Source organism: Phlebotomus papatasi, chromosome 2 (genome assembly GCF_024763615.1).
Source record: "Phlebotomus papatasi isolate M1 chromosome 2, Ppap_2.1, whole genome shotgun sequence".
Taxonomy (NCBI): domain Eukaryota; kingdom Metazoa; phylum Arthropoda; class Insecta; order Diptera; family Psychodidae; genus Phlebotomus; species Phlebotomus papatasi.
The window spans coordinates 27,204,290-27,348,468 of NC_077223.1; the positions used below are offsets into that span (position 1 = coordinate 27,204,290).

At 33.0% G+C, this 144,179-nt stretch overlaps 1 protein-coding gene and 1 long non-coding RNA gene across 3 annotated transcripts; both read left to right on the forward strand.

Moving 5' to 3' along the window:
• Positions 1–18,370: 18,370 nt before the first annotated feature.
• On the forward strand, positions 18,371–96,445 carry LOC129803301 (homeobox protein SIX6). Of its 2 annotated transcripts, none has more exons than XM_055849752.1 (6): positions 18,371–19,147; positions 19,264–19,382; positions 21,819–21,985; positions 22,056–22,138; positions 94,779–95,068; positions 95,249–96,445. In XM_055849752.1, the coding sequence occupies exons 1-6, from the start codon at positions 18,840–18,842 to the stop codon at positions 95,632–95,634; spliced, it is 1,353 nt and encodes a 450-aa protein (XP_055705727.1). In that variant the 5' UTR covers positions 18,371–18,839; the 3' UTR covers positions 95,635–96,445. The 2 variants fall into 2 exon arrangements, with proteins under 2 accessions (XP_055705727.1, XP_055705728.1); XM_055849753.1 differs by having other exon boundaries at positions 19,264–19,370.
• Positions 96,446–126,246: 29,801 nt separating this feature from the next.
• On the forward strand, positions 126,247–126,876 carry LOC129803303 (uncharacterized). The gene is made up of 2 exons (XR_008751853.1): positions 126,247–126,577; positions 126,646–126,876. It is a non-coding gene; the product is annotated as an uncharacterized LOC129803303 (long non-coding RNA).
• Positions 126,877–144,179: the final 17,303 nt, after the last annotated feature.

Here is a 144,179-nt window from a genome sequence, read left to right on the forward strand (position 1 = left end):
TGATATCTAATACCCTCTTCTTCCTGCCCAGTTTACCTATAAATATATTGTGGTGTTATAAATCTGTCAGGGACTGTGTGTTTCTTGGGCTTCCTTCTACCGTTTGTGATATTCACGTACCTGGAAATATATATTCCTTTAGTAAATGTCTTCAACAGTGATCCGGAACGTAGGCGGCTGGATTTTCCAGAAGACGTTTCCTCGATGACCGCCAAATGCCCTTCACCAAATCCACTGAGGCAGTGAAACACAATTTTCACCTTCACCAATTATTTATTTCCACCAATTTCTCCACTACTAGACTGAACACAGTTTAACTCTACGTCACTGTCGTTTTTCTGTATTTTAAAGTTAATATTTTTATAATAATTTTACAAATAAATTTAATACACTTCTCCTCACGTCTCTTTGATTTTCAAGTCTTCTTACGTAATGCCCAGACTGCTTCCCGCTCATTCCCCTACTTTCTTTCCAGCTGATCTTTTTCACCACTTTTTCCTTCTTCTCTCTCCCACCATACATGTTCAAAATCCAACCGTCTTTTGTCTCTTATTTTTAAGAGATCTCCAATCAATGGAAATTCTATACAGTACCTATACAACCCTATGAACTTCAGCAATCCTAGCTCATTTTTAAGGAAAATATTTCTTTAAAGACGACAAGAGGATGCAATCGAGGTTAATACTCTTATCGGAATTAAAGAATATTCGAGGATTTTTTAGGAAAATCTGAATAGAAGAGAAATGGAGGGATAGGGACATGGTTTCTTCTAGGAAAATATTCCTTGAGTTCAGTTCTCTTTAAGAAAACGTTCTTTGGCACCAACAACTTACGATATGCCATTATTTAAAAAAGCAAGGTTCACAAAAATAGTTCTACTCATTTTTAAGGACTCTTACTATAAGATATCTGAAAAAGTTGACGTGATGGACTATAAGTTTCTTCGGGTGATATGTGAAGATACACCAAGGACTCCGAAACTTCTGATGGCTTTAAAACATGGCTAATTTTTGTATGGGAGCTATCAGATAGAGCAATCAGAGGGAAAATCTAAAAATATTTATTTCAAGCTGAAGTCATACATCGACTTTGACCTGAATTTCATTTAGATCGGTTAAGCCGTTTTCCATAAATAAAATGTCAAAGTTGTGAATTTTCAGAAAGATATCGTTGATTTGCCAAGGACTGGCAGTCCTTTTTGAGTTGGGTCTCGGAAATTTTTAAATCATACACCAATACCTACAAAATGGGCCTAGTCCTATTTCTGGCGAAGAGTTGGACCAACTCCCATACATTTCTGCCCATTGTCCTTTGTTCCTGAAAGTTGGAATAGAATTTGTTGCACTCGGCTGTTTTGTTCCCACTGTCAGGAACTAATTAGTACATTTTTTTGTAATAATATTATTCCAAGATCTGTAACATATTTGTTCCAAAAATGTTCGGTGTCCGTGGACGAGGTAATTTTTGGAACGAAATTGTTACTCATATGGGGAATCTTTTTGTTTTTATTGTCGGAAACAAATTCGTGTAAGTGATTTTGTCTTACAGTTAAGGCCTATACTTCAGTCGAGATGGATTTCGGTGGCGAAAGTTCATAAGGAACATCAAATAAAAATCAACTTAAGAGTGTTTTATACAGACGCGTGCATGACGAAATCATATGCGAGTGCTGGCAGCAGGAGGAGAAGGAAATCTCGAATTAGAAAACTGAAACCATGTAGCACGAAAATTGCTACAGATTTGGCGTCCTCCTCGCTTCGTTGGTGACGAGTGACTGAGTGTGAGAGGAGGGATACGATTTTATACTAGACGAGCTATTGGAACAAATTCGTTACTAATGTTGGGTATATTTTTGTTTCTCCTAGAAGGTACAAATTTATTACAAAAATTTTCGGTGTACGTGAACGAGCTACTTTTGGAACAAATTCGTTACTAATGTTGAGTATATTTTTATTTCTCCTAGAAGGTACAAATTTATTCCAAAAATTTTGGGTGTTCGTGGACAAGTTACTTTTTGGAACAAATTCGATACTAATATTGATTATCTTTTAATTGATTGATTGATTTTTTTATTGATTGATTTTAAGATTGTACTAAAAATTATGGTGTCCGTGGACGAGCTAATATTTGGAACAAATATGTGCCGCAATTTTTTATCGTCTTCCTATTCATTGAAATATTTATCATCCTCATACAAACATTTTTTTGTAAAAAATATACGCAATAAAAAATTTAATTTGGTGGCTAATTCTACCCCGGTCTCCCCTACTTGATTTCCAAAGATTATTCGTATGTTCTCCGAGTTTGCTGTGAAGTCCTCATAGGATTATAGAAATTCCTCGGGCTTCTCAATCATCCCCGACCAGTCGGCTTCTACTTCCCCAAAACGAGTGACTCTCTCATTGAATAAAAAAAATAAGTAAAATATACATTTTGTTGATTAATTCACAAAGATTTTTCTCCACCTTTCATTCAATTACTCTGTTTTTATTCTGAAATTTAGCAACAATTCTTCAACATTTTCCAACCCATTCAACTGTAAACTGCACATTGACAATGAAGGCTCAATTACAATCCTTCAGTGAGCCTCGAGGAGTCCCTTTGCAGGCGGTCTCATATTGTTTCGAGCACCCTCTCTCCAACCCTATCCACACTTCGTGTAGGGTAAAGTGGTACAAGTTGGACAGTGGTAGAAGTTGGACAATGGTACAATTTGGACAGGGCTTTTTGTCTTGATAAATTTAGTACTTCATTTTTATTTGTATATTTTTAATGCTTTAGTTTTATAATTTGGTTCCTTGTGCTTCAAAACAAATTTTGTACTGTATTTATCAAGAAAAAAGCCACGTCCAACTTGTACCGGCGAATTGTCCAACTTGTAACACTAATTCCAAATTATACATTTTACCCTACAAGAAAAAAAGTGCAAGAGGCTGATATCGAAACAAACCAGCTTTTCTTTTGCAATCATTCCAACTGAAATCCGCGCACAAATAAACCAGGTCAGAGAATTCCAATCCACTCCAATTGACGAGATAATGGTGTCTCCTGAGAGTCATTTGCGCATGAGATAATTCTTGCTAATTTTCACTGACGATGTACCATTTGAAATCACCCACAAATTGCTAAGCTCAGAAGCAATTTAGGTAATTCATTTATATTTTCTCTTGTCTCTTGCAAACACTTTTGGTGGTGATTAATCAAAAGGCTCACGGAAGTTTTTTTTCCTAAAGATTGATTGGCTTATTTTGCAATTTTGTTAATAGAGGTTAATGTATTTAGTTTTGTAAGATTGAAATAGTTATTCCAGAAAGAATTTTACACTATTTGCAGCAATACAATGGTGCAATACACTGATTGTCTTTTACACGAATTTAATGCGGTCATACACATAGTTTTGAGAAAAATTTTGAAATTATTACTAGCAATCTGTTTAGTGATTCATTTAAAAAAATATTGTCAGAATATGAATATTTATATTCCATCAAAATAAAGTTTGTAATCCAACCACGTTGTTAGTATTCTTTTTCAATTTCTGTGATTTTTGTTTTAGATTAATGGTGCTATTCCAATGAATAAAGGTGACTGGGGCAAAAAGTCACAAATCAAAAAATTTAAAATTCAATATCTTCCAAGATAAATAAGATAGCGGCTTAAAATTTTTTCCATAGATAGGTTCCATAGACCTTCTTCGATGTTGTATGTTTCTTAGAATTCGATCAAGAAATTTAGAAAATAAAAAATATCAAAATTCTTAGCCCTAGTTTTGAAATATTTTCCTTGAAGGATATATCAATTATTACCTACTTATTATTCAAAATTTATGAACTGATGATTATTTACTAAATGACTCGAATTCTTTGCATACGAAACCGCTATCTATTTTCGAATTTTACAAAGATTCATCTCTGAAGAATTTTTTTTTATTAAGAACTACGACTTGGGGTAAAAAGTAACAAAAAGTATGGAGCAAAAAGTAAGAAAAACCGAAACAATTTATGATGTCTCACGGCAAAAAAACGCCAATAACATGTGTCGTCGCTTGTTTGTATTGGTCAAACGATTTGCACTATTTGCAGTCTTTTGTGTGTTTTTTTCTAAAATAGCTGGGAAAGCGTTTTTATCGTTCAGATAGAGAAAACGGTGTTTTACAAAGGTGCAGAGGAATAACAGTCCTGTACTAAAAAAAATGTTTAAGGGAAAAATGTATGGTGCTATTCCAATGAAAAATTAACATGTTTTCCTTACTGTTCTCAAGTGCTTCTGCATTATCCGCTTTTCTTTGTGTTAGTTACTGTCACGGCTGTTTGGTGGTTTAAAAACACAGCAAGTCGAAAAGTCGATAATGCAGAAGCATTTGAGAACAGTAAAGTTCTAAGAACATGAGACAATTTTAATTAAGTGAAATGGTAACTACAACAATTAATAACTTAGAATATTGCAGATATATAAGAATCAAAGGCATTGCTTCTACTGGAGTCGTACTGTACTTAGCAAAGTTTATTTCCACTCAGCAGAAAAATTTAAGGAAAAGTCACAAAGACAAATATTACGATAATGGTAACACGGAAAAAAAGATTGTGTTTCATTTTTCTTAGTATTGGTGTTTTTATTTAATCGGCTCTTTTTCAATCGGGCGAAAAATTTTGTTGACAATTTTCACGTTTAATTATGGAGCTAATTCGCTCAAATTTGTTGTAGTTCTTTCTATTTTATCGTGATCTTTATAATTGAGCGCTTTTTGTGGAATTTACAAAGGCTTTGACGCCCAAATCTATCGATAAACCGGATGACATTTTTCCACAAATGTCCAATTGAGAGAGAGTCTCCTGTATTCCACCAGACTTTTAGCTGATATCAATGAAAACAAAGTCATAATATGAGTAATGTGTTAAGTGGTGATCCGGGGATCAGGTGGTCTGTTGCTTCATCGTAGAAAATGGGACTCAGAAGGCCCATAACATTTCTGGAAATGAATACACAGTAAAAAAAATTAACACTATTATAGTGTGTAATCTTTCACACCACTATTATAGTGTTAAATTTGGAAAAAGTGTTTTTTTTTACAATTGTTTAATTTAAAGTTGTTGAATTTTTAGATGTTGAATTTGGAATTGTTGAATTTGAAAATGGTTGAAAATTTTATGTGTAAATTCAAAAATTGAAGAATTTTCTTTTCATTTCGAAGATATTGATTTTTTTGCCTTTTTAGACATTTTTATTGTTTTTTTTCTGTACTCGAGATCCCCCCTAATGCGAAATGATTACATCTGATGCTCGGATCTTCACGATATACTTATTATGCATATGAATATTTGATGTTCTATATGACTTTTGGCCAATGAAAAGCATCTCGACTGAAGTATAAGTCTTAAATGGAAATTCAACAATTTTTACACAAGTTTTGTTTAAAAATTCAACAACTTTTGTTTAAAAATTCAACAAATTTGGTTAAAATGCACAAGGCTTTACACTATAATAGTATTAAAAATTATGATCAAACTATAATAGTGTTAATTTTTTGATCATGTGACAAAAAATACCATAAAGTTGTGTATTTTTTCACACTATAATAATGTGAAAAACTGTAATCATACTATAATAGTGGAAATTTTTAGAATTTGTTAAACAGTTTTAAATCACGAAACATTGTTGAAAAAATTTTATGATTATAACAGTGCGGAATTTTACACAGATCGCAATTAAATAATTAATTTATCTGATTTCACACTATTATAGTGTTAAAACTTTACACATTTTTAAATTAAACAACGTTGTTGAAAATTTTTCAACTATAATAGTGGTAATTTTCAATCACGTGACAATAAATTACCAAATTATTGTGCATTTTTTAAAACATTTTTAAATTAAACAACTAAAATGATCGATTTTGCTCTATTATAGTAGTAAAATTTTACACATTTTTTTACTGTGTAGTTAAAGTTGTGAAAAAAGATGATCGTCAATTTGGCACTAAAACGACTCTTCATGCTGTCCTATCTCTGATCCTCTTTACCTTGTCGTATTGCTAATGCAAGGCAAAGAAAAATGGTCCCGGTAAAATTCCTGAGTGAAAAACAAATAATAAGAGCGATCTGTCGCAAGAAGTTAAAATAATTTTTATTTTTTTAATTTTTTAATTTTTATGCTTCTAAAAGCATGAAAAACTGCTATACTTAAAAGTAGAAATATTCTTTTTTAGAAAAACGTAGAGGAAAGAAGAGTACTTTGAATTGGGGTACCTTTGAAACAGGATTTTTCTCCTATTTTCAAATGGAACTGAACCCTATCAAACAAAGTTAATGATAAAATATTTACTTTGATCTTTTAAAAGTATATTATACTATTAGAAAAATTTGGAGTTTCATTGCTATTGATCTTGAAAAAAAATTAAAAAATTGTAAAATGGAAGTATTAATTTTTATTTTAATAACGTAAGTTCTTTAATTTATAATGAAAAAAAATTGAGCGGTTTCTTTCTAGTTTTTTCTTTATTTTGGAAGAAATTGCAATTGCATAGCTTTTGATTTAATTGAATTACATTCACTTAATATGTTCAAGAGCGATTTTGGGAATTTTCTACAATTTCTGCTGATTTATTTTATTTAATTCTCTACTAAAATAATGTAAATAAAAAATTTGCAGTTTTCAATAATTCTTGAATTTGTCGGTCTTGAAATGATCCTCAGTTTCAAATGATCAGGATGTTGTGAGATCTAAAAATATTGGGGGATCGACAATAAAATTCTGGTTCGGCAAAGTTCCGCATCTCAAAGTATTCCGGAACCATATCTGGGTCAAAAATCTTTATGCTCTCTGAATTAGGGAATCAGAAATATTCGGAAATAATTCAACGGGTGATAAAACAAGTTAATGTTAAAACTACTGGACTCGGTTCAGGAACATAGATGACAATTGTTGACGTCAGAGCGAAAATTGAACATATTCCATGCTTTAGCCATAGGATATGTTCCATTTTTGTTCTAAAAGCTCCGCAATTCAGATCCAGATTTTGGGAAATACATTACGAGAGTATTAAATAACAAAAAGTGTTTATTGAATTGATATTAGGACTTGAATTATATTAAATATATCAAATTATAAAGAATTATATGCGCTTTTTATTCATAGCAATTCCAAAAAACAAAAAAAAACAAGTTAATTGTGTCGACATTCACTTGTGCACTTTTTTTCCGCAGGAGGATATGATCAATTGTCGATGGAGTTAATTAAATAATTGAGTCACAGTAGAGAGAAAATCCAGCTCCGTCAGAAAGGGGAAAACTTCAAATGGAACTTCCGTTTTTCTCCCTGAATCAAACTACTAACCCCTCTGTTCACACATTAATTCGCCAATATGTGAAATTGCAGAGTTCCGTCTCTCTTTCTCACTCACTCACCCTCTCTACCGTGGAAATTACAATATCATCCGAGTATCGAATTTCCACGCGGGCTCAGGGAGCTGGGATGCAGCATCTCTTGCGGATTATGATTTTATAGTGCGCTGAATGAGGGCATGAGAATGATTGGGAGACAAAAGGGGCGTCTTGAATTTCACTTTAGCTGGTGCTTCTATCCCGAATCCGATGCATAAGACAAGCAGATCCCAAAGGACGAGAAATCACCAAGGTTAATTCTCTAATTGAGACTCATTTTCTACATAAACTCACACTATTACCGAGGCCTTTTTCAGCCTCATTCACATCGTCGCATTCAGTATTTCTCGTAATTATTTTTGATTAATCAATTAGTATAATTCATCTGACGATTTCAGAGAATTAAATTGAGACCAATCGAGGATTATTGAGAGACAAAAGCTGATGAGCACGAAAAGTGTAGGATTATTGTCTTTTTTGCTATGTCTTTTGACAAACATTTAATAAATCAACTGATGTTACTACCAGTGAAAGCAAAAAGCTGGAGAGTATTTTTAGAATATAATAATGTTTATCAGAATTAATAAATGAATTAATAAATATTATTTTTCTTCTTTTTCTCACAGTAATCAAAACTTTAAAATAATTACAATATCTTAATCCATATTAACCTTTTATATTGCACAGGCGTATGTCCGTTTTCAGGATTATTTAGGAAACGTCTTCCAAAACTGATGCAGTGAGTTTTTATAATTTGTTGTTTTAATTGTTTTCAAAATCTAGTTCGAAATCAAAATTTTCGCAAAATCTTGCATTTTGGGAAATTGCACCATTTAAGGCATATGGCTTATCCTTAGGGCCCAAATCAAAAAAGTTTTAAGCTGATCCTCTAGAATATTTATCCTGGAAAATTTGGCAGTAAATATTTGTCCCAAACTGAGGGCTTAGGATCATCGATTAGAGGTACCTTGGCATAAATTTCCTTTGCCAAATTTCACAGGGATATCTCGGTAATCAGTTTGAGTCTTTGAGTCTAATTTGGCCTTTAGAGCTAAAAGATTTAAAAGGTCCTTGACAGACCTGAGGATTAGCCGAGAGACGGCTCAGCGTAATTATATTAGAAATAATGGTTAAACTATATTTTCATCATTTTCCACTAAGTCGTCTCTCGGCTTAAGTCGTAAGTGTGACTAGGGCATAATGCCCTATACAGACTTACGTCTTAAGCCGAGAGCCGGCTTAGTGGGAGACCAATGGGAATGTAGCCTAATTATTATTTTGATTATAATTACGTTAAGGAAGGAGTGTCAATTAAGAGGTCAAGAGAGGTCTATATTTTTTATTGTTTAATTTTAAATCGATAGATGAACTATCTAAGAATATACTATAAAAATTTCAAAAGCCAATTCAACGTATTTCCGAGGATACAAAGACGAAAGGAAAGGAGCGCTGAGCAGATTTTCAAGCATTCGGGCGACCATCCAAATCTTTGAAGCGCGTTATTCTCAATTTCTCATTTTTACATTTTTTCGTATTTGCGGGAAAGATTAAAATACTTGTAAGCCAATCTTAATTAATGAAGGCTCCTCATCTTTAACACTAAACCTACTAAGACCGGTCAAATTGATCAGTTTTTAAAAACTTTTTATAAGTAGGGTGGTGGCATTACTTGTGGCCTGTCTTTACTTATAGCCACGTCGCAATTTTTGTCAGAAAATGATTCCGAAAACCAAAAAATATGTGATGTGCTATTAAAACAGAACAAATATTTTTAATTTTGAGGTTTTTTGAAATCATATTTTGACATTGTAATGTGTTTTGCGAAGTAAAGACCTTAAGTAAGGCCACAAGTAATTCCGCCACCCTAACACATATTTAAACTGTACAATGTCGCTATTAAACTTCATGAATTTCTTAAAATAGGGTAAGTGTGCCAAATTACGGCCGGCTTGCAATTCCGGCCACTTTTTTGTTCCTCGAATTTCGATGAATTTTTAGTTTTTGCATACTCTAGAGATCATACAGTGCAAAAAAATAACAAAAATGTCGCTTCGACAAATGAGGTACTGTGAAAGAGACACTGGAAAAATTCTGGGAAGGCAAAAAAAACTATAAGAATGAAGGTGGCCGAAATAGGCCACCAAAGCTGTGTCTACATTTTTATTCATTTTAAAATGGAATAAGAACGATTTGAGTGAAAATGAAGACGATAAACTGTCTACAGGGTTCCAAGCAACACTCCTTATAAAAAAAATAACAAAAAAAATCAATTTGTATTAAAAATATTACATTTTAAACTTGAGACTTTGGCGCTTGCACGCAACTATGCCGAAATTTGGCACAGTTACCCTATGCAAGTAGTTTTCAGTGTTTAATTCTAATTTCTTTCTCTTTTGCAAGAAAAACTTGTTGAGTATCCCACCTATCGCGGTCTGTCATTTGACCAAAAAAACGACCAAAAACAGTTGGTAGGTTTAGTGTTAAATTTTCTTCTAGTTGAACTAAAAGAATTGTTGAAAACCTATTCTTCTGTTTTTCACAGCATGTTAAAATAAAAATTTTGTCCCAAAATACTTTTCAAAAACCTTGAAGAGAAGCTTCGATTTCACGATTTTTTCGGATTTTGTTTTAAAATTTAACTATGAAATATTTTAATGAGAATTGAAATTTTTTTCGGATTCTTTTTCTCAGACAAGCATTACGAACTGCAGATTTCTTGCAAATCATGAAGTGTTGCAACGAGGCGCTCCATTGAAGTAGGGGAGACTGGGGCAAAAAGTCACAAATCGAAAAATTCAAAATTCAATATCTTCCAAGATAAATAAGATAACGGCTTAAATTTTTTTTCCATAGATAGCTTCCACAGACCTTCTTCGATGTTGTATGTTTCTCAGAGTTCGAACAAGGAATTTAGAATTTTTTTTCGCAAAAAAAAATTTGAGTACTTTAAATATCTATAAACATATACCAACAATTTTATGAAGCTTGGTCGTTCTCTTCTCCAAAAAAAAATCGCTAAAAATATCGAATTGTTATAGTGTCTACACACTAGAAGCAATTTTCGTTAAAAATGGCCTTTTAAAAAAAAAAAAAAATGACGATTCTGCCTACAAGGATAAGGGAATTTTCTTTAAAAAGGCATTTTTTTAAAGAAATTTCTGATAGTGAGTAGAGGCTATTAGGCTCCTAATTTGAACTCCTCCCTTAATTCGTCACTCGGCTTAAGCTGTAGGTCTGTCCAGCACATAACACTCACCTGGAAGAGGTATCGCTTTCATATTATAAATTAATAAAGTACTTCTGCCATTTTTTTTCAAAGTCTCCTAAAACATTATTCAAAACGAGATGTTTATGGGAAATAAATTATTCTTTGTTTTACCAGTAATTTCATTATATGTTATCCAACTAAACAACCCTTCTTAAAACATATAACAAATACAAATTGTACAATATATCAATGATTCAGGCTTAAATACTATGTGCAATATGCAAACAATGGTAAATTTCCCAGATCTCTCACTGTTTGATACCCAAGTAAAACACGAAACTAAAGCAATATATAGAGGAAATTTGAGGAAAGTTGAGGAGGGTGAGGTTGATGAGGAGCGCGTCAGAAGAGCTCAGCTGTCAATCAAAAACTGAGAAATAAATCGGATTTAGCGATTTATTAATGTGGCAAAAGAGCTCAAATTTTGGGATGCGTGAAAGGAAGTTGTAAAATGCACACAAAACCCCATGTAAACGTGCCAGTTAATAGAGTCTTTCACTCTCACGGGGCCACCATTTTCCCATCCTAATGCACACGTTCCCCAGTGAGATCGAAAGGGTTTCAGCGTCATGTTGGGTAGATTTTCCAACAGGAAAATGGAAAAGTTTTCCCAAAGTCATGGAGAAAATGTTTTTGGGTGAGGCGCTAATTTTAGGTGAAAGTGGAACAGTAGGACTCTGTCTTCCGCTGGAAACTGAGGAGGAGACATACATTAGAGGACATGGCCAAAAAAACAACTGGCGCCTCTTCGAGAAGATGGAAAACATACTGCCATGTCATGCACTTTCCTCTTTTTCACCACAAATATCCCAACTATATAGAGATTACATCGCAATCTCAGCAGAAAAACTTCTTCATTATCGTTGTGACAAAAGTTGAAGGGAATATAGCATCAAGATTTCTTAAGATTACTGAGGAAACTTCAGCAAAATAAATATTACTTAAGAGTATTTTGGAAAACTTTCTTAAATCCCATAATGTATATGTTGATAAATTAGATTTCTTGCAATTTTCTTTAGAATATAGGTTACATGACATACGGGAAATACCGATAATAAAAGATTTGTATCTAAAATGATTAATAAAGATAGGGAAGTTTCTTTCATTGCTAAATTGTCTAGGAATTATTATGTTTTATATTTTCATCTAAGAGAAACGAACCGGATCGCTTAAAGTGGTTTTAAAACTAGAGGTTTAGTCCAGTTCCCGAAGGTCTCAAAATCCTAAAAAGCGAGCAATTTTGTTACCTTTTGATAGCTTAATAGGTCATTTATTTTTAATAATCCAATCCTAAGTTAATTTTTTCCAAAAAAATTGTCATTGATAAGAAATTAGAGCACTTGAGCCATATAGCTAAGCCTTAGATCTGAAGCCGGTATAAGATACCATCCACAATATATTGTCGTGAACAGTTGCAAGAAAACCGAGACGTATGAAAATGCCCCAGGTGCATTCTATAAACAAGTCTAAACTGAATAAAAGGTTGCAGTTTTACTTAGAATGCGTTAAAAAGTTAATCCGCAACATTTTAACCAAATTAAACTTGCTTACCCATGAAATTTAGGGGAGTCACCTTATTCTTAACCAGGGGCCTCTCAACATTTCATTTTTCCATACGTTTTTGCGTAGAGGCACTGAAAACTATCGGCAAGTTTTTTCCTAAAGAGAATTTACTTATCAGTCTGAAATATTTCGAAATCGTGCATTAAAAGCTATCTAAAAATACATATTTCATAATGTTCGCCAAAATTGTACAAGAACTACGAGCAAATTTGTTTAAGTTACGGTGCAATAGCTGCAAAATTTTTACAAGGAAAAGTGAAAAATAGCTTCACTTTTTATTACGCTTCATGGACCCCTGTTCTTAACACTTTTCTCAATCTGATTTTTGTAATTTTTGGGGTCTGTGCTCCTTCAGCAACCAACTGATTCTGATTTTTTGGAGCTGATATCATGATATCATTATCAGAGATACTTACAACATCAACCCTCTGAGTCGAAATCCTCTGCCAATAGCGTTTTGCTTCATTACAATAAATTTTGACAATTTTATGTAGGGGAGATCGGGGTTTGGGACAGGGGTAGTGTGGGACAAGGCGATTTTTTCATTATTTTTTTTTTTAAATAAATGGGATTTAACCACTAATCGTAGGAAATGTTAAGATGTATCTTGACTAAAAGAATGGATATCCTCAGTTTTAGTCTTTTAATTCTATGAACACTTTTTTAAAAATTGATAAAAATCGTATATTCTGACGTCTCAGTTTTCCTCTTTGCAGTTTGTATCAGCGACATATAATCAAAACTTTTGTACCTCATTAGGTAGCAGTGTAATCTGGGAACATATTTTTATGAAAGTTTCAGAGATTATACGCTCTTGCTTTTTACATAAAGGTTTTAAATACCAAAACTACACACGGGGATGTTTGGGACACCTGAAAGGGGACGAATGGGACATTGATTTTCGACGAGATTGTAGGTGGCATGCAATTTTTTATTGTCAAAAATGAAGAGTAATGCTCAGTTTCTACTGAAAATCTCCCTCTTGTGCAAACTTAACCAGTAGTGGGGCAGATTTCTCTAACTATAGGGACAATTAAACCATCAATGTCTTGGGAATCAATAATTTCTTCTCAGAGAATATTCGATCTTTGCCCAATCTCGTTAAAAACTATTTTCTCGAAAATTTCCCGAACAATATCCTCTACAATTTTCACAAGATCTCCAAAAAAGACAAAGCGAGAGCTTATTCAGAGAAATAAGGAAAAAACAGGTACCATGCAGTTGTCGTAAAATCAAACAGGAATCCGCCAATGAGATCAAAACTAAAAGTATTAAGAGAATCTACTCGCCTGAGGAATTTGATAATCATGATTGCAATATTTAGAATAAAAAAGCAAAGAAAGGTAGATGGAAAATAAGAAGAAAATACTTTAAAGGGACAGATAATCCTAACCGGCTTATGTAGGTGAGATTCTTAACGTGAGCTAACTCGGAGTGCATGCAAATTCGATTTGGAGCTGAAGTTGGGAGACGCCATTCAGTTATCTTGAATCAAATTCGTGAAATTATACAAATTTTGTATTTAAACCAAAATATCAAGGATTTGGATGAACTGACAGAAAAGTGTTATATGGGTGAAATGTAGACCAGAATGTTCTCTATAATTTTCCCATAGAACATGATCTCATCGATTACTCAGAAGCCAAGATAATCGAGGTTTTTTGTTTCTTAACTCGTTTTTTCATCCAGAGTTCCCCAAGTAGTCATTTGTTGAACTTCAACTATATCAAAGAATTGTTGTATTTTGTGGGACTTTCCATTTAAAACCCTATTTTAAGTGGCTTGGTGGAGTAGAGGCAGTCAAATTGGCATCTGAGTGATTTCAAAGCGTTATTATGGGAAAAATCAATTTTTTCACACTTAAACGGCAAAATCGAAGTGATAGCGTAGTCTGAGTGGAAAATGATGTATGGACGAAATGTAGAGACAAATGTGCTCTACAATTATGTCGAAGTAATCATCAAAATCGGTTCAGCGACAGTCGAGATAATTGAGGTTATGTGATATTGAAATTGGTTTTTCGACTGTGGCGCCCCTGGTGTTGGTCCCACAAAGTTCAAATGTTCTAGAAAGTTGTAGCATTTGGTGAGATCTTTCGTTTAAGCCCTCATTCATCAAAATCGGTCACATAGAACAGGAGATATGATTTTTTGAATTTTGTGAACTTTGACCCCTCATATCTCCGGTTCTATTGAAACCACAGCGCGCATACGCACCATTTTGGAAACGTCCTAGACTGGACTACAACATACTAAAATTTCATTAACTTGCACAATGCCGTTTTTGAGAAAAGTGACTTTGAATTTCGATGAATTTTGACGCTATCACAGCGCCACCTGTGGTGACTTTTTGAACTTCCATCTGAAAGTGCTCATCTATACGAAACCAAAAAGGTAAAATTTAGGTCGCTATGTTAATTAGAACCGGAGATAGAGGCCGGTCAATGTTCGAACTTTGACCCCTTATAGCTCGGGTCAGGGGTTTTAGATCGACTTAAGGTTTTTTTTGTTTGATAGGTATAATCAACGGCTACAACATACTAAAATTTCAGCCCGATGCACAATGGAATTTTTGAGTTATTTAACTTATAAGATTTAAAAATTTTCTTTTTAATAATAGCGCCCCTAGCGGTGGTTTAATGAACTTGCGATGTTAGAAGGGGAAGTGGCATTTCACGAGAGCTTTCCAAAAAGCCCTCACTTTTTAAATTCTGACAATTAGAACCGGAGTTATGGCCATTTTAAGAAATTTTTTTTGGACCCTTATAGCTCGGGTCAGGGGGGTCGGGGGACCTTAAGTTTGATATTGATGGAAAGCTCTAAGGCCCAGCTATAACATACTAAAATTTGAGGCCGCTCGATGCCATAGGGGCGGAGCTATTGAGAAAACAAAAAAAGGGGGGTCTTCAAAATGGCGGAAGGAGGGGTAGGGGGTGGGGGGTCAATGCATCATGTTGCAATTTTCACCCGATATATAACCTTTGCCGAAAACCGCAAGTCGATATCTTTTTTAGTTTAGGAGCTATTAAGCTCCAAAGAGCGGCCGGCCGGGAACGTAAAATAGCCACATATATATTCGTGATCAGGAAGTGCTGAAACACGTTTTGGCCAAGTTTGAGCTCGATCGGACGACATGAAATTTTGTTAGGATTATAGTAGGTGAGATTGTTAAGAATCTCACCTAATAATTGATTGACAATAAATGACTCTACTGTACAAATAAAATTGATATTAATTTCTAAGTATGAAATAAAAGATGAAACATATTTATTTCTATCAGAAATATTTTTAATCTTGTATTTAAAATTAATTAACGTGCTCCAATAATGCAAATTATGCGAGAAAAAATGCGTCCCAAACATCCCCTTTTGCGTCCCACACTGCCCCAAATCGGAGAGATTTGGCACAAAGCGCTAAGTTAAATCTTTTCATCTTCTCCAAGAAAATTCAGTTGTTTTCAAAGTTCTATCGAGTACTTTTTATAAAGTCAATACCCATGAGTATTCTAGACCGCATAAAATTGTAATACACTATCGTGATTTTTTGGAATAGTGTCTCAAAGTCAAAACATGAAAAAGAGTCCCAAACCTCCCAGGTCTCCCCTATATCCTGTCATGATTTTCTATAAAATTAAACAATTGACGACGCAGATTTATTCCGAAAGAATCTTTTTTAACTTCTTCTAATTTGTTATTTTAACCAAAATTATAGAGTAACAAAAAATACATTATTTTACTATTATTTATCATAATTTTTATATGTATAAATTGACCATTGTAAACTTTAGAAATGTACAAACTCACCATTTGCCTGTCAAATGATATAACTTCAAAATATAACTGGGTCAAAAGAAGTGCACGTCTTTGATCATTTTGAGTAACATTTGTAAAAGTGTCAACAAACTTTTGGCCTATGAAAAATGCTCAATTTCGGGAAAACAATTTTTTTTAATTATTTTCCATCTCTGGATTACAAGCAAGTTATTTGCAAAAAGAAAAATTTTTAAAAGGTATGTTTTTCTAACATTTTTCCACTTGGTTTCTCGATTATAGATTTGTCAAGAAACTTATGACCGACACTGTATTAGCGGTAGGAAAATTAAGAAGCTGAAAACAAGAAGCTTTCCAATTCGGTTTAAATCGATTATTTGTCACTTTTTAAGTTGTGTTTACTGACCAAAATTAAGTATTTTACTAATAAGAAATGTTTAGGGGAAACTGGGGCAGTAGTAAACATAGGGTAGTTGTAAACACTGATCTTTCTAATAAGGATACCTATGTAATCATCAATTCATATAGGTCTCGTGTCTCGTCCTCTGAATCCTAATATCTAATTGAAAAAAAAATCAGTATTCACAACTACTCCATGTTCACCTCTGCCCCAGTTTCACATATTCCATGTTTATTTACGATAAATATAATTGATTTTTGTTTTATAATTTAGAAGATCTACTTTTAATTAAAATTTTCTTTTTCAGTAAAGTACATATACTCCACGTCTTTTCTATAAAAAGGACAGCTTTTCAGATTTGAGAGAATTAGGATTTTCTCAAAACCACCTGCACACGATAACATATACATCAAGGTAGTATTTTCCTGAGAAAAAAATCCATTGCAATAAATTCATCGTAGAGAAAAGTTCCTTTTTAAGGTATGACATAAGGGGATGAGTTGAGTGAAAAGTTTCCTTTTCAGTTGGAGTAAATAAGTATCTTTGCAACTTTTTCTTCATCTGCTACTTTTCAGGAAGATTGAGGATTTTTTGTGGAAAACTTTTATACCTTTACACAGCTTGTTTTCGCAGGCGCACGAGTGATGATGAACAAGTACTAGCACAAATAAAATTGAATTATTTAAATCTTTCCTTTCTTCACAATCCACCAAAGCATCTTTATAAGCTACTGGAAGACTTTTTTTTCTCTGGGATTCAATAATTTTATTTTTCCGTGCAGAAGAGTTTCTTTCGATTTCTTATGAATTTGGAGAGAAGAATGAATGTTTTCAAACCCGTCGCTGAAAATTGTCCAAAAATTTTAACAAAAAGTTCCTATTTTGTCTGAGAAAGATCTCTTTGGCAGTTTGTCAGATTGTGTCTCGAGACACCAACTCAAATCAATGTCAATCACCTTGTCAGGAAAATTTACGCTATACACCATTTTCACCTTAATTTCTCTTTTGCCTTGGCATTTTGTCACACGGAAAATGGTTCATTGCGGAGACTGAGGAGAACAACAAACAAAAAAAAAAAATACAGATATGAAGATTGAAAAATACCGGCTGTTTTTTCCTTTAAAAATACCACGCTATTCCCTGATTAATTCACACTATAAACATTCCACATGGGCTTCGTGGATATATGGCTTAAAATCCCCCAGTCCAAATAGACCCGTGCCATTGCGGTCCTAATTCGCTGATGCGGATTTTCCACCGAGGAAATTCTACCGCAGTTTGTCAACGAGAGGAAAAAGTGGATTGTATCCATTACGATGTGACGGAGACAGCCATATGATTATGTACCGGGCATATTTTATTGATACCCGAACCACCAAGGACGCCGGCGCTACGGTGTGCGTCGCACTGGAAACCTTTGGGGTACCGGATGAGGGGACTCTCTGTGTTGGATGATGGTATAAAAAAAAGCTCCTTTTTGCCAGATGTGTAATTTGTGATAGCGTCTCAAAAACATCCCATCTGCCTCTGTACACAGCCCCCTCTGTCCAGGATATCCATGTGAGAGTGAGTGAGAAGCCTCTGGGTTGCAAAGCAATGATTCCAATCCCTCTCAATATCTTGCAACCACACACAGCCGGATGATGGTGAGTAAATACACCATCATTTTGGGTACATAATACCACCATGCATCTCTCTCTATCTGGTCATGATAATACCCATGCTCATCATGAGCCCAGTCTTGGGATGGTGAGAGACAGACGATCCGCTACTGCACTGTGGGGACCTGGCTATTGGTGGGAAAGAGATACGTACGGCGCAACGTAGTGAGTTCCCTCCTTCCCAGCTGACGATTGGCGTTCTCGTATCGGCTAATCGTGAGCCAGGCAATGGCATATTCTGGGCGTTCCTCCTGAGCTTGTTTGTCTGAGCACTGAGAAGCTCACACAGCGGATCACTGAACAATGGCAAGTCAGTAGCTATTCGACGGTCTCGCGATACGGGGTACTTTCGCTCGGACGTTTGTTTTACAATAAAAAAAAGGACGAAAAAGGGGTTGACTACCCAATCAACTGCCCAATATCCTAATCCTAAAATCCCATCTGAAAGCATCAGACTGGATTCCGAACCATCCCCCTAATGGACCCTACTGAACTAGATATAAAGTGCTTTTGGGGGTGCAATCAGTGATAAGAAGTGGGATCAACCACCCTCCAAGGTTGCCAGTGAGATACGTTGAGGAAGTGAGGAGAGATAGTGTGACAAAGTGAACAAGATAATCATTCGGCAGGGTGTCGAGGGTCCCATTTCGCGTGCCTGTGGCATCCTCAATGGGGAAAGCGGGTGGCGGTGTGAGAGTCCGGATGTAGTGACGCGTGTGGGAGACCAAGAGTGTGATACGTGTCCGATATCAGACGGCAAGATAGCGCCCAACGGCCACAATCTGGCGGTGGTGCGTCCATCAATGGTGGTGCCGCCGGGTGAACATGGTAGTCCCCCGGCGGCGTCAGCCAGCCACCCACCCCAGCAGCCACTTCATCAGCACCATGCCATTGTGGCGCCAAGTCCCCTCTTTGCCCTGCCTACACTCAATTTCACCGCAGCCCAGGTGGCTACGGTGTGTGAGACCCTGGAAGAATCCGGGGATATTGAGCGCCTCGCCAGGTTTCTCTGGAGTCTACCAGTAGCTCATCCCAATATCCGAGAACTTGAGAATTCTGAGGCTGTGTTGCGAGCGCGCGCCATCGTGGCCTACCACACCGGACACTTCCGGTGAGTGTACTCCCAAATTTAGCAACATCCCCCCCTCAACAAAATATGTTTGCCATCCTGTTTTACTGGTTCAACCCATCAACCACCCTCAATTCTCTCTCTATGTGCCATCCTAGGGAACTGTACACAATTCTGGAGAGACATAAATTCACAAAGGCATCCCATGGGAAACTGCAAGCCATGTGGCTAGAGGCGCACTACCATGAGGCGGAAAAATTAAGAGGTCGGCCTTTAGGTAATTTTGTTAGTTGACCAAAAAAGACAAGTTTTCAAAAGCTCTCTTGGTCATCCTCTAATTGGGAAAATTCCAGACCGGTACATAGTTATTGGATTGAGATCCATAACGGGATTTATTTACAATTGCACATCTCGAAAATTTAGTTGAAGGAAGGTTTAACTAGACTGAAGTGTTCTTTAAAAATTAGAATTCCATTTGGTTTTGTTTAGTATGGGTTTTGTAACTGAAAGAGCAAAGCACAAGTTTTGGACTGCAAAAATCCTGAAAGAAAACGGTTTCATAGAAATTGATATACCACCCCTTCGGCTTGAATATAAAATTAAATATTAGGTATTATTATTATTACATATAATAAATTTTTCAAAAAGAGTAATAATGATCTGAATTGAAAAGGGAGTTTTGTTAGTCAATGAAATTACCTATTATGATTCGTAAAAAATACTATCTTCATCCATAAATACTATAAAATTGATTAGAAATCACTTTTAATCATACATTGGATTATCGAGATTGTTGATAGCCTCTTAATTTTCCCTTTGCCGAGAATATTCCCCAATTTTAGGAATTGAAAATTTATATTTTGGAATTCAAGTTTTCTGGTTATTTTTCAAAATGTGTTGCAGTCTGATTCTTTTAATTGAAAAGATTTTTCAACACACCAAATAATAAATATTCTTGAGCATCTTAAAGGTCACATAATATAGAAGTTATCCCAAATTTTGTAAAGATAATAAAACAAATAAGAATAATATTTATTTTTACGAAAAATGGGCATTTTTCAGTTAAAAAAAACACTCTGACTTTAGAATATTTATGAAAAACCATAACTTTTATTTTTAAATTACAAACATTTAAAATATATTTATTTGAATCAAAAATAAATTCAAAGATTTTTGTTTAAAATATAATCAAATTAATAACTATTTGTATACCTTCCATTACATATTTTTTTAATTGGAATTTTTAAATATATAGATAAATTGAGAAAACTAAGGTTATAATAAATTTAAAAAAAAATGTTGCTAAAATAAGTTCCAGCATTATTAAGACGGAAGATCCATTATGTATTTTTTCAAATTTTTTTCAATATTACATGTTCTTAAAAGTTTTGAGAAACCAAACTATTTTTAAAAAAAAGTTTTAAGACTCGGTAAATACAATTTTAAACTGAATTGTAAGGCGCAAAACCCGTAAAAATAATAATAAAACACGGTAATAAAGAAAACTTATTCAACTAATTTTAAAAGTTATTCTTGGTATTGTCAAAATAATTTGAATCAAAATTTAATAACTTAATACGTAATGCTTTTGAAAAGGTTATTGGCTTTTTACACTCGGTATTCTTCAAATTGATAACTTTCAAGACATTAGTAACATTTCATGAATTTTGTTATGAATAAGAGCGCAGAGTTAAATTGACCTAGAAAATTGCTTTATTATAGAAATCACAGATTTTTGGGTAAAATTCACAAAATTTAAAATCAAATAGGGTAAGTGTGCCAAATTTCGGCATAGTTGCATGCAAGCGTCAAAGTCTCAAGTTTGAAATGTAATATTTTAAATACAAATTGATTTTTTTATTCCTTCTTCTGAAAGAGTGTTGCTTGGAACCTTGTAAAGAGTTTACCGTTTTTATTTATTCCAAAATCATTCTTAATACATTTTAAAATGAATAAAAATGTAGGCATAGCTTTGGTGCCTTATTTCGGCCATCTTCATTATCATAGTTCCTTGCCCTTTAGGAATTCTTCCAATGCCTTTTCACGTCATCCCGTTTGTCGAAGTTACATTTTTTGTTATTCTTTTGCATTGTATAATCTCTAGAGTACGTAAAATCTAAAAGTTCATAGAAATTCGAGGAACAAAAAAGATGGCCGAAATTGCAAGCTGGCCGGAATTTAGCACACTTACCCTAATTGTAAAAATATAGGGGAAAATGCTCTCCCTTCGAACGTTCATGCCTTCGAATATCGTGAATTTCTTTTGTTTTTCATAAGAGATTTACACTAAATTATCATAGAATTATCAACAATTGATGATAAACCAACTAATATTCAATAGAAATGTGTAAGTCTCTTAAGAAAACTAAAAGAAAATTCACATTATTCGAAGGCATGAACGTTCGAAGGGTGAGTACTTTTCCCTAACTGTTTTATTACACATTTTTAATCTCTATGAGGATTTAATAAATTATGTGCAATTTATTTTTAATAACCATTTTACATTTTTTTTTAATTGAAATAAAACACAATAGGCAGTTTGAAAAAAAAAGTGTTAAGAATTATCTGGAATTTTCCCATATGTGCTGAGTCCTGTTTTCAATATAAGAAAACAGTAAAAAAGGAGAGAAAATTGTCTGCAACATTAGTCAAAGCTATTACAGTGGATACAAGAGAACTCCTTAGATATTTCTAACAAGAAATGCATTTGTAGGACCCGTGGATAAATACCGCGTGAGGAAGAAATTTCCTCTGCCTCGAACAATATGGGATGGTGAGCAGAAGACTCATTGTTTCAAGGAGCGAACGAGGAGTCTCCTTCGCGAATGGTATCTCAATGATCCCTACCCTAATCCAAGCAAAAAGCGTGATCTAGCTCAGGTAAATGCCAACAGCAAAAGTTATCCCTTCAGATAAGTTTCTCACAGAATACCTCTGTTCATCCCTTTAGGCTACAGGATTGACACCAACTCAAGTTGGCAACTGGTTCAAAAATCGACGGCAACGAGATCGAGCGGCGGCAGCGAAAAATCGGTAAGTTTATATTTGTTTTCACTTCTTTCAAAGATTGTTTTTGGGATTTTTTTTTGGATAAGATATTGTACCCTCCCTCTGTGGTAATCCACCATAAATTATCATGTGGTTTCGCCACTTTTCTTCCACAAAAACGGAATGAGAAGAAAGGCAAGGAGAAAAAGACCCATTTCTCGCATTTGAAAATCCCCAACGAACTCACCTATTGGTATTGACGACAGATTTCCCAGCAAGGGGTCCTCATTATATCCATTGTGCTAGTCTAAATGGTGTTTGGGACACATGCAATAAAAATATTTGTTGCTTATTTACCAAACACACAAGCAAAAGGACGTGAGTCTCACTTTCAAAAATATTATTTATTGGCCTCTGCACTGGACGTCTCAATTCACAGTCGAGAGTATCCAGAAATAACTGCAATATGCACTAAATCTGCGCAGTAGAGTTGAGACTTTTGCTGCAAAAAATAGATTTGAGATTAAATAACAATTTGTACGTAGTTTTTTAAGCTTAGATTCCTCTATTACAAATATTCCCATAACTGTGTTATCACACTTTCACATTAAAATTTTAATATGATTCACATTAATTGTCGCTGGTGAGAGTCCAAATATGTAATTTGTGTGTTTGAATCATTTTATATTCAAAATTTGATTTATTTGTTGATAAAAGGGTAGACTTGGCCCGCAAAATTTGATATAAATTGATTTATAGCATTAATGCGAAAAATTAATGCTATTTTCTCTTTAATTTTTTAATGTGAAAAATATTTATGCTTTAGGTAAATTTAAACTTATTTTTGCAGGCTAAGTCCACTTCTTTATCAGTAAATAGAAAAACCAAAAAATATTTAGTTACTCAAAGGCACAAATAACATATTTGGACGCTCACCACAAGCGACAATTAATGTGAATCACATTAAAATTTTAATGTGCTAGTGTCATAACGCCATAAGAGTTGTTGTCGTTCTTGCATTAAACTTTAAATTTCTCAAAAAAAAAACCTTTTTTAACAATAAATAATTCAAATAACACTGTCCAATAATGATTTTTTATATACCCTTTTTAATAAAAGTAGCATAAGTTCATGCTAAATTTAATTTAAAAAAAATGTTCATGATGTTTCTTGATTAATTCAATCCAAGCATGAATCTATGATCTATGATCTACGATCTACGTGATTTCGAAAAGTTCATATTTTTAAAAAGGTTAAAGAAAATCACGAATAACGAGAGTTTTCCAGAAGGATCTTATTCGTTTTAAACAGAGAGTATAATTTTCATTTAATTTTTTTCACTTTTTCTTGTTTTTGTATTTATTTAATATAGCTACTTACGTTTCTATTGCTATCGATCTTTTATTTCAAACTTGCCCATACGTCTTCTTTCTCGAACTGGATTTATCTTTTATGATTTCATTTTAATTTAAATAATATGTATATTTTAAAAAGTTTTATATAATTTCTTTTGCTTATACGGATACTGAATCAGTTTAAATAGAATTATCCTAGAGATCGATTGTAAAGTCGGCGGCACACGCGGTAAAGTTGTTAGAAATAAATTTGAATTTAACAAGATACATATATAAATTGCAAAGAAGGTTATATTCCTCCTGTAGTGGAATTCTGTAACAGTATGACAATGTCATATGACAAATATAGATTTTTTTCTATGATAAATTCAGCTAAAATTTTCGAAAATGTAACGCATATCATTGATTGAGAAGTGGATAGAGCTGTTTGTAATTGCCATTCGATATACTCACTGTCCTTTAATGTAGTATTGCTCCGGAATTTAACCACGAATATATCATATGACTTTGTCATAGTGTTATAGAATTCCTCTACTGATCATTATCCTATATTTTATGATCGATTATACCTTTTAGCAGGAAATTGACAGAAAAAAATACTAATAAAGGAAAATATAATATCTTATTCCACGAAGAAAAATGATATACGTGAGATTGGGTTGGGGTATTTAGTTACACATAACTTTCGAAATACAATTTTTTAGAATGATCAATTTTAAAGGAAATGGCATTATATTTGTTTCCAAATAACCAAATATTCTAGAGAGAGAAACAAAGTGAACTTCAATGCATACAATTCTTTTTTAACATTATGAAAAAATTGAAAAAATCTAACAAATTTTCGAAACGTCTCTAAAATAATCTGTGGTCCGATATCTATAGGTCCTTAGTTAAAAAATTGAAATTTTGCAAGAATAATATACGGGATTATCACTGTGTTGACTGTATTACATACAAGATATAACATTTCACATGTCAAGTATAAAAAAAGTATTTTACCCTTAATTATTTGGCTTTCGGATTAAGGGGATATGTGGGTCACGCAGCCTAAAAAACAGCATAGGGGAAAGTACTCTCCCTTCGAACGTTCATGCCTTCGAATAATGTGAATTTCTTTTGTTTTTCGTAATAGATTTGCACTAAATTATCACGAAATATTCAACAATTGATGATAAGCCAACTAATACTTAATAGAAATATGTAATTTTCTTAGGAAAAGTAAAAGAATATTCACATTATTCGAAGGCATGAGCGTTCGAAGGGAGAGCATTTTCCCCTATATTTAATTGACATATTTTTTCAAAATAATGAAAAAACTAAATTTTATTTGGAAACGGTTTAAAAAACACATTTCGGTCGACAGGATTTCTCAAGAGTATATTCATCGGATCTCAAAAAAGCGAAATATTTCCTGTTAGCTGATGAGTTGAACTCGTACTTGAACGGTAGATTTTTTCACGTTGATCACAACTTAATTTATAAGACAAAACGTTGTGTAAAATACACCGAAAATTGTATATTTTGTATATAATTTTGCGAAAAATCTAAATTTTATTAAAAACAAATTGTAGCTTTCGAGTACGAGTTAAATTCATCTGCTAACAAGAAATATTTGGTTTTTTTATCGTCAGATGAATATATTCTGAGAAATATTGTTCACGGAAAATTACTTATATGTGTTTTTTTTTCAAAAAATGTCTCCGAAAATCAGATCGTAAAGGTGGAATTTGTAAAATTCTTAAATGAAAATCTCAGAAAATAAAGTTTAAATGTTATTCTTCTATATGATTAAAAATTTAAATAAAAATTAAAAAAAATGTTGAAAAAAGTTAGACAAATGATGGTGTTTTCCAATATTTTCAGCCCATGTAACCCCTTAAGGGCTTAATTACGTTTAATGACAATATTAGAAGAAATGGTTTTCTAAGCGTTAGAAATATTATTGGTTATCTCTTTCAATGAAAAAAACTTTTATCATCATTTTACTTCCTATTGTTTTTAACAAATTTACAATTTGATACATCTTCATCATATATACCTTTAAGACAACATTTGTTAAATACAATTCTTACTTGATGACTTGTCGGTAACAATGAAGCTTTGAGGGATAGTGTGTTTTAGCTTTAGGGGGAAGTGGGGCACCTTTGAAATTGGAATTTTTCTTCTATGTTTAAGTGGAACTGAGCCATATTAATGATGTAATTTAGCTTCTCAATCTGTTTGTGCTCCTAAATTATATCACGATAAGGCTTATTTTTATTTAAAAATTGGTGAAAAATCCCAATTTCAAAAGGTACCCCACTTTCCCCTAATGCTTGAAAAGCAAATGTTAAAAGCCTTTCATTACTTTTGTAAAGTTCAACTATTTTAAAGATAATATTCCTATGAGGAATATTCAGCTTGATGAGCTATAAACTTATTCCTACTTTCAATTGAAGATGTACTCTCTTTTATTTTAAATTTTTTGTAAACTACAAGTCAATGAAAGAAAATATAAAAGCTTATAATGTTTTAGCACCTGTTCTATCGTCTTTTGTTTAAAGAACTCCAAAACTGTTACGGAAAGACGTATGAAAATGTTTTACGTGTGAGAAAGTTATATGTAAGGTTGGCTAAAAATAATCTACCTATTATTAAAAAATAATAAACTGGTCGTTCTATTTGTATGTAGATTTGGGTAATGCAAAAAAAAAACTTTGGTATTGCATGTCATGTTATTCTATCGCAAATAAATAAAAAAAATGGTAAATTACACCTGAATATCAACAATAAGGAGAAATAAAAGTAGTTTCTGTGAGTGAACAAGAAGGATTGTGGATGAAATCAAAACAGTGGAAATGTTTTATAATTGCAGATCAATAAATTTTGTGTGGCGCGCGCGTTAAAAGTAAATTGTATGGTGTGTTGTTAAGAAAGTCTCGATGGAAGGAGAGGAAGGAGAATTTATTATCAGCGATATCTACCATGACGTCTTATTGCAAATAAATGTTTTAATATTAAAATATGATACACTTTTGCTTCACCATCGTGAAAATCAAGAAGCTACTCGCGGGAATACCTTCCTTTCGTGTGCTACCCAAGATTTATGGCTCATGGCGATGTTTTTAATCGTCCCGCCACTGTCTTCTCCAACTCGTGTGTGTGGTCAGGCTTTTTGATGAAATAATCAACGGTGGTGAAGGGAGCCCCTTTGACTGGGTCAGAGGCAGGGTCAATCGGCAATTATCGCAGGTGTTTTCTCTCATCCCAAAAAAAGAAAAATCCCGCCCAGCAAAATCATCGCAGACTCTAGTCATTGTAGGTTTTTGCACCCACATCCTCTAACACGGAAAATGATGAAGCTTCTATAAATGTGCACAATTTACCTTATTGCTACCGTCCCATTTGAGTCAGATAAAAAGCCCTTGGCAATTAATTATGCGACCCAATGTAGAAAGATTCTCGCAGGAAATCTCAGAATTGTCTTTTAAGTGTTTCTTTGAGCTGTGCAAAGTATACAGTGGCTTACACAAATACAGACACTCGTTAAATAAAAGCATCAAGAACACAAAGCAAATGCAATAATAATTCATAATTAACAAAAAAAAACAGATGATTTAAATTTTTATTTGCATAGAATATGTTTTAAGATTTAACCCTTTAGAATAAATCGGTTCTGTAACGTATAGGCATCGCACACACTCTGTTTGATTTCTAACATTATATTTTTTTTCCATATCCCTTTAATGAATCTGACTTATGGCAATATAATTTAATAAATAGTGTTAAGTAACATATTTACTAAGTCAGATTCATTAAAGAAATATGAAAAAATATAAAGTGTTTGAAGCTAGAGTGTGTGCAAAGCATAAAAGCTTTGTCCTAATTGTTTGTCAGTTCGATTAGGTACTTATTATGAATTTGAATTAGGAATAACTCATGAACTGTATATTATTTTTTCGATTACTTTTTTTTTCTCATCAAATAGGAAATCTTAAAGTTATTTAAACGACCATAAGAGTTTACTGATTTTATTCACATTTGCGATATTTTTAAAAACCAAACTTTTTAAAATTTTGAACAACACAAAAATTATTTATAAGGAAGGGTGAGGTTAGCACCTTTCACACAAATTGAGAATTTCAGTTTTAAGTTTAATAAATTAATACAAAAACATACTGTGTCAATGAAAATGTTAACAGAAACTGAAGACTTTCGAGACTGATGCCCTAGACAGATTTACGACTTAAGCCGAGAGACAGCTTAATGTAATTATAATCAAAATAATGATCATATTTCATTTCCATCAGTTTCCTACTAATTCGTCTCCCGACTTAAGCTGAGGAACGGCTTAGTCATGGGGAAACTTATGAGAATTTAGTGTAATCATTATTTTGATTATAATTACGCTAAGCCGTCTCTCGTTTTAAGTCGTAAATATGTCTAATTGTTAATCAATCAATTTTATGATTATTTTTTGTATAAGGTCATAAAATTATTCATATTTTTGAAAGGAATGTGGTAACGATTTCTATTAAAAAAAATGTAGAATATGACTCCCATGCCTTCCAGTTCTGAGATAAAGAAACCTTAAACATTTAAACTGAATATATAGTGTATAAATTTAAGATTTTCTAATTTAAGTTAAACTCATGATGTTTTATCTGTTTTAAACTTCACTAAAAATTTCTTTGAAGGTTTAAAAGTTTCTTCCAAACAGCTTTAAGATTAAAGAAATCTTGGAGGAGTTTGACATTTTAATTTGATCTTCGGTACAGTAAAATTTATTACATTTTTACAGGGCTTAAAGAAATTTCACATTTTAAAACTAAGAATCTTTATTGAAAAATGTGAATTAGCCCGATTAGCCCTTAAAGGCCGATTTAAAAACTTAAAACCCTAAGAAATTGTAGAGGACGAATCATTTGATCCACTTGCTTCATTGGGTACCTCTTTCATAATACATTCTTTATCTTCGTCTTCTATGATAGTGGAATGAGATTAGCATGAAAAACGTAATACTTGATTATTTCACTTCGTAATACTTAATTATTATAAATAATTTCATCCAATTTTGAAGTTAAATTGTTTGAAATTAAATTGAAATTTTTCCCGTCTGTTTTTTGTTGATAATTCTTGCTTTTGAGATCATTAAGGAGTCTAAATCTGTCAAAAGAACCCTTTGGTCCGATCGGTAAAGACTATCTTTTAATGCTTGAATTAAAGTAAAGCTTATATGAACATCAGGGGGCAGGGAAAACTCAGCTCCTGAGCTCAAAGCTACTCGCATATACGAGTACGCTACTTTTTAACAAAAATACTGATATTATAGTTTTATGCACAAAGTTACTTATAAATTTTGTTCATAAAAAAGGGTAATTCAGCACTAAACAATAATCCTTCATTTACAAAAAAACATTTTTTCAATGCTTCAAAAATCTAAAATACAGGAAAAAGACATATTATCGCATGATTACCCAGAAATTCTTTGATCCTTTAGGGTAACGTGTGGTATTTCTGGACAATGTGCTTTTCGGGACATAATATAGGTATTTTGGGACACATTAAAAATGCTATAAATATTTATTTTCTAATTATTTTTAAGTTCTATATGAAGTATTAAGCTCTTTACGTATCAGATAAATATAAAACTTCTGAAATTTTATTTAATTTAAATTGTGAGTGTCACATTCCACTTTTTACAAAACCTAAATATTTGTATCAACTAAGAAAAAAATAATTTGAGAAGTCGTTAGGCTGTTTGAAACTTGAAAGTGCTAAAAAGTGTCCCGAAATACCACACGTTACCCTATGTCTAAAGAATTAAAATTTATAGAAAATAATAGGAGTGAGACAGCCCTTGACCTACAATGCCTTAATGTATCCTAATTTATTTGTTGAAATAAAATTCCTCAGTTTAGTTATTTATGTGTAATTGTGTAATAAATATTGAAACAAGAGAAATGCAATTAAATTATTAAACAATTATTCGTTACGATTTCAAAAATATGTTATAAAAAACAGACTTGATATCTTTTATATTTCTCTTTTTTTTTAATTATGTATATCTTCTTAAATTATTGCCTTCATCATAAACATGATCCTTATTCAAAATTAATGAGGATTGGATTATTGGAGAAGAACAAATATTGCTATATTTACAATTCACCACATGCAATTAATAATTCTTTCTTTGGAACATTAAGCATTTCACTATTTGCATATTATTTGCACATAAATGTTTACCTAACTAAAATGTTCTTCAAGTATTGCAATATTAAGTCTGAAGACTGGGTAACAATTTGGAATTACAATCACTAAGGTAGAAATTAAATTTTAAGATGTTTGAAACCTAAGTCTATAGACTTTGTGTTCGTATGAAATAAAGAAAAAGGGTTTAACTCAATATTAAAAAGTCAAAAAATACTTACATCTTAGCTGAAAGCGTGAAGGTTATTTCGTCATATTTTAATGAAAGGATGATTAGTGAATTTTATACCGTTTTTAGGTCTAAGGATCCAAACAGACTTTAGGCTGATCCTCGAGAATATTTAACATGTGACAATTGACAGTAAATATTTATCCTTAATTGCCATAATTCGATATTCGATGCATCGATAATCCATTAGGGATCCTTTGTATAAATTTCCACTTTGAGCTTTGGGTCCTTAGAGCTAGCTTAGTTCCCAAAGATCCTCAACTTTTCAGTGCTTTTTTAAGCTCTGAAAATCAATCATCTTTCGCATCCTAAGTAAAAATTTTCCCAAAAATGTCCACTTATTAGGAAATTACAGAAGTTATGCCATATGGCTAAAACCGCTAAAACCTTAGATCTAAAGATCGTTTAAGTTGGCTTTAATTATAGTTCATAAACGTTTGGCAAATTAGTCATAAAAAAACAACTTCAGCTGTCTGATTTGCCCCACCATATCCTTATTATAAAAATGCGCCTAATTCACGTTTTTTATAAAATTGGCAATTACTGTAACTTCCTACATCTGCAAGTTTTGTGACAATATAAAAAATACACAATACTATACAAGAATTGCTGATTTACGTGACAAGTAAGTTACAACAACTGCTGATCCAAGTAATGACATATCTAACATTTTATTTTTCCTTCAAAGTAATTTACTTTGATTTTTTAGCACTAATGGAAAATCAATGGGAAGAAAATTAATGTGATTTATTGAATAATAGCGATACTATGGAAGAGCATTCTTCGGATTATCGACGAATGGTTTGGAACCAATGTGGCTAAAATTAGTTGGGAAGATGTAGTACAAAATAATACTTGTGGCATGGAGAATAGTTATATCTACCTACATAATTTTATTTTTAATAATTAACCCCATCGTGTGTCAATTAATCATGATGTCAGAGAGAGTACGATGGAGACGTAACACAATCATCATCATGTTTCCAACAATTTATCCTTCGGCACATTGTGAATTAACGCGCGAAACGAAAGAACTGGAGGAGGAGGCGGAAAAGTGCATCAAAAGGTGGTTTTATGAAGAGGAAATGACGAGAGAAGTAGATAAAGGTGTTAAAGTCGATTGTGCAAAGTGCAATGAGAGAATGTGTCAGAAAAATAGAAGAAGCAAAAAAGGTCAAATTAAACAAATAAAAGTCATAGAAAAACCTCCATAAAGAGATAAACATCTCTCTCTCTCCCCATTTTTTTTTCAATATACCTTCTCGTAATTTTCAACGAGAGAATAATAGTAATTTTTTGTTCCATCGAAATATGTTTTCCTACCAATAAATTAATTAACACGCCTGTGTCCAATAAATGTTCAACAGCAATTTCCTGTTTGGACTATTCCTCCAAAATGTCACACATGGATGCACACAAATCGACCCAGAAAGCTTTTCTCACCCGAAAAGTCCACGCTGAAGCACTCTTCAACCTTGAATAATTTATAATGAGCAAAAGTTCACCCTAAGATATCCCTACTTTATCATTTATGTATTTGCTCAACATTTACTATAGGGGAAAGCGCGCTATCTTCGGACGACTTAAGCTTTGAACAACTGATTTTTTAATATAATAAATTTATTTGACTTATTATAATATTAGAAATTAATTGATAATTTAATATCTCAAATTTCTTGAAAACAGCCATGCGTTAAATCCATTAAGAACATAGAAAAAAAATGAGTTGACCTAAACTTGAGGCGTCCAAAGATAACGCGTTTTCCCTTAATATACGATTTATAAATGAATTTTCCTTGTGATTTCTCTGAAACTGGTGAAACTAAAAGATGTGTAAAATACATTAAATAAATCCCATGTATTTTCCATATATTGCGGGAGTCATTCAAGGGGCTTAAAGATAAATAAAAGGAAATGCATTACTTTAAGCTTGCGCACAAAAGCTTATTTTATATGTCACAGATTTTGATATTTTATTTAAGGGAAAGTGGGGCAGTTAACGAAGTGATACTTTCATTATCTGTTTATTTTTCCTTTTGAAAATAATGAGAAAAAGCCTTTATGTTAGTAAAGCAGTGCATAAACCCTATGTTCACAAAAATGAATGCAATTGATTTTATAAAATTGCATCAAAATGAAATTTTAAGATTTCTTATTTTCATCAATTTCTGGACCATTGCTTGTTGTCTATCGAATTAACATATATCTAATAATTTACTAATTGCTTCATGATTATTTTAAAATATTTAAACGAGATACAAGAGGGACAGTTTCATGTAGGCCTATGCCAAAATTTTCTGTAGCCAATAATTAACTATTTTAATTAAAAACAACTTCAAATATTCAATGAAAAAGTTTTACTAACTGCTTTAGTCGATTAAGTTCGAAGTTTTAAAAATATATTTCCTAAAAGTGTCTTTAAAGCATACGGGATACTGGGGCAAAAAGTCACAAATCGAAAAATTCAAAATTCAATATCTTCCAAGGTAATAAAGATAGCGGCTCAAATTTTTTTCTATAGATAGCCTCCATTGACCTTCTTAAATGTCGTAAGTTTCTTAGAATTCCAACAAGGAGTTTAGAAAATAAAAAATATCGAAATTTTTAGCCCTATTTTTGAAATATTTTCCTTGCAGATGATAACAATTATTACCTACTTATTTTCCAAAATTGATGCACTGGTGAATATTTTCTAAATAATTTGGATTTTTTTAATACGAATCCGCTATCTATTTTAGAATTTAACAAAAGTTCTTTTCTCCAGAAATCCTTTTATGACAAATGGCCACTTGGGGTAAAAAGTAACAAAAGATATAGAGCAAAAAGTAACCAAAAAGCGAAGCAATTTCTGATGTCTCACGGCGAAAAGAAACGTCATTATCATGTCTCGCCGCTTGTTGTTTGCATTGGTCAAACGATTTGCAGTCTTTTGTTTTTTTTCCTAAAATAGCTTGAAAAGCGCTTTTGGCACTTTTCTAGTTTTTTCACTTTTCTCGCAGAGAAAACGGTGTTTTACAAAGGTGTAGATGAATAAATTTTCTATGTAAATATTCTCGGTAATAATAATTCTCGGTATTTTTTCAAATTTACGGAAGCCCGTAATGAAGCGAATTAAAATATGATAATACCCAATGTCTGGTACTATTTGCCACAGAATTTTTGAGAATAGTCACAAAATTACCTTTTAGAAATTGGCTCGATAAATGTATTTTTTTACAAAATAGAGGAAAATGACTTTTACAAAGTTGTGAAAGAAATTTTTGAAGCGCTCGAGTAGCTTGTAAAATATTTTGCAGAATATTTTCTGCAAAATATTCTGTACTTTTGGTAGCATTATGTAGATTCATGATTATAAAATATTATCAAAAAGCCAGTTTTACTTGTTTTTTTCTTTCTTCTTTCAGTGTTCAAATACAGTTTAGAAGTGAATTGGTTTCTTGTATTTACAGATTAAATAATAAAAATTAAGCAATTAATAACGTAATATGACTATATCTTAAGTTATTATACTTTAGAAAAAATTGTTATTAAAATTCAGTAATGAAATCCTTGATCGATTATGTATATTTTTGCATGTTTAAAGCCTTAAAAAGTCATAAAATACTAATTTAAGTCCACTCTAGTAGCTCAAGTTTTAAATAAATGGAAATTTTTATTTCATATAAACTGATCTAAATTTTATTCCGGTTTACCATTTTCAGGAAAAACGACCTGAAAATCCAATTTTCAATTTAGGGATGAAACTGCCTCACCCTCCCCTACTATATTTTCTAGTATTAAATTTCTTTAATTTTTTTTTTGTATTTGCGTCTTTTCTAAAATAATATTTTCCTTTATCTGCATAAATAAGAAGTCGGATGGCATTGAAATCGTTGAAAATGCAACAAAAAATTTAATCAATTTGCTTATATTTGGATTTTTTGAAAAGGTTTTGAAATTCCCAACGCGGCTGCATAACGGTCTTGATCGGTATTGGATCAGTTAAATATCGATAAGTGATTCATTTTTTTCGGAAATAATTTTATTACTTGACCTTATGTTTATTCCTGAGTAAGAGATATCGACTTGTGGTGATCGATAACCCCCTCCACTCTCATTAAGCGGACATTGCCTTTTTCCCTTTTCCCATAACCTCCCTTCAAATCCTATAAAATAATGTTTTTTTTTTTGGTTTTTCTCAAAATTGTCCCAAGCTTTTTCAGTCATTTTTGGACATGTTAATCACTCTGAAGGGTGAAATATTTTAACTCGAAAATAATGCGAAATGGAAAGCTCTATCTCGTGAATTCGAATATTCCGCAAAGCTGGGATGCTCTACCATCTCTTTCTTTTTTTTTTGAGAAAGTAAAAAGTATCATGAAACTTTTGTGAATTTTTAAGAATTTCAAATTTTGAATTATTTAGAATAATACGATCGGCCAATATTATTTTATATAACATAAAAAGATCCCATCAGTAGAAATTCAAAATTTCATTTTTTTATGAATATCATGAATGAACAATTCATTTGAAATAATTTATTTTGCAAAACTTAAAATATCAAATTATATTTTATTAATTAAGTCATATTAAAATATTTAGTACATGACATTAAATTCAATTAAAACGTTATGACAAAATGTCATTCACAAAAGCTTTAAAAAATTATAAACATCAATAGGTTTCTTTTTTGCACGTTTAATATTCAATATGATGCCTATACTGAATAAAATTTAAAAATTAAATAAGTTTTGTTGAAAAAATGCTCATAAAAGCATCTCAATGCAGTTAATGAAAAGCAAACTAAAATATCTCTCAACACCTTTTGCTACGGTAGAAAATTTATTTTGTTCGTGTTTGAGTATCTAAAAATTTTAATTGCCGACAAATTAGTGGAATAGAGCAATGTGCACATTAAATGAGTATTTTATTGAGCAAATTACTCAGTAATTAATATAGATTTTATTTGTAGACCATTGTTCCCTTGACACTGTACATTGCAAAAGAGATTGGCTACGGCATGGGCTGCTGTCCCTGGGCCAGAGTTGAAGGGAAATGGATTTAAGAGACACACCTAACATGGAATTCTATCTAGTTCATTTAGGTAACTGTCGCCTTAGTTGGCAATAACTCCTTCAAAACCTTCTGCAAATGAGACTCTTTTTGCGTTTCGAGGGGGTCGCTCTTGAGTGTGCCGAACAACTGAAAACTCTCAATATTTATGAAGTTGTTGTACAGCGTACAAGAATCTCTTTTTTTTAGTCTTCATCCTCCTCTCAATCATTTTTGCGTCTCTTTCTGGTTCCTTGGGTCGTTGGTTTCGATGTACTACTAATACAGTTTCATGGCGAACATAGTGATGCTATGAAAGTAATACATTTTTTTTTGAATATAAATATACAAAAAAATAATCGAATTTATACAATTATCAAAATAATAATCAAGAAAATGATATACTTTTTCTCTTTCTTTCTCACCGCTTCGAAAGTTCTAAACTGACCAATTTTGACTTTTTACTGACAATGTATTATTTTCTGAACATAATCGGTTTTATACATCGAGTCTACTAGAACCAAGATTAATTTTTTACTGCCAAAATGTCGATTTTTTACCAAAACATTAGAAATTAATCGTATCGAAAATTGATTGAATAATTGCATAAAAGATTTGACAAATGCACGTTTTATGTAATTTCTAATATGTCGTAAAAGATTTTTTATAGTAAGAACCTTGGGACAAAATTTCAGCAAAAAACTATAATTTATTCAAAAATTTTGCAATACGATTTTTAACTGCTCGAACTCCAAGAGAGAGCAGTTTTAACAATCGTGTTTTTTTCAACTTCTCTCCATCCTGACTGCCAAACGGTATGAGATATTGACTTCCGGTCTTTAGTGAACCCCCCACAATGCAAAATTCTCTATCAAATTAACTTAAACAAATTACCCCCACCACTTTTATCCTCTCCAAAAACATGTTTTGTAGACTTTGCAAAAAATTGGCCCTGGCGATTTCGTTCATTTTTGGATATGTTTTGGAGGTAATCCAGCTGAACATTTCGTCCTTTGACACCTATCACTAGATAAATCGCCATCTTGAATTATTGAAGGTTGAAGGTCAATCATCTTGGAGGGTCTAATTTTCAACGAATTTGGTTAAAATTGGTCTTTTTTGAAATTCTGAACCCGACTGCATCGGTTACAATCGGTGATGGATCGGGAAAGTAACGGTAATAGCACTATTTTAAAAATACTGTTTTTCGCACTTTTTCAGTCTTCTGAGCCACAAAAAATTCAAACGGTAAGAGATATCAACTTCCGGTTTTCGACGACCCCTCCTCAAATGACATTATCCCGAAATTAATCTCTCCCTATCCTTTTATGCGTTACATATTCCACAAAAATAGGTCAAAAATGTGGTTTTTCCAACTTTGCAAAAAATTGATCCTGGCGATTTCGTTCATTTTTGGAAATGTTTTGGAGGCGGTTCAGCTAAACTTTTTGTCCTTTTACACCTATCACCGGAAAAATCGCCATCTTGAATTATTGAAGGTCAAAAGCCTAATTTTCAGCCGTTTGGTCAGTTAAATTAGTTAAAAGGTTAAGAGGTTAGAGGATTTTTTGAAACCCTCTTTGAAAAATTTTCAACTTCAAGACGGTTTTCTAGTGATTTATAGACAAATTAAATTCGACAATAATTTTATATGCACCAGAAAAAATTGCGAAAAGGTATATAAGGCGGAGCTCTTTCTCTGGAATTCGAGCAGCTCGCAAAGCCTCAGACGCTTTGCCACCCCTTTTTCTAATTTCACTTTTCTCGAGAATTCTCTAATAATTTTTATTAATTTTATACTAAACTTGCCAAAAGTTATCTAAAGCTTTGACAGAGCTGCTGATGTAGATTTATCGTGTTATTCGAAATTAAACAGCATTTCAATTTTGTTTAACACTTTATTTTTTTTTTAAGTTCTTGTACATAATCGAATTTTCTTTGTGTCATGACTGTTTGATGATTTTGGAACACAACGAGGGCTGAGGGAAACAGTCGTGTCATGAACCAATACAAAAGAAAAGTCGATAATGCAGGAGCACTTAATAACAGACATGTACTAAAACGATACCTAAATATTCAAATACAGTTTTTTTCTTCAAATAATAATTTTATATATTTTTTTTAAAACAGAAAAGTCTTTTTAGTACTCCTTTTGTTCCAAAACTGCGTGAAACTGTTGCCTCTATCCCTATCTTGAAAAATGAGCATTGTTCGATATTTCTCATTAACTTAAGAGTTTAGTACTATTATAAAATGGACTATCATGTTTGACACAATACTGTATATATATTATTCTGTGGAATAGAACCGAGATCGAGGACTTTTCACTCTTTCAATGTATACACAAGTATACAATAAATCGATTTACTGGCTCTCGTGGAGTCGCCTTCTCTCTCAATTTTCATCTCCTGCCGTTTGATTTATGATCTGCGTTTCATTTCACCGGTAGTCTCAATGATGAGTGTTTGATTATTATTGAGTACTCAATCTCCATCCCCTTTTTGTTCATCCCATGCGAAACATCTTGGACAATTCCTCCAGGCATATAATAATCTCCTTCTCAGCAAAATCACATATGAAACACAATACGGGGGTTTCTTGATGAAATGCACCATAAAACAATAATGTCTTTTGTCGCGGGTTTACGGTCTGTTCTTCGCGAACTTGGTGGGCCAAATTGGTCTGGCGTGAAATTAATTTTCAGCCACATTGATCACAATTTGGTGATGTGAACAATTTGCCAATCTGTCGTGGCTTAATTTCTCTCGATCAGTGGATGGCAAGGATGGCAGGTAATGGAAATCATTGGTCCAAAATCAGGACATATTGAGAATACCTTTAAAGTTATTCAGCGAGTTTTCAGGGACAGAGATTTTTTGAGGATGAAACACAATCCTTGACTCGTGTTCGCTACATTACTTTTCGTGCGTGTCTCAATTCACGTGGAAAATGATTTTGAGAACCTGAGACGTATCAGAATTTGAGATTGAGACTCCCGGAGTAGTAGCCAGATGGAAGATATATATGCCAAATAATCTCTCTGATTTCACCCATATCCATTACACCAACCTTGTCCAACCAATGGAAGTGGAAAAATGCCAAAAGTTATTCAACACTTTCAACAGAGTAAAATTTCAATGGATAATTACATTTTGGTCACTACCTGAGACTTTTGCATGGGAACCATGGCTGAGAAATTAAGAAAAAAAACTCCCAATATATAACTGAAAATCTTTCTCAACAAATGATTTTTCACATAAAAGAATGATTTGTGTAAAGTTGTGTTAGACTTAGATAACAGATTAAGCATTTGAAATTTCAAATATGTTTGAAAGGTTAGTCGCCGATGAAATGTAGGGAAAGGCTTTCAGACTTCGGATTACACTCTGGTTTCAAATAGTTTATAATTTTTCCATATTTATTTAATGAATATTAATTATGTATGTCATATCCTAGTTAATAATTAACGAATTAATAATAGACTTAATCTAGACTTCCCCTCAGTTCAAAATGTTTACGTATTTGTAACTGAAAATTCTGATAGTTAGGTGCTGATCCAAGAACGGTCTATCGTCTATAGGTTAAAGAAACCTATCCTGAATTATCGTCGAACTACTAGAATAAAACATCATGCTGAAAGGATCATTCCTAACCTAAAATATATTTTGAAAACATAGAGGCTTTATATGTGTCAAATGTTCTTTTACAAATTAAAGTACATTTTTCTATGTTGTTAGTTTATATTTCCGACACCTTGACATCCAGACCTATAATAAACACACATTAACGAAATGAATTAATATAACGTACAGAAATGTTCTTTTAGTTACCGTAGTTGAGGGTGACTTTGTCCTCCGTGAGTGACTTTGATCCCCTCATGTTCGTAAGCTTCTCTTTAATTAATGTTTAAGAATGGTCCTCACCGATCAAACATGTTAGATTTGCGATTCGGTTAAGACTCTCCTTAGGGGAAACTGAGGCACCACCAAACACGGGGTACCACCAAACACTACGTTTTTTAATCAGATATTCGACTTCTGAGGACAAGGCCTATAGGAATTTATAAATACTATAGGGATGCTTGTCCATTGAAGAAATGGTCGAGATAGTCCAAGTAGTTTAGAAATAAAAATTACTGTTTGGTGCTACCCCGTGTTTGGTGGTGCCCCAGTTTCCCCTAAGTACTAGAATAAAGATAAGCTTACGAACGGGAGGAGGTCAAAGTCACCCATTATTGATAAAAATAAAAGGATTACCGGGGATACTTTGAAAGTATCCCTAGTTTTGACACTTATTTAACTCCGGAATAAACGAATAAAAACAATGTAAAACTCATCTTTAGTACTCGCTCAGATGAGAGAAATATGATCAAAACAACATTTTTTGCTATTAGAACTACAACAAAATATATTAATACAAACCTTATTTTTTGCCTTTTATTCAAAAGAATTCTCCAAATTCACTTTTGAAAAGAAAGAGATGTAATTACTTATTTGATATAAAGGTAGAGTACCTTAACCCTTTAACGACCATACAGTTTTCGCTGACCGAAAATTAGCAATAAAAATGAAACCGATAAACAGAATTTGTAAAACGTCTTTCATCTAAACTTCGAAAAGCAAACAGAATCTTATTTGGTGTATTTTTTGTCTCTATGAACGATAGGGACAAATATAGCCCAAAAATTTAAGTCATTTTTTGACGATACCAATGACTGATAATTTTCACTCTAACGAAAAATATTACGTTTGAGCATTGAAGTTTCCTTTTCCAAAAAGGTTTTGCTTAACTCTTTCGTCTCTTTTGGGACTGTAGTACCCAAAGAAGCATATGCATATTCTATGAAAAACAATGTTTTTTTAATTATTCAGAACTGATAAAAATCCGATTCTTGTGGATGATTACAAACTATAAGGATGTCCAAATGTAAGATATTTTTTGTAGGACCTCAATTAATTCCTGAGCTTAGATATTTTTGATTAAGAATTGTGAAATTGGCTTGCAGCATATGCTGCGGTCCGGAAAGAGTTAAAGATAACTGGAAGTATAAAAAAATTTAAAATTAATTTTCAATATGAGAATTTAAAAAATCGTCATTCTTGAGCATTTATCATATAGCAAATAGGTGGAGACTTGCAAACAACATCCTAGATCCCTTCAACCTTCTACTTTGCAATTACGTACAAACATAAGAAAAAATAACTTTAGGTAGTCAGGAAAAATTATTTTCTTTATGGAACACCGGTGTTCCAATCGTCCTTAAAGGGTTAAAATCAACCGGTCCCTAAAGTCGACCAGTGCAGTGGAGATATTTATTTAATTTATTTACAATTTCTATAATTATGCGAATTGTCTAACAACATAGGATTAAGTATTTCATAAACAACATACAAATTAATAAGAATTTCATAAAAATTGAACATAAAACAATAAAAAATTGAATAATTCACTGGTCAAATTGAGGAACCAGTCAAGATTAGGGTACTGTACCTTAAAGGCACGAGTTTATTTTAGATAAAACAACTTCAATTTTCATTCCTTAGCCCTGTCTTTAAATCTTTACATTTTCTTTTTTTTTAAGATAAAGACAGAAAACCTGAAAATGATTTGTGATTAAAATTGTACGTTAAGCCGTCTCTAAATATAGACCGTAAATCTACTGAGCACATTACTTATGAGATGTTGACTCTCTGACAGTTCAGTAAATTTAATTTTTAATATTGACGAATATATTTAATTAAATATTTTAAAAACAAGAGTATTTAAAAAAAAGAGTTTATCTTATCTATCTTTAGCATCAATTTAATCAACTCTGGTTGATATTGATGGAAGCAATTTTTCTGCATGATGAAAAATATTCGTAGAAAAATTTCAATTCAATCCAATTAATTAAATAACACCCCCAAACAAAGATACACAAAAGGAGAGAATTGTATTAGATGATAGAGAAAAATATTTTTTCCAATTTTCACGAGAAATGTAATCTTGGGAAAAAGAAGACGGCTATCTAATTGAGGGCACGAGAGGAAGAAATTGAACGTGCTAAAATGATTAATGAGACAGTTGCGTGATGAAATTTGTCTCTAATCAACTCACAATACAATCTAATTCCCAACTCCATTGCACTTCACCATCTTTATCTTCTAATGAGTTATAATTTACTTGATTTATCTATTTTTTCCATCAACATTTATATTATCATCCCCACTGACCGTTTCTGTCACTTCTTCCTGTTTCTAAGGAATCTTTTGCATTTCTCTAATCTGTGGTGCTATGAAAGGTGAATGGAAGGCTAAAAAACATATAAAGATATAGGTTTTTCTTCAGCAAAAAAAAAAACACCACAAAAAATCATGGTAAAGGAAAGACTAGTCAGACAAATAGAATTATCAATAAAGTTGCAAGTCATCCTGTCGTCTTGTTAGCCCATGAAATGAGGAGAACAAGACAGAATCTTTTCACTCAAATTATTTCTTCAATTGAATTGGAGGCACCAGCACACAGATTATTGTGATAATCATTCTGTTGGCGCCATTTAATCTTCGTCATTTCATTGAATTTTTATTCTGCATCCATTGATTGTCTTCTGGCTTTTTTGTCCTCCACCAATAACCACTCTTTGTTCGAAAAAGTACCAAGAGAGGATCAACTCCTTGTACAAATGATACTGAAGGAGATGTGAGTCGCATGGACTGCATCATGCCACAATATGATTGCTTTTAAATATTTACAAGTGTTATTAAAAGCAATTGAGAATGCATCATTTCCTTCATCCAGAAGCCCATGATGACGATAAATTTCTTTTCAACTTGAAATTGTTTGTAAACAACTTTTATATTAATGACCGGCACTTGTGCTCCCTTAATCGATTTGTTAGAATTCTCTGAATTTGAACCTATTGAATAAAGAAAATATTGTTGACCCGTGTGGGAAATCTATTTCGTATTATAACTTTTGATTTAAATCATTCAATAAATGAAAGTGTTTTCCGTATCACAATCGTGCAATATTTAAAATATCTCTATAAGAGAACTAAGGGAAACCGGGACAGAATTAGCCACCAAATGAAATTTGTCATTGCGTATAATTTGTACAAAAAATGTTTGTATGAGGCTGATAAATATTTCAATGAATAGTAAGGGAAGTATATGTTTAGCATAAATAGTGGCTTCCTAAATATTCCTTCGAAGGCAAACTATAAAATGCCACAATCTAATACTATACGTAGCTAATTCTGCCCCAGTCTCCCCTACTTAATATTGCTGAAAATGTGAAAATTTTCTTTAAAATCATATTTTACAAAAATTGCTCCTAGAGTGTAGATGTCTTTAAAGACTATAGGGATACCGGTGTCCCAAAAAGATCCTACGACCTTCTAAAGTTACTCTAAAGAGTAAGAAAAAGTAATTTTTTCTAACCCCCAATTTTTGGCCCATCTGTCCTTAAAAGGTTAAGGCTTACCTTGTGGAAATATACCGACATGGAAATGCAATCAACAATAGGGGTTTCTGGAAGTCGTTGGGAAGTAAGAATCACTCAGGGGAATACATCAACCATCTCCGGAACTTTCGGCTCGATCTCCCAGCCTTCATCAGTAGCTCGGACAAAGGAAAAGAGCCGTTTTTATTAAAACTTTAAATTAATATCTATACGAATTCAAATCGCCAATGGTCGAAAAGTCTCGGAGTTGTCCAGTTTTGACAAAGGAAAACTCACAGAAAATCCAAAGAAAAAGAAAAAGATTTGAATTGTGCCAAAATTAAAAAAAAATGTTAAAAGGCAGTGGAAAATAATGCCCCTGTCCCTCTTATTTTATGCCCTGTTGTAATCCTGACCAAAACCTTAAACGATTTTCAGAGGAAAATTTGCAAAAGTTGAGTGAGTTTTTAGAAATTGTATATATTTGAAAGTCAATAAAAGGACTTTTTCTTTGCTCCAGCCAGTGATGAAGGCTTGGAGATTGATATGAGAGCTCTAGAGATAGTTGATGTGTTTCCCTGACTGATTCTTATACTTCCGGACGACTTCCAGAATCCTTATTGTTGATTTAAGACTTACTAGTAAGGGAAAAAACATCCATAAGATACTAAGGACTGATTTCCTTTTTAACATGTTTCTTTAGTTTGTCTACCTCCAACTTGCACATTACAACTCTCATTGAGAAAATTAGACAAAATTCGTATTATTGAGTATGTAAATCGATCGTATAACTTATTACGTTTTGATTTTGAATAGTGCAGAGGGAATTAGGCGATTAAACGCTTGCATGATTTGGTACGCATTTTTTATGTTTATTTTTTATAATAATAAATTAATATGTAAAAATTCTGATATAATTATTCCAAATACGATACACCCTAGGAAAATTAACAACTCAAAGGCTGAGTTAAAGGCTATGATGATTTATCGATACCAGTTGTTCTTCAATTATTCCTGTTTTTAAAGATTTCATTTGAAAGGTTTTCTAAGTAACTTTAAAATTGATGAAAATTTGAAAATTTTACAGAAGTAAAAAAAATCAGAATTTCAGTAAAAATTACAGAAGTATGACTTATTTAAAATTAAAGGTTTTATTAGATAATGCGAATTAAACCTATAAGGGCCAATTTAAAGATTTACTTCATTTACTCATACTTGGGAGGATTGTCAGTAAAGTCTACCTTTTTCTCACAAAAAGGTCCCAAGAACATATTGCGCTAAACAAAACTGTCTCGCATCACCTATTTCATTATTCTTTAAAAGTATAGTCTTTATCCAAACAAATGTGTTTGACTTTGATAACTGTGTTTAATGTAAAATAAAATGTGTTATTATGAAATGTGAGAGAATTAATAAAAATAAAATTATCCCCATAGAAATTCATAGTCATCCAAATTATATTTTGTCATATTTTTAACAAAACAGCCATTTCGGCTCCCACTTTACTTTTGAAGAAAAGACCATCCTTAAGCATCTTGTTGATTTAATATAAATTGAAAGGCCACTTAGTGAGTAAAAGGGTGTGTTTTCTAGATAAGAATTTTGTATAATATGCCCATATAGGGCTCAAGTATGTTTTCCTCCAGCTCAATGAAGAGCTTAGGTGGTTGTTTTTCCTGAGTGTATTTCCACGAAGGGCAAAAGAGCTCCTCTTCTGAATTGTCCTCAACAAATAAAAGCACTTGTCAATCTTCTGCCACTTTTTGTGGGGGTGCTTTCTCGAAAATATATGCAAAACACTGGCAGAAACGAGAGGGTTAAACATTTATTTACTCTTAGGGACAAAATACTTTAGAATCTGTTGTAGTTCTTGTGCCAAAATACCCAAAATACCCTTTGTTGGTCTTTGCCGTTCACATTTTTCGCCATATCGATAAAAATATTAAGGTTGAACAAAGAAATAGAGGTGGATTTTATGATGGTATTTGAAGAATTTGGCGTCATCTGTGGCGCTAAATCGCGATGCGTTTCGGCGCGATTTCTTCATTGCCATCATCAAATACTTGGCATTGCCCTTGAACTCTGTCCTAACACCGCAAAGATCTAAACATCCAAAATCCCTGTTGTCTGTGAGCTCCATCCAAAAATTCCCGCCATATTGCATTCAATTGAGTTAAGATGTTTCAATTAATTTCCAAAGCTATTTTCTAATCACTCCCGCTTCACAGAGATTCACATGGGCAATTTAGCGAAAGATGAAGACATCAAGAGATCTTCAGACCAAGGGCAAGAGGTAGTGGATGATGGTAAGCAGGGAGATGGCGAGAAGTAGGGAAAAAAAGTGTGGAAAAAGTGGATTATTGAGGTGGAATTGGCGTGTTCAGTTCCGCACCACATGAACTTAAAGAATGTTTATTTCCATCATCAAAGTATCTCTGGGTGCATTACAATTCCATTCTTTTTCTCCCTCGACGTCTCCCTCCTGCATAGTTTTGTCCATTTGTTTGTTCTTTTGCGAGGTGTTGCCGACGTATTATGACTTAATTTTGCCACAGAAGCAACAAATCTTTCACGATACCGAGTCGATGGTGCAAATACACAAAAAATGTGCAAACATAGAACAACAGCATTCATTAATGGCACCCACGGTTGCAAGTCTTACTCATAGAAACAAATTAAATGAGCAATTGCTTGAAATGCGATTGGAAAGGCCATTTTGTACTTTACATGCAGAATTTCTTGGTTTGAATTTAAATTAAAGCACGAGGATACCGAGACGGAAGAGAATTCCTCATCCAGTGTTAATGAAATCTTAAGCGATTGACTTGGAAAGTGTACATTAGAAGTGTAAAAAAAAATATTGAAAGCCGATGAACTGAGAAAGCTATTTTTTGCCCTAAATTGTACACATTTTCTATGTTTTTCTATGTTAATTAATACTGAGGCTAATAAACCAAACTAAATATGTAAATCAACAAACATTAAATAGTTTATTAGTCTAGACACAGTCCATAATTTTCTAAAGATTTGTTAACATCAACTTTCAATTCTTTTGCAGTGCAGTGGACATAAGTGATAGAGTGTTGTGTTTTTAAATATCTGTTTTAATGCCACCGCCACACCATTTAGTTCAAGAAAATTTCATAAAGTCAAAATTCATATCAATTTCATTCTTAAAAGTTTTGCACATGCTTATCCTACTCTTTCGCTTCTACCTACTTCTTCTTCTTGTTCTTTTGAAAATCACACCAAATTAAATTTAGTTCGATCAAATTTTGAGTGTGAAAGAGTGAGAGAGACTTATGTCAATCTTTTGAGAAAGAAAGGGACTGAATTTTAATTTCATGAAATTTTACCGATCTAAAAGATGTTTCAGAGACATTATAGAATAATTTTCTACTTCCCAATTTTTGGTTTTCCTCTGGTTGATATTTACCTATTCTTTGACGTATATTATCTCATCTGAAAAGTACTGTGCTTTAAACATTTTCGAAAATCTATGTTTTTTTTAACAACTCTCAATCAGTTTAAATAGTAACTCTTTGAAAATTATTGCTCCATTGATTTATTTCTGAGATAAAATCTTCTTAATCTTCCCATTCACATCTGGAGTTTGATTCTCTAATAGTGTCTTGGATAAAAAGTAAATAAAATTCTATTTGCCCAAAACATCGGGAAGATTTAAGAAATATCACATTATGAAGCTGTTAAAAGAATTACTTACTTGTGATAAGGGGAATTAGGGTAAATCAAGCTAATTTAAAACCTGCTCCAAATGAAAATTTTTCGCTACTTCAAATGGAAACGTCATTATTTACATGATAAATACAGTACTAAATTATTATATTTATGTATTTTCTTTAGTTCAGTTTCATTATTTAGCTAACTTTGCTCCAAATAAAGTGAAAATCCATTCATATTCACAAATTTTAATTTGGTAATTTCTCAGAAAAATTAAAAGTGTACCTTTTTACCATCGAATTTTTCATCAATCGACCATCTTTTAGTTAAATTAAGTGCTAATCTTCATTGTTAATGGTACGTGAAGTTTTCAAATGAAATAATTACTTATTTCGTAAACAAAAATGGGTTTTTCTGAAGTGTCTGCAAATGCTTCAATAGGAAACCCCGGAAATATGATTTTTTGGAGAGATTTTCTTATTATTTTAGATAGTAACGGAGAAAAGACCAGGAATAAGAACAAATCCTGAACTCTAGAGCAACACAACAAAGTTTTTGAAGCCTTTTGTCGTGGTTTCACTTACACTGTTTGTCTCCAATTAGAAAATTTCCCTTGTCTCCATTTGGATTAATTTGTTTCCAATAGCAGTGTTTTGTATTTGATTTTGAATTAGGAAATGATTTTGAATTAGGACATTTACCCTATATAAAGAGTGTCATTACTTTGTTTATCCCCATAACAATGTAAAGACTGACTCTCGAGACATGTAGAAATTCGAACAGAACGTATTTCAGCCATCACGCGGGCGATACGAATAGTAAAAAGTCTTTCTTTGCCTTTCGAAACCGATCCTCGAATTTTAGAAGGAAATCTCTTATAGGGTCGAAGGAACACCTCTTCGACACTTTCGTTAAAATTATGAAATTTATTTAATGTTCCTGGTAAAATGCAAATAATATGATGTTATTTCTGTAATCTACTTTTTTCTTATAAAAAGAGATATTCAATTTTCATATCCTAAATCGCTACGCAGAAAAAAATATTTTGTAAAACTGTTCGTAAATGTCTGTGAATTCCTATGGGAGAGTTATGAAATGCTCGTGAATCGTATAAACCCACAAATATGTTCGTAAAAGTTTGTACTTTTTTCACAAACATTTTTCGTAACATGATAACTTGACGAGCATTTTTTGTACTTTTACAAACATTTTTTCGTAAATGTTCGTAGACAAACAAAAATGTTCTTAAAATTTTGTCATTTGTTCGTAAATGTTTGTTTTCCTGTCGGTGTTAATGTAAATGTTCAAAAACATTTACGTACATTTTTACACAAATTTTTTTTCTGTGTACTGAAAGTGTTAATAAGTATGGCATGATAAATTCTTATGTGTCAATAGGTATTCCTTTCACTCTACTAAGCAAAATGCCAAAAAAACCGCCAAAATGAAAATTATTGACAAAAATTGTATCCAAACTATAAAGCCCTGGGCTGGAATGATAACTTTTCGACACTATCGAATCGTTAGTATCGATAAATCTATATCTGTTAGATTAAGTGAATGTCGACTTTTAGCGCATTCCCGAGCCATTCATTGTGACATTCTTAAAAGAATGTGGCTGTTGATAAATGCCTATATTAGTTACAGAAAGTACAGCAATCGTTTAAATATTTCAGAATCGACAGTCGACAGTATCGAAAGTAAGTCATTATGTCACCCCTGAATATTTAGTATTTTATTCAACATAATATTCAAGTAAGCAGAACAGTTTCTTTTCAACTCAAGTGTTAGCTCTTGAAGATCTATTTTACCCGAAATGCAGCCCTTTTCGGTACATCGAACCCCTTTGGGAACCACCCGTTGAGTTCGGCCCTTCCAGATACCTTGCATCCCAGGTCTCTCCCTCTTGTTTGTAAGGTACAACACCGCGAGAAGCAGGAGAATGGTGAAGTGCAAAAAAAAGCGTCTTTAACAACTCAATCGAATGCGAAATGCAGTAGCGAAATGCAATATCTAAACGAGCTGGAGATGCGAATGGAATCTCTTGGTGCAATCCGACGCGAGAAGATCGAGCAAAAAGAAACTTTGTCGAGGGGAAATGGCTTGTATAAGAGTGTATGTTTCGTGGACTATACAAATCATCCACCTATCTTTTCCTTCTAGTATATAAATTATTGTTATTTCATAATTGCGCTTCATGTGTTGCTCACCATTCTCAATTTATTAATTTTAATACATTGAGACTTTTGGCGGGATCTTAAGTTATATATTGTCTCTACTTTGTTTCTCTAGATGTTTTTTTTTTTTGGTTTTCCAAAGATTCACTTAGAAACGATCTATTGAGACCAGTAAGGACACCTTGCGGCAAGGGTGCGATTTAAAATAATTGAGAAAACTACCATTTTTCATGTCATTGTATTTAGTTTTGTTTCTCAGTTATTCTTCCCATCGATCAGGAATCAGCAGTAAAATCAATTTTAATCGCTATGAATTGCACTGAGAATCTCATCACATCGCTCTATCTCTTTCAATTATGATGATATTTCCCTCCTGCTGATGCTCTTGGGCTTCTGGTGGTGAGGCAAATCGAATTGATTATCGAACCATTCCGATTGGACGTAATGAGTCAATTAATGGCAATTTGATACTTAAGCCACAGACGAGAAATCTCGATGCATCTTGAGAGTTCTCCTAAAGAAAACACCAATCCAGCGATGCAAAGTGTAATTTTATACTTGGAGTGTTGATAGAAGAATCAAAAGGATTGCATCTCAATTCTCAATTCGCTGGGGCATTCATTAATCTCTCCTTCAGACATGACCATCAAATTGCCAGAGAAATTTTTGCAATTTCCTCTTTTTTTTGATAATTTTTTTTGTTGCAATTTTCGCGCCATTTTTCACAACACCTTCTGACCATTTCATCAAACAACAAAATTAGCCACTTCCCGTGCCCCCAAAACTTACCATGTGAAGATGTGGCAAAAGGTGCAATTCACTGGCTTAATAAAACAATAGGACAATTCCTCTTTCCATATGTCATAATGAAATAATCGTCAACGCATTGTCATCATTGTAAATTTGCTTGGCAAGTCGAATGCACTCGCGATTTCGATATTTCTGCCAAGTCACTCCCAGACGATACACAAAATGCAATTCCCAACACTCAATAATCATGACACAATTGTACATTTGTTGCTCGAACTCTATGGAGATAGAAATATGTTAAACTAAGTTTTGAGAAAAATTGCGTTTACTTATTTGTCTGATTGTCCTTCAGTATATTACTTTCTAGATCAAATTGCTTAAAACATGTGGTAAACCCGGTAAACCGGTCTATCACTTATGGTTTTTTTTATGGCTACCGATTAGATAATCATGACGATTGATCGGCGCTGATCAGCCGATTGCCACTCACAATTCATTATCTAACCCTAAACTGAGAAAAAAAAGAAGCTACGATTAACTTTTTTCGTCATAACTTTAACACTTTTCGGGTGTAAAAATATATCAACATTTTTTAAGGTCAATTTTACAACTTTTTAAGTGTAAAATTAACATGTATAAGGGTAAGTTTAACCCATAATACACCTACAAAGGGTAATATTTACACCGATTTCGGATCAATACTGCAGGGTAAAATTAACATTTCCGGAATGTTACTTTGATTTTCTTCGGATTTCTCTCAGTCAGTGTACGTATTGACCCTTGTTTTGAAACACGAATATCGTTTTATTTTTCAAATTTTCTTTTTAAAAAGAGATCCTGTTACTTATTTAATACTTAATGAAAAAATGTCCATTCAGGCGTCAGAGAAACAATCTTCGCTTGAAGAAGAAATATTCTAAGTTTGAATCTTCTCCAGATCATCAGAAATTTTTTTTCCGAGAAAAGTAATCCAATCGCAGATGTGATACGCTCATAAATAAACTGGCGCTATTGATTTCAGAGGGATATCTCAGGTGATTGCCAGTGAGAAGTTAATTTGCCCAAAACCAAAAAAAGTGTTTTCATGTTAAGGGTGACTATCACTGGCAATGCTGGCCATCACCGGACATATCCCTCTGCAATTGTAGATGGAGGTTGTCTTACGACTCGTTGTAAGTCGTCGCGACGACCGTGTAAATTGGTGACTCGATAACCCTATTCTTATGTTATAAAACTTATCAAAATGCATGCCTAGATGCCTAGAAACAGGGGCACCTCGACATTTCATTTTTCCATACGTTTTTGCATAGAGGTACTGAAGACTATTGGCTAGTTTTTTCCTAAAGAGAATTGACTTATCAGTCTGATATATTTCGAAATCGTGCATTAAAAGCTATCTAAAAATACATACTTCATAATGTTCGCCAAAATTATACAAGAACTACGAACAAATTTGTTTAAGTCGCGGTGCAATAGCTGCAAAATTTTTACAAGGAAAAGTGAAAAATAGCTTCACTTTTTATTAGGCTTGATGGGCCCCTGCCTAGAAATCTCAACGAGTAAGCTTAGTTTCTCTAAGCGATATTATACCCACATTGCCGAATTGTTCATATGTAAATATTTGAGAATTTCCGCTAGGTACTTACGAAATGCTAGTAAATCGTATAACCCACGAACAAGTTGGTAGAAGTTTGCACTTGTTTCTCAAACATTGTATCTAATGATAACTTAACAAGCATTTTTTGTCCTTTGAGAAAACATTTGTTCGTAAATGTTTGTAAACACATAAAAAACGTTCGTAAAATTTTGTTAGACAAAAATGTATGAACAAATATTTGTATAAAAAAAAACAACGAAAAGCTTGCCAAGTCATTATGTTGCGAACAATATTTGTGAAAAATTACAAACTTTTACGAACTATCTAGTAATTTTTACACGTTTTACAATTTATGAATATTTTGTAAGTTCCCAATGGAAATTCACAAATATTTACGGATAATTTAAGAATTTTTTTTTACTATGAATAAGTATTTGTATTAATTTAATTTTTTCCATGACTTTCGACGAATAATCCAAAACTTTCCAAAACACAAAATATGGTAAAAATCCTATAAGATCTTTTTATTTGTTGCTATATTTCTGGTCTTCGAAACTTTGTCGAAAGGGTCGAAAGAGAATTTGCAAAATTTTATAAAATCGAGTATTTCGCGAATTTCCTTTGCCTTTTCCTGACAGCTTTTTATCCATTGCGCCTCCTCCTTCAAATTACTACTATATACTAACCAAGTTGGGCTTTCAGCTATATAAGATTTTACTGATTTGATAACGAGCAGCGTCTATAGGATTTTTTTGCTCAATTTTAAATAATATATCCCACCTCTGAAAGATCCATACATTGCTTCTCTTGGGATACAAATATTTTTTTGCGCTTTGCAAAATTGTTAGGGTTGAATATGGTAACGTTATACTGAATATAAATTTTCAAAACTAATATAAAAATTATTTGTACTTTAAAGAGCTGGGGTGAAATGATAGCTTTTCAATACTATTGCATCGATAGTATCGATAAATCTTTAGTGAATGTCGGCTTTTTACACATTATTGCAGAATTTAATTGAACCATTCTTAAAAGAATGTAATTGTTGATGAATAATAATAAATGCAAAGAAAAAAATCATTTTCTGGCTAATTCTGCTCTAGTCTTCTCTATCGGATATCGGAATTTACTTTTACACAAAATAGTTCTTTAGTTAATCTTTTAATATTTTTCGTGTTCTTAATGAAAGTTTTTTATTGGATATTACTGTACCTTTCAAGTAGAAAGATATTTTGTTTACTGCATCTAGTGAAGTCATATAAATTTTCGATGTTTTTCTATGTTTATCGTAAAAACAGTAATTCTTACTAATTTAAAATATAAAATAGAGTAAGCACTTTTTCGCTAAATTGTGAGAATTAGAAGGAAATCAAACTTACGATGACGAAAACATATGCAGTATAGTATTAATTATCTTTTGGATAATATCTTTACAGTAATTAACAGAATTACTATGAAAAGAAAAGAAAATATCGAAAGTGGGTATAAAACTTTATCAAGGCCAAGTATTACACATTAAAACATGTAGGGGAGACCGGGGTAGAATTAGTCACCAAATGTAATTTTTCATTGCATATAAATTGTACAAAAAATATTTGTATGAAGCTGATAAATATTTTAACCAATAGTAAGGGAAGTATATATTTAGAATAAAGAGTGATTTCCTCAATATTTCTTCGAAGGCAAACTATTAGATACCACTATCTAATACTATATTGTGGCTAAATCTTCCCCGGTCTCCCCTATGGTATTAAACATTTATTAAATAAATTCTGTACAGAACAGGGGGATCAAAATTCGTTAGGTTCTTAAAACCAGGGGATAATCATCTCCTCACTATTTGAACACTTAAAATATTCACGAAGATAAAGATTATGAACGAATTTTAAATAAGGAAAATACGAAGAAATTGAGGAGATTAACTATAATCAAAAATCTTTAACACCTTCATCCCTTATTAAAAAAAATGTTTTATGGAATTTAGTGATATCTTCTAAATTCAGTGATATAATTAGTGAAACATTTGTCTGCAGTTTGAAAGAAATCATGAGTTTTTCTTGCTACACTTGTCCCATTAGTTTTTTTTCTATAAAGCAAGTTTCCCTCTTGCAGCCATAATCTTCATTAGTCAAGATTGTAATCGATGGCTGTCACATTATTATAGAGTTTGTATGATGTTTGTTCAACTTAACACAAACATATTTCATTTTTCTATTCATTTTACTCTCCTCCTTTTTTTATTTCCTCGGTCTCTCACTTTTTTTTACCGAGCTCCTGTCTCCCTTGGAGAATTTGAGGATGGAATGGGAAAATTGAGTCTTGGTGATTTTCAGCAGAAAAACGAGAATGTGTTATTCTTTTGTGTCAAAAATTTTTCCACTCATCATTTCTCAAGACAGAAAAATAATTTTCATGAAAATCGTGCTAATGATTGTGTGGCAATTTGTGAAAGACTTTTGTGTCAAATTAGTTGATTAGGGGTAAGGGAGTGAAATTTCTGTGAGTCTCTGGTGAAATACCTCGAGATTGTTTTCTCACACAAATGGTGGCAATCTTAAGACGAAAGACTCAACGGGGTGCCCCTATTCTTTTGGCGTTTCCATCAAAGGAATTTCGATAGATATTCCTTTCAATTACCTTCCTGACGATGGAATTGAAGCCACTGAAATGACTTTCTTAGCGTATCCTTCTCATCAAAGAAATTCACACCTTTAACTGAAAGGTTCGTTTTCACCCCCACAGTATGGGTAGCTATGTAGTATTCTATGTTGTGACACAATAATGGTTATTTCCGTTTTTTCAATATTACATAGATCTAAAATATATGCATTAAAAATAACCTAACTAAATATTTTAGGAAAAATTGAAAAATTATTTGGGCTTCACATTATTTAATTTTGTCCAGGAGAAATAATTATTTATCTCCAATAAAAACATATCTATATTTAAATTAAGGGGTTTTAATATATTAGTGTAAGTTAAAAAATAAAAAAAATAATCTTGTAAAGAATTCAAAAATCGATGTGTCGATTGGAGATATTTTTTCTAAAAATAATTTTCATTATAAATAATTTACATTGAAAATACATAGCGAGATAGTAAATATTTAAATACTCAATATTAAATTCTCTACAATTAAAAATATTAAATTTTATTCAATAACTAATATTAGTAAACATAATTAAATAAGGGAAGAGCACCACTGATCGGAATGTTAAGAGACATACTCCATATTTAGTTGAAAATATAAGCCCCAAAACACTTTTTAATATTTTTGTTTTTGCTAATTATTCTATTAATTATCCATGTACCTATATATATGTGCAATTGTTTTTTTTTTAATTTTTACAATAAAGTAATAAAAAATAGGGGTAATTGCACACTTGCACTTTGTACTTCGGATGGTCAAAAATTTAGTCAGTTGTCTCACAGAAAATTGGTTTTATAAATTAAATGTGAGTTTATTCAGTGCATATCTTGCGAGAGTTAAATAGCAAAAAGTAGCTAATAATTTTTAAAAATTCATTTTATTTGGATCAACGATACGGTAATAACTTGACGATCCGAGAAACATTACCGATCTCTGGTGTATTTCCCTTATTTATGTTTTTATTTCAAGAATATTTCTCAAATTTTCATGTATTTAGAATAAAACTAAAATCAACGCAAATCTAGTTCAATATACCAAATAAAATCATACACATGAAACAAATTTAAAAAATCCCTATTTAAGCTTTTTCATCCTTCCGATTATTATTATTATTAATTTAACCGTCTTTATCAAATCCATTTATAATAGAAAGTTTTGTGCCTTTTCCTTCTCTGAGGTTACCATCAAACCTTTGAGAACCAGTGGATCACCGGCGACCCAAAAAAATCGTTTTTGAATATTTAGTGATAAAAATAACCCTTGATAAGTAAGAAATAATATGTTCAGTATTAATTTCAATTTTCAAGTTAAAAAACCAAATAATATATGGTCCGGTCAGGTTATTTTTATTTATAGCTCGAGTCAGGGTGAAAGTCCATCCCACCGTTAGAAAGCTCTCGACTTTAGCTACAACATACTAATAATTTTTTATCAAAATTGAAAAGTTAAGTTAAGAGTTTTCGACATCGGATTTTCAAAAATCGATTTTGGATTAATCGAACCTTTAATGAGATCGGATGAAGTTAGTGTGTTGTGAATAACTTCCAAATTCTTATACCAAGAATGCAATTCGAGCACCTTTGATGCCAGAAAAAATCCTGATGACCTAAATGGGATTCCAACCTGGGCGCATGCATCATAGAGCGAGTGCTACCACTTGACCTATTGAGTGACTCATATAGTCAATGCTTTTTCTTTATATTTCAATATGCTGTAGTTGAGGTCGAGACCTTTCCAACGATGGGTCTCACTCCTACCTCGATGGTCCCTGATCTGAGCTATAATCGAAAATGTCTTGACCGGACCATATTTTCGGTGTTTATGAAGCGATTTCGATGGAATTTTGGTTTATATTGCATCTGAGATCGAAATCTTTCTAACTATAGGTCCCATTCTTATTACAACCCACTGTACCCCGACCCTTACTATATCCATATGGACCGGACTCTATCTCTAATATTTATTAACCGATTTCAGTGAATTTTTTTTCTTTTGTTGGCCTTGTGCACTCAGAATATTTACAATTGAAAATGACTAGTGATAAGCCCAGATCATCTTATGGTAGCTGAGATTCTTTACGGGTGATCTCGAAATGCGTGCAACACGAGGTGCTTGCAACTCGAAATACGTGAAAATTCGATTGTGAGTTGAATTTTGGGGGTTGAATTACGTTGAGCTAATTTAACCATAAGCTTATCTGGGCATTTTTCTCAAACATCGCCTCTTTAAATATTTATATACAGCACAATTTCCTAAAAAAATAATTTATTATTTCAAAAATGTGTATTTTCGAAAATAATGCATGCATGATACTACCCAACTCTTAAATTTGATTAAATCGAATAATTCTTACGGACTAAATTTTCTATGTATAAAAAAAAGAGTTTAATCAATTTTCCGCCAATTCAGCTCACATCTCTTCCTAAAACTTCCTACTAAAGATCCTTACTGGAGGGTGATTTGTAAGTCTTGTATACTTTGGCTAAAATGTGTCACTATACAGAGGGTGAAAGAATTGAGTGGAATTTTTGTCAGAACAATGGAAGGTGCTTTTCAATCTGCGTGAGAGATTGGAAAAACAATGAGGGTGATTCTTCTAGATGCTTCTAAAGGACGAGATGGCATCGACAGCAATCAGTGGGTTGAATAAACAAATGACAAATGCGGAAAGTGGGGTGTCAAAGATGAAAAATCTTCAAATTTTAATACGTGTCAGTTGTTCACTCCTGTGCCCAAATAATTTGACAATGAGGTGTAAAGTTGTCGCTTTATTGCTGGCTATTATACACGCGTTTTTGCTTCTCATTTGCCCTCATATTAGAACCCAGGGTTATATGAACTAAAAGTGCGCCAAAGTGAAAAGAGATCTTGATGTGCTGATAATTCCATCTCGACTAATAGATGTTGTGTATTTTTTTTTTGGCAGGAAAAAAAGTTGTGACGGATGTGACAGGCTCATGGAGAAAAATTACCAAAACGCGCCGAGTGGAATGAATGTTTCTGGAGATAACAATCGCATACTCTTTTTCTTCTCCTACCACAAACTATTTTTAATGTATTATGACGAAAATTGACGGTTTCTGTGATTTTTATGGTGGCATCATTACCCACAGAAGCGATATACAAATAAAATTTTTAAATTCATTGATTAAACACCTGCTTCATGAGCAAAATTAGACGAATTCATGGTGTGTAATTGGACCCCACAAAAATATTTTTGATCATAATTACACAGTCTTTTGCACTCAAAATTATTATTTTTACGTTTTTGTTCTCAAATAAAAAGGCCTGCAATTTCTAAATTGAATGTCAGAAAGGATTCTTAATTGACCCACGTTATATGTTTTCTTTTGTACAAGATTGTTTATTTGAAACAAATAAAAAAGACTTGGTTGAAAATTAGTAATAATGACTACATTATAACTCTGCGAAGATACATTAAAAGTAATGAAAATATTATTCTTATTATACGCTATATATGCCATTACAAAACACTGCAAGTATTTTAAAATTACATTAAAATTAAAAAAGTTACATTTCACTCACCATGACTCTTTTTTTTTATATTTATCTATTAGGTGAACCGTTATTTTTTACACTGAGAAAAATTGAGGTTATGTTTCTTTTACAATTAGTATATTTAGATCCTTTTAGTGCCAAAATCTTAAAAAAAAAATGGGTGGTAAGGTATCTCAGGCTTTGGGAAGTGCTCGAACTCATGATTTAGATGCTTTAGGGGATACTGGGGCACCACCAAACACGGGGTACCACCAAACACTAATTTTTAATTCTATACTACTTGGACTATCTCGACCATTCCTTCAGTGGACAAGCATCCCTATAGTGTCTACAAATTCCTATAGATCTTTTCCTCTGAAGTCGAATATCCGATTAAAAAAATCGCAGTGTTTGGTGGTACCACATGTTTGGTGGTGCCCCAGTTTCCCCTACCTCAAAAGTATTGCCATATCATTTTCCTATTTACAGGTTTTCAACCGATTTAGTCCGATTCATCAATCACTCGAGGGATTCCCCAAAATAGTTTTAAGAGTAATAAAAATATAAATTTTCGAACGAAAATCACTTACCGATTCATAATCGGTTCATTACCGGTTCATAACCGATTTGAAGCGATCTATAAATCACTCAAAACATTGTGCAAAATACCTTAGAAGTAATGTAATAAAATTTCGGATAGAAATTAATTTTATTCGTTATGAACTGGTTCAGAACCAATTGAAACCGGTTCAGCAAAATGAAGTTCAGCAAAGTTAGCAACATGACTGAAATTTTACTAGTTTGATAGGAATCAAAATATAAAGGTAATGTCAAAGTTGCGACGTCAAGCTTACCATTTATTGTGACCTGCTTTGTGATTAACGAAATGAACGATGAAAAGACGGCTGTTGCATATTTTGATATCAGCCTATACAGAAGAATAGTTCGTTTTCGGTTATTGTTATTTCTGGGATATTTTTCTTACAATGTAATACGTGTATCTGCTATTATTCCAGAGATCAAAGCAAGAAACAAATTTGAAAAAGGAATTTAACCTCCATTTTAAACCTGTCAATTATAGCATTGTTCCTTCTGACAGAATTGTTAAACAAAATTAAAATCAGTATAGCTTGAAATCAGTAGTCAGCAGAAAAGTCCCACACAGAAAAATTATTTTGTAAAAATGTTCGTAAATGTTTGTGAATTCCTATGGGGGAGTTACAAAATGCTCGTGAATCGTATAACCCACAAACAAGTTCGTAAAAGTTTGTACTTTTTTTCACAAACATTGTTCGTAAAATGATCATTTGATGAACAGTTTTTGTACTTTTACAAACATTTGTTCGTAAATGTTCGTAAACACACAAAAATTTTCGTAAAATTTTGTCATTTGTTCGTAAATATTCGTAAAATGTTCGACAGGAAAACAAACATTTACGAACAAATGACAAAATTTTATGAACATTTTTTGTGTGTTTACGAACATTTACGAAAATATTTGTAAAAATACAAAAATTGCTCGTCAAGTGATCATGTTACGAACAATGTTTGTGAAAATGTACAAACTTTTACAAACTTGTTTGTGGGTTATACGATTCACGAGCATTTCGTAACTCGCCCATTGGAATTTACAAACAATTACAAACATTTTTACAAAATATTCTTTTCCGTGTAGGTATGAATTTTCAGACACTGAGATTATAACGTGGGATCCCATTTCTAAGTGTTTTAAGAAACTATTAAAGAAATTTTCATGTAAATTCTAAGATACCGTGAGTATTCCATGTTACACTTTGTGCGGAAACTTCACGAAATACTCACACAAGACGATCTATAAGAGCTGTGAATTTCTCACGTGAATAACTCATGGATTTCAGAATTCACTCCCTGGATTAGAAAGTCTGACGTCGTATTTTTTCACAACAGTTCCTTACGGTATAGACCTTTTTAAAACTTCTCTATTTGCTCTTCTTACGACGTTTCGGAGATTGATTGTCTCCTTCCTCAGGTATGGGTAGGTATGGGGAAGTTCTTATTAGTTTTTTTTTGGGGAATCACTTGGACAATTATATACACTTGGATTTCATAAATTACTTTCTGGGACGATGTCACCATTTGGACGGTTTGACACAGAATGTGCCCATACCTGAGGAAGGAGACAACCAATCTCCGAAACGTCGTAAGGGGAGGAAATAGAGAAGTTTTAAAAAGTCTATACCGTGTTTCTTGACTCCAAATTATCCACAAAAGACCGGGAACACAATTCAACAGTTCCTTACTTTCGATCTTATCACTTTCAAACGCCTTGGATATGACTAAATTATTACCTGAGACTTACCAAAATTTTCATCGTGAAAACTGGCTTTTGCTCAGTATTTGGGAACCAAAGATGATATCTTACAATTCTTGTAAGAAATCATGAGCCTCTTGCAGCCAATTTTATTGAACCATCAAACTCAAAGCCAGGGTGGTATCGTAAATTTTACTTAATTGATTTTCCAGTCACCTCTGAATCAAATTGACTACGAGACACTGAAGAATTAAATTGATTACCCCTTGATATAAAAATTCTAACTTTTCCTCTGGGCGCTGTTGGATTAAAAAGAGGCCCAAAATAAGGATGGCAATTTGGATGCATTAAAAATGTTTATGGTCCATTTTTTTACGATTCAATTGCATCGGATGGCAAATTGGGAGCACACAAAATTGCCGACAAAAATATCCGTGTGGCTGACAGAACAATAGCCATGGATATCGGGTTGAAGAATTCGGAAGTGACTCCACCAATAGTTGGTTTACCTTGCAATAATTCATCCGCTAGCCACATTGTGGCAACACTGGCTGGGTATATGTGTCCCCCACAGGAAAAAAAAGGGGTTCATCAAGCTATATTTTCACCCACCCTCATCACAGACACTCTCATCGGTGATTCCATGAATGGATTAAATGGTCCACAAAAAGGGGCTCGAGTGCAAAAAGAATTTGAGGGAGTGTAAGTTGAGGAAAAAAAATTGATCCAGTGGCTGCCTGTTGGTTTCTGTGGTTAGGAATAGCACACAAAAAAAAAACGTCAGAAAATCATGAAGAAGGATCAGAACAGGAGGAGACAGAAAGACCCAGTGTCAGAGATCAAAATCCGATGCTCAATGATGGTTAAATAGTCTGAAATTTGAGATGATTTACGCCGTATTGACTCCATTTTTTGGAAGCTTTTTAGAGACCTCTCCATCATCCACTTCTACATCCAATGAGATTGATAGAGAGTAGAATGAGAAGAGTCGTAAAGACTGAAATATTTGACTCAAATTACACACTTTTCCTGCTCCTGGTGCTTTGTAATTAATTTCTGAGATATTTATACAGCAATTTCTGCGTAAAAGCATTAATTTGACCAAATAGTTTTAAAAGACTGAAACAATAAAATTGGGTCTTTGACTCCTGGGCAACAATAACAGAATCCTATTAAATAACTTAACTTAAAGATTTTTTTAATGAGACCCTTTTTGCGATTTTAAGACTTCTTTAATTTTAGGTACATGTCGAATACACTTGAAAAAAAATTGAAAAAATACTATAGAAAAAATTTAAAAAAAATACTATAATTTTTCGCAAATGGTATACTCGAAAACCTATCAAAAATTTTTGTAGATATTTGCAAAGATTTTTTTTTAAGAAGAGTTTAATTTTGAATCTAAAAGTAAATAGGAAAAAATGTGGAACGGATTTTATTTGTTTGTTTGAGGATTTTAAATGTTTAACAAACTTTTACAAACAAAGTTCAAAAAGAATTTTCTTAAGAGAATATTATTATAATACAGTAGACTCTCTCAAATCCGTGCATGAATGAAAAGTCCTAAATAATAAAAGAAAATCATAATACAACTAAGAAAAACCACAGCAAATTTGAGCGTTATATTCTTTATTCGACAAAGTTATACAAACATAAAAAATATAACCTTACTAAATTTTTTTTTTTAAATTTAGCTTAAAAGGATTGTATTAGTGAGAGTGTACTGTACCAAATATTTGACAAATTTTTCCAATCTTAATTGCCAAAAGTTTAGTAATTCGAAAAATAACAAAATTGTTTGTTAAAATAGATTTTCTTTAACAGAGAGAAACAGTAATTATTTCTACTTTATTTAACAACTTTTTGTCAAATCAGTCTGATGTTTATCTCCTTTTGACAAACCAGGGGAATGTAGGCATGGTTCGCACAGAGTGAACCTTCAAACAACGCAAATTTTCTCTTTGTTTGCAAAGAGATAGTTCATCATTTCTTAGCCATAAGATAGATCATTATTAAACTCATGAATGAAATGAGAAATCGTAGGTCAGCTCTTTGCAAACAAAAAGAAAATTCGCATCGTCTGAAGGTTCACTCTGTGTGAACCATGCCTACATTCCCCTATCAATAAAACAGTTTTTATAGATAAAGATCAATGGATTTGGGCCATTCAGCAAATAGATTGCCTTCGATAACCAAAACATTCTCTCGGAGGGCGGGTGGTTTCACTATTAATCTATACAGCTCTTTTTTTAAAAGAATATGGTTCGTTTTAAACTACCTTTGTTTAATTTTAGAATAACCAAAAATTGTAAAAAAAAAAATTAAAAAAAAAATATCGTTATGCTGCTCTAACAAAAAAAGTTTGTCTGTTTGTCATTTGTTTGGCCAAAGTTTGTAGTATAATATTAGGTGAGATTCTTAACAATCTCACCTACTATAATCCTAACAAAATTTCATGTCGTCCGATCGACCTCAAATTTGGCCGAAATGTGTTTCAGCACTTCCTGATCACGAATATATATGTGGCTATTTTACGTTCCCGGCCGGCCGCTCTTTGGAGCTTAATAGCTCCTAAACTAAAAAAGATATCGACTTGCGGTTTTCGGCAAAGGTTATATATCGGGTGAAAATTGCAACTTGGTGCATAGACCCCCCACCCCCCACCCCTGCTTCCGCCATTTTGAAGACCCCCCTTTTTTTGTTTTCTCAATAGCTCCGCCCCTATGGCATTCAGCGGACTCAAATTTTAGTATGTTATAGCTGGGCCTTAGAGCTTTCCATCAATACCAAACTTAAGGTCCCCCGACCCCCCCTGACCCGAGCTATAAGGGTCCAAAAAAATTTCTTAAAATGGCCATAACTCCGGTTCTAATTGTCAGAATTTAAAAAGTGAGGGCTTTTTGGAAAGCTCTCATGAAATGCCACTTCTCCTTCTAACATCGCAAGTTCATAAAACCACCGCTAGGGGCGCTTTTTTTAAAAAGAAAATTTTTAAATCTTAAAAGTTAAATAACTCAAAAATTCCATTGTGCATCGGGCTGAAAATTTAGTATGTTGTAGCTGTTGATTATACCTATCAAACAAAAAAAAACCTTAAGTCGATCCATAACCCCTGACCCGAGCTATAAGGGGTCAAAGTTCGAACATTGACCGGCCTCTATCTCCGGTTCTAATTAACATAGCGACCTAAATTTTACCTTTTTGGTTTCGTCTCGATGAGCACTTTCAGATGGAAGTTCAAAAAGTCACCACAGGTGGCGCTGTGATAGCGTCAAAATTCATCGAAATTCAAAGTCACTTTTCTCAAAAACGGCATTGTGCAAATTAATGAAATTTTAGTATGTTGTAGTCCAGTCTAGGACGTTTCCAAAATGGTGCGTATGTGCGCTGTGGTTTCAATAGAACCGGAGATATGAGGGGTCAAAGTTCACGAAATTCAAAAAATCATATCTCCGGTTCTATGTGACCGATTTTAATGAATGAGGGCTTAAACGAAAGATCTCACCAAATGCTACAACTTTCTAGAATGTTTGAACTTCGTGGGACCAACACCAGGGGCGCCACAGTCGAAAAACCAATTTCAATATCACATAACCTCAATTATCTCGACTGTCGCTGAACCGATTTTGATGATTACTTCAACATAATTGTAGAGCACATTTGTCTCTACATTTCGTCCATACATCATTTTCCACTCAGACTACGCTATCACTCCGATTTTGCCGTTTAAGTGTGAAAAAATTGATTTTTCCCATAATAACGCTTTGAAATCACTCAGATGCCAATTTGACTGCCTCTACTCCACCAAGACACTTAAAATAGGGGTTTAAATGAAAAGTCCCGCAAAATACAACAATTCTTTGATTTAGTTGAAGTTCAACAAATGACTACTTGGGGAACTCTGGATGAAAAAAACAAGTTAAGAAACAAAAAAACCTCGCTTATCTTGGCTTCTGAGTAATCGATGAGTTCAAGTTCTACGGCAAAATTATAGAGAACATTCTGGTCTACATTTCACCCATATAACACTTTTCTGTCAGTTCATCCAAATCCTTGACATTTTGGTTCAAATACAAAACTTGTATAATTTCACGAATTTGATTCAAGATAACTGAATGGCGTCTCCCTACTTCAGCATCAAATCGAATTTGCATGCACTCCAAGTTAGCTCACGTTAAGAATCTCACCTACATAAGCCGGTTAGGATTATCTGTCCCTTTTTATGTATAAAGAAATATATTTAAAAAAGTTTCTTCAATTTAGGTAAAAGCTTTTAACGTTAGTTTTTTTTTGTATTTTCAAAGTATTTGAGAAAATTTGTAATAAAAACATTTAAAGGATTTATAAGAAATTTTCATGAAATCTTTAAAACATTAAAAAATATTTTGTATAAAAGTTTTTTTCTATGAAAAACATATTGCAGAGGTGAATGTCAATAACTTTAAACGAACTAACTGACTTAAGAGGGTATAGGGTAGACGGGGGTATTATCGATCAGTTAAGGAAATGATCAACTTTAACAGACAAAAAATCAAAAATATATATATTTATATATTCCTATTTTTGAAGTGGAAACTTGTTATAGTAGTCAATCTTGCAGATGTCCTCTACAAGATCGATCACTCACATTCTTGCTATATTTTTTTTGGAGTAGTTTAAAACACGAAAAACTTTTTGAATTGCATTTGCATCTAATATCGATCAGCTGATGGTATTTCTTATTACGTTCAGGAAATCTCTTATTATTTTTGATAAAACCAACAACAAAATAGGGTTCAACCCTCTGTTCAACTAACAGTACTTACCTATGAAATCTTCATATAAGCTTCAATCCTTAATTGGCTTCCAATATCTATACCAATTGTATCGATAAGAAGCGCACAAACTGTTCAATTCACTGACAAAACTGACTGTATTTGCTTAGGACAAATGGCAGCAAAGTGAATTTTTGGAATGGCTACTATTGTAATTTTGTGCACACATTTTTAAAAATCCCTTTTATTGTGCAAATATTACCGGAAAAATTGTGATTTTTTTTATTTTACATCGTGAAACATAAAATAATTAAACAATCATATAATAATTAAAGATCATGTAGAAAAATTATTTTTTGATCCATCAATTGGAAGAAAAGTCGATATTACAAGCATTGCTTGATCGATATTAGGAGCGTTTTGGTAATACCAGCGTCTACCCTAACGTTCATTTTTATGCCCAGCACACAATAGCTTTTGTTTGTAAACATGTTTTCAAAATTTCCCATGAGAATGAGCGAGATGACTAGATCTATGTTTCATTCACTCTCATTGAAATGTCAAAAACATGTTTACTAAACAAAAGTTATTGTGCGTTGGGCATTATAAATTATTTGGTACGGGTACCCTATAATAAGGTACAAATAATAGTACAACTGATATTATTTGTAAACTTCCCTTTTTAATAATTTCTCGATAATTCTGCCTATAATTAGAAAAACGTGAAATATATCAATAAGTAGCTCTTTTAAAAATGTTTATTTTTTTATTTATTTTTAAATAAATAGGATCAGTTTTAAAATTACCCGTTTTTGTATATCATAATTTTAATGACATTCAAAAAATATATTTAGGAGCAGAATATTCAATTATTCCAGGAACTGTTCCAAAAATTCACGTTTTTCTGAAATTATGTTATTTTATCAAATCTTATTTCTCTCGTGAACAATTCAATAAACACATTGTAAATTCAGCATTAACTCCAGGCTGAAAAATAATTTTAAGTTCCTGCCTTAGGTCCTCTTTTTAAATTCTTTCTATCAATCCTTCTGTAAGCCTTAAGGTGTTCTTCAGAATTGGATGTCTCACTATATTGAGCATTTTATACTTGATTTGATCTGTAATCTGCAACGAAATACGATCTCGTAGAATCTCAATTTCATTCTCGGTAGCACCATTTGCCATTCTTTTGCTCCGTTTTTTTTCTGCACCCTTCTCCAATTTGAGACATGGAGCTGGTGAAAAGTTGCGCGGCTGCAGGAAAAAAAAATTGGAATGGGTGGAAAATCATCCACCTTTTCGATCAATGACGGATGTGAATGATTAGGTGGCGCGCATTCAGGACTTGCGCTCATTGTCGCGCCCGGAAGCTGAGTGGGTGTGAGAAAAAGATTACAGAGTACATGGCAGCCGATGGGAGTCATTTCACCACCCCTTCTCGGGTGCCCTTTGATCAGGGAGCACCCGTCGAACCACTCTTTGGGTTGCCCAAGAGTTTGAGGTTGAGGGTGAAAATGGCAAAAAAGGGGTTCTTATAGACGCAAATTTGCCAAGAAGTTGTCCAAGAAGAGGGAAAAGTCGAGGCGGTATCTTCTCCAGTCTTTTCACTCTTGCCCTTTTCTCTACTCGAATTTTCCAGTTTCAATATTTTGTGTGTTTCCCCAGAGGAGAAAGGTGGGATGGTGAAAAAGAAAATGGATTTTGGGATATATTCCCAAAAGTTGAGAATATTCTCCATTTTCTATTTGGTTGTATCACGTAAGAAGGAAGAGAATTCCTAAGAGCAAAGCTTCTTTGTAGTACTAGAATGAACAAGAAGAAACTTGGTGTGATTGGGTGTGGAGGTAGTCCAGAAGAAGATTATTGTGCATTAAGTTACCTTTTCGTAATATCTTTCTCTTGGCACATGTTTTTGAAATATGACTCCCTTTATTTCTGTACATCTGACACTTTATTATTTAATAGACAGACTCTGGGATCCATCTTACACCATCATCTTTGAAATATATCAAACACATGGTGTTGAACTTGGTGTTGAATTTTCAGAAAAGATTTTTGGGGTTATTTGCATAAAAATTATAAGTACTGTCTTAGGCTATTAAGACATTTATTTAAAAAAAAACAAACATTTCTGAAGGCGAATTTAAAAATTTAGTAAAGAACTGAACTAAAATAAATTGCTACACATTTGAATTTTTTTTAAGGAAATAAGGAATTGAATTTGAGATTTTTCTAGACCTGTATGAAAAGGAGACTGTCAGAACTTGCCAGCAAATGAAATTTTTCTTTACGAATGATTTACAAAAAAAAATGTTTGTATCAGGATAATAAATAATTCAATGAATAGGAAGAGAGGTGTTTATTTCGAATAAACACAGCGAGTTCCGGCTTAAGTGAAAACGGATTAACAGAATTTGATATGAATTGCCTAATATTGGGAGCTTATTAATAAAATAATTTTTGAATTGAAGTAAATTTGAAATGCATTTCTTATGAACCTTTGGAACTGAAAATAGGCCGAAAAATTCGCACGGAAAATATTTTGCATACATCATGGCGTTTTCGTATCTTATTACAAAGATAACTCCTGTAGGTATGGAAATTTTCTGTGTCACTGGAGTGAATTCGCGGGCTTATTTCGGTCTCGAAAGTTTCTTTCAATGCGAAACTCTTTGTAGTTTTCTATTGGATGTTTGGACTAGCGTGTTTAATATATGACTGAAGATTTTCCTGTGATCGCCAATGGGAATGAAGTCACCTCAAGATTAAAAACACTTTTTTAATCTTCCTCAGAGCTTTTGGTCCGGCTATCTTCTTCAATGGTCGACTAAACTATGTTTCTTGATTTCTTGAGGATCTTTTGTCTTATTCACAATAATATAAATAAATATAGATCTTCAAAAAATCAAGAAAAATATTTTAGTTGACCACTGAAGAAGGTCCATATCCGGACCGAAAGCTCTGGGGAAGACTAAAAAAGTGTTTTTAATCTTGAGGTGACTTCATTCCCACTGCCAATCACCGGAAAATCTTTAATCATACTCCTTGTAGTGATTTGCTCAATACTCATTCTAAGGAAAACTAACATTCCACTGTATAATTCAATTCGTCACTATTTCTGCCCCGGTCTTCTTTAAAAAAAGAAAAAATCATGACATACATTAACAGGTTCTCAGTCCAAGTCTCCGCTATCTTGATATAACTCATATATTAGAGAAAAAATTACGTCCCCTAATTCATTGATTGAAATAAGATAGATCACACTATTATACCGTATAAAAATATTTTATAAAAATGTTAATTTCTAATATGTAAAAGACTGATACGGTTACAAATTGAATTTTATTTCATTTGCAGCATAAAAAAGCATGCATTAAAATTTCCTTCATATTATTTTATTTGAATCGTTCATTATAACTTAAAGCTTAAACCCCTTACCCTCCAAAACCATGTTTTTTAAGGTTTTAGTTTAGATATTATCTAGGTTTACATTTCGTCTTTATATGAAAATCCTGTTGAATAATTTCTAAAATCGGTCTTTCAAGGTCAAAGGTTCCAAAGGTTTTAGAAAGCGTATTTCTCATCTAAATGGTATCATGTTTAGTTTCATTGGAAAGGTCTTGGAATTTCCGATTAAACAGAACCGGTTTTAATGAATTCTAAACCGTTTAAGCGTTTATAATCGATAACTGTTTCTTATCCGAAATTTACTTATAATACTCTTAAGGTATTTTGGGAAATTTTTTGAGTGATTTATAAATCGGTTCAAATCATTTGTGTACCGTTAATGTATCAGTTAGGAACCGATAGATAATTTTTGTCCGAAAATTAATTCTATTGTACTAGCTTCAGACTAGAGGTTTAGCCCAGTTCCCGAAGGTCTCAAAAATCTAAATAACAAGCGATTTTATTGATTTTTCAAAATCTATTAATATCCAATTCTAAACAAGAATTTTCTAAAAAAAATGTGCCTGATAAGGAATTAGAGGAGTTAAGCCAGATAGCTAAGCCTTAGGTTTGAAGCCCGTATTAGGGTAAAGTGGTACAAGTTGGACATAGTGTTACAAGTTGGACAATTCGCCGATACAAGTTGGACATGGCTTTTTTCTTGATAAATACAGTACAAAATTTGTTTTTAAGCACAAGGAAACAAATTATAAAACTAAAGCATTAAAAATATACAAATAAAAATGAAGTACTAAATTTATCAAGAAAAAAAGCTCTGTCCAAATTATACCATTATCCAACTTGTACCACTTTACCCTACTCTTAAACTATTTTGGGGGATATTTTGAGTGATTTATAAATCGGAATAAATTGGTTGAGAACCCGTCAAAAGTAAATGATACGAAAGTACTAAAGTAGGTAAAGCACCTAAGTCACAATTTCGAGCACTTTGTAGAGCCTGGGACGATTTGCCACCACTTTTACTACTCGAACTCAAAGAGAGAGCAACAAACCAAGTTCCTACCAACCAAGGATCACGGTGAAGCAAATATAACCTTTATAGTTCTTATTTAATTTTATGTGAATAACACTTTAATATGTATATATAGGTATATTTATGAATTGAATGGGTAGCACATGAAGCTTTTTAATGCAGTCAACTTACTGATTTTATATTGCGAGGTATCAACCCCCTAGGCTCTTATGTACAGATACAGCGATTTACCTATACACATAAAATATTAGTTTCTCATCAATTAGTTCTATTCAATAAAAAATTTATAGTTGCAATTATTTTTAATTAAAAAAGAAGTTAACTAATTTGTAACTGATATAAAAATTTTCCAATTTACTTTATAAACAATTTTTTATTGATGGAGTAGATCATCATTTGTGTAAGCTGTTTTGTACCTATTCACAAAAGCCAAAGCTTTTTCTAAATCATCTTATGAATTTCTTTTTTTACGATATATGGTACTAAACTGGAATGCGTGCATAAATTATAATTCATATTCATAACGTTTTCTGTGATATTGAAGTCATTACCTCATGAAAAAAAATACTTTCACTTTTTCCATTGAAATATTTTACTAATTGAGCAATCAACACCTTTTAAGCAGAAGTCAATCGCATAACGTTTATTAGTAAATTTATAAACACTTTTTTTCTCCATTTCGTTATATTTCCATGAAGTTCAAGAGTTCAAAAGGTGTCACAAAAATTATCAGAAATGTTTCATGAGCTAGTTTCCTTGTCCCAGCATGAGCATTTGCCACTTTGTTAAAATTTACAGTGACACGACTTTGTTGCAATTAACATACTTGGGAAGGCGAGAAAAAGCTGAAAAGTGTAACACTTTGTTAAATTTCTGCAGTATCGCTATTTACTCCTTCTTCACTTAAGCTCTCAATTACAGTATAATATTGTAAATATTGTAACACATTTAATGCGTAGCAATTGATGCTTGATGTAATAGGAAAACGGTCACGTGTCAATTCACTTATACAATACAAAATGAACTAAAACCCTCGAGTAAATCCGACAAAAGTGGGTGATGGTGCCAAAAAGCGTTGAATTGAAATAATATTAGAAAAATAAATATGTATGAAAGTTTCTTATGGGAATGGAGGAGCTGATGGTATGAACACTAATTATCTAAACACAACACGCGTATTTCTGATCCCTAAGTATGAATCCCATTCCTGAGATTATCGTGATCAGGGGTGGTGAGGGTGATAAAATCCTCATAGGATTCTCCCTACAAAATCCATGGGAGAAATGTACACAGTATGAGTCGAGGATTGAATTTATCCCTCTTTTCCATGTGACAAATTGAGGGTAAACAGCATGTAATTTGAATTGTTGCAGCATTGTCCTGCATGAAAATCGATTTGTATTGGGGAAGTTGAGTTTTCCCTTCTCAATTTTCCTTCACAGTCAATTTTCAACCTCATCAAATGACAATGAAATGCGGAAGACGAAATGAAAATTGGAAGGGTTGAATGTCTTCAGGAGATCATCTGCAATTTAGAAGAATACTTTTTTCGCTTAGTTCTTGGACCAATCAAATTTATCTTAGGGCCCAAATAGATCCAGATTGAGCCTCGAAAATATTTAGGCCGTAAAACTTTGCAATAGAGATTTAAATAAAGGAAATTTTTACAATGGACCTTTAATTGATGAACTTAAGCCTTAAGTGTATTACAGTTTGAGATAAACCTCTGCTGCCGAAATTTACAGCCTAAATATTCTCGAGGATCAGTATCAGTCTATTTGAGCCTCAATGCTTGATTTCACTATGAAAATCTAAAATATAAGTCGTTTTGCTTTACCTGCTTAATTTTTTTGGTCCTAACAAACTTTTTACTAGTATACTAAGGACGTAAGTATTAGGTACAATGGGGTAATTTGGAATCGGATCTAAATAAAATTTTGAGATTTCTCAATGTTTTAGATGGGCAAAAGGGAATTAGCGTGAACAGATACTTTTGACTACAGGACCTGTAGGGAAAAGTACTCTCCCTTCGAACGTTCATGCCTTCAAATAATGTGAATTTTCTTTTATTTTTCCTAAGAGACTTATACATAATTATTATGTAGCAATAATTGATGATAGCTAAGTAATATTTATTAGAAATGTGTAAGATTTTTAGGAAAAATAAAGGAAAATTCACATTATTCGAAGGCATAAACGTTCGAAGGGAGAGTACTTTGCCCTACAGGTCCTATAGTCAAAAGTATCTGTTCATGCTAATTCCCTTTTGCCCATCTAAAACATTGAGAAATCTCAAAATTTTATTTAGATCCGATTCCAAATTACCCCATTGTACCCTAATACTTAGATCCTTAGTCCTAGTAAAAGGTTTATTAGGACCAACAAAATTAAGCAGGTAACGCAAAACGACTTATATTTTAGATTTTCAAAGTGAAATCAAGCATTAAGGCTCAAATAGACTGATATTGATCCTCGGGAATATTTAGGCTGATGCTCAAGCAAAGCCGTGAGGTTATCTGGAAATTCCAGTTAGGTTCCATTACAAATTATCCCATCGTAACCTGGGTATGCTAGGCGAATGAATAATGCTTAAAACTTAATACCAAACGCCTAATTTCATCTATTTTTAATTTAATATATGAGGAGGTTTTCAGGCTTCGAAGTTCGAACACAAACTAGCTTTGAACATTTCATATTTTTCCCAATTCCTTAAGGAGTTACATGGGTCTCTCAGGTCAAAATATAGAACTTTTTTCTGATAATAATATATTGTGTAGAAAATATTTTAGAAATTCCAACTTTTGAGATATGAAAGAGTAACTTTAGAACAAAATAAAAAAAAATGAAAAATTTTGAAAATTCGACCGTAAAATCAAAAAACAGACCTTGCGGTGGGCAGGATTTCTCCCAGTAGGTTCATCTGAAATCAAAAAACCCAATATACTCTATTAGAGGATTAGTTAGACCCTTGGATGAACGAAGGGTTTTTGAAAAAAAAAACCAAAATTTGGATTTTTGGCAAAAGTTTTTGTAAAAAAGTATCAATTTTACCCTGTTTTTCAACACATTTTGTATTGTAAAAATGGTTCTGATTAAAGGAAGTGCAAATCCTTCTTTCAAACACTAAATAATACATTTCAAACCAAGTATGCAAAATTTCAGAAAGATCGGCTCAGTAGACTCTGAGTAATCTTGACTACCGCATTGTAAAACAGTATTTTGAGAAAAACGCGTTTAAAGTTTTACAACAATATGCGCGCGCGGGCGGAATGCATAACTAAAACTGCTCTACCTCCGAGAGTTTTACTCCGATTGATTTGAAATTTTCAGAAAATATTTTTCAAATGTTATACTATAAAATAAAAAAAAATTAAAAAAAAATGATTTTTTGACCTGAGAGACCCATGTAACCCCTTAAGTAAATGTAACCTATCTATTTTAATACGACTTATTTTAATAGCTCGTTTTAATTAGGTCACGTTCATTAAAAGAATGTAGGAAATATATGAAGTGTTCGAAACCAAAGTGTTTACAAAGCGTGAAATCCTTCCCCTATTTTAACTTGGCTTCAATGGTTTCTCCAGAAATATTGCGACCGTTCTAGACTGAATTTCAATGCTGAAATAACAGGCTACCTCATATCTTATTATTCCAAAACAATATAGCATCAATTTAAACTGAGTTAGAGGCTTGTTCTTGCTGTTTAAAGAGGCTTTAATTAGGTAATCCATCAAAACAAGTAAAGATATTCTTAATATCTTCCTCAAAAATCGTTCGATTCTTAGCACTATGGCTAGAAATGTGCATAAAAAATTGCCAAATGCCCAGTGAAGCACTATTCACATATATAATAAATTATAATAACTATTAATCAAATAGAAATTTCCATTCCCATTCCTTTTTTTATATTTTGTAAGTTTAAAAGAACGTTAAAAAACTATTCAATCAGGAAACGCAATGGAACTAAAATATTTAGTAGTATTAGGCAAATGGAAATTCTTACATAAATCCAAAAAACGATTTTTTGTGAGTAATCAATTAATTAGTTACTAAATAATTGATCATGTTAAAAGATAAAGCATCTGCGTATGTTATTTTAATTTTCAAGAATACTGAGCTCAAATTTAAGAACAGCAAAGTAATTAATTTAAACAAAGGGCCTTTAACTCTTTAAGGATTAGTGGTTCATCAGAGATCCAAGACCAAAAACATATTTTTTGTCATCTAGTCAAAAAAAATATACAAATTTTTGGATTACACTGGTTCTTAAAAAATGAAATTTACATATTATATAATAGAATGTGACATGATGTAATATTTAGTTTTGTTTCTTTTTGGAAAATTTCTTTCATGGAACAGAAGAGCTTAGATACTTATACAAACATATTGTTTCTTTGAAGACATAATCCAAAATTAAGGACTTTATGTTTTTCCTTTTTTTATTTACTTATTATTATAATTTTTCATTGAACGAATTTGGTAAAATTTTTGAACGTTTGATTTTTTAATTTTTTTTGTTTTTGCAAAAATTGCTTCTATATAGTACTGTGCAGATTGTAAAAACAAATCTCGTAATCCAAAGGCCTAAAAGTAATAATAAATAATAATAATAATTCTGGCACAACATTCTATGAAGGAACAAGGCCTTCTCGCAAGGGGATTTTTAAACATTCATTATTATTTTTTTCTTGTACAGGATGAGGTTGTCAGTCCCATACCACGTGAAATCAAGTGCAGTGAAGCTCACTGGATGCAATTCGAACCCCTTTAACGCCAGAAAAATTCTTGGTGATCTAAAGGGCCGAAAGGCGATTTGAACCCGGGACACTTGCATCATAGAGCTAGTGGAGCTAGTGCCGTACCACTTGACCCATTGATTGCCCTTAAGGCTTAAAAGTAATTTTCGAAATTGACAATTAATATTACATATCTTCAAAGGAAAAAATAAATTTAAAAAAGTAACTGCATGTTGTGTTTGAAACAGCTTAGTTAGAGGGAAGCACATAGGAATTTAGTCAAATCATTAAATATTTATTATAATGTCAAGCCGTCTCTTGGCTTAAGTCGTAAGTGTGACTAGGTCATTACATGGACTTTAGCCATATTAAGCCGTATGGCCCAATTTCTCTCATTTCTTATCAGTCAAGATTGTTTTAGAAAACTTTGACTCAGGCTTGCATATTAAGGGTAAATTGTATTAGATTCTGATAAACCAATAAAATTGCCTGATAGGATTTTGAGACCTTTGGGAAATGGGCTAACCCTCTAGTTTGAAGACTGCTTTTTAAACTTAAATAAGAACCTCTCAAAATGCATTACTTCTTAACTTGAGCCAACAATTTTATTTATTTGTTACATGATATATGCTGCATATCAATAATTTTGAGTATTTCCCCATTAGCATCAACGACTTCTTCAATAAAGAAGTACTTGAATTTGAACTATAATATCATTCTCAAAATGTTTTTCTGAGTGTACTAAACTCCAGAAAATCACAAAATTTCTCTTTGTCTCCCAAATTCTCGAGAGAATGGAAATTATTACAATTATTCTTGATCAATTTGCGAATCAACCCTCGTTTCTTGTAATTGAATAGCGCAACTCACCCCTTTTTGCAGCATCTCAATTGGCATTTCTTATTCTTGCTGCTGGAATAGTAATTTTTTTTCTGCATTTCAAGAAGGGGGCAAAAAGTCACAGAGTAAATTAATTGAGAAGGCCACTCGATGATGATATTGTTAGGTTGATTAGTACAAGAACAATCGATGGGAAAATGCCACAATTTGCATTCACACACCGACTCTCCAAGAAAAAGATGTTTTCCATATGCACGAAGCAGTGATTGAGATATTTAGTGCAGACTATATAGCATTTCAACTGATGTCGAGACATTGGTATGACAGTGAACCCTTTTTTGGGGACTTTCTGGCCCAGTGAAGCCTCATAATACATGCCATAGTGCAATCTGTTGCGAAGTGGAGAGACAATTTGTGTCTCCGAATGTCTCATTAATTAAATTCCAAAATCGTATGATACACATAAAATTTAATTGTTGAATAAATAATTAATAACTTTTTCTCTTGCCATCCCATGGCTCGCCGTCTTAATGTATGAGAATAGAATGTGAAAAATGCTGGATGGTAACAATTCAATATTATACCTGAAGACTTTGGGGCCACTGTCTCCCCATCGTATTTTCCCGCCAATTCGATGACATGGCAAAATTGCGTGAAATGTGTGGAAAGCGTGAAAATTGCACCAAAAGATCCCCCAACAAGTGCAACCCCCCAGAGTCAACGAGCACGAAACAAAAGAGCTGGAAGACATTGGGGTTACGTGAATATCATTTCTTTTGCGTTTCTTTCTAAAAATGAAGTCATTAGCGGCATTCTTTTGGTGTGCAATCAGAGGAATTCACATCTTCATGTATGTACATATGTACACTATCTGTTCTCCTTGGCTGCTCGCCTCCGTGTTATGCCTCAACATTACACCAAAAACACAAAATGCATCGCGCTATATCATCGTCATTCCTTCTGGCTGCGCACCCGGATCCCCCTCGTTTATACCCAAAGGAAGAGCCCTTTTCTCTCCCTCAACTCTGGGGCCCTTTCTGCCACAATTCAGCCATCATCATAACTTTTATCATTTGCACATACACTGTATCCGTTATACATTAATTTTAAATGCACCATGTTGGTAATATCAAATGTCTTGTTGCGAATTCCAGTCATTGCAGACGGTTGGTTTCTTTTTGTTGAGATTTTTTTTGACTTTAAAGAAAATCTTATTAACATACGTTTACTCTCTGTTTGTTTTGTTTACTTATCTTCATGTCTTCTGTAAATATTATTAATCAGGAACACAATGAAAGAAAAGCGAAATTCTTGGAGCACTTGGACTATTAGGACTTTCAGCAAATTTTCCTTTAATGCTAATTAGGGGACAGTGGGGCAGATTTGGTAGGATAAGTTATTTTTACAATTATTTTTCTCATTTTCAAAAAAAGTTTCCAAATCGGGTGTGAAATTTGATTAATAAAAAATCTAAATTTGGTTACTTGAAATGGAATTGGTCAATTAAGAAAATGGTCTTTAACCCTTTAACGACGAGACAATTTTACGGACTGAAAATCAACAATAAAAATTAATCTGTAAAACATAATCAATGATGAGTCTTACATCAAACCTTGGAAAGTTCAACAGAGTCTGATTCGGTGTATTTTGTGCTTCTATGAACGATAGGGACAAAAATAATTCAAAAATTTAAGTAATTTTTCTGACAATACCAATGAATAATATTTTTCGCTTTAATGAAAAATATTACGTATGAGTATTGTAGTTTTTATTGCCAAAAGGGTTTTGCTTAAAAAAATTGGAAGTATAAAAAATAAATAAAATCAATTATGAATTTGAGAATTTAAAAATTCGCCATTTTTGAGGTTAAATATTTACTACATAGCAAATAGCTAAACACTTGCAAAAAATACTCTAGATTCCTTCAACTTTCTACTTTACAATATTATGTACAGACATAAGAAAAAATAACTTTAGGTAGTCAGGAAAAATAATTTTCTTTATGGGACACCGGTATTCCAATCGTCCTTAAAGGGTTAAAAAAGTTCAAACAGATCAGTTACTTATTTTAAATTAACAGTAGAAATTTAATTTAGTAAGGATGTACCTGATTTAAATGCACATGGAAATTTGCCGCTGCATCAATAAATAATAATAATAATTTGGTTAGTAATGGCTCCGGCATACCATTTAGATCAACATATTTTCATTAAATCAAAATTTAATTTTATTTAAATGTGTGTGATGTTTAGAAGACAGATAAGAGTACGAAAGATTAGGTTAGAGAGATAGCCATATGCAAAACGTATGAAAATAAAATGGAAGTGAATTTTGATTTCATGAAATTTTTCTTTTCTAAAAGTTACGTCGAAGCCATGAAGAACAAGTTTTGTCAGTAAAAAGGCATTTTTTGTCAAAAAAAAAGTTAGTAATGGCTCCGGCACATTTTTTAGATCAGGATAATTTCATAAAGCCAAAATTCGCATCCTTTTCTTTCTTAAAAGCTTTGCGTATGTCTATTCTACTCTATCGCACTCTTCTTCTTCTTCTTATTTTGAACATCACACCAAATAAAATTTAGCTCAGTCCAATTTTGAGTCTGAAAAATCTGGATAGGCTTAAGCAATTTCTTTAGAAAGAGAAGGACGTGAATTTTGATTTCATGAAATTATACCGAGCTAAAAAGTGTGGCGAATAAATAAACACCTTTTACATTTAGTAAAAAAATACTATGTTACTGATCTTTTTACCAAAATGCTTAATAAGGTGTGTCCACGATAAAAATGTTCCGAATTATGTGATATTTTGATGAGAGATCTCACTATCTGAGCATATAGAGAATGTTTGTGAATTTATTTTGGTAAAACTTCCATCATCTTCTGTGCATTTTTCACTTGAGATACAATATAATAATGGATAAGAGAAGGGATTTTATCGTTAACACGTATTTCCAAACTTTTGGAATAAATTGTGAAAACCTTGGAAAACACACGTACGCTTCATGCAAAACCGCTCAGAGTGTGATCCTTCGATTTCTCGACACTAAAACTACTTCCCAGAAGCCAGCAGACAGAAAAAGACCAGAGTAACTGTGATTCGGTTTTGGAGACCAAGGTGATCAAGCACTACAAGGACTATCCTTCGACATCTCTGATTGATTTGGCTAAACAAATGAAGTGTTCTCCCAGTCTTGCAAACAAAATCAAACAAATTGGAATGGACTGATAAGACTGATAACCTATAGAGTCTATCACACGGTGACACAAAGTCAAATGGCCAAACTCATTCGTTTACACCACGGAGTGCCTCCAAAAATGCCTGTTGCCTCTGTACGGGAGCCATGACACTTCAGATCTTCTGGCCAAATTTGGCTTCATGTCATTACCTTGTCAGTAACCTAGGAGAACAAACACCACTAAAAGGGAAGACTGGGGCAAAACTTGTGAAAACGCATATTGAATTCTTTCACGAGCTCTGAGAAAACTTAAACGTTTTATAATGAGCATATTCTTATAGGAAATTTATTGCTCTACAACATTGCAGAGGACTATTTTCCTCTATCTCGAAAGAAATGTGATTTTCGAATTATTTTCTAAAGTCGATTTTGTGGAGATTCTCAAAATTTTTGGGGCAAATTTTGTCAGTCTTCGGATTTGTGACGTTTTACTCTCGCAAACGTTAAAAATATCAAATAGACATATTTTTATAGGAAATTTATTCCTCTACAACTTTGTCGAAGATAATTTTTCTCTATCTTAACGAGAAATGTGCTTAAATTAAGGTAATCAGTATTGATATTTTCTGTAAGCCAAATATTCCAAAAATTGGGCTCAAAATTTCATTATTTTTTATTTTACATAATCCTTCCTCGAATCCCTTGAAACTTTGTAAATTTAAGAAGGGTCATAAAGGCTATCTATAATAAAAATTTCAAGCCTCAGTCTCTTTCACTGAGAAAAAAAGAGGGTGCGATTAACTTTTTTTCCTCATAACTTTACCATTTTTAGGTGTAAAAATATATCAACATATTGTTAATTTTACATCTTTTAAGTGTAAAATTAACATGAAAAAGGGTAACTTTAACCCATAATACACCTAAAAAGCATAATATGTATTTACACCGATTTCGGCTCAATAATACAGGGTAAAATTAACATTTCCTGAATGTTATTTTAACTTTTTCGGATATTTCTCAGTGTTTATTTTAGAAAATATTGAAATTTTTGTTTTGACAAATTTTGCCCCAGTCTCCTCTATATATATATTTTATATATAATATGTGTTTTTAAAACATTTTCCTTAGAAACTGGGAACAATTTTATTGTGGACACCCCTTAACACATAATCAGCTGAAAATGATTTTATAAATCCCAGAAAATGATTTGAGATCGTGAATTTTTTGTCGTTCTCAATTCGTATCTATGTTTAAAAATATTTATAATAGTTTTCACATCAAGTGATTAAAATAGCACAAGCTACCTCATTCCACATTCATAGTGTGTTCGAGACAAAGGATATCTTTCAAGATTTCTAGAAGCTCATGAAAATATATCCGTTTGGTGACATTCTGCCCCAATTTCCCTTATTATCCAGATTTTTTTCTAGTTAACCAGATGGTACTTTTGTGACATGTCACGTGCTCTCAATACTCAGATTATTTGAATTATCCAATCAATTTAGTGCAAACTACTAAGCATTATGATACACTTGAGCCTTGTAAATTAATTATGCACATCTGATTAGGATTTAATTGTTTAACACTTTCAAAATAGTCACACTTACTATCAGCCATAGGTCAATATCATCATATTGCTCAAGTTACCCTAATTAGTATATTTATAGTGTACTAATTTATAGTGGGATATGTCTTGCAATGGAAACTCCTCAAAATTACGGTTTCACTTTTCAGTCAGATCAATGGTTAAATTAATGAGAAATACCCTCCGTAATCATGATCAAATGATCCATTGGTGGATAATTTTGCTAAATTACAGAATTATTTATAGCACCTGACACTCGCGTCTTGTGCATTCCACTGGCAATTTATCTACCAGCGGAATCACATCGAAATTGAATGATTTTTTTTTTAATCTGCAAAAATGGTCTCTCTTGGTGTGTCTCAATTCCAGGAGCGCGGCAAAATTGTGTGTGCCATTGCGATGAAAGGTAAAAAGAAACTTTAATCGGTCAATTGCAGAAGCGAGAAGTATAATGCACAAAAATGTGACAAGTTGAGGTGGATTGAGACAAAAAGTGCAATTTCTTCTGACACAGACAGATGAATTACTCTGTACCAACCAGCGATTAAATAGCAGCGTGAGTGAATTTTTCACTAAACCAGGGAGGGTTTGGGTATGATTTGCTTTTGGTATTCCTTTTGGATTGGTACATGGGGGGAAATCCTCAAAATCTAAATTTTTTCTGCATGCCATTCAAAATCTTATGGAACTTGATTAAATTTCGTCATACGATAAGCAACGGTTTAAATTGACATAGGAGATAATTCCGTCCCTGGCCTGATCGGCCTGGTACTCTTTCTTGCGCGCCCTTCTTCATCATTCCACACCAAATGAAACGGGAAGGTGAAGAAGAGAGAGAAAAGCTCATGTATGTTTGCAAACGACAAGCGGCGCCTTTGTTCACAGGTGATTTATCACTAATTATCTGTCTCAATTTATATTCTCCTGGAAGCATAGGACTATGTTGTTACACCTAAAAACAGACAAGGAGGCTACATTGACGCAATCGATTGAACCTGGAGAAAAAAGGTTTGAAGGAAGAACAAAAGACATCAACAAATTGGCAACAGTCGTCACAAAGTGTCAAGAACATCATAAATGATTCGAGAAGAGTTTATTTTGTGAACAAAATCTAATTAGAAATTTGTCGCTGGACATCGCGCTTTTTGTCTGAAACCCATATACCAATTGATAAACAAATAGTTTCTTTGTTTTGATTATCACCCTTTACCTTTTAATCTTGATTCTCAATCCTGATCTGTATGCTTGTAAGAAAATTGTTATAAATATCTTCTACGTAAATTCAGTTAAAGGGAATATGAATTAAACGGCCAATCCGATAGTAGGTCACTAGTAAAAGAATTAACATTATTATGTTGTTTGGTTATGAGTTGCCGATTGAAAAATAAAATACTCCGTAGATGCGAGTGACTTTCTTCTCTAGGGGTGACTTTATTCCCCTTCTTAATAAACTTATTTTTAATACTAGACTTAATCGATGGGATATTGTAGATTGGATGCGTGAAAACCATCCGTAAGAATGCTAGAATTGAAGGAAAGCTTTATGTACCGAACAGACTCTGAGTCACCCCTCGAGTCAACCTAATTTACGGTAAATAACAGTTAAAGTCGATAAGTCTTTCTGATCGGCTTTGATCGACAGCCACAGTAAACCATTCGTGATAAACCCATTTATCTCCAGGAATTGAGTTTAATTGTATACATCGTGTAAACATATATGATAGGTCACTTACTGGGTCAAGGGTCAAGTCTCTAAGTAGAGGAGGATCGGGTTATTTCATGATCAAAAATACGCATTTTTGAGACAATAAATTATTATCTACGAATTGTGCTCTATATTTTTAGGGGTCCCGGTCAAAATCCCGAAAGCCAAAATCCCGAATTCTTAAAAGTGTCATAGCTACTCCCAGGATTGGACCCGCGCTAGCTGGAAGCAAAGGGAAGTCTTCTGTGTCTAGGGAAATTATTCTAAACATTTTCCTCCATATAATTTCATCCCTTTCAGGATTTTGAACACTCGGGATTTTGATTTTCGGGATTTCGGCTTTCGGGATTTTGGCTTTCGGGATTTTGGCGTTCGGGATTTTGGCTTTCGGGATTTTGGCTTTCGGGATTTTGGCTTTCGGGATTTTGGCTTTCGGGATTTTGGCTTTCGGTATTTTGGCTTCCACTGATTTTTAGATAGATCATACCCAAGACCATCTAACGGGACATAGTAAGTTTGAATATCGTTTATATTTATTTAGCGAATCAGTTTGAATCTCCTTCAGACCACCAGGATTTTGTCTAGAGTTAAAGGTGTTCGAGTTACATTCAGTGAGGCTCTCTGCATTTGATTCCATAGGGCATGGCACTGACAAACTCACCCTGCATTAGAAAAAAAATTCTAATGCATGCGTAGAAAAATCGCTTGCGAGAAGGCCTAGTTCCTATATTAAATGTTAAGCAAATACTAAGGTCAACTACTAATTTATAAATTGTTTTTGTTCAGTGAAGTGTAGAAGATTTCTAGAAAAATACAGAAAATGGTTTGTTCAAAGCATAGGTCTTTACTAGTCTCATATTTTTGCCATCTCTCTGGCAGTTTTTGTGCCGAAACTATTAATCGATCGTATTTTGCACTTTTTCAAAATTGGCCAAATGCAATTTAGGCTTATTATATAATTCGTATCGGGATATTTTAGCTGAGATTCTTCAGCTTTTGTGGTTCGAGGTGAAATCCGATTTCATCAAATCGGGCTCAAATTTTGGAACTACACGTTTTATCACTCATAAATTAAGAATATCATATGCGCAAAAATTGATTTTCGTGACTGTCATGTAAACCACTTCTGGAGAGAGAACGGAGATAGATATTCACAAGCGGGTTTCGGCAAAGATAAAATGTCAATGGATGGCTAGAAATAGGTGATATCAGATCCACCTCCGCACCCCCTACCGCAATTTTGGAACACCGTCAAATTTTGTTTTCTCAATAACTCAACCCCTATAGCATCGTTCGATCTCAAATTTTAGTACAGTGCCCGCTCTCCTAATCTGGATCGGCGTAATGCGGACGAGTTATCGACGGTTATATTTAAAATAATTTTAAGGTTATGTATGCATGTGTGTTCAGCAATGAAAATGAATTATCCTTTTGTTTAATAAATGAAATACAATAGCATAGAATTCTCTAATTATGTCTTTTTAATATTCTTTAAATTTTTTATTCTAATTCTACATAAAAAAATTGTATTATATTTTCGAGAAGTTGAACAATTTCAAAAAATCCATCCGGATTACGAAGCGGACATCTGTCATATTGTCTCCCAATCATCCGGATTACGAAGCGGGCACTGTGTGTAATGACTGGGCCTAAGAGCTTTCGATTAAAAAAAAACCTTAAGTCCCCCAACCCTTCTGACCTGGCTTAAAAGGGTCAAAAATTGAATTTTCAAGTGGCCATATCTATAGTTCTAATTGTTGAAATTGACCAAAAAAATAGTGATATACACAGCTCTCGTTAAACGCTACAACTCCTTTAGCACTCCAACTTCATCCGATTTAATCAAAGATCCGATTAATCGAAAAATCTATTTTCGAAATTTCGATGTCGAGTATTTCGCCATACTTTTTGTTTAAATTTTAGTATCTTGTAGCTGAGGTCGAGACCTTTCCAACGGTGTAATAATACGTCCCACAAGTTTACAAAACAAGAGTTATTCTATGTTGCTCATTAAATTACATTTTGGCGTTAAGCTCAGACGCACACTATTAGTCATCAATTCTATCGTGATTAGTATGAGAGATTTTTTCTTGATTTTTAAATAAAAATTGATAAAGTACTCCATCGTTATTGATTGATAAGCCTTACGTTAGATTGGTATGGTTTGTGTCTCGGCTTACTATTTTATATTAATTGAGAGTTATTGTGATTAAAGCCGAATCTGATAGAAGCTTTTCCTCTCCAAATTTTTATAATAAACAAACCTCATAAAATTTAAAATTTTGTGTAGTGTGACCAGTAGTCACACCAGTGACCAGTATGCTATATTAAAACACTAGACCATAACAAAATGAATATAATTTTCTTTTAATAAATTTGTGTAGATCTTTGCCGTTGAATTCAAGTGGAAAAAAGAAACTGAAAGAGATCTGCCAGTCTCATTTCTCAGGTAGTAAATTTTTGTGTGATCTCCCTTGAAGTGATCTCAAGATGAATGAAAGAAACAAGACTTTTATAGACAGAGTTGAGAGGCGTCTGTGAGTGTCTTATTTATAACAAATACTTGATATCTTCAACTGCTTGTCCAAAAATACTTTAGAAGCAGCTGAAGCTCATTTCTTTTGTCTTTTCTCATCATAGAAAAAAGCATCTACTCAGCTATTTCATGAATAAAATATTATTTTTAATAAATATTTATCTAGGTATTTCTCCATCGTCATCATTTTGAGTGAAAGAAAAAGAACAAATAGGCAAATATTTATTGACCACCCTTAAAATCATGCTTCTTGGTTTCTTCTCTCTCTTTTTTTTTCTTTTGGATGAGGAAAATTGACAATATCAACATACTAAAAGGATCTCCGGTTCCTTTTAGTTTCCCCATCCTACATCTATATTCTGCATTCTCACCCTAAATACACAGAATTATACAGTGAGATGAAAAATTGGGACACCAAATGACATGAAGAAAGGAAAATGGGGAGGAATTTTCCAGTATCATAGGAAGAGGGGAATATATCAATTTTCAGAGCAATTGTCAACACCATGTAAGGTACTGAGCCAAGGGGTTTATTATCGTATCAAATCTCACCGTGATACTGTTCGTAAATTATTAAACACAACCCTTTTTTGATCTTGTACGAGAGGCACATGCATGGAAAATGACGAGGAAATCATGACCTTTCGTAGTGTGAGGATATTCAAAGAAAAAAAATCAAGGGAATTTCCATGAAAACCATCCCCTCGACACAATCAACTGCACTCTGTAATAGAGTTTCATATAACGAGCCAAATGGAATTAAATTGTGAGGTTTTTACTTTGTGACTTCCTCCCCAGGCTCAGGATATATCGTGGGTGCAAAAAAAATTGGAATACTAACTAGTTGAAATTTAAATGAAAAATGATTTTTCCAACCCAGGCTCACTTAATAATGGCTTCATTCATTGCCCAGGCAAAGACCCTGGATGGAAATATCTCATATGTATCATGTAAACAGTGTCCTCAGGGCACAATTCCAAATCCTTTCGCATGACAACACAAATTGTCATTTGTGTGCCTCCCTCGAGAAAGAGGACATTTTTGCCGTTGTGATGCACAACTCCAGAAATTATTAACTTAATATACAATATCCCCATTTTCTATCAAATAACGTCTCACAGATAGTGTATAATATGCAATGCTGTAGGGGCCCCTCTGCTCTTTCAGTTGAGACAGAACCCTCAAGGATCAATTCAATATTCTTTCTCTCAAGGAAGGTACCTCGAGGGACTTTCAATCTTAAACATCTCCTTAGAATCTTTCTTCTTCCTTCATGAGAATAACAGCAGTTTTGTTAGCGGAATTGCTGCATTCTTAAAAAAAGAATTTTCGAATGTTTATCAATAATCTTTGTTTTTATTTCTTTATTTTTTTTAATATTGTTTTTAAAGACAATTATCAAAAATTCCATAAACCAATTACAATTCACTATAGGTTACTCGTGCTAATTATTTTTTGCCTTAATATAAGGAGTGAAAATTCTGAATATAAGGGAGGATCTCGAATGATTAACACTGTCACACCCGAAAATTAAAATGATCTTTTTAAAAATATTACTCTATTATAAATTAAAAGCTATACCTCAAAAGTACTTTCACATCATTTATCGTTTAACCGTTCCCAAACGATACACAAATTACTCAACAAATCGCCCTTAATGGCTAATGAGTAATAAAATTGATTTTTGGAAAAAATTTAGTTATCGGTTTAGAACCGATTGGAACTTGTTAGGAATTCTAAGACTTTTCGAGCCGGAAAATGATACCAATCGGTTGGAAAATACGGTTTTAATCTTTGATCTTGTAAAATCTCTATTAGGAATGACAACCTAACACGGTTTTAATCTTTGATCTTGGAAAACCGTTATTAGGAAAGACAATCTAACATACAAACTGAATTCCTTTAGCACTTTCTTTAGATACGTGTATTTCGGTCAAAGGTTGAGTCATTTCCGCATTTTATTCATTAACAATTGAATGAATAAAAATTATTTTCCTACATTTATTTAAAATCTAAGTCGGTTCCTTATAGATTCTGATCCCTTCCGAGTCAGTCAGGACAATCAATTCGGTTTTCAACGTTAGACAAGAAGGACCAGTAGAAACCGAACTTCTCGGACAGGCTAGATACTAAGAATATTAGCTATTAGTTGCCTCACGAGAACCTATTCCATCTTCATCCTTCCAACCTCTTTACCAATAGTTTACATAAACTTTTTTTGAATTTTGGAATGAATTCTTTTTTTAATCTTGTGTAACTTTACCACATCCAAAATCTGGGTATTCAATTAAAAAACGTTAACCGTTTAATTAAATCAAAAGAATTCTTTGTCTGTTATATGATCTTGTGTAATAAAAACAGGATTATGTGGTAAACTTCTTAGACATATTCATTAAAATTTGTTTAAATAGATTTCAGAGAAAAATGGAAAAAATGAATGTAGGGTAAAGTGATACAAGTTGGACAATTCGCCGGTACAAGTTGGACAGGGATTTTTCTTGATAACTAATTTTTTTTAAGCACAAGGAACCAAATTATAAAACTAAAGCATTAAAAATATACAAATAAAAATGAAGTACTAAATTTATCAAGAAAAAAAGCCCTGTCCAACTTGTACCATGGTCTAACTTGTACCACTTTACCCTACATTTCTTTCTTACTTTCCGTGAAAGTTTGAACTCAAAATAATTTTATGATTCGCCCCATATAGGGGCTTGTAACAATTAAATGCAATACAATGAGAAAGGACAAAGGAAAGGCAATAAGGGAAAGCTCGCTACCTTCGCTCAATTCAAGCTTCGGACGAATCATTTTTTTTTTAAATTGTTTTTAATGGATTTAAACGATGAGTTTTTCAGGAAATTTGAGGCACTGGACCAGTTTTTAAAATATCACAGATATAATGAATCACATTCATTAACAACATGAAAAAATGAGTTGTTCGAAGCTTAAGGCATCCGAAGTCACCACGCTTTCCCCTACTCCGATTTTATTTTAAGCTGGGCTAGAAGCGTTTTACGAACTTTAAAAGTAGACCTCGCTTTTAAGCATCGCTTCCAAATAGCCAATGAATAGAAGTGGAAGGCTTTCGAGCAAGACAATGCACATCATTATGTATAGAGTCCTAGTACCTATCAATTCTTAAGTAAATTAAGCTTTCGTTACACACTTGACACTTACAATTTATAAGTGTGGCTTGTACCTAGAGTACCATATTATTGCTTTACTATCTTCTTTACTACACATTGTCAACAAAACCCTTAATTTTAGTTAGGCTTGAAAAGGAGCAATATTAGGGCTTCCACAAAAAGTTTTATATTTTTCTTATTTGAAATAAGGAATTTAAATTGTGTTTTAAAGTAGTTCTAGAAACGATCATTTAAAATTATGAATCAAAAAATCCTTAAAAGGCTCTAGGGGAAAGGGCCCATGCTTTGCACGGTCCCAAGCTTCATAATGACTCGCATCCATATTTTAAAAACTAGGGGGAAATGTTTTGCTTTTTAAAATATATTGAGGAGTCATATTTATTCACAAACATAGAAAAAAATTAGTCACTATAAAGCTAGGGAGTGTGGAAAGCATGAGCACTTTCCCCTACTTACTAATTATTTTCAAGACTTTTATTAAATATATTTCAAAAGATTGTCTAACTATTTCTTTTAGGATAATCAAAAAATATTTTTTTTTTATTTTTTTATCAAATTAATTATATTTTAAATCACATTCACAGTCATGTAAATTATTCTGTGTTCACAGGTACAATAAAAAAAAATAAACCTATAAAAACCACAATTCTTGAAATTAACGATACTTTAAACTGTCAGATTTTTGTAAGATAAAATTGCACAAGAGAATTGTTCTCCGTGTCTAAAAATCTCATAATTAAACAGTCGTGAGAGATCAGACTAACATTTAATCACTCTATGCATAAATTAAGTCAATAATCTCTTCATTATAGCATTGGGCTTTTCATTCACACAACATTACAATTATATACTAAATTCCATGGAGTAAAATCTCCCCAATTTAATCAAGGGAGATTGGTGCATTATTGGAAAATTTGTGGTTACTGAAATGATGATTAATTCAATGTGGATTTTAATGTAATTTCAAACGCTTTCCATTTGGCGGGCTTGCGTGATATTTTGTATAAAAGTTTGTAACCATAGTGATAATACTTAGTTTTTTTTTAAATTGTTTTAAATTTATCGATTTTGCTTGATTCTTTACGATTTTTTCTTCTAACAGAAAGAATTTCCTGTCTACTGATAGGTAGTTCCTTGGAGTATTTTTGATCTCCACCATTGGGCATTCTTTTTCATGCTTCTTCTACCAAGTTATACTATAACCAGGGGTATTAGAAGTATTATTTTCCAAATACAGTCCTTAAATTGTAGCTTTTATACGCTGATTTTATTTATTTGTATAAGATGTGAGATTAATTAATAAAATTTATAAAAAAAACTAATTACTAAAATAATAAGCTAAAGCTAATATGTTTTGTCAAGATAATTACTTAGGTCAAAACAATTTTTTAAAAAATTCACAACATTTTGAGAAATTTAAAATTTTACAAAGCCTTACAAATTTTTACAGGTTATTTCTTATTTTATATATTTATGCCCAACGCACAATAACTTTTGTTTAGTAAACTTTTTTTTGACATTTCAATGAGAGTGAGTGAGATCTAGATCTAGTCATCTCGCTCACTCTCATGGGAATTTTTGAAAACATGTTTACAAACAAAAGTTATTGTGCGTTGGGCATTATATAAAAAATACTTTTGTGTAAAGCTTTTATAAACAACTTCTGACTATTTTTAATAATCGAATGCCGTGTATTTACAAAACTGCTGTCTTTTTTCAGGAAGATGGTAACAGTTCTAGAATAAATGACATTCAAAAATATAAAACTTTGGGTTAATACTCAAATAGTCATTGCCAAAAAATATGTTCTGGTCTTTACCTCAAAAATAGTTCATCAATGTTTAGTGAATTACTCTTTGAAGAAACCTGTATCTGCCTAAAACTACCCAACCCTCCTCTATATATTTGCAGTACATGTACAAGCAATCAATACGCAATCCAACTCCCTATCCAACTGAAAGAATTGAAATAATAAGATGATATAAAATTGAGTTTATCCCAGTGTTGAGGGAATGCAAAAGGAAGTTATAATATTGAGTTGGAGGAAAAGTTGTGAGTTGGTTGATGTTTGAAAATAGGCTTTGGTTTTGATCTCATTATTCGCAGCATCGTCAAAACTGTCTGCCAATTTATTCGTTGTTTTTTCATCCATCTACGAAAAAAAATGTGGGCTGAGACTTCTCACTCTCTTTCGTCAATGACTCGTTTGATGATGCCAATGAGATTGAACCTAATCGAATGAGTGTCGCTTGATTTCATTCTATCTCAATTTGTCCCAAAAATACTCTCCTCTATTTGCATTGAATCATTTACAAGGCGAGACCCTCCCTCTCACAAAATTCACATGAGAAAAGACTGGTCGACTTTTGCAATTATACTTTGAGAAATGGAATACATAAATTTACAAATTATTAAATATCTCCAATGACTGGGAAATTAGGCACATGTAGCAATTCCAAATAATTTTCAGATTAAGTGATTGAAATTATTTAATTTGGTGGAATTTGATTGAAACACTTAAAATGCTAGGTTAATTCTAGCAGTTGTTCTTGCAGAATTTATCCAATATGTAATATTTTTAGTAAAAATTAATATCAAAATAAATTTTCTTTTAGGAGGAATAGCCTCTTGGTACTTTAATGTCAATTCTTGTAGTATTTAATACTGCATTAAATTTTGCTAGAATTTTCAGCACTATATAAAATGTCTCAAAATATTCTCCAGACTGCTTTCGGAATTTTTGAAATGTACTTTTATTACTTTATATGCAAAAACAAGCAAATTCTAGTAGATTTATGCACAGTTGCAATAAAAATTATTTAAGCATCATCGATGCAAATTAAACGTGTAAAATATATATAATAAGCTACTGGATTTATTACTTTTTATTTTTTGTGAGTTATGTAATTTTTTTAATTCAAAATTTGATATCTCTTGGAAGGAGTATTCTAGCAGTATCCCTCAATATTGTCCAAAATCCACGTCGAGCTTTTGAATTTGTTTTATCTTGAACTAAATTTTGTTACTCTAATATCAATTTGCAAGGGCTATCGATGATCTCCAGCAGATTTTTCTATATTATTTCAACAATGCTGTCAATTTAACTGCATTGGAAATTAGAAATACTTAAACTAGGATCGAAGGAACACCTTTTTAATAGTGAATCTCTATTGAGCCTTGACAAAGTGTTGAATTTTATTTAATGTTTCTAATAAAAGGGTTAGTAGTGTGAAAGTTTTTTCTGTAATCTGCTTTCTCCTATAAAAAGAGATGTTTACATTTGAATATCCCAAACGGTGCTGAAATTGCCAATAGGTATATGGTATGACAAGTTCTTAAAGTGTCAATAAATGTTCATTTTACTCTTCACAAAGTTAACTGCTAGATTTTATTATTCACCGATTTTACCAATTTTCATGCAATATAAATTCTCACATTTTTTCAAAAAGGTATTCTAGCAGTTTCTTGTCAAATCAATTAATAATCTTAGATCAAAATCCGTATTGCTGTACGTAAGCTTTTGCTTAAATTCTAGAACTTGAAGATGGCCCTCGCCGATTCAATCTACCATGTTCGACCGATGAAGACCATTTCTAAGTGCTAGAATTAAAGAAACGCTTACGAGCAGCAGGGGAGGGAGCAAAGTTTCCCGTACCAACGGTAGTTTTTATACTTTTTATCAAGCTGTTTGAACTATTAATGATTCTGATGTGAATTTGCAAGAGTAAGAAATAAATTCTAGTAGATTTTTAGTCCACTTGCTAAAACATACTGCTGATAGTTATCAACAATGCTGCAAATTACAATTATAAACTTCCCAAAGGCAAACTACAGCAATATTACATGCTTTATAATGTGAGTTTATCTCCTCTAGGAAACTGTTCATTTCTTTTGAAAAGAGTATTCTAGCACTTTCATCTGATCAATTGGCATTTCAACAGCAATTCTGAGGAAACAAATTAAATCATTGATGTTTTTCTTACGTGCAGAATGCGATAACCTTTCTGCAAAGGGATGGAAAAGTGGGAAATTTATTTAATGATTGATTAGATGTCAATTGAGATATCGTTACAAATCTCCCTCGTTCTGGAGAGATAATTCTCCTTGTGTCATTTTCCATTAGAAAAATCTCGAAGTAGTGATTGAAAAGGGGGAATAAACCGTGAGAAGATGTTGCAGATTTTCCATCCAAAAGACCATGGAAAAATCTACAATATTTCACTGTAAATATAGGACTTAAATGCAAAAGAGATTCAAGAGGGATTTTTGGTGTATTTAGATTGAAATTTGAACTTGAGTTGACATATTAGTATCGAATTTTCCTTCGAGACATTTTGAATTTGACTTTGATAAATAAACATCCTATGGCAGAGTGTAACACAGAAGGGAAAATTCATGGCTCCTAAAGTGATTTCTTTGCCCACCCAAGATAGTTTTTTCTATTCATGGGGGGAACGTCAACTTTTAAAATCAATTAATGCACATCTTGAACTGACTATTATGTTTCGAAATTTAAGTAAATACTCCTACAGTGCTACATTTTTTTTTAACTCATACTTCGTACAATTGGTTTTGGTTGAGAGCCATTCTTCAAGGCGTTCTTTCAGTAAATTACACAGCTATTAGATTCAGATGGAAAAATATTCTAAACAGATATTCGAAATTACAAAGTTAGTAATTTATTTGAAAATGGTTTAAGGGGAAATATTCTAATGGTTGTAAGTTTAAAAATAATTGTAAAATTTCTACTAAAATAAAAAAGCAAATTCCATTGAAATTTTAATTGGAATATAATACACTAACAACGTATTTAATAAAGAAACAAAAAAAAATCTCGAAAAATATTTATTTATCAAAATATAAATATATTTTGTTCCATTCTAAGTAATCCTCTTAAGTTATAATACACTTACTTCAGCTTTTATCTTTATATAATCGAAGTCCTTCTTATATGCGTTTTTTTGATATGGCTTTGAGCTCTTCCGACCACATGGTCTTTATCTTCTTAATCGTACCAAAACGCCAACTTCTCCCGGGTCTCTTCTGTTCTAGTAACACGATAAATCCCTGAAGGGTAATTCCGGTAAAAACGGTAATGCAGGCATAATTACGTTGCTGTTTTTACTAAAAAAAAACACAAGAAAACAAGTATGTACGAACTTTTGGAGCAAACGTAACTGCCACACGTTTCATGCCCAAAACATCCAAAAAGAATTAAATGAAATGAGACAACCGATATTATAATCTCAGAAACTTCTTTAACAGTAATTCGACAGTTTTTCATAATTATTTTCCTTAACTGTTTTAATGTTTTAATCGGTTTTAATGTCCAGAGCCGAGCATAGTCATTAACATGTTTTAAGCATTTTGTGAAGAGCCTATAACATTTTTAAATTTTATTTTTGCTCAAAATAAAAAAAAAATTAAAAGAGTTTGAACGTTGATTTGAGGTTTTTTTTCACATAAACAGATTCTTTAATCCATTTTTTACATTAGGAAAAAATCGCTAAGAACTTTTATACATATTTTTACGTTTTTATCTGTAAAAACCAAACTAAATATGCGAAATGGCTAGTCATATCAACACATGTTGAGGATATCTGTACCACTAACACAACAAAAAAGAAAAATCGAGACTCGGCTCTCAAATTTTGAAAATTAACCTTACTTTTTGAATATGCACTCTAAAAAAAGTGGTTAAATTCTTATGCTTTATTACAGTTTTTTTTCTCATAGGGTAAAATTTGGAAAGTCGGACACTTAAGAAAAAGTCTAGCTTCAAAATGCATTTTTTTTATTCTGAATAATATATTTAATTTTTTTCCTTGCCTCATCAAGTGTAAAAATATTTTAATTGTTTGTTCATAGTTTTTATTGAAAGGTCAACTGAATATTAAAAAAAAAAACTGAATAAAACCAATAAAAACACATTACCAAAAGTCGGACAAAAAATTTAAAAAAAAATTGGACCAAAGCAATTGGAAAGTTGGATATAAGTGAATAAATGCAAAAATATATATGAATACGTAATGTTAGATGGTTGTGTTATTCTGTTCTTTATCTACGAATTATGTTTTAGGAATTCCAATTTATTAAGACCTTCCTGAACGTCCAACCCAGTAAATGTTCTGCAATTTCACACAGAAGTTTCGCGTTGTGCATCATTTGAACTTTTGTAAGAAGATGCAAGTTTTCATTACACCCCATTAACCAATTCGTCAGATTCATTTCCACTTGTTTTGGGGAATACCAGATACTCTGTCACACTATTAGACAAAGGGTTCTCAAGAATTTAACCCTTTAAGTACGATTGGGACACCGGTGTCCCAAAAATAAAAAAAACGATTTTTCGGACTATTTAGGAGAAACTGGGGCACCGCACTAAACACTGCGATTTTTAATCAGATATTCGACTTCAGAGGACAAGACTTACAGAAATTTATAGGCATTATATGGATGCTTGTCCACTGTAGAAATGGTCGAGATAGTCCGAGTAGTTTAGAAATAAAAATTAGTATTTGGTGCTACCCCGTGTTTGGTGGTACTCCAGTTTCCCCTAGAGGCCAAAATAACGTCCTGTAGTCAAAAAAATTGTTTTTGTTTTTGGAACATCGGTGTCCCACTCATTCCTAAAGGGTTGAAAGGTTTTAGATGCATTCAAGGACATCTCCATCTCAATAGTTACTACAGAAGTGTCACCGGTGCCTCCGGGTAATTAAGATTCTTTTAATTCTTCGTTGACATGATTTTACTGCACAAAAGAACCAAATTTATTCATAGAAATAATTTCTCTGAGATTTCAAAAAAGCTGTTTTTTTTATCCTTTTACCTTTAGTATTTCATATATATTTTTTACTCGTCTTCTAAATGGTTGTATCTCCTCCCATTTCTATGTCGCAATTAATAATAATTCATAAATATTGATGAAAATTCAAGTAAAATACTTTTGATTTTCCCAGAGAAAGTGACAGATTTGTGTTCAAATTACAATTCTCATGCAATTTATTTTTCAAGTGCTTCTTGAAAGTAATTCTTTGATTGTAAAAAAAACAACTTTTGTTTTTTAAACTTACAAATTTATCAAAAAATCAGGATTAAAAAATTTTTGATGGAAAGTTAAAATACCTTCTTGATTTTTCATCAAGTTTTAAGGGATGTGCCCAACTTTCAATACTACTTGGTCCGACTTTCAAAGCTGTCCGAAAGACTAAATTTTACCCTAAACAGTTTGCTTCGATATGCTAAATATTGACGATAACTTCTCTCGCGGGTAGGTGAAAATCCTAGTAGGAAGATCTTTAGGTAATTTATGAATGATTCAATATAGTTTTTAACTTCTAAATAATATTATACGATAATGGCGCAATTGAAGATATTTTGGTAAATTATCGAATTCATCAGTACAATGCCTTATGGGTATAACGTTTCGAGACGAGATTGAGCTTATTTCTTGAAGGCTAGGCCATCGTTTAGTTAAAATAATTGCAGAAAATGAGCGTAAATATAGGATTATAACGCATTTCACAACCATATCTGAGAGAAAATATAAAATTCATCTGTATAAGGGAGAGTGGGGTAGTTTCACGCAGCTGAACTTTTTTTCAGAACTCATTTGCTAAACGCAACCATATTCAAACTTACTATGTTCCGTTAATTTCTCTTAAGTTATGCCCAACGCACAATAACTTTTGTTTGTAAACATGTTTTCAAAATTTCCTATGAGAGAGAGCGAGATGACTAGATCTCTGTTTCATTCACTCTCATTGAAATGTCAAAAACATGTTTACAAAATAAAAGTTATTGTGCGTTCAGCATTAGACTATCTATAAATACACAGAACAATTCCTAAATGATTATTTTTCCTCCTAAGAATCTTTATTTTCGAAAGAAATGCATGCATGAAACTACCCCACTCTACCCTACTCAAACTTGCTTTTGTTTTCAATAGATCTCTGAATAATTACGTTTGATCACAAGATCTGTTTCACTGATATTTCTCTGAGTTCTTCCCTTGGTTCTTCCATAAAATGTGCAATGTTGCTTCGAATTTTGCGGTACTCAAATCCGAAATTGTTGCTCTTAATCGCCTCTAAGATGTCAACAGGAAAGTATCTTGAGACGGTGAATTGTGTCACTCTTCGAGGGATTTTCAAGTGCACAATAAACTCAACCGTGTCACGACGGATTGCACTCCTGAATTAGGATTTAAAATTTTACCATTCATTGGGATTCTGTGACATTTGGTGACTTGTGCACTAAAGTGTCTTGTGCAAATAATACCGCGGTGGCTTTTCTATCGAGCTGAGAGGAATGTTTCTCTGTCAGATCGCAATTTTCGCACCCACCAGTGAGATTTGTCATCATGTAAAGACAATCGAATGGTAAATGTGTGTACACAAAATCCCCCAAAATGCACATTAAACATCACAAAATCTCTAACCCCTTTCACATAGAGAGAGCTCCAGGCTTCCGCAGAACATCATTTTCTGTGTGGTGACTTCAACCCCTTTGTTACACCCTCGCGGGCAAATAAATTCGATTATCATTATTTACGCTACGCATTTCACACAGAGAACCAAAAACGAGAGACTGATGAAAGCCAGAAGAGATATTGTTAGTAATCTGTGGGTGAATTTTGTGGAATCTCCTGTGGCAGTAGAGATTTAATAAAGTCCATGATATTATTGGCAGGAAATTCTCTTCCATCTCTTCTCTATCCATACTCCATCGTTACTCAAAGACTTTTTCTTCCAGTTTTACGGAAAGGGTTTCTAATATAAAGATATTTTGCAAATGGAATTTAAGAAATACGTTATTTGTAACGATTTTTTTTTAAATTTTAGTACTGTTTCTGTTTCTAAATGTTCTAAGTAGATTTTGGAAACATTTATTTTTCAGGATGCAACAACCACCGCTATCAAGTTCAGGCGCGACGTCACTGCCGCCGCGGCGGTCTGATGCGGCTCTGTCTCCAGCACCGTCGGACGACTCAGACTCAGACATTTCTCTGGGCACGCATTCACCAGTACCCAGTAGTATGTCTATGCAGCATAGCCCGGGTTCTGCCTCAGGCGGCGGCAACGATCGTGAAGAGCGGCTACAGGAGGAGCGCGAGAAGGATTTCAGTAGATCCTTTTCGGCTCTCAACTCCTTCCGCTTCGATGTCCATTCACCCGCGACGATGGCTGGTGAGTTGCCCTAAATAGTCTATGTCAGTACTTGCCAAATTTCTTGCGATTTCTTTCATCGCCTCCCTAATTGGTCACGGCAAGTGTTGATTGACACCGCCATAGGCATTTGAGTGATTTTGGTATATATTTTTTCTGACCATGTTGGCGTCTACACTGGGCCATGTGTGGGCCTGTTAGGTGCATTCACGAGTCGCTTCTTGCCCACTCTGCCTTATCGACTGGGGGAAAATTCTCCGCCCATCGGCTCCCACTCGCCACCCATCGGAATGCCTCCTCACCTGCCCCTACAGCCCACTGTACTGCGGCCCCAGCCGCAACTGCCTGGTCTTCACCATCCGCCGCCACAGCTCAATGGCTCACCGGCGCCTCTGTCACCTCTGCGTATACGCGTAAGTTCACCGGCACGCATCAATGCCACAGAACTTGGCGCCGCCGCGCTGGCGCAAACCCTCACATCTGGCGTCACAGGTGACGGTGGAATTATCAGGATAGCGCCACCTACAGGTCCACCGCTCCTTCATCGACCCTTCTCACCGTCGCCCCAGCCCAAGGATGTGTCATGATGGAGCGTTCTCGGAGAGACACCCTCACATTGAGCCGCCGATGAGCATCACATCTCTTCTCGCTATGAAAACTATTCCTAAATGTCAATTAAAGACCTATGCTTTCGTATCTAGAATCGGCCGTCATGCAAGGTTTGTCTTATCAGGATTCTGAGTTGATAATTTGAAAGATTTCGTTGGGTGACTTATTAGAAGCACTTTTGACATAAGGGTCTATCACGTAAAGTATGTCGATCTCGAATTCACCCAGTGTATACCATTTAAGAATGCTTCAGTTAGGGTAAGGGCTCATAATTTTGGACAGTCTGCTTATAAGAATCGATGTTCCAAGTTTGAAGAGCGATATTTTCAATACTAATTGCCTTTTTTTGTTACTCTCATTTCAGAAGGGTTGTTTAGTAACTTGGCAAGGGTTTATTGTCCTTGTTTTTACTAAAATTAGTTTTAATACGTTTAAAAATTAATTGATCTGTAGAGATGAATTTGACTCTTATTTTGGACAACTTGGTTATTAATTTGGACAACTTGGCTGTATATCTGGACAACTAATCCGCCTCAAGAGGATGCCCATTGTTCTTCATTTTATGTGCTAATCTTACAAAGTCCTCTTCCTGTTCATGTAAGGGAAACGTAGAATGTCACAAAAAGCCCGGAAACTTTCCTTATCATTCATTAAAGTGAGTTGAATTCGGTACTCCTAGTAGGTGCGGATTCGCTCATTCCCTGGCCTTTCCGGGAGCCTTTCAAGACATTTTTCGCTACATCTCTTTCGTGGAGATGATGCTCCTTTGTTTCTCCAGGCATTTGTCGAACCTAGTCATCACAAAAGCTAAAACTTCACTAAATTTCCAGAAAAAACACCTGTCCAAAATAAGGAGTATCACCTGACTGGTGAATGTCTTAAAAAATTTCCCATTTCCACACACGAAAAATCTAATTCACAAGACAAATCTCACTTCAAGTCAAATGTACAAATGACCACTAACGTAAATCAACACAATATTCAATGAATATTCAATAATATCACTTAAAAAAAGCAAAGAAACATTGTTAGTACTTCACCACAGCTAAATAAAACTGAAGTAAACACGAAGTTCTGTCATATTTCTCATAAGCAATTGCTCACACTGAATTTTCAACAAAGCAATTTTAACTCAAATCATATTCAAAATTTAACGTATTTAGTGTTAAAATCTTCCAAAAGAACAAATATTTAGATAGAATTCATTATTCATCAAATATTGGAATAAAAATCCATCATTTTAATCAATTTATTTTTAGTGTCCAATTTTATCCTCAAAATGTCCAAAATAAGAAACTAGACAAAATTATGAGCCTTTCCCCTATATCATTTAAAAATCTGGCAGTTAAATTGTCTCTCTCAAAATAGAATGATCATGAAATATTAAGCTTGGGGTAGCCAGCGAGCACCAAATGCAACCCGATTTTAATTCAGCTGAAAACGTATGTATTCCCCATAGCAAAAGAAAGCGGAATAGGAATAACAAGCGAAAAATTCCTCGGAATTGTCAAGTAGTTTTCCTTGAAAAATTCCATAGGAAGTTTCCATAACAGATTCCGGGGAAAATTTCCATGGATTTATACTGGATTTTTTCTGTGGAATACATCCATGGAAATGTTCGTGGAATTTATGTGGATTTTTCCACCTAAATAAAATGGAGAAAAAATGAAGCTGTCACATGCACCTTATGCTTTTACTTACGAATATTAAAGAAATGGCAAAGATCATGGGGATTTTAATAAGTTTTACTGAACCAGCGATAACGAATTACCACTTTAGATAAATTGAAAACTATTTTATAAAAAAATATTTTTTTCTTAAAATAGATATTAAATAACATAAAAACAGTATTATTTTAGGTTGACGACCTATTTAATATAATCACTTCACTACTATCTACACGAAACGCAGTGTCGCATGATTAATTATATTATAATTGCCACATGATTCACTAAAAATGTTTGCAGAAGGTTTGGAAACAAATTATCCATGTTGTCGCAACAGCATTTTATTTGCTTGACATTCGAGAAAAATAGTGGAAAAAACCATGAAAAACCTTATGGAAAGATAGTGGAAATTTCCATAGGATTTCTCCAGCTTATCCCGCGAACAATTCACATTTGATTTTCCATATAAATGTTCCGCGGAAATTAACGCTGGAATTCCAGTGGATCGTACTTGAAATTCCTTGGAATTTCCGAATCCAAATTCCATGGAAAACTTCCTGGAATTTTAGCGTCAAATTCCGCGGATTATTGCAATTTGGACGCAAGTTTTCCACTGGAATTTTCGCGGAATTTTGCTATGGGGTTTTCAACTGAATTCTGCTAACCTTAAAACAACACTCGTGAGGCAGTACCATATCCACATAAGTTAGCACTTTTTGTTTGAGAACTGCTGGCCGGTCAGAATATTTTTTTGCTGATCGATTCAGCAAAAAAATTGCTGAAAACACTGCCTTTTTCAGCTAACTGTGCTCGCTGGGTAGTGGTACCATTGATTAGAGTTGGTAAATTTCAAGAAATTTCATGAATTTCCGCCTAAAGTAGATGGCGACTGCTGTGAAATTTCTGAAATTTTACCATCTCTACCATTGATCATGTGTAAGGAATGATCAAGCAGTTCCAAATATGCATAATTTGGAGAAATTGCTCCAAAATTGTCAAATAGGTAAATACTCAAAAGAAACCACTTATAATTATTCAAAAATGTTTTAAAGAAAGATTTCTAAAAGAATTCAACTGCTGGTAATTGCCCTGATCTCCCCTATTCAGATTTTCCACATGAAATATTTCTTCTAAAACCAGTATATAAAGGACTTTTTAGTATCGAGAGATATTTAACCAATCTCTCTGACGATCAATTTAATAAAATTATACTTGATTATTTTTCTTTTTTCTATGTCATACAAGAAACTTGATACGGTTATTATGAATAGAGAAATTATGCTAAAATGTCCCGTCGATCCTATTAAAGCCAATTTAATATTAAATGAATTATCCTTTACTGATCAGCTCAGAATCGCATGATGTACAATTATCTACCTGATACTCCATTATCCTTGACAACTTGCTGAATATGAAGACGTAAAAGTCGGGAAAATGTGCTCAAGTTTAATATAATAAAATTTAAATAAAAAAAATACGCCATTTTACATTGTGAATGAGATAATTGAATAGCAACATATGGAGCAAAAATGGCCACAAAATTCAGGTGAACACAGACGGGAAATTATATTTAATAGAAACATTTTAATCCTCTCACTACATTTTTTTTGTTCAACTGAACTTTTCATGTTAAATGAAGGTAACATTAAAAAAAATGAGAGACAGAGGCAGAAGCACTTGCATTGGACGCAAATACATAAAATTTTATTAGTGAAATTAATTTTTACTGAAATGACTCATCATCATTGGAAAATATGCGTCATTTTAATTGCTGCTCCAATGTAACGATTGCTGAATTAATTAATAGCATTTCGACAGAGATGCATTCAATGTTTGATGATTTTTCATTTCTTCCCTCTTTTTTTTTGCAAACCCCTCAATTTCGAACTGTGTATTAGCATAGGAATTCATTTTAAAATAAATATTTTTAAATGGAAGTTTTTGAGAGCGAGAGGAGAGAATTTTTGCAAATACTTTTGAGACATTCAAAAGGACTTAAACCAGCATTTGATGGTAGAAGTTATCAAAAGTCTCAAATTGTTCTGTAAATATATATAAATTCATGACGTCTGAAGGTGAAATTCACGTTGGTAAAGTGAATAAAATAGATGATATTTACAAAATAATGTAATTGAAAATGCAATTTTTAGGATGCACAAAAAAAAACTTTGGTCCATGGCCAAAACAAAAAATCCCTTTAATTAATTTCTAAGATTTGAAACGCCAGAAGAATTTTATGGAGAAATTGAACAAAATAAATTGTGAGATGAGGTAAAAAAAAATTACTGCGTTTCTAAAATAGAAAATCATATAATTAAACATGAATGAGAGTGAATAAAAAATATCCCTCAGTCTTTTAATTAATTGTATGTTAATTAAATTAATATATATATTATTGAGAATGGAAATTAATGATGTAAGAAGTGGATATTGATGAAATGAGTATAAAAGTAATAAACTGTATAAATACAATTAAATCACTGAAATTCACAACAACAGAATGTCTTCTTTATTTTTTTAAACAAACTCCCAAACATCTGCCCAACCCGACTGACGTGGAATCAATTACCAAACTTTACTATTTTCGAGTGAAAAGGTGGCGAAACTAACCCAACGAATACAACAATATGAAAAGCCAGTTTTCCTTGCAGATTTTCGCTAAATGTGAGTACAGAGAAAAGTTGATAAATTTAAGTATGAAAAAGTAAATAATCAGCGCTCATGGGGGACGATAGATAAACAGAACGTTAGCCACCAAACAAACTCGCGAAATTTTGACTTTTTCATACGAAAAAAATCAAAAAAAAAATTAAACGAAAGAGGACGCTTTGTCTAATCATCCCTTCAATTGCGAATGTTGCTTGAAATTTATGAAAAATAAAAAAAAAACACGGCTTTGGTGTTTGGTGGCAAGTGACAATTTTTGACAGTTCTGATCCCGGAAGTCGGCAAATGCGCTTTTGCTCTTAAATTTAGCACTAATTAGCATTTTTTACTTGTAGGGGTAATTGGATTACTTTTGAATTGGGCAACTTTGAAAATGGACTTTTTCTACTGTTTTTAAATGGAATGCATTCGTATCAAAATGTAATTTAACTACGAAGTTGGTTTGTTGAACTAAATTATATCATGATAAAGTCCAGTTTCGTTTAAAAGTAGAAGAAAAAACCCAATTTCAAAGCTGCCCAAATGCAAAGGTGCAACACTTCTCCCTAAAATGTAATTAAACTATTTGAAGTGGAAGTGCTCCTTTCTAAGAATGGATTGATATTTCTGCGATATATTTCACTTTTTCAAACTTCCTTCTTGTATTTAACTCAACTAAACAAAGAAAATTTCAATATTTCGTGAATAGGAATTTTCACTTTGAAATCCATATTTTTTTTTTGAACTGTACAAATTAAATAAAAATAAACAAGATCTGCAAATTTCCTTCAAAATTTTCGCTAAATTATTCGTATTTCAAATATAAATTTTGGCACTTAACAAACTTTAATAAAATGCCTCTTGTGAATAGAAAATTGAAGTTTGTGAATCCCTGTATATAATTTATAGATGCGGGTGACTTTGCACTTGTGTTGTTCGCAAGCTATGCTCTAAATCTAGGACTTTACCAAGAAAAGAGGGTCAAAAATTGTGGTTAGTTAGAAGAAATCATTTGTCTTCTTTGAATAAAACATAACTTTAGAAAACCATAGCAAAAAAAATTGTTTTTAGGTCAGCGGTTACTCAATCATCCTTCAAGGCAAGGATGGTCCAGTAACCAGAAGAGCACTCAAGGGTGTCCTAAAGAAAATTCTTAAGTACTAAAATTAAAGCAAAGCTTAGAAAATGGTTGAGTGCAAAGTAACCTCCGGAATGCAAAGTCACCCTCACCTACGGTATAGGGTAAAGGTACAAGTTGAACAGGGCTTTTTTTCTTGAAAAATTTACTACTTCATTTTTATTTGTATATTTTTAATGCTTTATTTTAATAATTTGGTTCCTTGTGCTTAAGAAAAATTAGTAATGTATTTATTAAGAAAAAATCCCTGTCCAACTTGTACCGGCGAATTGTCCAACTTGTAACACTATGTCCAACTTGTATCACTTTACCCTATTGCAATCCAAATCGATGGATCGAGCTTTCACAGTTGCGATGCAAATACATAATTTAATAAATTCTAAAATAAAAGAAGTATCTAAGATGCTAAGTCACTTTTTTTGTTTGGATTAAAGCAGATTGGTAAGTGTTTTGGTAAAAAATGGCAGGGCAAGGCTTTCATGCTTCTCGCATATTCTGATTAAAGATTAAGATTTGTCTATAGGTCGGTTCTATTTCAGAACTGCTGCACCCAGGCCACTTATTTGGGGCCATTATGCACACCCCATTCTCCTGTTCTATCTTAACGCCCAAGGCGAGTAAACCTGTTCTATATCATAAGACCATGTCACATATAAGATTAATATTAAGATTAATACTTTCTGAACAGGTAGAATGGCAAAAAATATAGCAATTGTTTTATTTTGCCTCTCTCTCGCATTTTCCCACTACGTACAAAGTTGGCAGCAATACAATCGCTCGAAAACTGACCGAATCACAGTTTGCACGCATGGAAAATTGTTCGAATTGCCTGTGATACGATTCAGAAAACAATTAATACGAGCAGTATATCTTACTGATCGTATTACTCCACTAGAATGTACTCTTTCTAACACACGTGATTTTCTATTCGAAATTTTGCACACTATACACCTCTCTTTCCGTCTTTTCCTATTATTAGTATTAATTTTATATGTGACACCACGGACAGTGTTTTGTGTGCGATCTGATATACACAGTACCGATTTATATTACGGTAGACCAACCTCGGTTTATGGAGATCTGGGCAGTGAATGTGTATTTGTATCCAACTGAACTCTGCATGTCGAAACTTATTTCCTATACCAACCTCTCTTTTTCAGGTGGTTCATTGTCAAAGGACAATGGCAAGTTGAAAAAGAAAATCGATTACATAACTGCTCTCTCTCTCTTTGAGTTCGAACAGTAAAATATGGGAAAAATATGGCGTGTTTGAAACCAGAGTATGTGCAAATCCTGAAAGCCTTCCCCTACTTAATAGAAAAGGTGTGTAAACATAATTAATATCCAAGATCGCTGCAGTTGAAAAGAAAACCAGCATGAGAATTTTACTGCTCTTTAAGTAAGTACTAAACACATTTGGTCTTTTTCCTGACAAAAATTTAATTATTTATTGCTAAGTCGTTCAAAAATTTCGTCAGATTTGTTAATAAGTAAGTGTAAATGCTTTTCTAGTACTCATTTTTAAATTTTGGGAAAAAATCCTTACAAAATATTCGTCGTTTCTTATGTTTCTTATAGTACTAAAAACCCTTTAAGGCAAACCTTTTTTCCGTCAATTTGTAGTAAAAATTTAACTTTTGATGGTTGCGTCGTAGGAATTTCTTTTTGTCCTTAAATCTTCCTTACATGATTGAGGAATTCTTGCTCTCCTATATATCTGAAACCTACTGTAACTTGTTTCTTGGAAATCTTTTATTCCCAGAATGAAAGAATCTTGAGAATATTGGTAAGTGAAAATTTAAAAACGTTTCAATTCCACAAGTGACCACAGGAGGCGCTTTATCTAATGACGCGTACCAATTCTATACTGAAATGGTTTTATCAACTACAACATTGCGTCAAATTTTGAACTGTCATCGATTTTCCCACTGAGTTTTACCTCTGAAAATTGTCCTTCTGCGTCAGTTGAAAGAGAAACTCTTAATTAGTGAATGGAACACCCACACTCAAACTTTTCCTTTTCCATCATCTGCACGGCGGGAATTTTCCATTGGACGGATTCACTGGATTGATGTGACAGGCACTTTCCACCTGAGACTCTTCATTTCATTATAATCCTCGAGGCGATAGGTGGGTGGCTAATCAGCTTGTGCCACCTCCACAAATGACGACCTCGCGACCCTTCGCGGGCGTTGATTATGAGATAATACCGAGTAATTATGAGCACTCGTAGCAACAGTATTATCACTTCTATTGATCGATCCAAAAACTTTGTGGTTGATGATGGGGAACGTGTGTGCAAAATTAACAAATTGCCTCCCCAATTCGCCCTAACGGTAATTTAGAGGGGGGTGAGTTTAAAAAGTACCGTGTCACACTTTGTTAATATTTCAAACAAATACAGGAAATTTACTAAAACAAAAAGAAAAAATATTAGTGTCACTGAAGATTAATTGTAATTGTTTGTTCTTTTTATCATAATTTCCCATGAGTGTATTTTCACCTCTATTTTCGTATTCATCATTTGTCACATTTAATTAATTCTGTATATAATTTTCCAGCAAGCTTACCATGCAATATTGTGAAAAATCATTCAACTTTACAGAAATGTTCCACATTTGAAATATTCATCTCAATTCAGAATTAGGCTTTGATCCTACTTCAATTCTTAAGTTGAATCTTTATTTAAATGTTTTAAATTAAAATTATTAAAACACATATTAAAAAACCAATAATAATAAAACGAACAATAAATAGATAGATAGATATATATTCTTAATCGACAAATGCTTTAAAAGCTCAACAATTTGTAGAAACGGTGATTGCTTTTCTTTATATTGCGTCCACCGCCGTCTTAGAGTTGGTAACCAACCTCCAGAGGCAAACGATGGATATCCTTCTTCACCGTTGCAGAATATATGCTTTTTTATGTTAAAACCTGCTTCACAAAATTACATAATTTAATCAAATTTAGGCTTAGTTTCAATTGGTATTAATTCCATTTTTTTTATTATTATGATTTTTTATATTCACATCTATTGTTCTACTGAAATTTAGAGAACTACCTTCACTGGAGAAATCCCAGAAAAATATGTATAACACTTCAGAACATTACAATTTCAAGTTTCTCTTCTAAAATTCGAAAACTTTATTTTGAAAATTTAGTTTCAAATGATTTCTAATTTTTTATTCATAATTTGAATGAGATGATCTATCAACTTTGTAAGCGCGAAACAAAGTACAAACTGTGAGAAACCGAAAATTTCAAAATTCTGTATCTCCCAAGACAAATACAGTGGGACCTCAATAGAGTCAACTAATTATTTCCAGGCATGTTGATTCTATTGGATTCGTTGACTCCAAGCGCCTGGCAAGTTGGCTTTTTTATATGGAGCTATTTGAAGCCAATTCCTAAATTGATCTCGGACTCAGCACACAGTGCTCCAAGGAAAAAAATTATTTATACAAAAATTTAGTATATTTATCCCTCCATACGGAAAGGTATCTTATAATATGGAAAAGCTTCTCACTTTTTAAATATTTAGCATAACGATCACGAGTGCAGAAAAATTCACATACGCATTTGTATGTGAAAGTAAGAAATTGGCTTCAACTTTGAAGGCCACTCGCCGGGGACTAGGTTGACTCTATGGGAGTCCGAGAAAAAATCAAAAGGGATATTATTTTATGGTTGTACTAGATCATTGATAAATTCAACACGATAGTATAATATTATATTTAATTAACCCATAAATTCTACACCATCGCGCCCAAAAATAAGTTGTATGTTTGGGCAAAAGTTGGAGATTAAGGAATGATTGTACAAAATATTTTTATTATAAGTAAATATCTTAAGTATACGTTACTCTCCATCCGCGATGTTAAGATAGTCTTAAAAATATCTTAAAGATGTCTTTTTCATTTTTTTTAAGAGTTCTGGTAGATATTTAATTTGAAAATTCTGATGTAATTAACGTTATTACAGTAGACTCTCGCTAATTTGGCTCTTTTAAGATCGGGCTACTTTTCAATTCGGGCAGCAGTTAAATTTGCATTCAAAAGGGGTTTTCATGGCATTCACCATAAATATGAGTATGTAAACTCAATATCTGTATGCAGATGAATAAAAAATCGTTGGATTTCAAAAAATTTATCGCCCGAATTTCTCTCTGATTCGGGTGACATTTTGGCCTCAAATGCCCCAATTTGAGAGAGTCTACTGTAACTTGAATTCCTTTTAAAGTTTTAGTGTATAAAAGATGAGACTGATAGTTGTTCTTTTCGTTACGCCATAACTATGGCTCTAAACTTCACAAGAATAGCAATACAAGAATACAACCAATTTTTCTCATTTCTTATTATTCTGTAATATAGGCGCTAAATGGTTCGAGATATCGTCTTGGAGTTTTCAGACGACCCTGGGGATTAAGAGTTAACCTGAGGTTTATTAATATTATTTTTTTTTTAATTAAATTAATAATTAATTTTTATTAATATGACCCTCATTTTCTCGCCACTCCTCCCGTTTACTATCCAAAATCGTATTTTTTGTGATTAAAAGAAAACACGTCATAGGGTTTTTTTCGGAAGGTGAACCAATTTTAATTTTCTACTACTTATTTTTGGTTTTGATCCACATTTTCTTTTAAAATACTAATCTTTTAAATTAAAAATTTAATTTTAAATAAATTTACATGTTTTAGAAGAGAATATTTTTATGATCGTCTATCATGTAATTTTTTTAAAGCAGTAAGTTGTTTAAAAAGTTTGAATAAATTTATAAAATATTTATTTACTATTATGTTATACTAAAAAAAATCTAACATCTTGTACTTTTTTCTTTTCGTAATTCAAGTTCATATTTTTTGTTTGTGCTATTATATTATTCACTTCCAATTTAATAATGGCTCAAAATTCCTTGTATTGCGATCATAGGTTTAATCAAAAAATCTTAAGACAAGAGATGAAAGCCTAGTCCCCGGCAAGTGGCCTTCAAAGTTGAACCCAAATTCTTACTTTCACATACAAATGCGTATAGGAATTTTTCTGCACTCGTAATCGTTATGCTAAATATTTAAAAAGTGAGAAGTTTTTTCGTATTATAAGATACCTTTCCGTATGGAGGGATAAATATACTAAACTTTTGTTTAAATAAATTTTTCCTTGGAGCACTGTGAGCTGAGTCCGAAATCAATTTAGGAATTGGCTTCAAATAGCTGCATATAAAAAGGCCAACTTGCCAGGCGCTTGATGAAAGCCAAGAGAACTTTCAATGGGTGAAAAAGCTTAAAATCACGAAAAGAAAATTATTTTGTTGGAAAATGATTACACGATTAACATACGAATTTTATCATAATATTACCATACCCTTACATAAATATTTTTTCTGGTGTTCAAAGTGTTACGTTGATGCACAAAAAGAGTGGTTTTAGTTTCGAAAAAAAATCATAATAAAATCATGTAATATTATTAGTTTAATAATACAAGAAAAGTTTACTCTATCGGAGTCAATTTGGGTCCGAGTTGACACTATCGGAGTCCGTAGAGTAAAAAAATATAGCGGTTGACTCTATTGGAAATTGACTCTATCTGGGGTTGACTCTACACTGAGAAAAAAAGGGGGTGCGATTAACTTTTTTCCTCGTAATTTTAACACTCTATTCAGGTGTAAAAATATATTAACATTTTTTAATGTTTATTTTACACCTTTTTAAGTGTTAAATGAACATGAAAAAGGGTAACTTTAACCCATAATACACCTAAAAAGCATAATATTTACACTGATTTCGGATCAATAATGCAGGGTAAAATTAACATTTCCGGAATGTTATTTTAATTTTTTCGGATTTCTCTCAGTCTATCGAGGTTTCACTGTAATTATTAAAAAAATTTCAAAATTCAGCCACTTTTCTAAATTTTCAAAATTATCTCATTTATTAGTTGTCTAAATGGATTTTTTTTTATTATTGTAACTGAACAACACATATTGTTATGAAAAATATATTAATTTTAAACGTGACATACTTTTGTTAAATATCCTATACTATGTTTTTTTTTAATATTCAATGTAAAGAACATCATCACAATTCATATAAAAAATCCTAATAAACATTATACAATATGTTTTCAGAAGAAAAGAACAATATTTAACTCTTAAACCGTCACCATTAACTCGACACATTTCCGTCCTTTCCTGTGCCATCTAAAGGGTAATTAGGGGGCTTTTTACTGGGATATAGTTATTTGTTTGTTGAAGGAAATGAGAGAAAATACCTCAAAATGACCCACAAATCTTCTCTGGGACAAAACATGTAACAAATGGAAAATACTTTGAAAGACCTAAAGAGTGCAAAAAAAAGTATGTTTTGAGACAACAATAATGATTATCTTGCCTCTAATCTGGGGAGTTAAGTTTTGCCAAATCCTCCAGATTAGGAGATTGAAAGCAATTCCTCAGCACAAACACTGAGACCATAGGGTAGAAATCTCTTAAGAGTGACCATGGAGGGAAAGATAATGTGCATTTGGGACACACGTGCGAAAGGGAATTCCATATCCTAATGGAAAAGAAGTCCCTGGAGAATGATTTGAATATGCATTTCAGGCAAAAGGTGAAGCATTGAGAAGTCCATCATCTTTTGGACAACATTCCACAGAGAATTCAAAGTTCATTGTTGCACTGGGGGATGTATCAGGGAGTCTATTAAGAGTCATGTGACAATGAAAAGGTGCCACAGTAATCTGGGCAGATTATCGCCTTCAATGTGCTGAAATGTAACACATTTGGTGAGGTGAGCCTATAGGGGTTCAACAAAAAAGAACCACACCTCAGACCTTCTGCAGTCATGGGATTTTGAAGGAAATGATCTGGCAAAATCTCCAGAAAAAAAACCCACAACAATTGATCCCCAGAAAACATTGTGAAATCTCACAGGACATTGATCGTCAGCAATGAGATTTAGACATTAAGGTTTTTGAAAAAGCCTTTGAGTAAACTTTGATTTCTCCTGATCGTCTTTCACTGATCCTTCCACGGTTATAGTGTATGGAAAAAAAAGATCACAATCTCTCGAATAAACATTAGAGATCTTCATGTGAATTTTGCCATTGAGACCATCACTAACAGAAGGATCAATTTTCCCTTCTTCACCAGAAAGAGGCTCAAAGGGATTCCTCTTAATTTCAAAATTCACAAAATGTAATGTGATATCTATGGAATTATTTATTGAAAATTTTAATAACAATTTACTTCTGAGAAGCCTAATTTTGAAACAAGGGTCAGATTGATTTTAATGAGACATTATTTTGTTTATTTATCCGCCCTTGTAAAATGTTCCAGTTTTTAAAGTCACTCATATAAATTTGTACTACCCTTCGCTGAAGGGTAAATAAAGGTGCTATTTCAATGAAATCTTTCTCCTGAACATTTTTTAGCACTTTACTGTTCTAAAAATGGTTCTCCGTAATAGACTTTTCTTTGTGTTGGTTACTGTCATGGCTGTTTTGTAGTTTTATAACACAACGAGAACTAGGGAGAACAGTCAAGACAAGAACCAACACCAACCCAAAGAAAAGTGGATAATGCAGAAGCAATTGCACTGAGAGAAATCCGAAAAAGGCAAAATAACATTCCGGAAATGTTAATTTTACCCTGCATATTGATCCGAAAACGGTGTAAATATTACCCTTTTTAGGTGTATTATGGGTTAAAGTTACCCTTCTTTCATGTTGATTTTACCCTTAAAAGGTGTAAAATTAACATTAAAAAATGTTGATATATTTTTACACCCAAAAAGTGTTAAAGTTATGACGAATAAAAGTTAATCGCAGCATCTTTTTTTCTCAGTGTGAATAATAAAGTTCTAAAAAAATGCCCATGAATAAGATTTCCCCTATTAATTTTTCATTAAAATAACCCCATAAGGTAAGGTGGGTTAATTCAAAATCATGTCTATTTTGGAATTTTGGGATTTTCTCATTTTTTCAGATGGTCAAAGAGAAAAACAAGACCAGGAAGAAGTACTTCGTAGTTGTCTTTTTCTTTTGTCATCTAAAATTATTGGGGAATCTCACTGTTCCAAATTAGACCATGATTCCAAATTACCCCATCTTACCCTAAATGCTGACATTTAGTACTTTCCTGTACTAAAAATCTAACAACAGGAACAGAAAACATTTATAAATAGATCGCAAACAAATCACAAGAAAAGAAGTTTAAAAATTATTTGCAAAGTTAGTACACTCTTAAGAAGGTATGTTAAGTAGACGGCACAGGTGGGTCAGTTTCACACAGCTTAACCTTTTTCAAAAGTCTTTTGTGTAACGAATATGTATTGAAAAATATATTGGAAAATTTATAGCTAGTTTATTATCCTAAAATTTATGTCAAGATTAAACAGTAAACATTTAGTACTTATCTGTACTAAAATAAGTAGGGGAGGTGGGGTAGTTTCACGCATGCATTATTTACGATAATAAATATTTTTAATACACAAAGAATAATTAGTTAGGAATTGTCCAGAATATTTTCAGATAGGCAATAATTAAGAGAAACTAACGAAACATAGTTTGAATATCTTTTATATTTGTTTAGCCAAATGTGTACTGAAAAAAGTTCAGCTGAGTAAAACAACCCCTTCCTCCTCTAGTCAAAAGTTGTTCCGATTTGTCTTGAGGATATTACCATCAAAATTTGATTACTGGCTTTACTAAATCAGGTATGTCCAATTATTTACAACATTCTAGAAGGCATTTGAGATTTGAGTAAATAAAACGTGTACTAAAATGTGCTAAAAAGGAAGTACTAAAATTAATCTGAAAATATCTCCATCATATTAATATTTAATTCATGACTAGTAAGATGTCAAATATTTTATCTTAGAAAGAGTATGACCCATACGATATGATAAAAAAAACTTACTTAAATTCCTCTATGTAATAGCTCTATTACTTAAGTGTAAGGTACTCTCATCGTGATAGAACCAAGAGAACACGACAATAAATTCTCACTGAAATATTAACATGAAATTTCGATGATATTAAGCGCCATTCTCATCTTGGCCAATACTTCACTCCAAATGATCCATTAGAGAAATTCTATGATTTTTAAATTAATGCTATTTATTTTGTTCGTTTTTCCTCTTCCATCCTTCTTTGTTGATTGAAATCAATCAGGTGTCTGGCATATTAATTTCTCAATCATCAACACTGAAGTCTCGATCTCTTTGGGGGTTTTCACGAGAATCATGAATGTGCGTCTCACTGGAATATGCTGATCTTTACGATATGCCCATGCATTTTCCACACCAATGGATCGTAGAAGAATGGGGAGATGAGGAGGAAAGTTACACAATAAAACATTTCAATTAATTGTCCATCGCTGATTCCGATCAGAGACAAGAATGCGAGAAAGAGTGTAAAACACTGGCTAGATTCATCCTCCCAGTCTGCACAGTGCCCATGGGGCTCCCTCTCTCCCATGCTCTTCTGGTCCAGGGCCCCAAGCCAAGGAGGAGGAGGCGCGTGTCTCACTCCCCGCGGGATTATTGATACAAGCGTCTTGTTAATACATGAAATTCATCGATTAGAAAATTATTTCTTGTGTGTATTAGATCCACGTCTCACTTTTGATGGCTTCATTTCCAACAACCGTCTTTACATTTCATGCAAGTCATGCGAGACGTTAAAAATCTACATTGAGACCCCCTTCGACCCGAGACCCCAAACAATCCACCTCCTCAGACACCAAATCACGTTCTTTCACTCTCAAAGCTGTAGCAATCATTCTTACCACATCTTTCACTTATTCCAGCAATATAGGCTACAGTCGCTAATGAGACTAAAGTTTCTGTTTATTCGAAATTTTGAAAAGAGGTTCTGCATACCATTAATTTAATGAGATTTCTTTGGTATTGTTAGCTATATAAGCTTCTGGTTTTTGAATATCAAAATTCCAAAGTATATAGAATTTGCAATTTACGAAATAAAAGTAACATTAAAATAAAAGAGAATTGGAATATGGTTTATTTCCTACATATAACTGTTGAACAATGATGGATAATAGGGGAATGTAGGCATGGTTCGCACAGTTTCGAACCTTCAAACGATGTGAATTTTCTCTTTGTTTGCAAGGAGCTGACTTACCATTTCTAATCTCGTCTCATGAGCTCAACAATTATCTATCTTATGGCTAAAAAATGACGAACTAGCACTTTGTAAACAAAGAGAAAATTTGCGTTGTTTGAAGGTGCATTTTGTGCCAACCATGCCAACATTCCTCTATACTATACAAAACTTTAAAAGGTTTCCATCAAATTAGAGAGTATCCAAAATGAACCAAAGGTTTACAATATGAATTTTGAATGGTAATTCGTTACATTTCGAATTATTCGACACATATTTAAGACTCTAACACTGTTCTTAAGACAGATCTCAATAGGGGAAGGCTTTTAGGCTTCGCTCACACTCTGGCTTCGAACAATAAATCTAACATGTCTTTTTTCAGGAAATATGTGACTTAAAACTAGCTATTAAAATATATTGCTGTAACTCAGATTCACTAGAGGCATATGAATAAAATATTGAGTGTACGAAGCCTGATAATCTTCCCCTACTATATTTTTCTATTTAACACAAAACATGTTTAAGATAATTTTATGGAAAAAGATTGGCTAACCACATCGCCCTGGCATGTGGCCTGAAGCCAAGGCGCATTTTTACGTGCAAACACGTATGGGAATTTCTCTGCTTTTGCAAGCCTTACGCGAGATAACTTAAAAGCGGGGCCTGTTCCCCTTTTGGAAGATACTGATCCCTGTGGAGGCATAAATATACTATATTTCGAACTAAATAATTTTTCTCGATCGGCTCTGTAAAAAAGAAAACTTGCCATGTAGGTGGTTAGACAGAAACCCAAACAATCTGATCTATTTTGAGTAACCGGATAATCTATAACAAAATTTATAATTCTTTCTTAGGCCTTATTAGATTAGCTAGAATGAAGAATAGGGGGAGGTAGTGCAGCTTCGTACAGAAAATGATGTCCAAGGTTTAAGATTTTTCTTATGGAATGTCACACAAACAGAATCAATTTTACCATTAGAAGAAAGTGGAGCATCTTTGAAAGTGGGGCACCTTTGAAATTGGGATTTTACACCTATTTTTAAATAAAATTAAGACTTATCATGATATAATTTAGCTGCACAAACAGATTGAGAAGCTAAATTACATTATGATATGGTCAGTTCCACTTAAACATAGATGGAAAATCCTAATTTCAAAAGTGTCCCACTTTCAAAGGTGCCCCACTTTCAAAGGTGTCCCACTTCCCCCAATGTCAAAAAATCTCTTCTTGTTAGGTTCACATTTCCGCCTTACAAAATTCCTGAAAATTCTTGGATTTTCCTCTATAGGAAAATGAAAATTTAGTGGCGATTTTTTTGAAGCTGCCCTGATTTGTTCAGTTTCGTACAACATTTTGTCCACCTACGTAAACCACATTTTCCCCAGAAATATCGTCGGTTGCGCCTACCTCTGTTGTATCTGCATTTGTTTTGTATCTGCACTCGATGCAAACTACAATACAGATGTCCGCTCTTGTGAGAAATGCTGATACAAAAGAAATGCAGATACGAAAGAGGTAGACGTAACCGACGATATTACACCGGACACTAAAATCTGTGCATCGCTGTCTAGATGGAACTTTCATGTAGGGGAAAGTGCTCCCCCTTCGAATTTCTTTTGTTTTTCGTAACAGATTTACACTAAATTATCACGTAATTATTAACAATTGATGATAAGGTAACTAATATTTAATAGAAATTTGTAAGTCTCTTAGGAAAACTAAAAGAAAATTCACATTATTCGAAGGCATGAACGTTCGAAGGGAGAGTACTTTCCCCTACTTGTTTTCACCGTTTGTAGGAGGTATCACGCATTAAATGATCAATTTTATGTGATTTTTCTAACATACGTTTTTTTGTCAATTGAAAAACAATTTTTGCACTGCATTCTGACAGTCAGTTAAGTGCTTGGTTAGGTGTTATTCTCTCATAATTACACCTATTGTAATCCTTAGATTTTCTATAACACCTCAAATCGGTCTTATAGAGCATATTTCGGACATAACTGATTTTGAAAATTATCAGCCAGCCATTTAAAGAGAAATGTGGTAAGTTCAACTTTAAAACAAGGAAATTTGAATCAGAAATGTTCAAAATGCACCGAAGTGGTAGCACTGTGCGACACGTTGTGGGTGTCTTTGACGAGAGTGCAAAAACTTGTTAGAGGGTCATTTAAAGCGGTCTTCAGACTAGAGGTTTAGCCCAGTTCCCGAAGATCTCAAAATCCTAAATAGCGAGCTTATTGCTTTTTTCGAACCTAATAGGTCACTTATCTTTAACAATCCAATCCTAAGTTAATTTTTTCAAAAAAATCGTGATTGACAAGAAATTAGAGCAGTCAAGCCATATGGCTAAGTCTTAGGTCTGACGCCCGTATAAGGGTCTCAAATCTGAAATCCGTTTGTCCTCCACTCACAAAAATGACCCCTTTAGAACAAAAGATTTTCACGGTAAATATTAACTCTGATAAACCATCTATAACTTGGAATAACTGTTTTTTTTTTTTAATTTTTGCTTTTTGAACCCAGGAAAAAAGGCCTAGTATTCCAAGTTCGGCAGGAAATGTGAGATATTGGACTAGCTATTAGAATATATGACCATGGAGGAAATTCATTTAGTAACTTTACTAAGCTATTACTTAAGCTGCAACATTACGAAGCTGCAAAACCATCCCCTATATCATTTTACTATTGGTCGAACTCAAAGAGAGAGTGGTATATTTTTATGATTTTAGATACCTACGTTTTTTTGTTGTAATTTAGTAAAAAATAACTTTTGCGATCATAACAACAATAAAAAGACAACTTTTACTAAGCTGCAACATTGCGGAACAGCAAAACCTTCCCCTAATGGCAAAGTAGAACTTCTCACCTATCGTGAAGCCTTCGACTTGGCCAATTGATTCAACAATTCTTGGTGTGGTTCATCTAAGAAAGGAAGAATAAAAGAGATGTCTGAAATAGAGCATGATTGACACTCTGTGGTTTTTCTCTCCCTTCCGCAGCATTTGAATCTCAAATAAGAATGAGACCAATAAAATAATTTTAAATAAATAAACAGATCAGGCGCACAATTCATCTATTATTGTAGCTCTTTTCTCAACGGGCATTGGGGAAAAAAAGAAGATTGGTGAGGGTCGATTACTTCTGATGGTCAGAAACCTGCCAAACATGCCACTCATCGTCATCATTAGGAAAGGAGAAAACTCCAGAACAGATTCAGTAGAGGTCTTTGTTATCCATTTGAATTGGTACAAAATTGTTCACCTTTGACCCCCACATCCCAAGTGTTAACGAATTTTCCACAGATTTATTTTTCCTCACACCTTTCTGTCCCAAGCATTTGTCGCTACATAAACAAAGAACCAGTTGAATGTGTCTTTTTGTAGCCCTCCGAAGGTACTTGTGCAGTCTCAAGATAATTCTTTGAGGAAGATTTACGGATAATGGTATAAAATTTTACTGCTGGGTGAATTCCGCGGAAAAATTCCTCCTTTGGCGCCGTCAATTTTTCAATGGTTGCGGTGCTTAAAAAATCATTAAACACCTCAAGAAGTCACTTGGTGAGAAATTACCTATTAATCAATGAATTGATTTATTGACTTTGTGGTCTCAACAAGTAAATACCTGACAAAGTTTCAGTTTCACTCAACTGGATTCTTGTGGTTTCTCACCTTATTTCTTTAGATTATAATAAGCTATATTTGATTTATTAGGTTTCAAATTAGATTTAAAATCTATACGAGAAATCACTTGAGATCTTAAACCTAATTAAGAATTAGAGTAAGAAAATTTCTAGGTCAATTTAAAATGATTTTTCCAAAGTCCGCCTTTCTATCAATAAATAGATAAAATTCAAGATATTAAGTGATTAAAAGACTCATATCACACTTTAACATGCTCATCATCGATAGTTAATGTGAATTGCATTAAAATTTTTATGCCTAAATGTGAACGTACATCCTGTCTTCGAACACTATATTTTTCCGATACTAATTTACTAAATGTGATCTATTTTTACAAGAAATGTGTTATTTAAAATTAGTTATTAAAATATATTGAGTTAAGATTCATTAATTGAATATGAGGAAAAAAATATAAAGTGTTCGAAGTCAGAGAGAGTGAGAAGCCTTAAAGCATTCCCCTACCAAGGTAAGGGTAAATACAGTGGGACCTCGATAGAGTCAACTAATTTGTTCCAGGCCTGTTGACTTCATTGGATTCTGTGACTCTATCGGAGTCCGAAAAAATCAATTAAAATGCGAAATTTTGATAAAAAGGGGTATTATTTTATGTTTGTACTAGATAAATTGTAAATTTAACACGATAGTAGAATATTTCCTTTACTAAACCCATAAATTCTACACCATCTGGTCCAAAAAAAGTCGTATGTTTGGGCAAAAGTTGAAGATTAAGCAATGAATTTACAAAATGTTTTTATTATTAGTAAGTATCTTAAATGAACATTACTATTCATTTGATAATATTGAAGTCCATCCACGATGTTAAGATAAGGAAATGGTGTCTTAAAGATTTCTTTTTTCAACTTTTTTTAGAAGAGCTCTGGTTGATATTTAATGGTTGAAAATTTTGATGCAATTAACGTTATTAGTTAGAATTTATTTTAAACTTTTTTTATTGTATGAAAGAAGACATTGATAGTTGTTCTTTTCGTTATGACATAACTATGGCTCTAAACTTCACAAAAAGATCAATAAAACCAATTTTTCACATTTTCTTCTTGTACAGAAAAATAGGCGCTAAATGGTTAGAGATATCTACTTGGAGTCTTCAGATGACCCCCTAGTAAGTCAACCTATGGATTATTGTTATGACCCTCATTTCCTCCCTACCCTACCCGTTTCAGCGCCAAAATCGTTGTTTTTTTGTGATTACAAGAAAACATGTCGTACAGGATCATAGGGCTTAATCAAAAAATCTTAAGATAAAAGAGAAAAGATAAGAGAACTTTCAATCAGTCAAAACGCTTAAAATCAAGAAAAAAATTATTTTGTCGAAATTTGATTACACGGTTAATACACGAATTTTATCATAAAATGGTTTTTTTTGTATTAAAAACGTTACATTGATACACCAAAACACTGATTTTAATTTCGAAAAGTCATACAATATTATTAGTTCAATAATAATGGAAAAGTTGACTATCGGAGTCCGTGCGTAGAGTAAAAAATACCTGTTGACTCTATTGGAGATTGACTCTATCGGGAATTGACTCCACCGAGGTCCCACTGTATATCGTTACCGGAATGTTATTTTAACATTTTTAAATTTCTCTCAATGAAAAATTACAGAATATCTTAAAAATTAATGAATAAAGAGTCTTTAAAATTTAAGTGGTATTGCAAAATTTTAATTTTCAAATATTATTTTAGAAGGCAGACTTAATGTTCTGTTCTAATAATTCTAATTTAGAATATTCCAAGTTAACTTTATCAGCATCTTTCATTACGAGAAAAAAATACATTCCGGATATTTTCTCAATATTTCCAAACATTCATTATGTTTTATTAAGTTTAAAGTTTAAAGTTTTTTTTTTTGTACAAAAATCTGTGATATTTCTTTGAGATCGCACTGGATCATTGGCAGAGATTGTGGGAAAGTCATAATGAAATATTCAGGATAAATTTAAATAACTGTCGCGCGAGAGAGAATTTCCCGAAGATACACAAAAGTTTATGAGGAAAATCAACATACTTTCGAGGGAAGTTTCCATCTGTGAAAATTTCAAATGACAACACATCAAATTAGCACACAGAAGTTATATTTGTGGCATTTTCTAGCCTCAGAATTTATCCCCTAAATAGGGGAATGAAATGTGTGAGAAGGGTTGGATGTCGCACATAAGCAAATTAATCCCTAAATTGATTTATGGGTGAAAAGAGAATCAGACAGTCAATTAATTCTTGCATCACTATTTTTTCTAGAAATTGATTTACAGAGATGGTTCTTCCATTGTGGTAGACATGAACAAGTAAACTGAAGAAGAGAAGTGTTTTGGCAGAAAACACCTCTCTTGAGGATGGAGACAAAAAAGTATCCCATCTCCAGGAAGAAACCACAGAAACATGGTTGATTGCTCCGTTTAACGAGGCGCGAGGGTGAATATATTTGCATTTATTCATTTATTCCCACTCTAACCTATTCCTCACTCCTCATCCAAAGTCCCGAGATGAACAAGGGTTGGTGATGGTGAGATCCCTCTGCACAATCAACAAACAGATGGAGATGGAGATCTTCGAAGCGATTATCGTTGTATGTTCACGTCTCTCAGGCACAGTCTCTGATTGCCAAATATTGCTGAAAACGTGTAAAGAATTTCCATATTCCTATAACTTCCACACCATTTGCCAACTTATTTATATTATTTATGGATATTTGTATTTTATCTTTTAGAAAAAGTCAGGAAAACCTTGGACAATTCAAATCACATTTTTAAAATATTTGTATTCGGCTATTATTAACAATGGTCACAGGTCACATATTCCATTTTCAAGCTATGCCATTCTAAAATATGACTAAGAAAAAAATGGTCAATGGTCTAAAACTAGTGTTAAACCTAGATCAGCTTATTGTATGAGATTCCTAATGTGATGAGCATAATCGGATAGCATGCAAACTCGATTTTGAACATGAGAAATATTATACAGCAATTTGGAATCAAATTATTTTTAAATAGATAGATAATTTCATTCATCACGACACTTTGCGAGCGCGATACAGTTTAGTTGTAATGGAGATTTGTAAATTTGCGTCTACCGCTATCTTGGCGATGCTGACCAACCTCCACAGCCAAATCTGCATCATTTGAAAAAAAAAAACTTCTGATAGTTTAGGTAAAAGGAAAAAAGTCAAAAAGGAACAATAATAGTCAAAAAAATTTCTAATAACCAAAACATTATTAAATATTTTTTTACTTACTTTCCTAAAATTTAAGTAAAATTTGCAAATTTTGCAAAAATGGCATACATTTTTAGTAGGTGAGATTCTTAACAATGTCACCTACTATAATCCCTCCAAAATTTCATGTCCTCCGATCGGGCCCAAACTTTTCCAAAAAGTGTTTCGTTAAAATTTGGTCAATAAAAATTAAATTAAAAGATATCCCTATTTTGGAACACTAAAAGCGTAAAATCAGAAGCCACTTTTTGTACTAAGCAAGTAAAAAAAAATTTACTTTGTAAGGTAACGTGTGGTATTTCTGGACAAGGTGCTTTTCGGGACATAATATGGGTATTCTGGACACATCAAAAATCCTATAAAAATTTGTTCTCTTATTATTTTTAAGTTCTATATGAAATTTTAAGCTCTTTACGTATCAAATAAACGTATTAAATAAAATAAATATTTTATTTAATTTAAAGTGTGAAATACGCATGAATTGTGTCACATTCCACTTTTTATAAAACCTTCAGTGTGGTCAATTTTGCAGATGTAAACACAAGCAGTGCTGAGGTTTTTTCGATTCAAGCCACTTTACAAGTGAAATTTAAACAAAATTTTTATGAAAGAGTGAAGTTTAGACCTTCTATTTAAAGGTATATAGTCAGGCTAATTGAAATTTATTTGCATAATAGCGATTTTTGTCTGTCCCGAAATACACCATTCTTACTTCTTTACATTTTTTGCTATTTTGAAAAAAAAATGCATTTTTAAATATTTTTCGGTAAGAAACTTATTCTGAATAGAATAAGGAACATAAATATTTTTATCAACAAAGAAAGAAATAATTTGAAAAATCATTAGGCTGTTTGAAATTTGAAACTGCTAAAAAGTGTCCCAAAATACCACACGTTACCCTATTACTCAAGTTCACTTCTTTAAAAATTTTGGACTAGAACAATTATTATGATAATTTCTCCTATAAATAGATATAACCGTTTATGTTTTTCTTTGAATTTTCCAGTTAACTAAATTCCATTGTTTTTATTTTACTGATAAAATTGATGATTGGCACTTTAACGCGAGTTTTTATAGCTTGAAAATAAAAAATTAAAATACAAATCGCTCCTTGGAAATTACAAGGGGCCAACTCACTTTTTGGCGATTTTGAGGTTTTAATGCACTCAGACAGAGAATTTAATAAAATTTCAGATGATATGAGTCAATAAATTTCGTTATTAGAAAAGTTTTTCAAAATTTTACTCTTTATGATTGCTTGCGCGGTTTTGTTTGAAGTCAAGGGGCACAAAATAGATTTATCGTTCAAATTTTTGTGAAACAAGGGACTAACTCAAGCAAGTTGATACCTTGTCATTCTAATTTCATGAAAATTTGCGCATCATTTAGAATGACAAAGAGCTAACTCATTAAAACACATATTTTGAAAGGTAAAAATATGTATTTTTCGATGTTTATAATAATGCTCATGCAAATGGAAAAGAATTAAATTATTTTTATTAACATTCTTAATTGATATAATTATTTATACAAAGTTGAATCTTTTATGCTGTCTCCTGAAAAATGGCTCAGATTGAGTTGGCCCCTTGTAATTTCCAAGGAGCGAAATAAATTTAAAAAAAAATAAAGATGGTTAAGAATAACTTTACTGCGTTTTTTTTATTTTATAAAGAGTTAATTATTTATAAAAATTGATAAAAATAGTTACAATATTTCCAAGTTTTGACGAACTCAAAGAGAGCAGTATAAGGGAAAGCCAGGATGTTTGGGAAATTTTTTATATTTTGACTTTAAAGCATTATTCCCAAAGCCCAGAATGTTATCTTGAAATTTTGTATAGTGTTTAGCACTCTCTAGTATAGACTTTATAAAAATAACTCAATTAGAGTTTTTGTCACATTTATTTTAAATAATCAAACTAAAATCTGAAATATGAAGACTCTACCCTAAGCCGCCTTCTTTCAACTTGTCACCGACCAGGAGCTTAAACAGTAAGAGATATCATTTTCCGGTCTTTGATGACCCTCAATAAAAGAACACTATCTTCAGACATTTTTTCCTCTGTCTCCCACCTTCCCCATTCCTCCAAAACTATGGTTTTTTGTTTATTTCGAAAACCACTCCTACGATCTCTTTTATATTGAGATATGTTTTGGATGTAGTCCAGGTGAATATTTCGTCCATACATACTATGACCTTAACTCATTCAGTCAATGTACCAGAAATAGAAAAAGAATGTTCTTATTTTGGAATTAGTTTCCTACAGATTAATAGATAAATTTTTTGAAAAGAAATTTTTTTTAATCTATTATGGGGGCGCGGGGAGCCGATGTCAAACACACGTCTTAACGGTTACCGGGTAACTATCCAAGAAAACAAATTGGCAATCAGAATTCAAATCAGGAAAGAGAATGAAGGCCAATTTTAAAAAATTCCACGGCATGTTGAATTTTTCGTCCGCTATTTGTATGACCTTCCGCAAAGCAAGAAAACAATAACAAAATAACAAAATTCATTCCCGACAGCAATTTGAGTTGCCCAGGAGTAAATTATCTAAACTAAAATCACTCAATTAGCGTATGATGTATAATACCATGGTAAGGAATGGGTTATAAATTACCATCTTAAAGTTTTGAAGGTCAAAGTTTAACCATTCTACATGGCCTATTTTTGATCGATTTTGGATTTTTTGGGCAGAATTTGAAATCAGTAATAAATCGGTAAAATATTCGTAAATGACTTAGGTATATATCTCGTTTTCTATATTTTTTTATTTACACGTAAGCTTTTATTATTGATGCTAGAATATTCCAAAATCCACACTTCTTTATTAATATTCGAGTAATAATACTTTTTCCTTAAAAAAAAACATAACGAGATTGATCAATTTTAAATCTATTACCTTGACTATTACCGAAAACCTTTCCGAGGTTTCAGATATACTTACACAGGGTCAGTAGTAAACATAGAATAAATTGTGAACTCTGTTTGTGAATTCTCCCATGTTTACTACTGCCCCCGTTTCCCTACTTATTGTTAGTAACATTCTATTTATTTACATTTCTAACTGATAAATTAATGTAATTTAAATATAGGTTGATTATAGATTTTTCTAACCCTGATAAAAGCCTTCCAAAATGAAAACTTTAAATTTTTATAATTAAAAAAATTTAATAATTTTATATAGATTTCTTAAATAGTTCTTTTTATCCACTAAACATAATTTTATCCACTAACCATTACATAAATTAACGGGAATTATTTCTAGTGACGATTTTATAAAATTAACACTTTTCCAGAGGAATTTTTCATTGTGTGTTCCTTACGAAGTAATTACTTTGTCTGAACAGTCATGTGAAGTGGCAGGATAATTTGTCAGGACAACTAAACCTGAGAAACTTTATATCTTTGGAGTTATTATTGAGCGAGTTCTTTCTTGGGGGAAAGAGTCCGTGCCTTGGCGTGTCGTGAAAAATATCGCCAGTCTTGAAATTTTAACATATCGATAGAAAATGCGCCAAGTCATGGCGTCTGAGACTCATTGAGATGTGTTGTAGGGTCTGCAAAAGTGGTGAGAAAGGCAAGGGGATGGGGCAAAAGAGTTGAGAGGAGTAGCAGCAAAAAAAAGCACAACAGTAAAAAGCATATGAGGCAAAAATGATTATGACTCTGGTCGATGATGGTAGGATTCAGATGGGAGGCAAAAAGACGAGTTTGGATCAGCCAAAGCTTCTGGTCTTTAATGTTGTAACATATTAATGTTGAGGTGTAGTCCCAGAGATACTGAGGAGACTTGAGTGCTTGTCTAATTTTCAGGGACGGACTCTAGTTCGTCAAAAATACCATCCTGCCAAAGATGGTCAAATTTACAACGAGCTCTGAATGCAAAATTGTTGATTTGCATTTGGAGTGGCTTCCCGAGGAGGTTGCACCTGAAACGTGATTTGTCTGTTTTATTTAGTCTCTTTTTTTTGCCAGCAAAATGAGACTAATTGGGCGCCACAGAAGCTCAAGAACATCGTGAGTTCATGTGAAGGACATTCTTGTTCACACCAATTGACTCCTTTCGGACAATCATCTCTAGCGATCGCCACAATTTAATCGTTTCGCTGGAAATTCATTCAAATGGAGAGACTCTGGGAGGAAAAATCCTCAGAGTCATCGTCTCACCACAAGTTCTCTCTCACATGCCCATGATTAATTCTCCTGGTAACTTCTTTTTTATCCAAAGCAATTGTTAGACCAGAGAGATGGGTTAGAGTATACAGGAAAAAAGCCCCATCCAGAAGTGCGCAGTGCAGAATTTCCGGTAATTTAATCTTCAATATTCACGTGAGTTGATTGTACAAATTAAGTAATAAAAATTCGCACCGGAAATTATTAAAGTATTGAAATTCATATAAATATTTAGGGCCATTTTGCTCTATTGTTTATCCTTAAGAATTTCAGACTATTTATCCAATTTAATTAGAGAAAACATCGCTCTGAAATTCCCTTCCAGCATCCCTTTTTTGCTTACCAAATCTGCAATCCTATAAGAATTAATTTAATAAACATTCTCAATAGATTTTTTTTTGGTCACAGATCGTCTTTTTGTGGTTTGAATTTCATGTTGGCAGGATAATGAATGATGAATGAGAAAGTAATACATGGATTGGATTACAAATATGGTCTGTGAGGAATTTTGGCATTGGGCATGAAGAAAAATCCAGATCGTGTTTCACCATTCATTTTGTGCCAGAATTAGGTGGAGGAGCAATTTATACCAATAATTCACAACAATTTGTCCTCATCACTTACCTCCACACAAAAAAATTACAAGAAAAAACAACAAGAGCAAGATACAAAACAGTTGAAATGATGCCAAAAAACGTATTTCTTTGATATTAACACCTGCTGTGAGTTTCAAAAATGTACGCGGAGAATTCAGAGCTGCGAACAAATTGATTAAGAGGGAAAAAGGTAAATAAAATGTCTTAACAAATGGTGGATGAAAAATATGAATATCATTTTAAAACAGAAGGGATAATGCAAAAGTGTCGAAGCGTGAATTTCACTAATTTTGAGAAAGTTTTGACACGGAACATGAAATTCTGAAATTAAAATATGTATGGGCCAATCCATCTCAAAACGACCGAAAAAATCGCAAATCGAGGGGTCATGGTCTTAGATGTTTTTGAATTTTACATATGTTAAAGTACACAATAAAATAATATACCCCTATTTTTTTTTCGTCCGAAAAAAAAAATCCAGGCCGGAGATACATGGCGTCAAAGATGGCGCCTCGCGCTTCATTCCTCAATTGCGATTTTTAGCAAATATTTTAAAATGCTCTATTTCGGGAACGGGTTGAGATTTCTTCTTACTCTTTTTTTTTTATTTGAAAGATAATTTTATACTCTTTAAAACTATATACTTGATTTTGCATTATCTGCTTTAGTTTTTTTGTAACGGTCTTTTAAAAAATTTTTGAAAAAATTTAAAAATTAATTTTTCTCAAAAACCCCATTCTCAAAAATTTTGATTTTTTTACTGTTGATCAGTAACATTGAGTACTATATTCCCTGAAAAGGCGAGCTTCCACTTTTGCACTTACTTTTTTTTTTAAAAATATTTGAAAAATTACCATATTTTCAAAATTAAAAATAACCAGCTAAACTCAAAATTTTGAGTTCAACTTTTCAGGGAATATAGTACTCCACAATACTTATAAACAGCCAAAAAATCAAAGATTTTCGAAAACAAGTTTTTGAAAAAAAATTTTTTTTTTGAGTTTTAAATAAAAATGTCTTTTATTGACAAAAATCAAACTTTAAGACACATTTAACACGTGTGTCAATATGTAGATTTTTTTTTAAACGGAATTTCAAAAAAATTTTTTTTTTAATTTTTTCAAAAATAAACCAAAAAAGTTTCCAAAAACTTTTTTTTTGAAAAACTAAAAGAAAACAAAAAAAAACATAATTAGTACATGTGTTTAATATGATTTAAAGGCTTATTTTTGTCAATAAAAGACATTTTTATTTAAAACTCAAAAAAAAAATTTTTTTTTCAAAAACTTGATTTCGAAAAATTTTGATTTTTTGGCTGTTTATAAGTATTGTGGAGTACTATATTCCCTGAAAAGTTGAACTCAAAATTTTGAGATTAACTGGTTATTTTTAATTTTGAAAATATGGTAATTTTTCAAATATTTTTAAAAAAAAGTAAGTGCAAAAGTGGAAGCTCGCCTTTTCAGTGAATGTAGTACTCAATGTTACTGATCAACAGTAAAAAAAATCAAAATTTTTGAGAATGGGGTTTTTGAGAAAAATTAATTTTTAAATTTTTTCAAAATTTTTTTAAAAGACCGTTACAAAAAAACTTAAGCAGATAATGCAAAATCAAGTATATCGTTTTAAAGAGTATAAAATTATCTTTCAAATAAAAAAAGAGTAAGAAGAAATCTCAACCCGTTCCCGAAATAGAGCATTTTAAAATATTTGCTAAAAATCGCAATTGAGGAATGAAGCGCGAGGCGCCATCTTTGACGCCATGTATCTCCGGCCTGGATTTTTTTCGGACGAAAAAAAAAATAGGGGTATATTATTTTATCGTGTACTTTAACATATGTAAAATTCAAAAACATCTAAGACCATGAAGGGTACCCCTATGGTCGTCTTGAGATGGATTGGCCCGTATGTAAGGACACGCTGTCACTATTTTTTTTTTGAAAAATATTTTTATTTAATTTTCTAAATTTCCTTAGTATACTTGGTAAAAAATTGTGTAAAAATGTCTAATTATTTTTCTAAATTAATTTCTAAACTTTTAAATGCGAAAAGACTTAAAATGTTAGTCAAGAAAATTGAGAAAATGCGATATTAATTATGAATGATCAAAACCTGTACTTTTGCCTCAGATTAGAAGAAGATTCTTCGAACAGCAAATAAAATATGATTTTCGTCATTTAAATATTTTTCAAAAAATTCTTGTGATCATTAAGCATCAATGCTTACCACATTTACCACTCACTCAGGACAGTTCCCACCATTAGGCTAACAGTTCATAAATTTTCACAACCAAGAACGAAAATTTATTAAATATTATTAATTTAGTATTATTTGAACGGGGTTTTAGATGTATTTTAAAAGTATTTTTTGTTTATTGTCTTACTGAGCTTTCAGGACCTTTATCCTTTAAGGACGAGTGATACACCGATGTCCCAAAAACATAAACTTTTTTTTTGAGTTATTATGTTCTCTAAATGGTATAGCAATAAGGCTATAGGCCTAACACCTGAACATGCTGGAGCACCCTTCATCGCAGTCTCCCGGAATAGAGCCTCCATTGCTCTTCCTCGAGAGCTCACGAATCTGATTTCCTTTCAGTTTCACTGGTGAAGGCCGACTGAGGAAGTAGATTCGTATACGCCTCCGAGATATATCCGTCAGCTGCTCTTACTCCATCTATCCGCTAGACTAGCAACATAGTGCCTCTGAAGTTAGCCGTTATAGCACCCCTCGAGTCACCACCCCAGCTGAACAGTGATTGGTAGAAAGCGCCTGGCAAGTTGGCATTTTTATATGGAGCTATTTGAAGCCAATTCCTAAATTGATCTCGGACTCAGCTCACAGTGCTCTAAGGAAAATATTTATTTAAACAAAAATTTAGTATATTTATCCCTCCATACAGAAAGGTATCTTGTAATACGAAAAAACTTCTCACTTTTTAAATATTTAGCATAACGATCACGAGTGCAGAAAAATTCCCATATGCATTTGTATGTGAAAGTAAGAAATTGGCTTCAACTTTGAAGGCCACTCGCCGGGGACTAGATTGGTACCGTTGGCTTAAAAGAGTCTTTGTCAGGACGGGCTTTCTCCCTCCGACTCCTCTAGACTCAACAGTCCTACTACAATAGTCAGAAAAAAAATGGTTTTTGTTTTTGGGACACCGGTGTTCTACTTGTCCTTAAAGGGTTAACACTTATGTAGACCAATGTCCAAAGTTATTAAAGGATTCTCTTATCAAATTATAGATATATTGCATCAAAATTTTATGTTTAATAAATGAATTAATAGTAATAGTGAATAGTAATAATGAATTATCGAGCAACAATTTTAGACTTTTTAGTCCAATCACGTGAACAATTCATGAACTTAGTCCAATTCAAAATTGTCCACGAAGCAAGTGTTACGTGTGTTATTTCTCAACGAAACACTGCGCACTTTATCCGTTTCCATATGAAAAAGTCTCAAAGAAAATCGTGAAATGTACTTTACCGTGACTCTCAATCACGATACCTGTCCTCCACGTTGATCACTTTTCAGTATAAATACCGCGAAGTTTTCCTCAATTAGCATTATCAGTTCAACTTGTCAACTGAAGCTTATCCAACAATCTATCCAAGATGATGAAATTCTTGATCTTCGCTTTCTTCGTCGCCTTCGGTGAGTTTTCATTGGAAAAATTATCCTTTTACCTGTTACCCTTAATTCAATATTCTCTTTTTGAACAGCTGTGGCCACTGCTTTTGCTGCTCCTGAGCCTAACCCAGCTCCTCGTCCAATTCCAGTTGCCCTCCCATACCCACAGCCACAACATCATGGATATGGCTATTATCCTACTTATTATTATTAAAACGAAAAAGAAAACACTGGACCCTGCTGAGGAGATAAAATTTAACAATTATTGTTTAAATTTTTCCTCAAAATGTAAAATCTCTCAAATACAATTTTAAAAATCGTAAGAAGTTCTTTCAATTTTCAAGAAAATTCAGTTAGAGCAAGGAAAGAATCTTTCCGCGTAAGGGCTCTTTAATGGAAATTTAATTGGTGCTCCTGGATAATCCCCGAGAAATAACTGATCTTTCTACCACGAGGATAAAGATCTAATTGAACCGTTAAGAGAAATATAATTCGTTTTCCTTTCGTTTTAACTTAATTTCAATATATGAAGTAGAATACCGTCGTTGCGGGTGACTTTGCACGTTTTTTCGCTATTTTTCAACTTTACCCTCTAAAAGTGGACAGTTAAAGTGAAGAGAGGGGGGTGAATGGGTAAAATTATTTGTATTCAGTTGTTAATGAATGGATTTTGTGCCACTAACACTAATTTTATAAAATTTTACTATGTTAAAAAAAATCAAGAAAAAAGGCTTGCACTTGGGATAAGGTGCGGGTGACTTTGCACTTTTTAATAAATACTAAAAAAACAACAATTTCTGATAATAAACGACAATGAAGATCTTCATATCTAAGGGTGAGATGCACGAGATCTACAAGATGACGTGGTCGCCATCTTGATTTGACGTTTCTGTCCGTCATTTTGAATAACTGTCAAACCCTAAAACTGGTCCGATTGGGTTGAAGTTTTAGTATGTTGTAGCTGATATCAAGACCTTTTCAAAACATATTTATGTTCCAGTCTACGTCAAGTATTTACCTAGATACAGAGGCTCAAAGATTAAAATTTTGTAATACTCATATTTTGGGGCTCTTTATTTTTTAATCTTCAATATTTGAAACCTAAACGAAATGCCTTAGTAACCATTAAATATGGTTGGGGCATTAATTTTATATATTTATTTACTCTAATATAATTAAAAAAAATAAACGAAAAGTGCATTTAATTAATTTTTTTTATTTTTCACCTTTGCGAACAGTTTTTAAGATTCTCAAATAATGCGCTGTTATAAACAAAAACATTACTTTTCTTTTTGTTTGTTTGTTAGATATCATCTCCTAACGATGGCGCTGTCTTTTTTGTGATAGTTTTGATAAAAGAAGCTCCCTGTAGTTCTGTATTCATGAAAATGTCAAAATTTTGAATTTGGAGCCCCTATATCTAGGCAATCACTTGACCTAGGTCGGATTTTATATATGTTCTGAAAAGGCCTTGACATCAGCCACAACATACTAAAATTTCAGCTCAATTGGATAAGTTTTTTGTTTTGACAGTTATTCAAAATGGCGGACAGAACCGTCAAATCAAGATGGCGACCATACCATCTTGTAGATCTCGGTCATTTTATCTTAAGTTCGCACAAAATTGGATAACTTTTAGCCAAATACTTCTATAATAAAGCTTTAGAAAGACCAATATATGCAATTTTATAACATAAATCATGTGTTCTTAGGAAGATAATAGGAAAAAATATATATTTTAATAAAAATAATCAACAAAATCGAAATGGATTATTCTAGCCAGATAAATTTAGATTGTATTTGGGCAATTTACTACTCTGAAATCGATTTTGGAATTGCACCATCAGATAACATTTTCACGGAGGCATTTTTTGAGAAAATACCTATATTAGCATTTCATTAACTATTACTGAAACTACAAGAATCCTTTTGGGGATCATTGTACCTTACTTGGTACATAACATATCCCTATATACTTTGACATGGTAGACCGGATCGGCGAAGACCATCAATAAGTGCTAGAATTTATGAAAGTCTTACGGACAGCAGAGTGCAAAGTCACCCCCCGAGTGCAAAGTCACCCGCAACGACGGTACGTTAATATTTGTCTTTCAATTTATAAAATTAATTTACAGTAAGAAATTTATAAAATGAAGAAAACTTAATTTGAATTTTTCACACTTCTGAATTGGTATTGATCTTCGGAACTAAACCAGCTTTTTTGATTTAAAATTTTTTGAAACAAGCTTTTTTAATTCGCCGTTCGGCTTAGGAGGCTGGTCACCACCCCTAAGTCGGCGACGGACGCGTGGTATAGAGGGGCTATTGTAAAGACACATGTGGGCCAAAATAAATACAAAATACAATAAATAAAATGTGAATCAAAATTTGAAGAAGTGTGCCTCAAGAGTTCAATCACCTCTGAATAAATTCAGTAATTGAAGGGCTATAAAATGCAAATGTGAAATTTGTTTAATTTAATTTTTATAATATAGGAATCTTAGGGTGTTGTGCCAGATTTCGGCATAGTTGCTAATAAGCACCGAAGTCCTAATTTTGAAATGCAATATTTTTAATTCATATTTATATTTTTTGTTACCTCCTTTTGGGGAGGGTTGTGTGGAACCTTGACGACTAGTTTACCATCTTTGTTTTATTTAAATCACTTTCTAAAATATTGAAAAGTTAATAAAAATATGGACGTTGCTTTGGGTAGTATTCCGTCCACTTTGTGTGAAATATCGGCCACCTTTTTTCTGACACCTTTTGTGACACAACGGATAGAAAATTTCAAAACGTCAAACGGAACGAGTTTAATAGTTAGTTTAATACGTTTATATTACCCACAAGCCCTGAGATCTTCCGTGTAATTTGTCCTGAAGACCTGAAGAGTAGCATCTCAAATTTACGCGCAGATTCCCGTAAGAATTTGCCCTTCCTAAACTCTTCCAATGCCTTTTCCACATCATCTTTTTCATAGAAGCGATGGTTTTTTTCTCTGGACATTGTAAAACTCAGAAATTGAAAAAAAAAAAACATAAAATGAATAAGAAATTTAGGAAAGCAAAAAATGCTGCCGGAATAGGCAACACTACCTCACCGGAGAGACGCTCACAAACTATATACTTTTTTACGCGAAATACAGGATCCAGTTGGGAAATTTCACCCGAAATTTAAAGATTGATTCACTATTACCATAAACAGAAACAATTTTTAATGAAAACTAATCAATTTTCATGAAAAACACCGAAGGAAAACCTTTTGCACTTCACCACAAATCACAAGACTGCTAGAAACACAATCGATCTGTCACATTTTTTGTAAGACTCTTATCACACTGAGTTTTTACAACGTAATTTAAATTCACATTATACCTAAAATTTAACGGTCTTTGTGTTAATATACATCCTAAAATGAATAAATATTTAAAAGCAAAATGAATTCATTGACTATTCGAAGATTACATACATGATTTTAATTAATTTATTTGCATGGCCGAAATTACACTCAAAGTGGCCGAAATTAGAAGCTGGCCGAAATTTGGCACACTTTCCCTAAATCATTATCCTTATCATTTTTTTTTCAAATTTATTTGTGATCAATTCACCCTCAATATCGCCCGAAAAATTTAACAGTTCATTGGGGAATTACTATACATAAAGCCTTCGAACACTTTGTATATTTAAAAAATGATTATTTCAGGAGCCAAATGATTCCTATATTTATCGATATTCCATAGACATCGTAGAAAATTTCGCCAGAAGGTTAAAAGGCCTTAAGGTGGTGTGCCTACCAAAAGGAAGTGAGAAGAACCCCATTAATTATCCCGTCAACATTGACGCTTCTTGTCGCGATCGATCGATGCAGGAAGTGATGAGGTGTTTTCTGAAGGAGTCCTAGCTCATTTGGCCAGATGTCTTAAACTCGATATTCACTCTTCTCCCGCACTAAACCTGCTGGGCAGGTGAAAAGCCATGGCGCTGGTAATTTTCCCATTTAGATGGTGAAGAAGGTGCGTCCCGCGGATGATAGAGATGTGCGAACAAAAGATGGTGAATCAATATCGTATCAGTAACCAATTCATCGACAACGATAATAATAATCAATCAATCGACACAATGAGGCTCTTGTAACTGGCCAAGAGGAGACACACCCATCATTAACTTCACTCACAACAAGCACAATTTGAGAAGAATCCACCAAACATCATCATAGATCTTCAAAATACATGGGAATTTCGTTCTGAGATCGACACTGGTGCGCAAACGGTCAGATGATCTATCAAAATCATCAATTCACATGATTCTTCAAAAGTCTCGCATTTTTTTCCATCACAACTCTTGCCAAGTGTTTCTCCGTGGTTCTTATAGGGATCCTCCGATGACTTGGAGAGATTAGTTAATAATTTTAACAATCATCGTGTCATTTGCTGACTTCTCATACTTGATCATATTCAATTCATTCTGTCTTGTACATTATATGGGACTTTTTTTTGGGGGGGAAATCCACAAATAAAATTTAAGGTTTCTCATTTCTTGCAAAATAATATAGGAGATAATTATACTTGTTGAAAGAAGATCGAACATATAGTCAATTTCTTCGATAATTCCTAAAATTCTTAATGCAATCGTTGAAAGATCACGCAGAAATCATACTGAATTATGTTCTGATTCTGAATTAAAGCTACTTTCGAGATCACTTTGGTATTAATGGAAAATCTACGATATTAATCTATTAATATCAAGTTCAACATCCGCACGAGAGATTTTGATAGCTCTGAAAAAGAGCTATGACTTTCAAGTTTTTTTTTGTAATAAACTACTCGAAATAATTTCAAATAATAAGAGTAAGATTCATCTAAACATAGGAATTACCCTACGCAAAAACCTTATTGACGATTTTAAAACATTTATTTATCAAAATTAAATTATTTACTTAGGATTTTATTATGTATGTAAAACAACTACGAGTATACGTATGTAAAAAGCAAGTACGAGTAAAAGACTGACATGTTTATTTAAAATTAAATATTAAATTGCATTAACTGATTGTTTTCCTACACAAACAATTTAATCATATTTTCAAAATGGTTTTATAATTCGCTTCCGAATTACTTTATTTAAAAAAAAAAACTTTACCTAGGTGAACTGTACTAAATTTCGGACATGTTGTATATTTGGAGCAAAATCCTAAGTTTGAATTGTAATATTTTAGTTACAAATAAAATTTTTTGTTACTTCTTTAATGGGAGTGCTGTTTAGATTTAAAACGAGGTTTGTTCTATTCTGTTTTGTTTAAAATTATTCTTAGTATACATTTTAAAACTAAATAAAAATATAAATATTGTTTTCAATACTATATGAGACATTTCTTTCTATAGCAATACTATAACAGATTTTTCTATAGCATCTCAATCGAGTAGGTGACCAGTTTAAGTCATAAGCTAACAGGAAATATTTGGTTTTTGGATTTTAGATGTACCAATTCCGAGAAATCTTGTTCACGGAAAAGTATTTTTTTTTTTCAAAAAAAAAAACTCCAAAAGTTTGGTCTCAATGGCTTAATTTTAAAAAAATTAAAATCAAAATTTCAGAAAATGTAATTTAAATATTGCCTAAGACCATGAATTAAATAATTTTTTTTTTATTTTACTGAAAAATAAATTAGAGAAAACATTACGTTATAGTCTTCTTAACCCATGTAACCCCTTAAGCTATAAACTTTCAGCTTCAATGTTTGTCAGAGAAAGGGACAGATAATCCTAACCGGCTTATGTAGGTGAGATTCTTAACGTGAGATAACTCGGAGTGCATGCAAATTCGATTTGGAGCTGAAGTTGGGAGACGCCATTCAGTTATCTTGAATCAAATTCGTGAAATTATACAAATTTTGTATTTAAACCAAAATATCAAGGATTTGGATGAACTGATAGAAAAGTGATATATAGATGAAATGTAGACCAGAATGTTCTCTATAATTTTCCCATAGAACATGATCTCATCGATTACTCAGAAGCCAAGATAAGCGAGGTTTTTTGTTTCTTAACTCGTTTTTTCATCCAGAGTGCCCCAAGTAGTCATTTGTTGAGCTTCAACTATTTCAAAGAATTGTTGTATTTTGTGGGACTTTCCATTTAAAACCATATTTTAAGTGTCTTGGTGGAGTAGAGGCAGTCAAATTGGCATCTGAGTGATTTCAAAGCGTTTTTATGGGAAAAATCATTTTTTTTACACATAAACGGCAAAATCGGAGTGATAGCGTAGTCTGAGCGGAAAATGATGTATGGACGAAATGTAGGACCTAATATTAGGTGAGATTCTTAACAAAATCTCACCTACTATAATCCTAACAAAATTTCATGTCGTCCGATTGACCTCAAATTTGGCCAAAATGTGTTTCGCCACTTCCTGATTCCGAATATATATGTGGCTAAGTTACGTTCACGGCCGGCCGGCCGGCCGGCCGGCCGCTCTTTGGAGCTTAATAGCTCCTAAACTAAAAAAGATATCGACTTGCGGTTTTCGGCAAAGGTTATATATCGGGTGAAAATTGCAACTTGGTGCATAGACCCCCCACCCCCCACCCCTCCTTCCGCCATTTTGAAGACCCCCCTTTTTTTGTTTTCTCAATAGCTCCGCCCCTATGGCATTCAGCGGACTCAAATTTTAGTATGTTATAGCTGGGCCTTAGAGCTTTCCATCAATACCAAACTTAAGGTCCCCCGACCCCCCTGACCCGAGCTATAAGGGTCCAAAAAAAATTTCTTAAAATGGCCATAACTCCGGTTCTAATTGTCAGAATTTAAAAAGTGAGGGCTTTTTGGAAAGCTCTCGTGAAATGCCACTTCCCCTTCTAACATCGCAAGTTCATAAAACCACCGCTAGGGGCGCTTTTTTTAAAAAGAAAATTTTTAAATCTTAAAAGTTAAATAACTCAAAAATTCCATTGTGCATCGGGCTGAAAATTTAGTATGTTGTAGCCGTTGATTATACCTATCAAACAAAAAAAACCTTAAGTCGATCCATAACCCCTGACCCGAGCTATAAGGGGTCAAAGTTCGAACATTGACCGGCCTCTATCTCCGGTTCTAATTAACATAGCGACCTAAATTTTACCTTTTTGGTTTCGTCTCGATGAGCACTTTCAGATGGAAGTTCAAAAAGTCACCACAGGTGGCGCTGTGATAGCGTCAAAATTCATCGAAATTCAAAGTCACTTTTCTCAAAAACGGCATTGTGCAAGTTAATGAAATTTTAGTATGTTGTAGTCCAGTCTAGGACGTTTCCAAAATGGTGCATATGCGCGCTGTGGTTAAAACAGAACCGGAGATATGAGGGGTCAAAGTTCACAAAATTCAAAAAATCATATCTCCAGTTCTATGAGACCGATTTTGATGAGTGAGGGCTTAAACGAAAGATCTCACCAAATGCTACAACTTTCTAGAATATTTGAACTTCGTGGGACCAACACCAGGGGCGTCACAGTCGAAAAACCAATTTCAATATCACATAACCTCAATTATCTCGACTGTCGCTAAACCGATTTTGATGATTACTTCGACACAATTATAGAACACATTTGTCTCTACATTTCGTCCATACATCATTTTCCGCTCAGACTACGCTATCACTCCGATTTTGCCGTTTAAGTGTGAAAAAATTGATTTTTCCCATAATAACGCTTTGAAATCACTCAGATGCCAATTTGACTGCCTCTACTCCACCAAGACACTTAAAATAGGGTTTTAAATGGAAAGTCCCACAAAAGACAACAATTCTTTGATATAGTTGAAGTTCAACAAATGACTACTTGGGCACTCTGGATGAAAAAACGAGTTAAGAAACAAAAAACCTCGATTATCTTGGCTTCTGAGTAATCGATGAGATCATGTTCTATGGAAAAATTATAGAGAACATTCTGGTCTACATTTCACCCATATAACACTTTTCAGTCAGTTCATCCAAATCCTTGATATTTTTGTTTAAATACAAAATTTGTATAATTTCACGAATTTGATTCAAGATAACTGAATGGCGTCTCCCAACTTCAGCTCTAAATCGAATTTGCATGCACTCCGAGTTAGCTCACGTTAAGAATCTCACCTACATAAGCCGGTTAGGATTATCTGTCCCTTTTACAATTTTATAAAGATTCTGTTCTCCAGAAATCCTTTTATTGAAAACGACTACTTGGGGTAAAAAGTAGCAAAAGCTATGGAGCAAAAAGGAACAAAAACCGAAACAATTTCTGATGTTCCACGGTGAAAAGAAACGTCAATGCTATGTGTCGCCGCTTGTTTTTTGCATTGGTCAAACGATTTGCAGTCTTTTGTGTGTTTTTTGTAAAATAGCTCAAAATGCGCTTTTCTTGCTCAAATAGAGAAAATGGTGTTTTACAAAGGTATAGAAGAATAAATGTTCTATGAAAATATGTAATCTCGGTATTTTACTTAAATTTACGAAATTCCGTAATAAAGCAAATCAAAATGTGATAGTATCTATGTCTCTGATAATATGCCTGATACTATTTTCCCCAGCATTTTTGAGAATGATCACAAAATTACCTTTTAGAAAACAGCTCGATAAATATATTTCCTTAGAAAATAGAAGAAAATGACTTTCACAGAGTTGTAGAACGGTAAATTTCCTATAAATCTGTGCTAATTAGAAATTTTGGAGTTGTTCGGGTAGCTTGTAAAAAAATAAAATATCCGTTTTGTGACTTTTTGCCCCAGTCTCCCCTAGTTTAATTTTGGAGCAGGCAAATCTCTTTCTCTTTCTTTAGATTTCTCTAAAATGCGTAGTGTATTTTTTATTTAAAAATACTTATTTTAGAATTTGTCTAGATGGGTATTTCGTACATATAAAACAATGCCCTTGAGTTACTCTTAATAAGGACCCTTCAATGTTAAAGGTAAAAGGACTCTAGAGAACATTATTTCTTGACAAATTGGAGCAAGTTTGAATACATTCAAAATATTTTGAAAGCCTAAACTTAAGGTTTCGAAGCCTCCAAATGTATAGGAGGAAGTACTCTCAATTCGAACGTTCATGCCTTCGAATAATGTGAATTTTCTTTTATTTTTCCTAGATACTTATACACAATTATCACATAAATAATTGATGATAAACTAACTAATATTTAATAAAAATGTGTAAATCTCTTAGGAAAAACAAAAGTTAATTCACATTATTCGAAGGCATGAACGTTCGAAGGGAGAGTACTTTCCCCTATTTACAAACTGTTTGTCCTCTAGCTCTAAAAAATTTGTTTTCTGAAGGGTGAAATGTGGAAATTTCAAAAATAGAGGGATTTGTATTCTCTCTGGAGTCTCCTAGTTATCAAAAGTTTTGCTGATAAGGGAAATTCAGGAGATGGAAGGGTATGACATCTCAATATATATCAGAAATTCTAATATACACAACGTACACAACAATCGATCAAGATATTCCCTTCTCATGTAATTCTCGCTGATTTCGTGTCAATGGATCGCGTGGTATGAAAATAAGATGTTTGGAACAATGAATTTATTTTCCCAGCAAATGTCTCGAAGAGGATCTTTCATCGACGCATTGAATCTCCATTGAGAGTGGCGGATGGATGGTAAAAAAAAAATGTGAAGATTGGAATCCGTTTAACACGATTAATTTACAATCACTGAGAAATGACTCGGTGGTGAGATGAAGGAGGTGGAATGTGAAGATGGTGAGATGTTGGATGAAAAAAAGAGCTTCAACAGCATGATGTTTCTTTTAAAATGGGGATCGATGACTGCTCTTTTGTTTCGATGATCGATGATTTATGTACAATTTATGATCTCATACCAGCAAAGTGCTCAAGGGGGAGAAAGAGGATAGATTCACGGTGGATCGCTGATAAAATGAATTTGTTTGGGTGATTCACAGAGATGTGCTGACAAATTGGAAAAAGTTCTCCGGCTGAGAAGAATATATCTTTAAGTTTGTAATTTTTATTGTTATATACTCCTTTTAATTCATCTTACACAGTTGACTTTTATTGGTACCACACTCAAGAACTTAATCATATTTGAAGGTGTCTGAGAGGTTTGCAACACGCCTCATTTATTTTATGAGCCATGACATGACAATAATGCATGTTTTTTTTTTTATATTCCATTTCCGTTTTTTACCGATGCACTGAAGAGGCTCAAAAAATAATTTACGCATTAACGGATCAATTATGTGTAACACTTAAATAGTCAGTCGAAAGGAAAATGTACACACCAGAGGAATTTTCCTCTCCACTGAGCAAGGAGTTCAACATCTTGGCCTTTTCCCTAATACCAACTTCCTCCATTTGATCTGTTGTACGATCATATGATCGAGTGATCATCAATGCAAGCCCTATAACTAAATCAGATCAAATTGTCAATAGAATCTTTAATGCCTATCACGAGGATCGTCAAAAGATCACCCCAGCGCAATATCTTCCAATGAAGATCATACCAAAAAGAGTGAAGAGGTAGCTTTTGCAGATCATTTGCGGCTTTTTGAAGATCCTCAATCCACCATGCAAAGTCGATGATATCGTCCCATTAATTGATTCAGCAACACATCGTCCAGCCGACAAAGAACCTCGAGGATCACTCCAGAGAGATCCAGTAGTTGTAGTGCTTCGTGAAATAAACTCAAGCCTCTCTCGATGAACTACCCAGAGAGTGCATTCTAAGAAGATTTACAGTATTACCTCGCGTCCACTTTGTGAACTCTGAAGATTCTTTATGAGCAGATTTTATTCATCCCAGAAATGAGAATTCCTTTCACTTCCGATCGTCGTTCTTGAGAGCGTTCTCCATGAAATACGGAGGAGAAAACCATTGGAAAAATTTACCTATAAACAACTAGAGCTACGGAAGGTATCTTCTGTGCATAGAATCTTAAGGGGACACTAAGTTTCTTATCTTTGGGTTAATTTTACCTTATCCATTGGAAAAAGTTTTGCAAAAATAACTATATTTTATTTGTATTAACATAAAAATTTATTTAAATATGAATCCCAAATTTCTGATGAAAGAACACTCTGGATAACGCATTAAGTACTTGTTAAGTATTTAATTATTTCTTAATTCATTTACTTAATTTTAAAGACTTATAGAACATCTAACTACTTAAAAATAGAAAAATTTATCAAAATGTGAATCATGTCAGGTCAGTGATTCGTAATGAATAGTGAAAATAAGATCACTTGGTTCAGCCTTAGCACTAAGTAATTAATAAAGGCCTTTGTACATGTTCTTAATTAAATAGTTTCTTTTTGTATTATAAATATGACAAGTACTTTTTAATATGTTAAGTACCGTAGATGTGGGTGATTTTGTCCTTCGGCGGGTGACTTTGACCCCCTCCTAATCGTAAGCTTTTCTTTACTTCTAAAACTTAAGGATGGTCTTTACCGATCCGATCTACCATGTGTGATCAGTGAGAATCTTTCTCAAACATTATTATTAATCGTATCGAGATATTTATTACAAGGTAATCATTTTTTACAATGCGTTATATCCCGTGTTGGAAGAATCTGCGAAGTCCATTGAAGACCGCCCAGGAGCGCCTTCCCGTAGTATGGTGAATGCTTCTTCCATGCTCCCGGAGTTGTTGGGCGAGGCGGTGCATTTTTATTACGTTATATCACAGTAAAAATGTCTTTTTCTAAACATTCAGATCTTTGCACCGGGCGGGACTCGAACTCACAACAGTGAATCGAGCCAGGGAATCGATCCGCCCAAGAGTCAACGGTCTTGCCTATTGCGCCACTGATTCCCCATTCTCCTCAAACTGATTCTCCCCAAACATTGGAATTACATAAAAGTTTACAAACAGTAGGGGGTCAAAGTCACCCGCATCTACGGCACTAAATACTACTAAGTAGTACTACGTACTACTGGTATACTTAGAGCTAATAATAGATTTTAATTAAGGACTTCTGACAATAAATTAATCCTTTTATTAAGAACTTATTTAATGCTTCTGGTTCAAGTTCTTACAGGGATTATACGTGTTTTCGGGACCGAAGAAAAACGTTAGAAATGGCTTTATGCATCCAAAAAAAAAACCATAGGATGGAGTAACCCAGTAACCATACTTATCGCCATGTTTAGGAAAAAGAGGAATTAATTTTATTATAACTTTTGAACTCTTATTACAAGATAACTCAAATTTTACACAAAACTACTTAGATGTATTGACTTTTTATTCGTGAAAACCGTAGTCTTAGAATTTAACCCTGGACTGCTTAAAAAACTGATTTTTATTATCAATGCAAAAGTAACCACTTCGTCTCCACTTTTTACCACTTTTCGCCAGTTCTGTAATCACTTCTCGCCACCCACTTGAACAGGTCCAAACTCGATTATATTAGGCAATGTTATGAAAAGAATACATTCAGCATTTCGTTTTCCTCGTGATCACCTTATTTTTACTCACTTTAAACGATTTTTCTTTACTTTTATTTGAGAAATCAAATTATAGGTCTATTGCAGAAAGTCAAAAATGCATATTTGACAATTGACAATCTGCGAAGTGAAGTTAGCGTCGCTTATTGAAAAGAGAAGGTGACAGGTGGTAAAATCATTCCAAAATATTACCACTTTTCGCCATGCCTCATTTTTATATAAAAATAATATAATATGAAATATTAATTAACTAAATACGAATTTTCTGTATTCCACAAGTCTAATTAAATATTCAATGGGCAAATGATTGATACAAAAACGTATTTTTTGCTTGATGAAAATTTGATGACACTTAGTATATTTGGCAAGAAATATTGGATTCGATACACTTGCAAAAAATATTACTCTAAAAAATGTTCAAAATCGTAAATCCAAAACGAATAATTATTATTTTTCGACTCTATACGTAGCAGCAGTAAATCACAAATCGCAAAAAATAGCTATTTCAATATAAGTGGCGAAAAGTTTGGCACTCTGGCGATAAGTGGTGATTCCACCCTACGCGCAAAAAATTTCTCTCGAATAAGATTCATTAGAAGAATATTTTCGGTGTTCGAAGCGAAAGTGTGTGCGAAACCTTAAAGCTTTCCCCTACCCTAAAATCAATTCCTAATGTCATTTTTAATGTGACGTACAAGTACTTTAATTTATTCAATTTTTTTTACAAGCACAAAATATGAAATTTGAAAAAAAAAATACGTTTTGAGACTGATCAGCCCCTAAAGATCAATAAGTCTCAGTTGTTCAGTTGTTCCCGATGCGTCCAGAGCAATATCATTCATGTCCCCTGAGCAAAATCACTCGCGGCTACTTTGAAAGTGGACGTGAGTGTCAGAAAATGACGAAGGGATTGGTGGGTTACATTCATAAAATCCTGACAAATTGCCCTCTTTGTCTTCAGAAGCAATCTCTTGGTTGTGCACTTGGCACTTTCCTGTACCACCTCAGTATTTGCCATAACTCACTAAACACCTTGATCGGCCCCAAGAAAAACTGTCACAAAGTTGCAATAGTCAGTAGAAGGGCTGAAAAAAACTTATTCAAAATTCAAATAAAAATTTTTCTCTGTGGCTCATTGTGGAAAATTGGGGACGAACAGAGAATTCAATATTACGAATAATATTACAAATCATATTAGAATGGTGAGGCTTCTGACGTGCATTGGAGTGTCAATATAGGAACTTGGGGAAATCATCGATGGACATTCAATAGAAAAAAATCCAAATCAAGCATGAGGGGTGCAAATAATATGAAAACTGCTTCCGCATCATGGTCCTTTGGGTGTCAAGGAGGGTGTTGCAAATGGTGATGACATTCAATGTAAACTGTCCACTCGATTGAGTTTACTTCTTCCTTTGGCTCAAGGATCTCACCCCTCCTAATTCACTCCTCATTCACAACCTTTATTCAATTGCTTTCTCGTTTCTTTACTCAATTTCCCCATTCCAATCTATTCATTCACTCACCCATTCTTCAATTTTTTCTCTTGAGATTCTTAAGTGCATGATATTTTGATCTCTGGCAAATTTTACAAGGAAACCAATGAAAAAATCTTACGATTAGACAGACCATCTTCAAAAGCTTAAAAAAAGAAAAGCCGAAGATCAAAGATAACAAATTAATAATTAAAATAAAGAATACGAGTCTATTCATATTTTTCAATTGCCATAAATTGTTAAATGTGTGTGTACCGATTCAGGAGAAGTCTTTTAGGCTTCACACATACCCTGGCTTCGAACACTTTATATTATTCCCATATATTCCTTTAATGAATCTGACCTATTTTTTCAGGAAATATGTGTCTTAAGACTATCCAATAAACGATATTGGCGTATACAAGTCAGATTCTTTTAAAGGCATATAGTAAAGAGAGGTAATCCGGATACTTTTCATTGAGTGCGACTTTAATGCTTGTTTTTGGACTGATGAAATATTTTTTTCGCCATTCCAAATCAATAGAATTATTCTTTGTTTAATTTAGAATCATAATAGAAATAGAATTTTAGCAATAATATTGATGAAAATTAATAAAATTACGATAATATTAATATATGCGCAAGAATGTTACTGCGATGCTTTTTTGTAACTCCGTTGAATTCGATGAAACTCGGATGCTCATTTTAAGGAAAAGTTTAATGCATAAAAATGAGAAGATATTATTTCAAAAACATTTTTTTAGAGTTTTATTCCATCAATTCATTTCATTAATTTATTATTTAATTATATATATTTTTATTTATTTTAAGATTGCACTCAATTCTTTGATTTTTCCTCGGTTTTCTTGGCTGACTTCCTTCCACGTTTTTTCTTTTCAGCTTCAATTGGCATTTGAGCCTTTTCCTTTACCATGTGTTTCTCCTTTAGTTTTATCTCCTTTTCTTCTGCCCTTATTTTTTTTTTCCTCTCTCTGGTCAACTTCCGTTCAGCAATTTCTTTCTTTTTTTGTAAATCCTGCCTCAATTTTTCCTCCTGTTCCGCGATAATTTCCTCGGAAGATACAATATACTGGTGTTTGACATTGCTGGCTTTGACCCTCTTCTTCTGACGACGTTTTGGAATTTCTCCTGGCCAGAAATAGCATTGTTTTAGTGTGTCGAAGATCGGTTGAGTCTCAGAAGTTGCAGAGAGTTGGTTTCCAGGGATGACTGGATCATTTGAAGGATTATTGTCGGTGGCCTGATCGTGCTGGTTATTGATAATGGACTCCTCTGAATGTTGGAAAACAATTTTCGGGAAATAAAGACCAGCATAGAAAAGTAGCCCATCCATCCAGCCACTCTGTGGTGACGTTCCCATTTTCCATCCTTCTGCGTTGTGAATGGCAATTTTTGGAGTAATGTCAGTTTTATGAACAGCCATTGGAGGAGCAAGTTCGCCAGTAGCTGACACCCTGAGGAGTACTGTGATATATTGCTTCGGTCCTGAATTTTTAAGAGATGGAACTACACGTGAACCTCTCCTGGACAGGACATTTCCATCTTCCGGTGTCAAAAAGAAGGCACTTTCGTCGCAATTAAAAACACGGTCTGGTGAAATGCTCAGAAGGTTGTGTTCTGTGAAATATTTAAGACAATTCTGAAACCATTCCGTGAGGTCTTCAGCAGTAACAGTAGCTCTTTCCAATGAGAAGGATTTTGGCTTGCGCATGCTGAGCTCTGGATGACGCTTAAGAAAATTCCTGAACTAAACGTCTCCGGGTCTTCCAGCTGTAAAATGGTTTGGAATTTTGTAGACCTCACAGATGAGTTTAACGCTGTCCAGAACTTGTTCCTTCCCGATGGGATGCCAGCCATCCGCACATCCCAGGATCCATTTGACAAGTTCTTTTTCCTGTTCTTTTGAAAGAATTGTTGGCCTGCCATTGGGGCACTCTTCCGGGTATCTGCCAGACAATTTGTTGTGCAGTGTTGTTCTTGGGACATTAAATGTTTTGGATGCATATGCTATGGTAGAACCATCTCGTACACACTGCAAGGCATTCCTAATACCTTCCTTAGAGTCGGGCTTGTCCTTATAGGTCTTTTCTTTTGTTCCCTTTGGCATCTGAAACAGAAAAAGAGTCCTGAACAATGCAAATTCTGAACCAAAACATTGACTTTCACCGCATCCGACATGCATCGAAATGTAAACATTCACAAAAATCACTTATTTCTGTATGAATTATTTATATTATCAATAAACTCTTACTCACCTTGTAGATCAATAACTACACTAACTTTTATTAATAATTTTGATTGCAAATAATGTTTTATTATATAGAAAAAACACTAAACTTTTTCCAGCGACGAGCTGTCAACAGCAAAATTTTCTCAGAAATTAAATTTTTAGTACACAACCCAGCTGACCCGAGCTTAAAAAATATTTCTTTTACCCACTTATTAAACCGATAAAAATATAATTTTTGGTTTTTCTTAAAGTAGAATAGTTATAATATGATACTTCAGTAATTAATTACAGAAATAAAAATATAAATTATATTTTAAGTGGATGTATCGGAGTTAAATCGGTCGCGGCATCCGAGTTTTGCAATCGTCGGAGTTACATGGCCTTACTATAATGTGAAAAACATGAAGCAATCGCAGCCAGAGTACATTCGAAGCCTAATAGACTTCCCCTATAACTATTTAAACAAAATACCTATTTATGAGAATAACATAATAGAAATTGCAGTTATTGATTTTAAAAAAAATACGTCTAATATAGAGGTCTAAGCTTTTACCCTGTAAGATTTTTAAAATAAGTAATTTCAGGTCTTCTACTGACGTATCCGGCTAAATTATCTTACGCCGTGGATCGAGTGCTCTGCCTATGCTGTACTCGCCAACGTAATGCCCTAGACACACTTACGACTTAAGCCGAGAGACAACTTAGTGGAAAAGAATGGAAATGTAGTTTAATCATTATTTCTAATATAATTACGCTAAGCCGTCTCTCGGCTAATCCCCAGGTCTGTCAAGGCCTTAACATACTGTAAAAAGCTTTACATAAATAACGGGAATAATAACGCCATTTTAAGAACATAATCTTGTTAGATTTTCTATTAATTATTTCATCCAGACACACCTAAATTTAATCGAGTGTACCCTAGAATACTGTTAAAATTTTGAATTTGAAAATCCCTCAGGGGAGGGTGGAGCAATTTAGGTAGCTAAAGATTCTAGCTGAGTTTCACCGCGTCAGATTGGGTCTTAACTATGAATGTGCACATTTCGAAACTCATGGATTACGGATATGATACTCGATGAAAAACGATTTTCGTGTCCGCTACGCCCTGTACCGTACGTCTGTAGTGCAAATGCTTCTGAAAAGAAAAAAATAGAAAAAGTTGTCAACATGTGGTTTCCATAAAAGCTAAAATATCGGGTGAACTCTAACACCTGTAACCCAAATTTTAAAGTACGCCAAAACTTTGTTTCCTTAACCCTTTAAGGACGATTGGGACACCGGTGTCCCATAAAGAAAATAAGTTTTCCTGACTACCTAAACTTATTTTTCTCTTAGTACGTAATTGCAAAGTAGAAGGTTGAAGGAATCTATATAGGATATTTTTTGCAAGTCGCCAACTATTTTCTATACAGTAATTTTTTAAGCTCAGAAATGACGATTTTTTTGTAAATTTCACTATGAAAAACTTCATTGAGGAAGTTCAGAAATTTA

What these genes read in the sequence shown, in the direction of transcription:
- LOC129803301 (XM_055849752.1), top strand. Translation starts at nt 18,840, where the DNA reads ATGGTGGTGCCGCCGGGTGAACATGGTAGTCCCCCGGCGGCGTCAGCC. An exon ending in ATTAAGAGGTCGGCCTTTAG is followed by an intron (nt 19,383 to 21,818) that starts GTAATTTTGTTA and finishes ATGCATTTGTAG; the next exon opens with GACCCGTGGATAAATACCGC. An exon ending in TTCACCCGCGACGATGGCTG is followed by an intron (nt 95,069 to 95,248) that starts GTGAGTTGCCCT and finishes TGGGCCTGTTAG; the next exon opens with GTGCATTCACGAGTCGCTTC.